General features: G+C 36.9%; 4 protein-coding genes across 5 annotated transcripts; 3 read left to right on the forward strand and 1 right to left on the reverse strand.

The window, feature by feature from the left end:
• Positions 1 to 1574: 1574 nt before the first annotated feature.
• LOC589328 (phospholipid-transporting ATPase ABCA1) lies at positions 1575 to 77091 on the forward strand. Its single transcript, XM_030996815.1, has 53 exons — positions 1575 to 1745; positions 2875 to 3077; positions 12821 to 12914; positions 15386 to 15527; positions 17107 to 17282; positions 20914 to 21038; positions 34162 to 34356; positions 35629 to 35659; positions 37599 to 37723; positions 40541 to 40738; positions 41337 to 41399; positions 41721 to 41985; positions 42859 to 43025; positions 43924 to 44001; positions 44378 to 44650; positions 45440 to 45533; positions 46757 to 46874; positions 47476 to 47652; positions 48172 to 48394; positions 49078 to 49299; positions 50599 to 50806; positions 51198 to 51320; positions 51930 to 52110; positions 52690 to 52821; positions 53303 to 53442; positions 53747 to 53884; positions 54387 to 54601; positions 55219 to 55288; positions 55537 to 55754; positions 56633 to 56831; positions 57662 to 57802; positions 58337 to 58459; positions 59013 to 59132; positions 60680 to 60834; positions 61716 to 61942; positions 62676 to 62933; positions 63413 to 63542; positions 64387 to 64464; positions 64934 to 65103; positions 65463 to 65640; positions 66344 to 66459; positions 67148 to 67298; positions 69267 to 69393; positions 69864 to 69990; positions 70315 to 70435; positions 71120 to 71188; positions 71569 to 71817; positions 72388 to 72522; positions 72978 to 73081; positions 73541 to 73633; positions 74144 to 74387; positions 74714 to 74831; positions 75301 to 77091. The coding sequence occupies exons 2-53, from the start codon at positions 3012 to 3014 to the stop codon at positions 75672 to 75674; spliced, it is 8064 nt and encodes a 2687-aa protein (XP_030852675.1). The 5' UTR covers positions 1575 to 1745; positions 2875 to 3011; the 3' UTR covers positions 75675 to 77091.
• Positions 77092 to 83158: 6067 nt separating this feature from the next.
• Positions 83159 to 110888, forward strand: LOC574836 (structural maintenance of chromosomes protein 2). The gene is made up of 24 exons (XM_030996758.1): positions 83159 to 83421; positions 84175 to 84324; positions 84726 to 84848; positions 85387 to 85425; positions 85830 to 85940; positions 86692 to 86907; positions 87463 to 87675; positions 88380 to 88569; positions 94524 to 94699; positions 95243 to 95361; positions 95948 to 96086; positions 96799 to 96945; positions 97445 to 97567; positions 98379 to 98460; positions 99218 to 99353; positions 99932 to 100056; positions 100407 to 100600; positions 101433 to 101576; positions 102257 to 102451; positions 103138 to 103338; positions 104028 to 104153; positions 105364 to 105515; positions 106212 to 106359; positions 106811 to 110888. Exons 1-24 carry the CDS (start codon positions 83254 to 83256, stop codon positions 107030 to 107032), a joined length of 3639 nt encoding a protein of 1212 aa, XP_030852618.1. The 5' UTR covers positions 83159 to 83253; the 3' UTR covers positions 107033 to 110888.
• LOC105439463 (serine-rich adhesin for platelets-like) lies at positions 88634 to 93415 on the forward strand. 2 transcript variants are annotated; one of them, XM_030996760.1, is made up of 4 exons: positions 88634 to 89621; positions 90403 to 91334; positions 91723 to 91780; positions 91895 to 93415. In XM_030996760.1, the coding sequence occupies exons 1-4, from the start codon at positions 89392 to 89394 to the stop codon at positions 93312 to 93314; spliced, it is 2640 nt and encodes an 879-aa protein (XP_030852620.1). In that variant the 5' UTR covers positions 88634 to 89391; the 3' UTR covers positions 93315 to 93415. The 2 variants fall into 2 exon arrangements, with proteins under 2 accessions (XP_030852620.1, XP_030852619.1); XM_030996759.1 differs by having other exon boundaries at positions 91723 to 93415.
• Positions 110889 to 116383: 5495 nt separating the features above from the next.
• Positions 116384 to 119415, reverse strand: LOC105443279. The gene is made up of 4 exons (XM_011676280.2): positions 119258 to 119415; positions 118232 to 118363; positions 117012 to 117103; positions 116384 to 116664 (listed from the first exon to the last, which is right to left on the reverse strand). Exons 1-4 carry the CDS (start codon positions 119366 to 119368, stop codon positions 116655 to 116657), a joined length of 345 nt encoding a protein of 114 aa, XP_011674582.1. The 5' UTR covers positions 119369 to 119415; the 3' UTR covers positions 116384 to 116654.
• Between the last annotated feature and the right edge of the window lie 11722 nt (positions 119416 to 131137).

The following is a 131137-nucleotide window of genomic DNA, read 5'->3' on the forward strand; positions in this document are numbered from 1 at the left end:
TAATATATATGGTGAAAGAATATGTTGTTAATGTTCTTTAAAGGTACTATGTCCCATTTGCAGGCCAAAAAATGAAAAAGATAATACTAATTTAGAACTTCCCTAAAAAAAGGTGGAGCTTGAAAATGTCTTCAAGTGGGAAAATAACGACTATTAGTTGTCAAATCGACTTAGAAGCTATAGAGCCAATAAGTAATAGTCTTGATTTTCAGACCATTGTACCGAATGGTCATACGTTTTATGCTACGCAAAGATTCAATCAGTTTAATTTTGGCCATCACAAGAATGGGTTATTGATGTAGACAAATGCTCATGTACCCTTTACAGCTCATTTTATGTATGTTGACCAAGAAGAAAAAAAGCCAGTCAGCCACTCAATAGTGTCTGACAGTGAGGCCTAGCAGGTAAACGGGTTTCCTTGCATAATTTGAATATTAGGACACTGCTAACCTTTAAATTTCACAGATAGGACATACATGACATATTCATAATTCCTGTAAAGTTCTACCGAGTTTGAGGTTGGCTGCAAAAGGGACATAGTACCTTTAAAGGTATGGGGTTGTCGCCCCTGGAAATACTTATCGATGGATTTAACATAATTGGTTTGATTATTTTATGATTTTGGGTTTAATAACAAAACTAACTGTCACAAAATGAACTTAGCATCAATACCAAATATACCTACTATATTGTTTCTTTCAAAGGTTTGCGATTAAATAATTTGTGTTACTATCTTGATTGGATTTTACTAATTAATTATTTTGTTTACTTGATTGTGAATCTCCAAGAAAAATGCATACAAATTCTCAACAACGTCAACTTTCTCTGAAGAAACAAAACCTTATATACCATTAGCATAGACATCACAATTTTCACCTGAAAACTACGGTTGTAGTTCTTGTTCAAATACAGTTTTGTTTGCACGGGTCAATAATCGTTGATAATAGTGACTGATGGGGAAGGGGTCATTAATCAATGTCAAATATTGGCGTTGAAAGCTACTTGAAGCTAAAAAGCCTAACTAGCTAGGTGATGTGAAAAATAAAACGAAGGTGGTGGTGACAATACAATGTTTACCTAATTTATTGAAGCTATATCATACTCCGCTCGATATTTAAAAAGGGAAGCTCTTGAAAATGAAGAAGAAGAAGGAGGAGAAGATAGAAGAAGTAGAAGAAGAAGAAGTAGAAGAAGTAGAAGAAGAAGAAGTAGAAGAAGAAGAAGAAGAAGAAGAAGAAGAAGAAGAAGAAGAAGAAGAAGAAGAAGAAGAAGGAAAATAAGAAGATAAAGAAAAAGAACAGGGAGAAGATCGAGAACTGGGGGGGGGGGGGCTACACCCCCGCTACACCTCCCCCCGCTCATTATGTTATGGTTTGTCGGGAAGGGGGAAATAACTTTCATTCACGGATGTATTCTCTGACCATTGAGATATATAGTTTTAAAATATAGAAATATGTGAACCGTGACTCTCAAAATACTACTAGCTCTGCAAAAGTAACATACGGTACTAGTATATCGCCATCTCTTGTCTCCTGAGTTGTAATGTTTACATCAATCAGCCGGTCGCGGTTTTTATCTCTGAGATATTTTGGTAGCTTACGCAACACGACTTGTATGCAGGCATGATCCATTGTTCGTGAAATAGAGGAAAACGAAAAACAACAACTCGGGAGTAAGAGATGATAACACGGAAGTTCTTGTGATGTTTCGCTTGAAAATCATCGTATTCCTTCATGTTTTTTCAGGTAAGATATCAGTTTCCTGGTCCTTTTTTAATGATGTCTATTTATTTGGCGAGAGCGAGTTGCTATCTGTACTTTGCATGTGTGGAGCGATGAGGAGGATTGTGCTCTGTCATGCCACGCAACAGCGAGCAGAGGTTCACGTGTAATTCGAGCGATACCGTGTGCCATTGCCAGGTACCCTTCACCCCGAAACTCTGCGGTGGTCTATGTAGTACTAGTAGAAAGCAAAACGGAGCAGTCAGCTTGTTTCATAAACATATTTTTGCCCTTGCCTCTGTACTTACATGGCGAAGGCTGAACTCAGTTTATTTATAAGGTAGCCTGCATGTTTCAAATTCAAGTGTCGTACTTATTACTCGAACAAAAATTAAAATTAAACTTTTTAAGATTTTGTTATTAAAATATTGAATCATGATCATTTAAATTTTGAATCATTTTGATGAATTAAATTTTTTGCTTCTTTAGAAGAAGACAAATTAGAATTGAGATAATTGAATTCTATCTTGTCTTTCCAATGATGTCCACAATTATTTTTGTTTAAATCAGAGGAGTTGGTTGATACATGCATGGCACTCTTCTTAAATCTAGATCTACTCAAATAAATTGACTTCTCAATAGAATTATTTTGAATCAATTCCTTAAACATGATTTTGAATTACTTTGTAGTGGTATTTAAAAAAACAATGTTTAATGGGAGAATGATCATTGGAAGGGGGTTGGGCTAGCTCCGACCTCGACACAACTCAGCCTTGCTGCGAAAATGATCAGTTTTTACAGGTTTAAGGGTTAGGTTTAGGTTTAGGATTAGGGTTCGAGTTAGGGTTAGGGTTAGGGTAAAATGAAGCAGGGGTTAATTGTTGAATGAGGGGGTTCGAGAGCTGGAGCTCTTCACTTTTTTTCTAATAGAAAAGTATATGAACAATACGGCAGCAATACAGCAGTATTATAGTATGTACAATACGGCAGCATTGCAGTAGAACAATGATTCAAATTCTGCTAAGTAATTAGTTTTAGAGCCCAACAGTAAATTTCATATTAATCGAGGGATCAGGACATTGATTCTTTAAACCAACAATTTTCATATTTTTGAAATTTTTTCCCCTCTCTCTCTCTCTTTCTTTCCTTGCAGTACTCCAATGGGAGATAAGAGATTAGTGTGAAAGGTCGTTTTGAAGGACATATTGTTTCTTGCTAGTTGCCGAGACGTACTGGCGTATAGCGGAGTGATAGTTGAATTGTGGTAACTCAGGAAGGAAAGAGTTGAATATGGGGTTCCTGATGCAGCTGTATCTCTTGGTCTGGAAAAACTTCACGTCCAGAAAAAGACAAAAGGTAAGCCAGGATGTTGAAAAATTTGAGTGACAATGAATGTCTGAAATGTTAATTGTTTCATCCTCATGAATTGAGGTTTTGAGGTCTTTTTGTGGGTGTCATGCATTTTTCTATTTCCTTTATTTACATGTTCAGTAGCTTAATAGTATAGTGATTCAAACATTTCAGGTTTTTAACCAGATATCTAGTAGTCTATTAACAAGTCATAAGTTCTGTATCTGGCAGAAATTGGCTAGGATTAAAACTATATACCGATAGGCCTTTTTTCCCAACAATATCCCATTGATGTTCAGAATTCCTGTGTACAGCAATAGTAGTTTGTAGAATACATAAATCTTGAGATCTGTATATGCACATTGCCTGAAAATTTGATTTGAGAACACTATAAAAGGTCAAACTCTGTCTTTGTCCATCTGGAATTGTGTGTGCAAACCTCAATTACTGTACCTAAGAGTTTAGACCAAAAAAGGTCATCTGATCATTCTGATGACACATGGTGCAATGTGCATACACGTACAGGTCACAATGATTGGAGAAAAAAAAAGTGTACATTAGGTATGTATTCTGTTTGAGACTTAGACGATCATGAATTAGCATTTAAGGAATTGGTTTGTCCCCCCCCCCCCCTACTAAATATTTGATACAAAATAAAGAAATAACTGTCTAGATATCCATCTCTAGGTGAACATGTGCATGTAAATTTGTGTACATGTACATGTATAGTTGTAGACGATGTAGTGTGGATGGTTATAAGCCAGTATACGGTTTGATGAGCAGATAAAGGTCATTGCAGAATAATTTTTGAAATACACAGAGACGAAATACTCGATACATGCTCATGAAAGTTATGTAATCATTATTCATTCATGCACATTCAGTGCACTCCTTACACAGGTGGAAGTATTCTTTGCAAAGGGGAAACAAAGGCTATTTATAATAAAGCACCTCCATCGCTGTAGGAGTGATTATTTCAAAATGTACAAAATGGGACCTCATGTTTTGAAGATCTGTGGATATTCGGGGTCATTGCAGTACCGTAATGTTAAACCTGAATTGGTCTATTCTCAGTGGGATGTTTGTGCCTGCAAATCAGAGATAGACCTCAGGCTCAGACAGATTTATGATTCATTTTATGACCAGCTGAGCAGGCTGGTGGTGTCCATTACTTGACTTGCAAACAAAGAAAAATCACTATTATCGTATAGAAGAGGGTACAGGCAATATATTTTCTTTGTGTTTTCAGTATCAAAATTTAGATATACCCTCAAGTTTTTTTTTTTTTTATCTGTGTACGTAGACACTAGCCTGAGCCATTAAAGTAGGTAACACAATGACCTGCAAAGAAATGATTACATTTAAAAGTTTACATGTAATGTGTTCATGTATTTTCATCTTAGCTAGTAATCTTAGCCTTCATATTGTACACAGTGGAGTACTTCACAAAATTGCAGCCCAGAAGAAATAGTCTTTACAGAAAATATTGGCAAAATTGTGTCATATACATGTACTTGTATACAAAAATATATTGTCATTGTTGGTCTCCACAACACAACTGTACTATTTGGAGGTACACTGTAGTATTGATGGTTTTATGTCCACCCAAATTAGTGACTCATGCATTGTGCAAGTTATTTGGATATATATGAGAGTCTTGTAGAAGTAAATCAGATGGTGTGAGTCGTCTGTGACCAGAAAGACATTGAGAATCCCTTTATTTGGCCTTCCTCTTTATGAATGACCACTGGATGTTTTGATGGTCTTTTTTGATGGTCGGGATGATACACTTTTTACATTGTAACCACAAAGGCACAAACACACTTTATGATAGGTGAGGGTGATATCAATATGGATCTGTAGAGATATGAGTGTGAGGTATTGTGAATGGATATTTGAAAGCGTGTTCACTCGTCACACAACATAACTCTAATTTTTATTTTAGCTACGAGGAAGCAAGGTTGCACTGATAATAAAATACATGAAAGAAAGTATTCCCTTTTCGTTATTTTATTGAGTACTGATGAGGCTGACGTACACTTGCGAAGTGTAGCCAAGCACATGCCGATGACTCAGAATAAAAATGCATAAATGGTAAATGTGAATATTGCACGGAGATTACATAATGATCAAAGATGAGAATGAACATGAATAAATGCGATGAATAAATAGAGCTTACGACAATAGTAGAAATGAAGTCGAAAGTCCAATGAAGATGAAGAGAGTTGAAGAGAACGAAGGAAGGGGCTCTCGCAATTAAATGTGCGGAGGCTTGAAGGCGGAGATGTAGCTTCGTTGTCGTGGCTGAAGAGCCGTGAAGAATCTCGACGCTGATGTCCGTGATGAAGATAGTGAAGAAGCTCTCAGGCGAGAAGAGAAGAGAAGAAAGTGACGCTCGACGATGAAACAGTGAGTCGTTGATGTCGGAGGCCAAGGTAGAAAATGCAGAGCTGCGGTGAGTCGAGCTCATGTGGGTGAAAGGCTACCGTTGAAGAAACTGGCAGGTCCCAGCGGAGAATCAGGTGCCATGTCGGTCCTGATTAAACTGTTCCACTGGAAGACTGCAGCCCGATGAACACGGCAGAGAAAGAGTTGACGTGCCCTAGAAAAGACGAAAGGCACAGAAGAATACAGCCTGGAGAGGAAATTATGGAGACGTCTTGACTCGACCAAGATGAGAGCAGGAGTGGAGTAAAACCTTGTGGCGTTGAAAATACGCGGGGTGAACAGTGCGGAACCACGATGCGCGATTGGAAAGAAATACACACGTGGCCCGAATAATGAATATAAATGAGTAGCGTGATGGAATTAAATAACTGTGAACATGAATGTACGGTACAAGTAGGGCGAATGTAAGAGCCGCTACAGATCTAACACACATTTGTGTCCATGCATATGGAGCTGTCTACCTGTATACATGTACAGGTGTATGTAGGCTCATAAACGTTTACATGATACAGGACTTGTGCATGCATCTCACATATTCTCCCATATATATGTACAGTAGGCCTACTTGGTTTGTACTATTTTTCTACACCAGCATAGACTTGTCCAAATACATGTACATGTACTAGTAGTTGTAATAGTTTTGTTGATTGGTGGTTTTATCTTTGAATAGCCAAGAGATGCTACGTACATAATGTACATAATGTACATGTACATGTATGCACAACCTGAGTACAGTATTACAGGATGCAATTCTTTTTGTTCCACAACTTAACTGAAAAAAGGTCTTTCCTCTTTAAGAGCTAGTACACAAACAGGATACAATTTTTTGTTTGTTCAACCATTTAAACCAAAAAAAAGGTCTTAATTACTCTTTAGCCAAGGATTTCTGGTTTTCACTGAATGTACATGATAAATGTAGGTAATAAAATGGATCCTGTTACAGATTGTAGGAAAAGTACTTTTGTAGGATATCCTAATCTTGCAAATTTTGCAGACAATCATCATTGGCGGGATTGATTTTACAACTCTTGCTCTGGCAACGTGGTCATATGCAGTTTAGTTTAGAATTCCAAACTATTAGATCCAACTGAAGATGTTTATGTATACCTAACCCTTTGTGCACATTTACATGTACATGTATGTACAGTACTGTACCTCTATAAAACCAAATACCAAACCAAACCCAAAGGCAGTCACAATCCTAACCCTAATGAACATGCACTGTACATCTTTGACAAAATATAGCCGGGATTAAAAGACACCAGACCAAATGTCTGAGCACCCAGGGATTCCCTGTTATGTATGATTCATGCATTACAATACTGTACAGTCTGTAGTCTGACTGGTTAAAATCGCCATTGCTCTAGCTGTGACCAGTCTGATGAAATCCTCCATGCACTCAGCAGGGGTCAGCCATCTGGTTTCCAAGCACAAAGAAATTCAACTTTCTCCTGAAGAGAGGAGTTCACTTTTCCTGGTATGGAATATGAAACCATACTGAGAGTTTCCTGTTGTGGTGCAATATATATCATAAAAGTGAAAGTCCTTTTTAGAGCAAAAATCACATATGTACATGTAGAATAACAGCCCAACTTTTCATGTACATGGCTGCTTCAATATTTTTCTTTTTCACTTAATTCAATATGATTTAATTGGTAATTGAATGAGGACTTCCAGATTTCTTTCTCTTCTTTTACATTCAAATTAAAAGATACACTGGTTAGGCCTATATGAAGGGGAAGGGGGTAGAGCTAGATGAATATCGTGAGAAAGCAAACACAGAATTGTTGTTGAGAATTGAGATTGCCAGCTCTGTTTACAACTCTATCCTCAAGAGGAAGTGTGCATTACAATACATTGTTAGTTATGATGTCAAATTGTCAATCATCAATTGATACTTTTTTTTCTGATTTCTAATAAGCAAGCGAAAGTGCCTTTTGTTCAGTCCAGATTTTAGTTACTCAAGGGAGCTGATAGACTCCCTGGTTACTCTCAGGATTTGCAATGATACATAAATTAGAAAACCTATGTGTAAATGTTTTTTGTAGTGCTTCAGGTACTTAAGGATCTAGGCATGTCCAACCAGCACTGCCTCCTTTGTCTACTACTGTCTTATAGTTTACTTCACATGAGTCTTGGCCATATTTGTATAGAAGGGTCTTAAATTATTTACAAAAGACACATGTACAATCTGTGTATACTTAAAGGTAAAGACCAGTATTGGAAACGCCCCAATTTCAAAAAATGAAATGGAAGCTCTCATTACCAATCATGTGAAAGAATATGTTTTGACTAATACATGATGATAAAAATTTGCCGGGAAACCGCCTACTAATTCATATATTTGGTAAATTTGTTTCTCTCATGGTCTGTGAGAGATATAGGGTAGTCCCATATACATCTTTCTGTGTATAGTGCTTGTAACTTTACGAAGAATGGGCCAAATTTCTTATCATTTTGATGATTCCAGAACCTTGCAGATGCTAGATGCTAGATGATCAACCTTTTCTGATCAATTCCACAACGTTTCTTTCACAATGCAAAGCATGACCATAACTGGTCTTTACCTTTAAAAAATACAGAAGTTGCACTGTAGGAGCTGGAGTTTGTGAGTGAGAGGGGTGAGAGGTGAGAAGCAGCACTACAGTTAATTAATGTACATATGATCATACTCAGCAATGTCATGAAAAAAGAACAGGGATAGATGTTCCGTACAATTTTCAAACCCAATTGTCCCCTGAAGTTAAACTTCTGTTTATTTATGATAGAATGAACTTTGAAGTATGCTTGCTACATTTTCAGCGACATGTAGACCTTCAAACATGGGGGAAAAAAAAAACACAAACCAAGTCAAAAGCAATCGTTTTCCATTGTTCAAACATCAAATCAGTATATACAGTAGATACCCAATATATCAGCCTAAGTTTTGCACAGGTTGTACATACACTATACATGTACATTGTACAATGTACTGAATGTACTGAATGTATAGGCCAAAGTACATTACGCCATGGTGATCATTAAACTGGAGCCTGTATCATAAAACTTTTAATCAATAACAAATGCTAAGATACTATGACAAATTTGCTCTCAGCCAATCAAATGCAAGGATTTCAGTAGCTTATTATCAGTAACAATTATTGTAATTTGTTATTGATAACAAGCTTCATGAAACGGGGCCCTGGATTTCTTTCTTCAACCAAAGAAGTTTAACCATGACCCACAGACATGGTACAATACACTGCATTTAGCCTCAACAACTTTACATACCCTGGATATTGTACATGTGTATGTTTTGTAAAAATTGTAAGCTTACAAAGTATCAGCCCCCTCCCCCCCCCCCCCCCCAAAAAAAAAAAAATGTTCCCAATGACCCGATGAGATTTATTCCTATTTCTTGTTCTTTTTCAACCGAAGTGGAAGATCACAATTGAAATAAGGAGGTTATAAAGTACCTACATGTACATGTACCGTACATTGTGTAGATCTTAGATTCCCTATTACATGTAGCATACATGTATATTTGCAAACCCTCTAAAACTTATTTCAAAATTCATCTGTAGAAGGAAGATGAATTTTGAATTTCAAATCAAAAGCCGCTTTTGTTTTCTCTATATGCATGAAAATAAGGGCTCATTTTGTACACAAAAGCGAGGTGAATATAAAGAGATGTCAGTTACAAAATTCAAATTTGAAAAGAGAAAAGAATGTAAGTTTGCTATTAAATAAATGAATGTTTTGCCAACATACTTTAGGCAGGCTCCACACCAACAGGTGCCTGGGTCATATGGGCACCTTGAATGTAGGTCCGTGCCCCTAAAATTTAAAACATTTACAATTTTACAATTTACATACATTTTACATGTATGTAGGCCTCACGTATAAAGACATTACAAATCTCAAATCTGGACCCCCTTCACACAGTTAGTGTGGAGCCCTGCTTTTAGGAAACTTTTTACTTGTAAATTTATTTTTTGAACAACATTTGAGATGTCCAACTGCACTCACGCAAATCTCTGCAATGTCCTTTTAATTTGAGTTCCACATTGAGAAAAAAAGGAGGGAAAATGAAGGTTTGAAGATGGGAAAGAAATAGGACATCAGGTTAACTATTGTTCAAATTTGTTTTCATTTTGATTATCGCAGATCACAATCTGACAAAAGGGTCACATTTTGGGTGTAAAGAAGAGCATGTAGAGTTTGTTGGCCCCATGTCCCATCTACTGTGTTATTATGTTCCTTATCTTGTTTGTGAGAATCCTCACTGACAGTGCAGATTGATAACAGAATCTTAAGATGGAGATCTTTCATGTACATGTAGTAGTGTACTTTAAAAAGATGAATTATCAACTCATTTATAAATTCATTTGTGGAGTATTGAAAATAATATATCTTCTTTGTACAAGTACAGTATGTATTCCTTAAAAAGATATTGTGTGTCATTCCCCACAATGCAAAAGCCCAAAAATCTTAATCAGGGTTCCAAAATTGTAGTCTTGCAGTCCATTGTAAAAGTTCACTTGATATGTACCTGTATCCCGTTGTTATCTGTCATAGAGATAAACTTTGCCATAAAGGCTACCAGGAGTCAAACTTTTAATCGGAAGAGACGTACAGTACATGTAAATATGATCATTCGAGACTCTTATCTCTTCCATCATGAACCTGACATGCTTCCATTAAAAGTTATTAACTTAGCAACCAATTAATTTCTTAGAGACAATTAGATCAAGTAGTTGATGGGAATTAAAGGAGCTCACAAGTAAACCTTTGATTTCTGGTGCAATTTCATTTATAAACCTCTTTGCTGTTTCAGTCAAGCTGAGTTCTGATATACAGTGTAGAATTCTTGTTTTAAAAAATCTAGAATCCTTTTAAAATCTCTTTAATAGCATTTTTTGTATAATCCTTTTCAAATGCAATTGATTATTGGATGGTTACCATTGTAAGAAAATTCTGATATTAAAAATATGTATTTTTTGAAATTGTGGATTCTACGAAGAAAATATATCTTCATTACCCACTTTCTTCATTTAAAAAAATATGTTTTCCATTGCTACAGTATATAATTATGATATTTTTCATGATGCATTTATGTTTCGGCTTAGACTTTATCTTAGACTTTATCTTACATGTACAGTACATGTATTTCAACAAAATGGCCTTGAAAACCATTCCATTCTGTTTTTGATATGATGTGGTCTTTATTCAATGTACATGTATCGAGTATTATTCAACATCACTCCTCTACCCACAGGTTATTGTGGTAATGAACGACCATGAAGTTGTGCCATGTACATGTAGTCACACTGAGACTGTCACCAGATCGAGAAAAAAATGTTGCAATACACAGAATGGCCAAGGTTTGGTTGTTGGTTTGGAATTGGTTTGGGGATGTGACTTGCACATTATTTTGCATATTCACTGACTGAAGGCCGCTACAGTGTATACATGTACATGTAGTATAGTGCACAATGTATTTCTGGTCTTGTGGATACCGGTATCCACTTCATGTTTGATGGGAGGTTGTGTATCTGGACGCTTAAAGGTAAAGACCAGTATTGGAAACGCCCCAATTTCAAAAAATGAAATGGAAGCTCTCATTACCAATCATGTGAAAGAATATGTTTTGACTAATACATGATGATAACAAATTTGCCGGGAAACCGCCTACTAATTCATATATTTGGTAAATTGGTTTCTCTCATGGTCTGTGAGAGATATAGGGTAGTCCCATATACATCTTTCTGTGTATAGTGCTTGTAACTTTACAAAGAATGGGCCAAATTTCTTATCATTTTGATGATTCCAGAACCTTGCAGATGCTAGATGCTAGATGATCAACCTTTTCTGATCGATTCCACAACGTTTCTTTCACAATGCAATCGCATGACCATAACTGGTCTTTACCTTTAACATAAAGTTAACAGAAATAAATTTATTTTGGACAGCATAAAGAACTGTTGTATTTGTCATTTATAATGTTATTGTCCAAAATAAAAATTCATAAAGATTTATGAAATATTGCATGTGAACTTCTTCAAAATTACAGTTTGAAATCAATATAGGACTTTAAGAGTACATGCATAATGTACTGTTGCCTACACAGACCAATATTAAGATTGAAATCCCTGTACAAATCTGATTCTGAAAAACGATTTGATCAAAGCTATTCTATTCACGTCCCTAGGCAATAATCTGTGCATTGTCAAGTACTGAACAGGTATTCTGTGAGAATCATGTTATTCTATATTTTAACACATCCGGGAGGCCGGGGGTGGGGGGGGGGGGGGGGCAGAGGGCTCTTTGTATAGGTGGGAATAAGTACAGTACCTGGCACAAAATATGATTTGAGAATGGACTTTGATTTTGGGAGCGATGTATGGCTCCTATTGTATTGTGAGTTGCATGATTTTCAAGAAGCCGATTTGAGCTTTCATAAATGATCGCTTCTATCTTCATGTACACTGTATGTACATTGGAGATGGAGATGGCAGAATTATTCCTTTAGATATATATTTTTTGCAAGGAAATGCTGAAGTGGAGGTTATGGGTTTTCTTGTTAAATGTTGAAAGAAACTGGAATATAATATGACTAATGTAATATTCATCTTGAATTCTTTCTCAGCTTACTATTGCTTAGAACTGAAAAGTCAAGTATTTTAGTATATTGTATTAATAACCATATTGATCAGCTTTTAAGCTGCAGTGTACATACAATGTATGGACATGTAAATGTATGTGTACTGTGCTAATGACAGCTGAATAGTACTTTACATATCAACTAGCCTTACTTTCATTTGTTGTATAAATATTGTACCGTAGTTGAAGACCAGCTTTTTTTAATTACAAGCACATGCATTGGGTACGTGCATGCCATCAACGATTCAACATTAATATAATGATTTCTTGGATGTCTTTGGAGATACAGATGTGTGCATATTAAGCCCTATATCGCATCAATGTTCATGTACGCTTTAGACTCTTTTGTTTCATTTTTAATGCAAATTGAAAAAACTAAACAGATTATTTTTCCCAAAGATATTTGTACTGGTAGTTTTGCCTGTAATTGTTGTATTCTCATAGCACTGATTTTTTTTTTTCTGTTGCTTTTGTTTTATGTTTTTTTTTGTATACATGTATATCATAGCATTAGAGCTACATTATTGTTTATCATAGGCAAATTGCAAAGTACTAGTACTCATTTGTTTTTGTTGTTGTCGTTGTCTTGAGATGAGAGCAGTCTGCAGTGTACGTACTGTAGTTATAATGTTTTTTGCTTTTTCTTTTGCTCATTTCAGATTCGCATACTGATAGAGCTACTTTGGCCATTGGTAATCTTCATTATTTTGGCGGCAGTCAGAAGGGATGAGCCTCCAGAATTCAAGCATGAATGTAAGTCAGTAGAGATCATGTCAGGAGCTCTGTTCACATTATAGTGATAGCAAGTACTCTATGTTCTGAGCTCTGTTCATATTGTTTGTATACTGTGATGCACATGTACAGTATCATATGAAGAGCTCTGTTCACAAATGTGTTTCTTGGATCAATAGTAAAGCTTGTCATCAAAGTTTAAACAGGAATGTACATGTACATGGAAGTCAATATCTAGAGATCATGTCAGGTTATGTTCACATTGTTTGGTGTGATTGTGTTCATGCCAGAAGCTGCGTTCATACATGTACATGTACATGTTCTGTTTTTTGTGTGATAGTAACAATGTCAGAAGCTCTATCAATTCACATTGTTTGTGTTTGTGTAATCATGTAGCTGCATTCACACTTTCTGCTCTTGTGATAAATTTCAGGAATTGTGATCACATTCTGTATCCATGAAATAATTGTAAACTAGATGTAGATCTATATTATGCAGCTTAAAATGTCCTTGAAAATGTAACTGTTGTTAAAAATCTTTAAAGACAAGTAGACATAGAAATAAAGTAGAGACCTATGGTAAAGCCTATACATTCACATGTATATTTTGTACTAAAACTGTAAATGTACTTGTACATTTAGGGCAATATAGGCCTACCTCGATCGCCAGCCGCTCTACATGTACGGGAGTCTTTATATTGTACAGTACTCCTTATCTATTAGGGAAGCTTTCAATCCATCTATGGTTGAATCACCTTGTCAATGGCACCTTGAAAAACAATCATCATATAATACACCCTGATACAATACAAATACGAGGGAAGAGATACATGTACCGTAGTCACCAGTGTTGCACCATGGTTGCACCAGTGTTGCACCATGGTTGCACCTGCATGTACTATACATGTAGATGTATGTAACTCTAACTCGGACAGAGTATACATGTACAGTTTTAAGACTAAATAATTCATACCCTTGCCAAGTTGTTTAATTTTTTAAGTATGTGAACATGTTATTTCTCCCAATCTAGATGTTTCTTGAGAATGTGACATACAGTATAAAAGCTTACCGTACATCTAAAAGAATTCAACAACGTTACGAAAAAAACAGATAAAACATATCAAATTTACTGTACAACTACAAGGGGGTACAGTATGAATGGTTGGTTAACTGTATATTGCACAGCGCTTTGTGAGCCTTGTTGAATGAGAGAGAGTCTCTAAAATTTGATAAGGAATTCAGAATCTCATACCTGTACACGGTATAAATTAAAATGTTTCTACACAACATTATAACATATTGTTTGTTTGGAGCATAATGGCAAGAACTCATATAACAGATGCCCTGTTGGCTCTGAACCAATGATAAAAGCAAATCCAAACATTTAGGTACAGAACATGTACCAGTAAACAAATCGTCTTTACATGTGTGACGAAGTATGGTGAAATGCTGCGTAATACAGTTGTGTTAAGGTCACAGTCTATGTCGATCACGCATCATTGATTTTCATTGACAGCAAGGCCATAGAAATAAAAACATCCTATAAACAAAAGGTGTATCCTTTTTCACACAATACGAGAATGGGCACAATAGCTTAACGATAATACCTGCATCACTCTATCGAGGTTACAGGATGTATTTACCCTAATTTTTTTACTCTGTGTTGATCTCAATCATTGGGACATTCATGTACCCTGTAAAAATTGTAATGTACATTGTACATGTATATATATTGTCTCTTAAAAACACATTTGTTTGTAAAATTATTACAATGTTATGACAAAGCAGTTATTCTTTCTCTTGTCTTCCCTCATGTCTGCTATTATCCCTTCTTTTCTTTTTTTCTGAGCGCATAGGGACTTGAATTGATTTTTGTGATATGCGCTATATAAGAACGGTTTATTATTGTTATTATTATTATCGTATGTTCATTGTTAATGTGTCATGATTTAGAGAGTACAAACTCTAAGAAAGGAAGCCATATTCTGGTAAAGTACTAAAGTTCCCCCAAAACATATCTTTTGTAGGTTAATGTATCTACACATACATTGTACATTTGTACCTCCTGCATATTCAAGAGTTCAGTACATTTTGCAAAATGAGCTGGGTTATTCAGACAGGTTGACTTGATCATTAGGTTTTATATTACTTTTGACTGTTAATACAGTGTAAGGCCGAAATCTCTGTAAAATTTCAAATTTTATCTTTCATTTTCATTCCATATTTTTTCAGAAATCAGAGACAATGGCCCTTTGACATTTTCAAAATGAAAGTAATTTAAGCATTTATCCTACTGCAAAATTTTCAAAAATGTATTTTTCACATTGAGAACTTAAAGTCTATTCATGAAGAAAGTGTTATGGATATAACATGAGGAACAAAATGGGTATATTTCCTACATCTTATAGCACATAGAATGTCTATTGCACTTTTTGTTCATTCAATTTTAATGAATAACATCTTTAATCTTCTTTTTTTCCCAATCATCTGCAGGTCATTTTTCAGCCAAAGCGATGCCATCGGCTGGAATGGTTCCTTTCCTTCAGTCTCTCATGTGTGATACTCTCAACTCATGCCGCAAAGACGAGCTAGAAAGCGATGTCCCAGGCAAAGTCAACGACTTTTCCCAAGCCAAGTAAAATAATCTCTTCATTATATTTTTTATTTGTAGCCAAAATTAAACATATAATGATAAAATAGTCCCTTTGTACATGTATCTTTCTCAAATTTGATTTTGGGCCATGCTGACAATATCCAGATTCGTTGCTTTGTGAAATTTATTTTAAAAAGTTTTGTACAGTAGTTATTTAGTGTCTGAGTCTGAGTTTCAGTCAATAGCGTCCTACAGAGCACCCAAATAGAAGAGTTTGGCATATTCAAGGTCTAGACAAAAAATTCTACAATGGTGTAAAATGTGACATGACCCCTTTCCTCTCCCCCTCCCCCTCCCCTTTGTGAATTTGGTTGTTCATACATTTACATTGTATTTTTTTACATGAAGGCTAGATATGAGTATGTAATTAATCTAGTTTTGAACAAAGTATTTAAAAGTCCATTTTTATAGTAAATATCTGCTTGGAAATGTGAAAAGATCCATTGGATACTTGAAGTTGTATGAAACTTGGGAGAGCCCCCCCCCCCCACTCTTTATAATGTTTGTTTTTGGTGGTACAAACAGTACCAGGAGAGGATTGGGACTTGAATGTGGTAAAGCAAAGTAAATACTGTAATTGCCTTGGAACAGGTTTCTTCCCTTCTTTCGTTTTCGTCACAAATACAAAAGCTCTTGCCCATTTATTCAAAAGTTGTTTGCCCACGGCGGATCATGTACTGTACACAGTGTGATGTTTGATTGTCTGCGTAACAAAAGAACCAAAATGTCATTTTCACTGGAATGATCTGACTTTTTGATTAGGGTTTTCCCTTTTCCGTGACTTCCCATAACTTCCTCAATTTTGATTACATTTTATAGTAGGATATTAGTTTGATGGTCAATTTTTTATTTTTTATTTTTTTTTTGGGGGGGGGGGGGATGACTCAGTGGTCGTTGTGTGCTAGATTGAATTTAAAGGGATTATCAAATACCAATGTGGGAAATAGTGATGTTTGAACTTTTTTTAGGCTTTTTTTTTCAGAATGTAGAGTGAGATACTAATTCCAGAAATTAATGGCCTAAATATTTGGTATTAGATCATTAGATGAACTATCTAGATATCAGATTAGAATCCCTGGTGCAGAATAATCAAATAAATTATACAATTTATTGGGTTTTCATCTTCATATTATAAGCATGTTGGTTGCTACTTATTTTTCTAAAATATGTAAGTATGTAGTCAATGAGTGAAGAAATTAAGAACACAATAGCTTCATACCATGACAATGATAGATAAATACTCCAATTTCCCATCTTTCATTTCAAATGATCTTTTGGAAACACAAAAACACAGACTGTATTTTGTCTCCAAACTCATTAAACTCACTGATTATGTTTGAGACTCTTCATTGCATCCTAAACTCTCAATGAGGTCGGTAAGCATGCATATATTCCCCAGGAGTTAGTTTAAATATTAGGTATAGAATGTTAGAATGACTATCAAATACATGTACATGTAAGCTTTAAAATTGCTTTCGAATTGCTTTCGAATAACAAAAGACAAGGGATTACATATTATTCCCTACTTACTGTAATTGAACCTTGCCTCTCCCTCTCACAGGTTATCTATTCTTATAGAAGACATCCAGAAGATCTTGGGTAACAAGACATTTGTAGATGATGTGGAGAAGATATTGATCCAGCTAGGTGACCTGGAGCGCCAGGGGGACTGGTTGAATAGGGGCAATGACTGGTGGGACAGGGCACAAGTAGACCCTGGCAGCCCTTCATTACCAGGTAATTATGATAATGATGAAGAGGAGCAGGAGGAGGAAGAGGATGGTGATGAAACTGGAAGAGGAGGATGGTGATGAGGAGGAGGAGGAGGGGAGGGGGGGGGGGTAATAGTAATTATGAGGATCACACTTTCCCAAACCCGAAGTTCACTTGCCAATCACTGATTTCACTACACTGCAACAAAATCTGACTTACCCTTGACTTGACTTGACCCTATATATCATTAACTTGCTCTGATATACCATCAAATGTTTACTTCCCCCACCATCCAGTTTACTTTTCCCACTACAGACTTTACTTGCCCCAACACAAACTGTACCTCCTCTCCTACCAATATCCCCCCCCCCCCCGATCAAAATTATCATAAAGTAAAACATGAAGTGTATGCTTCTATCCAATGTGTATTGTCCAACCTCCCTCTCCCTCTAATCCTGGCAATGAATGGGTCAACTCTGCTACCCATTTCATCTCTTCTAGCTTGAAACCAACCAACTCAAACTTTCCTCACCTCAATCTCTTCTTTAATTAGGTGCAGCAGAGCTCTGACTATGCTTCCGTTTTCGGTACATGGTTTAAGATAAGGAAAATAAAGATTTCTATTTCAAGTACCATAATTAGGAGGAAATACCATAGTGGGTGACAAACTATCTATTCTGAAATCTTCTTAAACACCAGACAGTATCAGATTTATCTTGCTTCAGCGCAAAGTCTAATGAACGAGTGGACTTTTCATGTCCTGTTTGTTAACTCCTTAAGATTTGTCAAGGTGAACATTGTTAGCACTTATCTTCCTCAGTGATTAGTGACTTGATTTTACTTTGCTATTCAAAATTTTGTGGTCCGTAATGAATTAATCTATCCAAATTGTTTGTTACATTAAGATAACCGATAAAGCGAACCGCTGATAATATATTTGTTTCAAAGAGTGAAATGTTTCTCCTATCTTGTTCAATGTTCCAAGATTAGAAATAATGACATGTGCTGAACGATTTTGGTAGAAAATGTATAGGGGCTGAGTAATGAGCATAGAAAGATAAGGAAATCAAGGTAAGTAGGCCCAACACCATGTACTGTACTAAATGCAGGACACCATGTGCAAATGAGAGTTGTGGTTTTTATTGAAGACGATTTCCAGCAAGTATTTGTGAGCTTGTTTTTATTTTACTGGTTCAAACAATCAATCTCCTGCAGGATAAACAACCCAGAATGAATTACAGCCATGTTCTCTCAACATACAATTCCCATATCAGAGCTGGAGATTAGCTTTAACCCATTGACTACTGGATTCCCTCTTTCCCATAGGCTATAGTACAAGAGCTAACAGGTTCCTGTAGGTTATGGGTTAAGGTAGATTTTATGCACAACTCAATCTTTGTCATTGTTAACTCAAAAAGCTTGCTGGTACCTGTAAGGAGAGAACGGTATCAATCAAGATTGTTTGAATCGTATGAGAAAGATGTTTTTCATGAAAAGCATTAATGTTTTATGTATATCTTTTGTGATTGATCCTGTGTCTGATATTTTCTCTGTTGTGTCCATCTTAAAGAAACTCCCTGCATGGACAATACACTCTGAACCTTTAACAGCGGTAAACCAAGATGGCGGGCTAATTGCATTATTGAGTACATGACTTTTAAGTCAATAAAGGCAATGCAAACTAATACATCAGGCGCTGCCTACATTAGGCCCCAGGCATAGAGTGTATTCAAGGCAGATGCATTTCATGGGCAATGTTTCTTTTCTTCTTGTTCATGCTCTTTCATTTCCTAATGATTCAGGTAATTTGCCCAGATTATGATGATTTATTCCTACATTTAATCCCAATCAATCAGCTTTTCAACCCTTACTTTAATTGACACTGAGTAAAAGTTAATGAGTTGATTTAACAACAAATGAACTTCAAATTGTGTGATAACATTGCATTTTAGTTTGACAAATGATGTGAAATGTTTGACAAATACCTGTGGCACATACCGTAATATTCAGAAAAATAAAGTTAACAGGAACCAATTACTAATTAACTCTGGTATATTTGTAGGAGGAAAGAGACAGGAATTGGTGAGGAAGTTTAAGGGAGCTAGTGTATAGTTACACTTTGCACAGTAACTAAGACAAATGAAGTCTTTATCAGATACTACATGTATTTAGTGACAGGTCACATTCTGCTGTGGAATGTAAACATAGGTCTTGGTAGCTCCTATAAATACACAAATGTGCTTGCACATGATATCAGATGGAGCTATATTAACCTGCTTGTGTGAACACATCCACAAGATTTGCAGATTCCCTGTAGCATGCTATGGTATTTGAAATATCAGCTGGCTTGTGTGAACACATCCAGTGGGTAGATCCTGCATGTACTCATACATGTGTACCTCAGTCTCCTAAAGCATGATACGTCTTGCTCATGTGAACACATCCAAGGGATGTACCTCGAATTCCTGAAGTATTACAGTGATATGACGCAACCCAATGCAGCCTAAATTTAGTTTTCAAAATAATGTCAAATTTGCTCTGTGTGAACACATCAAAGAGATGCCTCGATTTCCCTGAACAGGATTAGAGTGGTATGATGCAACCCAATTCAGTCTTCCTATAGGCCTGCCTTCACCAGCTTGAGTTTCCCAAATAGCCCGCTATTTCTGATCCGATTCATGAAATATTGGGCTATTTATGTGGCAGGTGAAGACGCATTTAGAAGGCTATTTGCTTGGGAAATCTTCCCAAGATTTCTAGGGCAAGTTAGCAAACTAGCATGCTATTTGTCCGGTTTGACTCCACCAGACCCAAAAGTGAGCTAGCTAATTTCTCGAGCTCTAGTTTCGAGCTGATGGCGACGCGATTTGTAACTTCAGGCTAATTTCCTGAATCAGATTGGCAAACCCGAGCTAATGGAGACAGGCCTATTGAGAATTGAGGGATGTTATTCTTGTCGCCTTGCAGGAATGACATTACAGAATGACTTGAATGTTAACAGGCAGCCAAGAGATAGACAGACATGTGTACTGCATGCATTATGATAAATATAGTCCTGAGGCATTACCAGATGTTTTGAAATGAAATAGAAGGGCTAGTTGCAGTCGATACTGAAATGCTCATACTAGCTGGAAATTCAGGGTTTAAAGTAATGTAGATGATACTTTATTTAAAAGCTAGAATTACTAAGAATGTTTGGGCAATACCATTGTATTCTTCATCTATATATACATCTTCTTCTTCTTCTTTTTCTTTTTCTTCTTCCTCCTCTTCCTCCTCATCTTTTAATGTTTCATCTGCTCCATCTTCTCGTATTGTCTTTCTTCACTACCTCCTTATAGACTTTTTTTCTTTTTCTTTCCTTGCTCTCTCTCTCTCTCTCTATCTCTCTCTGCTTCTCTTTTCTTCTCCATCTCCTTCTCCAATTTCCCGCAAAAAATCAGTGAAACTTTGGCAGGCATTTAAAAAAAATCCAAAGGTGGATTTTTTTATTCAGATTTTTCGTCGAGTTTGTCGTTAGCCATTTTGCTACTACCGGCGAAACACTGGAATGTGAAAAAAATTGATGATGTTCGCTGTGTAGATGCAGCTCATGTATCCTTAACATATCTTTAACTCCAACTAACAGATGTCATTAATGATTTCTCACTTTCAGATCTGTCATCTTTGAGTGGTTTATTGGACGACCCAGCTGCAGTGCGTAGTTACCTTAAAAGTCAAGTGGGTCTGTCTCCTGATGTTGCAGATGCCATCCTAGCCTCAAGACCAAACCCTGCAGAGGTAAGCTTTAGCCACGTTTAAAGGGGAAAATGATTTTTTTTTTTTTTTTTTTTTTTTTTTTTTAATTTTTACTTGGAAAATTAATTTTAACAGTATATTGTTACAGTTTGAAGACTAATACTTGTTGGAAAAATCAATCCCAAAGTTTTGGGGAGCAAGATTATTTCTGTGGTGAAAATATGAAGTCCTTTGAAATTTTATTGGCAATTATTGATTTTGCAGTTATCAAAGTGCCTTGGTGCAAATAATCTTCTCATCATTCTTATTGGAAATCAACATTAATCTAACATTTGATATGTAACAAAGAACATGAAAATAATCATCCTTTCTGCAAAATGATAATATTTCTCCATGATGTATCTATTTATTCAATATCTTCTAATGTGTATGAGAACTAGAACTAGGTGATTATCACTAGGTAATCGTTCTTTGGTAAAACAGTGTTTTAGCACAAACTGTGTAGGCCTATACAATAGTATTGCAGGCTGTGTTTCTTGTCGCAGCCTTTGAATTCCATGTGGGCTTCCGTTTTGCATGGAGCTAAATGTTGCTGAAATGAGATGACACACTTTATTATCAAAACAAAAAAACACATAAAATTATATACTCAACTTTAACGGTACATGTATTTGACATGCAGCTGCAAGAATTTTCAATCAACAGTTAGAGGTCATGCCCTTTAAAAAGAAAAGATTTGACAGGGGTTTAAGTAGCTTAAAGATTGTCACATTTACCTGTTACACATTTAAATACATGAATGTGTACTGTGAAGTAGAGGTTTTTTTTTTTTTTTTTTTTTAAACAACAATATCCTCCCTGCAGACTTGTAAACATCCGAAAAGTCCTTATAAGTCTATTTTGAGTCTCTCTGTCAGTCTTCATCCCCTCAAGGCAGAACCAAAATAAAGATGTAAATTGGATAAGGAGAAATTATATTAAAATATATTATGATACAGCGCAGCTCAGGTTGTATAGTAAAGAAATATTGTGGATGAATGTGGAGATTCTCAGAAGCATACTTTTAAACAAACTATGTCTTGTCAGTATTCATACTCAAGCAAATCCTTTTCAAGAGTGAAACAAATTTATAGATGACTTACGAGGTTCATCTGATTGGTCATGTACATCTTTGTATTAACCTTGAAAATTATAAAGAGATGGTTTATGAATAAGAACATTATGAAAATGAGAGAACAAGTACAAGTTGATTGTGCATTATAAATAAATTAATAGGAGAGAGAGTCTGAAGGACATTAAGGTCATTAGGATGATATCATCTTTAACTAATGAGTTTATTTGTTGGACAGTTGTGGCTGGTATGGCTCTCATTAGGTGATGTACACTGTAATGATGTCAATTGAGAAGAACATTTTGGATATAGAGCAATTTCAATTTGAGTTTGCTTTTGTTTCACTCATAAGTAATAGAAAAACATTCATATTTAAGCAGATTGATCATGGAGTTTTACATTTAAAAAAACAAAAAAACAACAATAATATCATTTGAATCAGTGAGGGACAAGCTACAGATTTACAAATATTGGATGTTTTACAAATTTGCTTATTCTTGCATTTGATGAAGATATGATGGTGTTTATACTTAATACAGAATATGGCGATATTGGGCCAAAAAAACATGGTTCATTACAAATATAGTAGTTTTCATGAATGCATAATTGCGCAGGTGCGTTTAACAATACAGTTGCTTACTTTGCCTCTCTGCAAGGTTGCTTGTTTGCCACACATGCAATTTTGCACAAAGTGATACTTGATAGGCATCAATTGACGGAAGGATTGCTTTGTGCAACACAGAGGTACCTTGCAAAATGATTGATTTCCGGACTTGATTAGCTCCATGACAACCCTTTCAACACCAGTATAGGTTAATCTTGGACTGGAAACTGCTCAATAATCTTGAAGCCATTTATATATCCGTCCCATGATAAATACAATGTCGCACAGGGGATTATTTGTGTGGCATATATGAAGAGGAAACATCATCATGTGCATTTAACATCAGCATACATGTACATGTACATACTATATCAGCACTATATGCAAGGATGAGCAAGGATGGATGCTATTCTTAAACATCTATTTTACAATTGACCTGTGGCTTAGTTTTTTGGGAAGTAAAGCGTTTAGTCAATTATTACCCATACACATAGAAATGGAAATACATGTACTTGTGAATGCATTAGAAACAACCATTTTGAAGTAGAACCTGTAGGATTTGAAATGGGGTCTGCTATTGATTTTATCTCCAGTAATGAGCAAACCTTTTGTATGTGGTTGTTTAATGTGGTAAAATCAAAGTTTGCCTACCGGTATTGCCTACTTGGTGAAATAATCATGATTAGAAACATGAATTAGAGCATTAAACCAAACAATTACAAAATGTATGTAAACAGTTTGGTCAGTATATCTATTATCTTCATGGCCTAAACTCTTTATATGAGTAGTTATTCCTTTTCATTTTAATCCAACAATCTTTTTTTACCATCCTCAGGAAACAATCAAAACTGAGAGTAATTTAATACAGGATAAAGACACATAAATAGCTATTAAGTATCCACTACAAGTATAAGTTAAATATTAATACTTCCTAACAACCCAACTAACATTAAACAGTTATCATAATTGCATTGCGGTTCTTCATTTCCTGTATGTACTTTAGCAGGGTGTTTATTGAAAGGAGCTATTTTTAGCCATGATGCAATTGAATGAAATTGCCTTTGAATTGCATGTGTACATGTATGTAGAGGGGATCTGGTCTGTGAACGTACAGCTCATAGCATAGAGGGCAGTCTGGACTTTTACATTTAGCTACGTCATGTTGAGTGGTTATTCAATTCAATTCAATTAAATTCAGAACTTTATTTCAGACTCAGCTGCACAAGGCAGAGGTCCATAAAACATATGTTACATATAGATAGGGAAAAGAGCCGAGTATGAACATGATGAGTATAATAACAACAAATCGTACAAATACTAAAGAGTATAACAAACTAAACTATACTACATATACAATGTAACTGTAACATGTAACCTGTAACTGTAAGATTGATAACAGAAGGCCTATAGCAATCTAACTCTAAGCTGTACCTGTAACTGCAAGATTAAAATAAATATATGTATAACATTGTGTTATGATACCACCCTTACTAAAATGGTTTTCATCTGCATTTACAACACCATCTAGGCTTAATAGGGGGGTTGAAAATTAGTAATTTGTTAATTCTGGGGAGGGGAAGTTGGGGAATATGGGAGAGAAAATTCAATAATTTCATTGCTGTATAAGAACATGCAGGATCTACCCACTGGATGTTGCAAATTAAATTGCTAAATTTAGCAGCATGCCTTATTCTTCAAAATGTTTAGAAAATGAAGTATTACAAAAATATTGGCGTTGCAGTCCCGCTTCATGTAATATTTATTGAAGCCCTGGGTTAGGTGCATGAAGATGAACTTAAAAGGTGAAAGAATTTGGCCCATTTCTCTGATTTACAATGGCAGTTCTGGGAGGAACCTCTGACAAGTGCCTTACCCAGCCTTTGTGAAAATTGAATTCCCTTTTTTTTTTGGTGGGGGGGGGGGGGCTGTATCATGTACTTCCCAAAGGCAGTCAACTTTGGTAAAAAACATATACATGTAATAAGCTATTAAACACTTCTTTTCTTCTTTGCATTCTTCTCGGAATACACATGTTATTTTATCTTAAATAACAGGCTGAAAGTCCTTAAATAACAGGCTGAAAGCCAAATCACATGATAATCAATTAGCATGGGACTCCTAGCTGGCAGTGCTACTGTTTAGTTGTTGTAATCATCATTCCTTCCACGGGAAATGACTCGTGATCCTACGAATTGAAAGAGAAACTACATGTATCATTGAACAATTAGCAGAAATAGGGTTTAGCCAAGCACTTTACTTTCTGAAGGTTTCATAAGTGTGGTGTAATTTCATAAACACTTGATTACAATATCAACTAAGAGCGATGGGAATTACTTTATACCCCCAAATATGGAGTGAAAGCCATTCTTGTTCTCTTGTATTTGCACAAATTTGAATAGGGTTTAGCCAAGCTCTTTATTTTCTGAAGGTTTCATAAGTATTTTGTTATTCAATGAACACTTGATTATAATGTCAGCTAAGATCAAACAGAATTAATTTAAACCTTCAAATATGGAGTGAATGCCATATGATGATTCTTGTTCTTGTATTTGCACAACAAGAATTTCACTATACTTGCATGATTTTTTTTCTCCATTTTCTTTACTATTTAAAGAAACAAATATTCAGTATTGACAATCTGGTATTCTGAAGAGATTTCTGAAATATGATACTTGTTAATTAACTGGTATGAATATAAATTGGAATTTGACAAAATGCCTCCTTTCCAATCTGGGATCATACTTTACATACCAGGTACATTATATACAAAAATACATGGTTTATATTTGCTCATGAATTTAGAGTGGTTACATGGAATTCAGAATTATTTGTGGGTTTCACTCATTTGCATATAAAATGTACAGTATACTGGTACATGTATGTCTGCTCAAAGGCTGAGGGTAGTACATCACGTTGTTTACATAAATAAATATATATACATGTATATACATACCGGTATATAGTTAGGTAGTTAATGTCCTTCTTCTTCATAATAGATCTGTTAAAAACTGTGTGATTCCTCCTTGGAACCAAAAGATGTGTTTATATCGAAGCCAAAACCTAAGCATCAAAAGCATCAACAATTTAATGATATATTCTTTATTTCCAATGTATTTTTGTACTAGTGTTAGATATTGGGGTAGTTGACCAGTGATGGTTATCTAACAAAGCTCTCATCCAATGCTCTCATTCATTTCAATAAATGCATTATTTCAGAATTTTGATGTATTTTTCATCTTCATATGTCTCTGCTTAAAACATACTTTTACATGATACCAATTTTTTTTTCTTTCTAGAATATAAAGCGTTAGTCGTCATTAAAACGCCATGATAAAACATCTTGTAAGTTTAATACAATGGACTGCTGCTAAATTCACTTTGAGTATCGGCTCATTTCGTCCTTGGCCTCTTTTTGTATTGAAGGCCTGTACGTAGTATCCTTCCACATCATAAACACGCTATCTACTACACAACACAGTTAAAATGTACATGTACAAATGAACATTTCCAGTAAGAATTTTACATTCATAATGACCATCTACAATGCATTAGGAACTGTATTGACTAATGGACTGTAGATGATCAACATACAACATAGAGCCATCCAGTCTATTTCCTAGCAACAGTGAGCTCTTACAGTGCATTGGTCATTAGTAAAGTGGTGACATTTCCACCTTCTTTTCTTTTGGCCCAGTTAATTTATTCGCTCATTTTGGGGCCTGGATATTATAAAATGAGATCTATAATACAGGTGATGTATGTGCATGTCACAGGATGACAGACTGCTGTGATCAATAAATTATTCAAACAAATGCTGAAATGCACACAAAAGCATATGAGATCGTATGTAAATGAGTTATTTAGAGAAAGGTCATCATAGAGAAACTCGTGTATTGCTACTTGAGACTAGGAATAGTCCTTTCAATCCATAAGAGATGTATGGAAAAAGCACATGTCATAGTTTTGAATGAAAAGGAAAATATTTGAGTTTTACTTTGAAAGGTCAGGAAAGAGCAAAAGGTTTTTGTTTTTAATTTGCATAGTAAAGAGTAATGCATTTTAAGATAAAATAAGACATGTGTTAATCTTTGATGTTTATAAATTTCACATTTTTGAAAATTTCATTGTTTTGAAAGGAAAATTACATTATCACTTGACAATTTGATTTTCTTGGGGGGGGGGGGGTCCCGGTCCCTTTATATCTATGTCTTTGAAGGAAATTCTATTTGAAGATTATCAATATCTTTAAATATTCACATTTTGCAAACTGAATTCTGAACCATTTAGTTGCAGTCAAATCACTATATAATAGAAAGAAAATTAATCAGGGAATTAATGCTGTCCATAACAAAAATCTATTTTGTCAAGATGCATTCAATTTTTTCAAATTGAATTCTGAGCCTTTCATTCTGGGTTAATCTCAATCCCTGCACCATCATGTTTTCTCCTTATCATGACCTATATATTACCAAGTATTGGTGCAATATTTTTATGCAGATGTTTTTCAATATATAGAACCGACGCAAGGGAATAGTGTTTGGGTGACGTCACAGCTCTGACGTTTCTAACCCTGGGATGAATTTTTGACATTGTGCCAACCTGCTAGTAAAGCAGGTCGGCACAGGTGTTTGGTACGTCACACCTTAGACAATGAACTTGAGCTGCGTTCATATTAAAGCATTGCTCTTCCCAGGCTCAGGGTTATGAAACACATTAGCCCATTTTCTACTTAAATCTAAACCCGATGCTGGTTTTAACCTTTTGTCTAAAATCAGGTTTAACAAAGGAAGTCAATGGAAAAGCTAAGTTTTCTGTTCATAAAGACGTTTTTTATAGACCCGGATCAGATTTAACTGAATAAGTAAAACAGAAGGATGGTTCGGTTTTTACAGTTAAGGTTGTGTCCATGAAATTTTCTGCAGGTTGTAAATTTGAACATGGTTGATCGAGATTGCTGATCTCAAACAAAGGCAGAGTTGTGGTTATAAAGATGTTTTTGACAAAACCATAGATTTTTGAATGCAGCCTAGGGGGGCAGCATAGATTTTGATCTCTAGCTGTCTGCATCTGAATGGACAGTTATGTTTATGGATGTATTAGGGAAACGTTGTTTAGAGCAACAACCTTTTTTTAGTCAGAATGTGCAACCATTGTGTGTAGAAATGTTTTGCTAACCTTTTCACTTCTGGATAAAAATATATTTTATTTATAGGGAGAAAAACAAAAATATTAGAAGTGAGATCAAGTGACTTGTATAATAGAAAAAAGGAGAGTAAATGCCATAGACTAATGTACAACTACGACTAAAGATAGAGAGAGAGAGCGTGTGTGATTTTAGATTTGGTGTTATTATGGTATTTGAGAATATTTACTGAAAAGCAATGTTTTCTCCTCTTCTGCATATCTCGTTTTCATACACACGACACCTCCTTCGCAGTATTTCAATGACCAATTGATCATTCATTGGTGCCATTTCTCTCTCTCTCTCTCTCTCTCTCTCTCTCTCTCTGTATTGGGGCTTAAGGGGCTCTAGAAGGGAACTCGATATGCCTGGGATTTCCCTTTGGATTCTGGGAAAGGAAATTAGGTCTCATTTATGGATGTACATCTCCTGAAATATTGCACTGAAATGGAAATGGATGTTGGTTCTCAGAATGCAGGATGAACAAATATATTGCAGAAAATGTTCTATCTTCCCTGGAGAGCCAGAATCATATTGGTTAACATCTTTTTGGCTCTTATGAGATTACATTAAGCTCTGGGGATTTGTGTGCATGCATTAACTATAAAGTGATCATCATTGCAGCCGGTTGGCTATATGTTCTCTATGTTCTACTTCTTTTTTATCATGAGTCTATGTATTTCATGTTTCTCTTGACATTCTATGAGTTTAGAAGAGCTGTTGTACTTTTTTGTTTTTAGCGCTCCTAAATGATCAATATTATTTTCATTCTCTTTTTTTCTTTCTAAAGCAATTCAAAAGAGAAAGGGAGATATTTGATGGCTCAGTGGTAGAGCAGGAGTCAAGGTCTGGGGTAAAAAACAAAAACAAAAAAAGAAAACACATGATGCTCTAGAGCCCTTTGGTAAGGCATTATAATCAGCATTACCTAATACGTTGGGTAGGTCCGCTTGTTATTTGCTTTCTTAACAAGCCTATAAAAAACAAATCAGTATATATATTTTTGTTATCCAAAGGAAATTTCTTTCATTGATTCTAAGGTTATTTTTCTATTTAAATTTGCCATCAAAGAATCTGCTAAACTTTATATTTCATGTTGTTGAAGAAGTTGGTCAACCATGCCTCCTCCCAAAGTATTCTAAAAGCATTCTGTAATTTTAGAAACGCTATTGTCCTTTTCGTCTTTAGTGCTCCTAAATGATCAATATTATTATCATTCTCTTTTTGTTGTTAAAGTAATTCAAAAGAAAAAGGGGAGATATTTGATGGCTCAGTGGTAGAGCATGAGTCAAGGTCTGGGGTAAATACAAACAAAGAAAACTTGAGATGCTCTAGTGCCTTGTGGTCAGAATTACCAAATCAGTTGGGTAAGTCTGCTTGTTATTTGCTTTCTTTACAAGCAGATACAAAAGAAATCAATATATATATAGTTTGTTATCAAAAGGACAAATTTTGATTGAATCTAAGGTCATTTTTCTATTTAAATTTGCCATAAAGAATCTGCTAAACTTTAGATTTCTTTTTGGTCAAAAAGTTGGCCAACCATGCAGCCTCCCAAAGCATTCTAATTGCATTCTATTAAGAGAATACCTGTACACGTATACAAAACTTGAACAGAATTTTTTTACTGGATTCTAAAGCCCCTTTCCTATTTTGGAGCAACTTTAAAATACCCCACCACAAAAATTGACCAGATGATTGTGGTTACCCAATGCTTCATCAATGAAGTTGAATCTGAAGATTTACGTTTCTTAAGTAACACTAAACCTAATCCAACCCCTAACTCTAACCCTAGGTCTTTGACGTTTATGTCCATAAACCCAATTATTAGGGTTTTTAAGGTCAGCCCCTATTTCATTTGCCATTAAACAATATGCTTACGTCAGCTTTCTTGTTGGTTAAAGAAATAACACATTCAAATTCTCAAAAGAGATAGTCTGTTATAATTTACAGTATAAAATTTATTGTGTATCGTAATAAAAAAAAATACACATAAAAACTTGTAATATAAACTTTAATTGCTTTTTATTGGGCTCCAAGATTTTCATCCAAATTAAATTTGAGAATGTGTTCATGTTCGCCAATATTTTACCAATATATTTCAATCTCATTTTTATGTGCGGTGCAAACTGATTTTAATCAAAAACTAGATTATAAAAGTTTGTTCACACTTATGATGATGATGTAGGCTGCATGTTCAAAGTTCACCCTCTATATGCCTGTCCTCATCAGCTGAAGTTTGCCGAATATCCCGCTATTTTCAGACTCGAGACATTATCCTGAAGCTCGAAATTGCGTCTTCACCAGACCAATACGCTCATCACAAACTAGCTCGGACGGGTGCAAATTAGCCCGCTATTTCCCAAATAGCAGGATATTCAGGAAACAAGACCAATATTTCTCTGGATATTATCTTGACCAAATATCCCACCAATTGCAACTGCGTGCTGATGAAGATGCAAATTAGCTGGATAATTTGGGATTGGTATAGTTAGAATAGTGGGTTACTAGGCAATCTCGAGCTGATGAGGACAGGCCTTATGTGAACTTGGCATATTTGTTTTTCTCACATTCGCTTGACTATAAAGTTCATTTATATGAACTTTATATCCCCCATGTAATTTTATGCACCTGTGTACTGAAAAAAATATGTAAGGCTATTTATATAGTGATGTAATTCTTTTTTGATAGTAGGCACTTTCTTGTCAGTCATCGCAGATAATCTTAACAGTATTCATCATCGCTATAAAAAGAAATAATAATAATAGTTGGCAGCATACATGTTCATCATGGCTATACAGTGGAAACTCGTTATAACGAGGTCCTTGGCTTGGGACAGTGGAAATTACCTTGTTATACATGTATCAGGCATCTTGTTATAAGGGTAAAAAAACGAAAAATATAAAGAGCTTGGACCAGCAAAATTACCTTGTTATTTAACAGATACCGTAGATCGTCATATCAGAGCCCTTTAGTATGAGTTTCCACTGTATATGATTCAGAATGACATTTGATAGATGCACAAGTAGCGTTCACCTCCACAATGAATATCATTTTCTTGTTCTTTACGTTTCATTTGAGCGAACTAAGTATAATATATTATTGTTTTATGGTGTATTTTTCTTTAATTGCACCTGAACTGAACTGACAATGAAAACTGCAATTTTCTTAATATTTCTTTTTTCTTTCTTTCTTTATTCCCTTCTTTCTTTCTTTCTTTCTCAGTTTCTGTCTTGCTTTCTCTGTTTTCTTTCTTTCTTTTCTTTCCTTTGTTTTAATTTTTACCATTTCTAGTTTTAAAGTAGTGAGGGCATTTTATGAAGCCTTTAAATGTGATATATATCTAAGCAATATTACTCCACGTAGGAATAAAAGAAAACTAAAAAGGCTCGCACACTTCACTTTTCCCAGAATAAACAATTCACTTGAAGCCACTAGAAACCTAAACGGTTTCAAGTAGTTATCATCATTGAAAACTACATACTGTCTGTTTGGAGCCAGAAGCTAGGTCTTAACCCCTTGTAAAGGTGTCTAGTGTAAAATGATATGATTTAGCCCTTGCAGCTCGAAACAGATGATTTAAAATTATTTCAAATTCTATTCTGTGCTCTCAATACAATATGTCCTGATTCTCCCCCAATGTACATTACATTTTATGTTAAAGATTTGTTTTGTTGGGTATGGTGCAGGGCGCGACAAACCCGCTTGCCCGACGTCCCGGGGCAACCAAATTGAGCCGTCGGGCAAGTAAATCAAATTATCACTTGCCCGATTCGGGCAAGTGATACTTTTACAGTAATTTCCTAGTGTCCAAGAACTCTACCATTCACCCGTCAACTTCTTACCCGTCGTCAAAATCCAGAAGCAAAAAAGCGATCGTTCCGATTTCGAAAAAACTTCACAGACAGCTAGCCAGCTCAGCTAGCTCAGCGCGCATGCAACAGTGACACTTCAAGCCATGAATGCCGCTCCGCCTCCACGCACGGCCGGCCGTGAGCTAGCTAGAGACAGCTAGCGCGATCGTACCAGCTGCGAGCTTATTCGCGCTCTCTCTCTCTAGCTCTGCAGGCCGCACCGACAGGCCTTTGCTATTCTCTGATTGCCGATTGGTTGAATCACGCCAAATATGACGTCATTATTCTAGGGAAATGAACACGTGCGAATCGGAATGGAATAAACAACAGGGATTTTCTAGTAAGTACAAAAAGTCAAATGTTTGATATTTATTCATAATGACTGTTAATGATTGTGAACATATTATTTAAAACTCGCTGCTCATATAAATCAGATGAATGTTTTTGTCTCGTTTTCAATTTATTACTGCGGTCTCAAGATCCGACCGAGCGAGTCATTTTGATAATAGTATCGAGACCCCCAGAATATAAGCCGTTGTTGTTTTGTTTTCATGGTTTTAGCGACGTTGTTTAGTCTAGTTTTCGCATACTTATCCGAGATTTATCGTAAAATATCTTCAATATTATTATTTAGTAAAAATTTACAAATTTTGGCATGAGTACATGTGGCTACCATTAATGACATGTTTGTATCATATTTTTTACAACAGGGTCATTATGCTTTTTTACATGACTGAATATTAAAAACTTAAACCTGCTTGAACCATTCTACCTTGCCGAGATTCATGTGAATCTGATTATTTATGGAGAATCAATAAAATGCGTTTTTTAAACCTTCAACCATCCTTTGTTGACCATTTTCTTTGACATATTAGGTTATTATTCAGTACAGTTACACTGTACATGTATGTGCATTAATTTGCTATCTAAAACACTAACTTATCATTACGAGATAATAAATGCTTTAACCTCGAGTCCTTTTTCGCTTTAAAGTTTTGGGCAAGTGGAAATATTGTTTGGGCAAGTAAATTGAAAACCCACTTGCCCGACAGGGCAAGTGGTGAAAAAAATTCTTGTAGCACCCTGTGGTGATGATCATGCTCGCTCGCCTGTAGCACATTGCTTCAAAACTCTCCTTTGTGTTTTTACAAATAGCCATGCCATTTAGATTATCATGTATAGTTAACAACTAAATTATTCATACCCTTGCCAAGTTTTGTAATTTTTTAAGTATGTTAAAAGTTGATTTGCCACAATTTCTATTTCTTGAGAATGTGACATTATATTAAAGCTTAAAATAAAATAAAAGCATTCAACAATGGCCATTCTTCCTTGAGTTACGACAAAGACACAATACACATCAAATTTACAAGGGATATCTGTATGAATAATTTACAAATTGGTGTATGTTGATGGCAGTCATGCATCATTAAATGAGGCTGGTTACCATGCGGAGAGTTAAGGCTCATACATAAATCATTAGTTTCATGATGTCAATAAACTCATGAAGGGTTCATTGAAGTGTACCTTGTTTAGTGCTGTCTCATTTAGGGTGATGTATTACATTGTAGAAAATTGTACGTGTAATTTACCGAAATGTACAGTATGTAATATTTATTGCTCTATTAATCTGAAGCACTCTAGGGGTTTCAGTAAGTGGTAGATGTGCAGTCGTGTCTGAATGGTAACTGTTACAATGAAAAATGCACATCATGTACAGTAAACATACAGATAATTGCAACCTTGTGAGTTTCTACACTAATTTGTGTACATCTTCACTTTTGAAGTGTATATTGGGAATGAATATTGGATAGAATTATATACACAAAAATTGGTTTAAAACATATCAGGATGAAATACACTGTTTTAGAGGTTATTCTTTAATAGAGGGTTAATTGAAAAATGCTTTATTACATGTACATGTAGTTGTTACCAAGCATACCCACTTTTACATCCTGTTTGTTTGAAATTAAATAAAATCAAATTGAATGACTCATCTAGCTAATAAATGCAAATAGTATTGTTTCCTTGTTTCCATCCTTTTTTTTCTTCTTTTTTTCTTCTTTTTTTTTCTTCTTATTTTTTCTTCATATTTTAATGCAAATTACATGTTTGTAAATAAACCCACATGACTGTTGGACAAGCAGAAGGCATTTTAATAATAATAATAATAGCATTCTGGGTTTATAAACATGTAGCGCTCCACGATGTTTCTGAGGGTTTCACATCTACTGTACGTACCGGTCCATGTATTATGTCCCCTGTCATCGGATTCAGACTTGCGTCCAAACAAAATATGCACATTCTCCACCTCCTGGGGGACATAATTCCAGCCAGTTTTATGGAAACGTGGCCAGAATGACCCATTACATATATGTTTACGACTATGTATTTTTTCTACCATTTGCTCCTAGATCTTTGCCTTGACTGATCCTTCCACCCTGGAGCTTGCTTGTGAGTTAGGGGGGGTGGGGAACCTGTTTGGTATCGAAGATCCAGAACTCCGAGCCAAGACCAACCGAGAACTATGTGCTCTCAACCAAGAGCAGTACACAGAGATTGCCCAAGAGCTCCTCTCACATCTAGACCCTACAGCAGTCGCATCATTGGTAAGTCATTGGCATATCCAGAATTCTCCCCCCCCCCCCAAAAAAAGGGGGGGGGGGTTCTGGGGTAAATGAAAAATATTGTATGGTCAGGGATCGAGGCTACAAATTGTTATTATAAATTATTGGATATTTTTTGGTTCTGCCTCAGCCCCCTTTTTCTGTGTCCACCAGAATATGGCTCAATGGATGACCATCATTTTGTAAATGGGCCATTCTGTTTTATTGAACTGAATGGAGTACACTATCAAATGCTAATTATAATCAAATTCAATTGTCTGAGAAATGACACTGGCCCCATAATTTCAACAATTCCAATTAAATTCTCATTTGTGGTTTGACAATGTGACAAAGGTTGTATTCTTTTTGTGCAATAGCGACCTGATCCTACACGGTTTATAAATTAAGCTTCTGTTATTATTAAATTAACTGTTTGTTTGTTAATTACATGAATCTTTTGTTTATTGCGCTTTGCTTTGTTTAAAGCAAAAGTTATTTACTGATGCACATGCCAAGAAAAGTAATGTCAATACCTCACTTATCGATAGATGTTTGTCTCATTGTCTTTTCTGAATGAAATAGTTTAGAAGACTTTGTAATCTATAGGTTGTAATCATGTTTGACCTGGAAGATTACGATGGACTTCCTTTTGTAGTTTGGTTTGTATATCCTGATGACATACATGGAACACCCCCAGGGAAATTGACTATGTCCGGGGCAGTCTACCAATTGCCCTTCCGCCTAAAAATGTTTGTTCCTAGAATACAGATGTTAAGGCAATCTCCAATTCTGGTAATAAAAGGATAAATGAACTCTCTCGGATTCAAACAAAACTTGTATGAATTGTTCGGTACTACAAATGAATGTTTCGTGTCAATAGTTTGGGCAGAAACTGTGTGTACCGGTAATAGCTGGTTGATGACCAAATAAAGAATAGAAAAATGATCTTCAAGTAATGGTCCCAAACACATGCACAAGTTTTTGTATTTCAAGGAAAGTTTTGCTTTTCAATAAATGTTATTTTCAGAAAGTGTTCATTAGTTTGTTTATAATTTGTTTATTCAAACAACCCATTCACCGCATACATACATGTAACAAAACAAGTCGGAATCAATTTAAGCCAGTTTTTCTAAAAATACTTTTGCAGTACTTACCAGAATTAACCTAACCAGAATTCTAGATTATCTGTAAGTCTATTCATAAAAAAATCCATTCATGCAAAAGTTTGTATGCAGGTATTGATGTAGTTATCTTTCTCTTCTTGCTCACATACAGGCTGGTTCTGCTTCAGATAGCACAACATCAGGTAAGAAACGCTGCATTTATCTCCTTATTTTCCCTTACTTGTTAGAATGTCCTTTGCAAAATTACTAGTACTCTTAAATGCACATGTACACTGTGTAGGGCACGGTTCATGGATTTTATTGTGATAAGCAGAATGAAATTTAAATTCTATTAAATCAAATCAAAAATCTTAAAGGAAACCAAAACCTTCATACTAAGTTACTTTTATTGTAAAGTTTAAAAGATTTGAATAACATCAGTGAAAATTTGAACAAAATCGGGCAAGGAATAAGGAAGTAAGAGCTTTTTTAAATGACTAGTCACTAGAGGGCGGTATTCAATTTGATGACATCATCTGTGAACAACTCTCCATGCCTTTTGTACATAAAATTTCACAATTTTTTTGTTTTCTTCGTATTTATTTGTGTTCTTGATCCGACTTCATAACATGTGAAGTAGAATATCATTTTGCATTCTATATCTTGCTTTCGGGGGAGTACATTATCTCAATCACAAGAAAGAAGGAAAAACATGAAATTTGATGTACAAAAGGCATGGAGAGTTGTCCACAGATAATGTCATCAAATTGAATACCGCCCTCTAGTGACTAGTCATTTCAAAAAGCTCTTACTTCCTTATTCCTTGCCCGATTTTGTTCAAACTTTCACTGATATTTTTAAAATATCTTAAACTTTACAATCAAAGTAACTTAGTATGAAGGTTTTGGTTTCCTTTAATTCATTACTTTTAAAATAAGGGTACCATTCTTAGTGTTAAGTGCTTAAGATATGCCACTTGGGTTTCAAAAGGGGGAGGGCATAGGCATTTTAGTCCCCCCCCCCCCCCCCAATCCACTAGTGACATGTACATGGTCAGTGTGTCCCTGAATTAGCTATTCATTGTGAGAGAGTGCAACATTCGACATCCTTACTCAATGAATTGACTGATTACATTGTACATATACATTTACTGTACAGTCATTTATTAAAGGTTGGTGTAAGGCACTAGCAATTGGTGAAAGGAGCTGTTGTGACCCAAAATGAGCTTTGCAATGGGCCATATTCATAATGTAACCAAATTGAATGCGTACGTCTTTGTGAAGTGCCTACGTCTTTGTGAAGTGCCTCAATACATATTACTCATTCACCTATTAAGAGTAGTTGTATTACAATAGTCAGAGTGCAAACTGCATATTTTATATGTTGTTAAGTAGGGCAGTCCATTATGTTTGACCTACCTAGCAACAAATACTATTTACAAACCGCATTCTCACTATTGAAACACAATTATTTGTAACAGGCGAATGAGTTTGTATCGAGGCACTTCTCAAAGACGTATGCATTAAATTTGGTTACATTACGAACAATGACCTATTCAACAGTTTGGTTGCCATGCCAAACATGCTAGGAGTCAACCCTGAGTGAAGTATTTCTTACAAATATGATTTTTTGTTGTTGAGGGAATTGGAGCACAAGTTGTCTTGCTTGAATGCATGCATCTTGAAGGCACAGAGCAGTCAAATGATGCCCATGGGTATGACTTGCAGTGAGGCTTTTCCATTTGAAGATATCAAACCATTATAGATGTACAATATATGCACTGCACATCTCCACTGTATAATTCATCAATGAATATTTGATTTCTACTAGAGCATGCCTTTTATTAGGTCAGTGAATGCTGCCAATAGACTTTAATTTTTCATACATCTAAACTGTACATGCACTTTTAAAAGGCTCTTGATCCTAAAATGTCACACTTTATATAAGATTTTCTTGTTGAAAATAAACGTCTTGATAAAATTTGGTGAAAGCTTGAAATGCCTAAAACTAATACATAGTTACCAACTGTGATTGTCACTCACTGTAGTACACTTGTACCATAATCTTTGATTCTGAATGAAATGTGTGCATTTTTATTTTCTTTCTTTTTTCTTTTATCTTTTTTTTCTTCCAACTTTGTAGGTTCAGTCACGCTGTCAGACATTTTGACGGACCCTGCAGCTTTTGAGGAACTTTTAAAGACCGACCTTGGGATTGATCCTAATGTGACAGAGGAACTCATGAATACACCTATTAATCCTAGAGAGGTAAGCCTCGTCAGAAATAAAGAGAAAAATAGATGGATGAATGGAGAAAGAGAGGTGCATGTGTGTGTGTGGATAGAGATCTATGAGCATGAGAAAGATAAAGAGGGAGAGGGAGAGAGAGAGAGAGATAGAGGGTGAGAGAGAGAGAGAGAGAGAGGGAGAGATAGAAGTGTGTGTGAGAGAAAGCAACTTAGAAAGAGAGAGGATGAAAAATGTTTTATGTATAAAAGATCTTTATCTACCCCCAACAGAAAAATAGGCTCTCTCCCTCCTGAGAGGAGGGATGAGTTTAAGAAGAAATATTGCAGGAGAGGATGAATGGTACTGAGGACTATTTAATACACAATATTTAGATTCTGGGTTTGAAAGAAATACTACTTTTCTCTGTTACAGTGTATCTGGGGAATGCTTTATGTATAAATGAGCAATATCAAAGGGAAACTTTTCCATAATTTCCAACTTCCTGATTAGCCACTATGGATAATCGCAGTGGTGTCATGCCAATTTTATTTTACATTTTTATGATTCAGTTTAATGTTTCCAAACTGTGTTTGAACTGAGACAACATCAAACATTGTTTGTCATATTCTCACCCTCTCTGTATGAAACATGATAAGCGCAGTAATCCGTTAGACAAAGTCAACAAGTGTTATCCAGGATGATTGTGTAGGCAAATACTGAAATTTGGGCCGGGATGTTGAGCAAAGAATCCTCTTTACGCTGTGTTTTTACTAGGTGGCAACGATTTGATGACACATCACTTTTATGTCTCATTCTTGTTGACTCTGTTTATCTCATTCCATATTGATTGGCCTGTTCCTTTCCTCTGTTATCCATTCCTCTCTCATCAACATGTCTTTATCTCTCTCGTAAGCCCTCCCCTCCCCCGCCCCCCTGATCGATCTCGATCTGCGATCTTTCTCATTCTCAATCTGTCTCTCTTTCTCCCTATTTTTTTATCTTTCTTCCTCTCTCTTATTCTTTCTTCCTCTCTCTTATTCTCTCATATTCTCTCTTCCCTCAATCTGTCTACCTTTCTGCCCTTTCTCTATCTTTCTTCCTCTCTCTTATTCTCTCATATTCTCTCTTCCCTCAATCTGTCTACCTTTCTGCCCTTTCTCTATCTTTCTTCCTCTCTCTTATTCTCTCATATTCTCTCTTCCCTCAATCTGTCTACCTTTCTGCCCTTTCTCTATCTTTCTTCCTCTCTCTTATTCTCTCATATTCTCTCTTCCCTCAATCTGTCTACCTTTCTGCCCTTTCTCTATCTTTCTTCCTCTCTCTTATTCTCTCATATTCTCTCTTCCCTCAATCTGTCTACCTTTCTGCCCTTTCTCTATCTTTCTTCCTCTCTCTTATTCTCTCTTCCCTCAATCTGTCTACCTTTCTGCCCTTTCTCTATCTTTCTTCCTCTCTCTTATTCTCTCATATTCTCTCTTCCCTCAATCTGTCTACCTTTCTGCCCTTTCTCTATCTTTCTTCACCTCTCTTATTCTCTTTTCCTCAATCTATCTCTCTTTCTCCCCTATCTATCTTTTTTCCCCCTCTATTAATCTCTCTTCTCTCAATCTACCTCTCTTTCTCTCCTTTCTCTATCTTTTTTCCTCTCTCACTCTCTCTCTTCTCTCTCTTCTCTCTCTGTCACTTTTTTTCTCATTTAATCTCTGTATATACAGTATGAGAGAACATTTTATCATCAGTACGATAATGAAACTATAATCATGCTGAATACTTGTACATTGTAGCACACCCTTTAAAGTAAACAACCAAAGTCTATAAAATTTTAATGGGTAATACCATGTCTCTAACAGTAGTTACTAGATTGATAAACTTGAGATTACCATCTTTTTAAAAACATGGTGCCATATAGTAGACGACTCCATGTTACAATGTTAAATTTACTATGATTATCAAAAAAACATTTGATTATACATACATGTAGGCTAGAGGAATGGTGAAATACACTGTATGTAGTGATGAATAATACTAGAAGCAATGGCTTGTATTATGTTCATGTAGAGTACATGTATGTACTGTATTAGTGCTAAAGCATATGTTTTTTTTAACATGTACACGTTGTTTGTCTAAGAAATGTTAAGGTAAAGTTCACTATATTTGCATTGGTGTAAATCAGCTTCTAACTTAATGTGTACTTAGCAACCAAGTTTCATTTCAGTCCTGTGCTTATATTTTCGAGTCTGTTTGGCCAAAGATCGGACTTTGAGACCAAATGCAAACAAGAATGTATTCATTAAAATTCTTTTATGTGCATGTTTTCAAAAAAACAAGCACTTACAGCAAACAAGTCAGTTGAGTTGTGAGAAATTAATGGAAGACATAAAAATGTACCCCTCACAGGTGATGATCATGATTCTGTGCACCTCATCTCTTTCTATCTTCTTTTCACTCTTCTTCTTCTTTTCACTCTTCTTCTTTCCTATTTTTTCCTTTTTTTCTTCACTTAGTTACCATTGATGGCAAAGTTACCATCAATGGTAAGTTTTGTGCAACGGGCCCATACCAACCAAATGGTGCTCAAGGAGCCTACATATTACTGCAAATTTACCTGATATACTGAATGTAAAATCATTCAATAATTTGTTTTCCCTCACTAGGTACTCCTTTATTACACTCTGGTTGTTTTGTGAACAGCGTCAAAGACTTCAGAAGAGTTATGTCATGCCAAAGGTAGTAGTGATTTCAACAACATAAAATCACTGACCAGCTTTCTCTGAATTATTGTGTAATAAATGAAATATATAGATGAATACATGAAGTGTGAAACATTAAATTTCTCTATTGATTCTCCTACTCCAGCTTCAACTGTTGTTACAAGGTAGTGGCATGCATGACACTGTGTGCAACGAGACTGCTCTAGGTCAGATCATCCAGCCTCAGAACCCTGGTGATCTTGATGATATCAGCAGGACCCTTTGTAACCTAACGAGTAGCCAACTGGATGAATTCTCAAAGGATCTCTGGCAGTCCTTGGATAAACAGAAGTTCATTGACTGGGTGAGTTCTTTGATAATGTCTATTTCTATCTTCTAAGTTCTTCCATATCTTCTCTATATTTTGTTTAAAGGCATTGTTTAACAATGCTAAATCTGAGATGCATGGCCCTAAATGTTATCAGTGTCTGTGATATGGTGTAATATTGAAGCCCTAAAAAAATTGTGCTTCAAAATGATCATGAAGTGCTTCAAAACTTTTGAGTGACCGGTTTTACCATATACTCATTTTCCCCCAAACGACTGTAGTGTTATAAAAACCGTTAGAAAAAAAATTGATTTGTATTTCCAATCTTAAATATTTTGATAATCAGACAGGCGATCGGCTTGTAAAAGTCATGAGATTCCTGGCAAACCTAAAGGTTTATAATAATGATTGCAGCATGAGCTAAATCCAGGATTTTGTTTCAAAATCTGAGGCAACTTAACCGAGTCACTTAAAAAGAATTACCTTACTTTGTCCTCATGATGGTGATAATGATCATACAAGTGATAATATCAAATGTTTTACATATGGCAACTCAGAATTGATCTCCTAAGGTGCAGGGAATAGAGAATTATTTCTGTTGAAATATTTAACCTGTTTTCTTTATGATTTTCAGGCCAGGAACAATTCAGATGTCCCACCTAATGTCTATGACGATATCAAGCAAATCATGCAAGAGGTAGGATATAATCAAGTTTTCAGTAATTTGCGAGTTTGAAATCATACGATGGCTGCAGCCAAGATGGGAGTTCACTCTTCGACGCCACTCACTATTTTCAATCATGATCTTAATAATGTCTTTCTACTTAAGATTTAAGATTACGGACAATTATCTTGACGAGATCACAGGGGCGTTGGCTACTTTATGGCAGGGTTGTCTCAAGTGGAGGACATCTGACATAACTTGGTCTCTAGCTCTATAGCAATGACCAATGTATCACTTTTCTGACCAAACAACAATAGTATTCAAGTAATCTTAAAATTTTCCAAACCATTTCAGATCCAAGAGCTGGAGAGCTTCAGGAACCTGACCTCCGAGATTGAGGATATCCTGAAGAGCAACGACACCGGTCAGCTGATCTGCGGAGACCTGCCCTTCCTGACCCTCGGCGGGTTGCCCAGCTTAGGAGGAGATGACCAGCAGCCCCCCGCAGCAGGGGAACCAGAAGAACCAGTGGAGCCGATAGAGCCCGTCGAACCAGTGGAACCTGGAGACAACCCAACATTCCCTCCACTGAGTGGTGGAGATGGAGATAATAATAATAGTATGTACATGTCACAAATATTGTCTCCAACTCAGTAAAGTGATGAGATGTCAGTAAAGTGATGATATTTTTTGGTCAGTATAAAGAGCATACTGACATTACTATCAAATCAAATACAGTGGGCACCTTTCAATAAATACATACTTTGGCACAGTATAGTATAATAAATGTCTCCTCACAAATTACTGCATAATATTTCACTTTCCAGAGATAATTGTGCAATTCATGAACGAAAAATAAGAGCATGCAGGTCACATTAAAACATCTATCAGTACTGTCCAAAGCATATTCATACCAAATTATGATATTGAGTTAAAAAATATCCTCTTGTAGAAGAAAAAAGTTGTCAAAATGGTCTAAATATCTTCAGGTAGCCAAACCCCAACATGGAGGCTCATTATCAGTTGTACATGATTGTCAGTCGTACTTGAATGTAAAAATGTACACCCTAGTGTACATGAAAGCAGATTCTCATCATTCATTACAAATGTCAGTCAAACTACCCGACAGAATTACGGGCTGTGCTTTAATGCGGGAATGCACTACTTGTAGATACTTGCGCTCTTTATATAGCCAACAATGCCTAAGCGGTACTTGTTGGTCCCTCATGATCCCCTTTTTCTTATGTTAATTGAGAGCTGAATTAATGAGATAACCACCTGCCAGTGACCACGCAGGGAGGTCTAATCCCTCCTGGCCAAACTAGTGCAAATAGGCTTTAAAGACATATGAAGACAATTTCAGATACATAAAATATCAGTGTTCTTTTTTAAACCATATTCATGTGCATCTCGCAAATATTGTCTCTAACTATACAAGTGTTCTGAAAAATTTTGACTTACAAATTCTGAATTTCTCCCTTTTCATTTCCAGGTACTATTCCAGGCACAGAGCGGTGCCCTTGGCTTGTGGACATTCTGCAGTCGGGATCACAGAGTACCAAACAAACGCAGTACGTCCTATCGCTCTTCTTACCCATCATACAAGGATACATCTTCTATACACCTAACACCACCGCCACCAGACAGATCATGAAAGAGGTATTGCTAGAACAGAATTTATGAATATGTTGGATATTTCTTAAGTGTATACTCCTGAGTATTAAAGCAACCAGTGGACCTGATTTGCTTTTATTTCATCAGACCGATTGAATATATCTTAGTTTGCCCAAGGGGCACAGATTTACTTAACTATTAATATTATTATTATTGTTAAGTATTTTGCGTCACCTGTGGCTAGGGGTGGAAAAATAAAATGAATCACTGTAACCACCGGGTCTGTCCTCTAGGTATAACTAATTGCAGATGTGCAGGTGAACCACTACACCTGGTCCCACACCACCCCCCCCCCCCCTCACACTTTTGTACAAATAGTGCAGTGGATTCTGGACGTGCAAAAGTGGTGACTCTCCTCTACACTGGGCTTCTATTTAACGTCCTATCTGAGGGACAGTGATTTCCACTGTAACCTAGCCTGTGTCTATGAAACAAGAGGGGCTCATTAACATACAACACAGGCTTCAGCTATTCGCCTGGAGTGGCTTCAAAGCCACGATCTTCATGGTTTGTCAGGGAGATGCTTTACAGACTGAGCCAACTCGCCTCCTCATTGCTCTCAACATGGCACATACTGTTATAACTGTTGTTGTTACTTTAAAGCCCTACTGCAATACTTATAGTTACTTGCGCCCTCTATATAGCAAACAATGTAATCGGTGACCGTTGGTCCCCCATGATGCCCCTTTTCTTATGTTAATTGAGAGCTGATTTGATGAGATAACCACCTGCCAGTGACCTTGCAGGGAGGTATAATCCCTCTATGCCAAACTAGTGCAGAGGGGCTTTAAACTTGTGTATTTTATATTGTAAGATGTTCTGTAGATCTAGTTCTAGAAATCCTTTTTTTGTAAACACATCTCCTGTTATGATCTCTCTACAGGCTGATGAGATGTTCAATAGTCTGAGGGACATGAAGGATTTAGCTGAGAAATGGATGCAAGTATCACCTTGCATCAGAGTGAGTATATTTTGTTCTTTAAGTTAAGGAAAACAGTCCACCAATCAGATAAAATGATCTTTTGGTTGTGTAGAATATTTATGTAAACCAAAGCAAGAATCTATCTTAAGCTTTCTATAAACTGATGTAGGTACAGTGTATCATCGAAAAATTGACATCATTTTACCTAATACACAATGAACACAAATAGTTTTTCATAATTTGTATCTTTGGTAATATCTTTTAATTAGTCAGGATGAATTTTTAAGAAAAGTCAGCTGACAAAAAGACAAAAAAGATATTGGACATAAAACTCAACTGCCATCTACAAGTGACATGAACATACAAGATCAAGAAACAAAAATGTTATGTCTTTCTGTTTTTGTCATTTAACCAGGCATTCGTTGAAAATCAGGATCTGCGTACCATGGCGACCTGTTTGAACCGCTCCAGTCAGGGCCTTTCCCCTTTCCCTGACAACCCCTCCGATCTCCTTCCAGTCACCAGTCTTCCAGGGGGTGTAACCTTACCCCCCATTCCGCCCACAATACCCCCTGTGCTCCGGAATAACTCCTACCTACCAGACTTGTTTGGGAACGACACCCAGGATATTCTGAACCTCCTGGATGCCATGGACAGTTTGGCCAATACAACTCTTAGTGTTCTTAATGTGAGTGTTCTAATGCATTGTCTTACAGCTACAGTGAAACCTGTCTATAAAGACCACCCAAGGGAAACAAGAAAAGTGGTCTTTATAAGCAGGTGGTCTTATGTACAGGTTCGTTTAGTACAGTACATGTTTCAATGAGAAACCTTTTTCAAGGGAAACAAAAAAATGTGGTCTCTGTAGACAGGTGGTCTTTGTAGACCAGTGGTCACTGAAGCAGGTTTGACTTTATTTACATTATCTCTTTCTTTAACTCTTTGCCTGCTTTAGCCCATTAATGGAACATGCAGTGGTGTTCCTCTGCCAACTTTTATCGCATGCATAATGTGCATGGAACATATACACTCCAAACAGTATGGCAATCAAGGTTTCCAGCACATATATCGCATTGGAGGATAATTCAACCTGAATAGCAAAGTACTTTTGGTGGAAGCAGACGCATCTATACAGTGTACTCTGTTTATGTTCATTGAAATGTAATGTAGGATAACCCTTCATTCTGTATATAGTGGACTTTGTCATCCCATGTCTAACTATATTCTACGGGTTATAGTCTTCTCTTAATCAGAACACTGTGCGCTTAGAAACATCAGTATTAAGCGCCTAATAAATGTTATGTATTATTATTATTATAAAGAAAAAAAATGGAATAAAAATGATTGATACATTCATTTCTGTGCGTATTTCTGTGATTTGTAGTACATGTAACTAGTATGTTTAAATTCAATAGATGGAAGTATTTAATTTGAATCAACATTGATTAATTTACTCTCTTTTATTATGTTTCCATAGTGCTTTGAGCTAGACCGATTCCGTCCTTACAAGAATGAAATGGATCTCGTTGATGATGCCAAGGTCCATATAGAAAACTACACATTTTGGGCTGGTAAGTCGTGCTTTGTACTCTTTACTTTTAAATGGATTCCACTCAGTGTGGACTGTGGGAGAGTTCTTTCTTGAGGTTCATTGTGAATTCATATATTTTGGAAGTGATGCTTTTAGATTTATATCTTCCTGATTACATGTACCTTAGATTACATACAGTGGTGAGAAAGATTTTTAAATTATTGGGTTTTTGAGAATATTATTTTCAGCCATTTGTATGAATTTAGTCCGTTATATTCCAAAAAAGATAGATCGTAATGTTTTTCTTATTGCAAAGCAGCTATTTATATGTTAGTGAGAGCTTTCCTCTGAAGATAACTCCATTGATTAAGGATGAGATGTTCAAGCTTTTACCACACAAAGGAAAGGAAGTCAGGCTCCTACATTGTACGTTAATAGAGATTAGACTTCCTTTTCTTTACATTAAGAGAAGCATTTTACACCTCACCTAATCCCAAAAGGATACACGTATAGTAGAGAAGCTTTTTACACCTCACCTAATCCCAAACAGCTGGTAGGTTTATTGATTAAACCTCTTGTTTCTTAAAATGGGCACCTTGACCAAAGCAGATCCCTTTGTTCATGATAACAAAAAGAACCCCTTTTTGGATAACCAATGTCCTTGTTATATTACATAACAGTCTTTTGAAGCTTGGAAGTTCACTTACCTGAATTTGTCAATAAAGTTTAAGTTCCATCCAGATACTTCAGCTGTGTATATACATCACTTTGTATTACCTAGTACATGTAGTATGAATTTTAATTCTGAAGGTTCTTTTCTAAATTGAAAAGTGATTCTCACTGAATTACATCATGTTTTTTTTTGTTTTTTTTATGATAACAGTCTTTGACTATAAAAGTATATTGAAATGAAAAGACATCAGATCCTAATGGAAAAAGACAGTTTCCTCACTACCGTCACTTCATGAAAACAAGGACGATGTATGTCTCTAGGGAGAGGGGAGACAATGAATATAAATGTACTTTTATTAAAAGTCTAGCGATTGTAACTGAAATCGTAACCTTGATCGCAAGGTTGATATTGAGTGTAAGTCTACGGCTCATCATGTATTGATTAGACTTAAGATAAATCATGACTCTTTATAATATGAGGCCTTGGTATTACTATAATCTGTACTGAAAGGTTTATGTACACATGTAAGTTTGTGTTTTGGGGGCTAATTTAATTGTATTTGACATTTTGTATGTTCTGTCCGTTTTCAGGTATTGTGTTCACCAACGTGGATCCTGATCCCGAGAGTACCTACATTCCACCTCTGCTAGACTACAAGATACGCATGGACTCGGCTTTTAGTGAGAGCACAACCAAGCTCACGGATCAGTGAGTAGTAATTTAACTGTTCCTCCCTCTTCAAAAGCCCAAGAAGGAAATACAGACAAAGAAAATTTAATTTGATTTAATGCCCTGCTTTTGTAAATATATTGTCCTAGGTGATATTTGCTATTTTGTGATATATATGATCTTTTGGTACTACTACATGTATCTACATGTACATGTCTATGGATTATGAAATTTAGACTGATATACATGTACATGTATATTGAGGGGAAGTCATGATTTTTGCTGCAAGAGCCCAAAAGGAAATATAGACAAATTTAACTTCATTGCTGTATTGTTATAGCACTATGTGTCATTTATTGTCCAACAGACGTGAATCTGAACCCTTTTGGGATACTTAGTGTGGTTTGAATAGTTTCTATGACAAATTCCAAATGAGCTTTAAAAATACCTTATGCAAAATTGTAATGATCAACTTCATAATCCCTAAATGATTATTTGGGGCCTTTGCTTATTTCACTAAATGTGTGTTCTTTATATTTTGTTTAATTAGTATTGTTCCGTGCACTATGGGTTGATGAGTTGGACTGAAACGAAGAGAGCACACACCATATCAAATGATAACTTGCTTATTTCCTTTCAGATATTGGACTCCAGGACCCAGGAAAAATATCAGAGATCGCAAATATTTTGAGAGCGGTTTCATCTTCATCCAAGACATCTTAGAGCAAGCTATCATTAAAGTAATGACCGGCAAAGAGGACTTGGGAGCTGGGATGTACATCAAACAGTTCCCATATCCGTGCTATATTAATGATCTGTAAGTATGTGTATAATTTTCCATGTAGCCAATCATTTATTTTCATTTAGTAATTGGTTTAACTTTAGGGAACACAAAGCATGACAATAACAATAAATGTAACAATAGCAAGAAATTAGAAACTTAGCAGTATTAAAGGAACAACGACCAATGCTTTTAGATTACCCCCAGAAATGTCTTTATGAAGGTTTTCCTTATCAGTAGTTTTTAAAGGAAACAAAAGAAAAGATAAACAGTCAAAAACTTGATGACAGGTACTGTTTAATATTGCAGTTGGAATGGATTTAACTGAGATGAACTCTGCTCGAGCATATCTGAAGCTACCATATTTAACAGATGTGCAACAAATGCCAAGTAAATCACCTTGCTGTATTAATGATATGTCAAAGCAAATAAAACATTAAAAGCATTGACATTAATTATGAAATTAAGGTCATTGTTATACCAAAATCCATTACATCACCTTAGAGCATGGGAAATTAAAGGATTATCATGCTTATCTTCCTTTCCTTACTCCAGTTTTGTCCAATCACTGTCTGGAGTTCTGCCTCTGTTCATGATCATCTCCTGGATCTTCTCGGTGGCGATGATCATCAAGGGCATCGTCTACGAGAAGGAGAGACGTCTGAAGGAGGTCATGAAGGTCATGGGGCTTAGCAACGGGGTTCACTGGCTAGCCTGGCTCATCGATAGCTTCCTGGTCATGTTCACCAGCTGTGTGCTCCTGGTACTGGTTTTAAAGGTGAGAATGGGGATGGATGTAAGGTGATGATGTTGAGAAGGAGGAGGACAACAACGATAGTGATGGTGAAGAAGAAGATGATGATGATGATGATGATGATGATGATGATGATGATGATGATGATGATGATGATGGTAATGGTGTTCATGATGATGATGATGATGATGATGGTAATGGTGTTCATGAGGGTGGTGATGGTGATGATGATGATGATGATGATGATGATGATAATAATGGTGGTGATGAAGATGATGATGATGATGGAGATTGTGATAATGATGATGATGATATTTGTTGTTATGAAATTGTGAAGATCCTGTTTCCTGGTTTGTCTTTTTTAAACAGATATGTTGCTCCTCATAATTATAACAAGGGGTGAGAATTCTGATGGTTTATAGAAGGCAGTAGTTGTGATGGTCGTGGTAACATTAGTGGTGAGGATGTTGGTGATGAAAGTAATGGTATTTATAGTGATTGTTGATTATAATGGTGATGGCAGTGATGATGATTGTAATGGTGATGATGATGTTGGAGGTGGTGACAATAATGGTTGTAACGATTATCATAGTAATGAGTCACTAAAAATGATAGAAATCGTCTTTCTCTTTTACTGAGGGTAAAGAAAATTCATGCACGTCGACACAGGAAAATAAACCTCTTCCTTTTTTCATTTCATGTTACAGCTTGGAAAGATCATCACCTACTCTGACGGAGGGATCCTCCTCCTCTTCCTGGTATCATTCTGCGTCTCTACCATCATGCTGTGTTTCCTCATCAGTGTATTCTTCTCCAAGGCCAACCTCTCGGCTGCCTGTGGAGCGGTCATCTTCTTCCTCACCTACGTCCCCTTCACTCTGGTCATCACCTGGGACTCATACCTGACCAGAGGAGCCAAGTTTGGCGTGGTAAGTTCAGAGCAAAGGAATGTGAACAGGGGGTGTTTCACAAAGATCCTAAGTTGGACTTAAAAATTATGGAAAGCCGCTAGCATCTTTAAAAATATTTTGTAAAAGATATATTAAAATGCATAAAATGCTGTTTCAAATCTTCAAATTTTTATTATCAAGGAGATTTCATGTGCTTAATGTGGAATTTATGAAAAGTCTAAAATACTTGAATTTTTTTTTTAAATATATAAAATTTCAAGGCTACAAATGGCTCTACATAGGGTTTAAAAGTCCAGCTTAGAGTTAAGTTCGACTTAGGTTCTTTGTGAAACACCCCCAAGTTCTGTACACCTTAGATTTTAGACAGCGGGATGTGGTTCTTCTCACGATTACCGACAGCTCAACAATTTGTATACAACAAAATTACAGTGTATGCGCTTGGAGAGCAAAATATTTATTCTGTTTTATTTACACTGTACTAATGTTAAGCGCTTTGAGCATGTTTATGTAAAGGCGCTATATAAATATCAATATGTATGTATGTATACAAAATTGTTGCTATTTATATTGCAGAAAGTGAGATGCCTTTTATCATATCTTTTTAGTTTTACCTGAATGGTTTAAAAAATTTGAAATATTAGTTTCTACTGAATTTTAAAGAAATACACTGAATTTTTCTAACCAAATATTTCAGGATTTTAAAGATGTGGATCAAGCCACTTGTTTTCAATAGCTTTTAACAGTTGTTGTAACTTGTTATTAAAGAGAAAGTTGAGTTCTGGGAAGAGGTGAAAAATAATTTGTGAGCATTACTCATTCTTATTATGCAAGTGTGGAAGAACATCAATCAAGACATGTTCCCTAAAAAGCATGGCTCTTCAAATGGCTTCATATTCTAAATATGCATGTAACATTGTAAAAATCGGGGGGGGGGGGGGGGGGGGGAGCCGGCTTTTTACGCCACGTGTTCGTGTAGTCCCATATACATCTTTCTGTGCAAGTGTTTGTAACTTTACCAAGACTTGGCCAAATTTCTTATCATTTTGATGATTCCAGAACCTTGCAATACACACAAATTCTTATATGCTAGATGATCAACCTTTTCTGGTCGGTTCCACACCGTTTCTTTCACAATGCAATCGCATGACCAGAACTCAACTTCATCTTTAATCACAAGTTTTTATGAAACAGGGCCATGGTGTCCAGTGGATCAACATCAACACCCGTCCTTTGAATGAAGAGCAAGGGTTCACGTGCATACAAAATATCAAATGATTTGATGCTATATTCTCACTCTGCTTTCTTTTTACTCTTCAGTCTTTACTGAACACCATTGCATTTGGGTACGGCTCCGTCTACCTCTCCCTGTACGAGGTCCAGGGAACCGGTGTCCAGTGGAACAACATCAATACCAGTCCTTTGAATGGGGAGAATGGCTTCACTTTCATGCAGGTCCTAGCCATGATGTGGCTAGATGCATTCATCTATGGAATGCTTACCTGGTATATTGAAGCTGTAATGCCAGGTAAAGATAATTCCCGTATGTTTCAAAAAGATCAAATTTTAGAATCCTTTTCTTCCTATTCACATGGCAAGTCATGATCCAAAGTCTATTCAGTTTTCCTTACCCATTCTAAAGTAGGATCAAACCTTGAAGAGTTGTATTCCAGTTTATTTTTTAATTCTTATCTTAATGTCAAATCTAAAAGGTCCAAGAAACTGGGCCCTGTTTTAATAAAACTTGTTAGCAATAACAAATGGTAACACTATGACAAATTTGCTCCCAGTCAATTGAATGCCACGGTTTCAGTAGCTTATATAAGATAGAGCTATAGCAGTTGTAACTTGTCATTGATAACGAGTTTTATTAAACAGGACCCTGCTCTATATATCAATTCTTTGTCTTTGTCTTATAGGCCAGTATGGCATGCCCAGGCCTCTCTACTTCCCCTTCACACGTAGCTACTGGTGTGGACACGGTAAACCAAACAACACTGATGGAGAAAGCATTGATATGAATCATGCCAGATTTAGAGGAGGTAAGTTCATGCAACGATCTTATTTCAATCCTTGATTTTATAGTCATGAATTACTTTGGGCCTCGTTCAACTTACTTTCTGTGGTAATTACTAAGAAGATACATGTACATGTGTTTGGCTTTTCTTTAATGATGATTTTAATGCATTGTAGATACCAAGTTCTATCTTGTCAGAAATAATGCAACATTTCTATAGCTACATTTGATGATGTATATGTACACCATTTGATATCGGCTCAAATGTCCACAAATATGAAGTACCATTAACTGAATGCATTGTTTATTTTGTATTGGCTACATGCAATTATTGATCTTTCACTTAAGGTAAGCTCTCTTGCCACTTCTCAGAAAAAATGCATTTTATTGAATTTATGGAATTGATAGATGGTATATAAATGATATCTCCAGTTTCCTTTCTTTTTCAAATCCATTCACACACAATATGAAGTATACTGCAAATAATACTGTAAGCGCTGTAGAACAGCATGTATGAAAAAGTTATTAATATCATCAAAATATGTTGTACATTTATTAACCATTTGACTTCTAAGAATCATCAATATTAGAAAAGATGGCTCAAATATTTGTATTTTATCTTGTCATCATACAGCACCTAACTCAGATGTTGAGGCTGACCCCGCCCACCTCCCCTTGGGCGTCGCCATCCGTCATCTCCTCAAGATCTACTCCACCGGTAAGAAGCTTGCTGTGGACAACCTCAGTGTGAACTTCTACGAGGGACAGATCACATCGTTCCTGGGCCACAACGGAGCTGGCAAGACCACCACCATGTAAGTCATTCTCTGTGTCAACAATTATTTAGAAAATCAATTCAATTCAATGCAATTAATTTTGCAATATAAAAATCAAAGTATACAAGGTAACAGTAAATTTTAACTATATTGACAAAGGGGCTTTCCATGAATCCATGGATCGCCCATCGGTTGTTTTATTTAATTGAAAGAAATTGTAATATATGCTAAGGAATTCCTTCAAGTTGACATACTTTATTATCAAGTTGAGGTCGAATGAGCATTTAAGTTAACTCGATAACTTAAACAAAATCATGTTTATTACATGTTAACATGTGCAAGTTTGAGGAGACTCAAATTAAATATAAACAATAAAGTTCTAGCCCTCATCTTAAAAAAAGGTTTATGGTAATCGCTAGTCCTCCAGTCAATCACAAAATGTGGTTGATGATGAAATCAATTTAAGATGGCTATCAAGCTTATATGAGAATAAAGCTCAGATATCGAATTATTTGTGTTAATTCATTACATTTCTACATTTCAAGCCAATATATCAATAAATGTATTGCCAGGATTCATATACTAAGGTGATTTTGTCCTTTTCTGTGTTTTGTGTAGGTCTATATTGACTGGTCTGTTCCCACCCACGGAAGGCACGGCATACATCTACGGCAGGGATATCCGTACCAGTATAGATGAGATCAGACACAGCCTAGGAATGTGTCCCCAGCATAACGTCTTGTTTGACAAGTAAGAACACAGTGATTATTGGATTCGCGTGATTGTGGAGCACCAGGAGTGTCGAATCTAACAGACATGAGTGCTTTTGAACCCACTATTCTCATTATTATTATTATTACTATTATTTTCATGATGATGGTGGTGATGATGACAATAATGATAATTTCCTGGCTTCCCTGTCCATGTAATGTATCCTACCTGGCTTTGTTGTCTCTACCTGTGGTGTGTTTTCTATTTCCTGTCTACTTTGTCATGCGCATACATGTATATTACTATGTTGAATTACTATTATTTATATCTTATTTATATATTTGAAATTTGTGATTCTCATTTGTGATTCTTTGTTCATTCATGTTTATTTGACACTTTGCATTTTTATGTAAACAGCCACAGAGTCATTTTTATGCCTGTTGAACTTACATGTTTGTGAATGACCAATAAATTAAACTGTACCTGATCAATTTATTATTTCAATTATATCTTAATCTAGGTTGACCGTGGCGGAGCATCTTTGGTTCTATGCCCGCTTGAAGGGCGGTACTGCTAATGATGTTGCAATAGAGATGGAACAGATGCTACAGGATTTGTATCTGCCACACAAGAGAGATGAATACTCAGCCAACCTTTCAGGTAAAGCTTAGACTATAATCTACATTCATGATATATACAGTCCTGCCTCTGTATTAATGTGTTAATTGGGATGAAAGGGATGAAAAGTTACTAGGAACAGAACACTGACGAACACTAAAGATTTACATGGTATGGATTACAGGTTCATTGCAGGAAAGGAAAGAAATCCTACTCTATAGACTTACATGGTCCTCAGTTATCATTGAACATGGATGATTACAAAACATCATCAACTGCACCAATCCATACAAATATATTTTTGTCAGACTACTTTAAGATGAAATTGTATATTTGTCCATACTAGGTGGCATGAAGAGAAAGCTGTCTATAGCCATAGCCTTCATGGCTGGCTCCAAGACAGTTATCCTGGATGAGCCGACAGCTGGTGTGGATCCGTATGCAAGGAGGGAGATCTGGGACCTCCTCAGTAAATACAAGACAGGTGAGAAGAGGCGATGATCGAGGGAATGCTGATGATGTTGATGGATGATGATGATGATGATGATGATGATGACGATGGCGACGATGACAACGAGGAAGACAACGAGGATGACGACGATGACGATGTTGATGATATTAGAGTTTTTGTGATTGTGATATTAGTTTATCTGTGGTGGTGCTTTGGAGATGACAATGATTAATGGACATGATGATATTGATGTTTGATGAAGATGTTGAATGATGGTATTTAGAATGACGAAAGATATAGGTATGAATCAAGCTGTATCTATATTTGGTCTACATAAAGTAGGAGAGAGAAATTAATTGAAATGGGTGCTTCAATGGTCTGACAATAGAACTTTGGAACAACTTTAATGCAAATATTACATCTCCATTTTTTGAAAGATTTTTTCAACATGGAGATATTGTCTGAATTTAGTACAGTACATGCATACATGTACTCATTTTTTAAAATGATTCATTTAACTGACCCACCCTCTCAGGCCGTACCATTATCATGTCTACCCATCACATGGATGAGGCGGACATCTTGGGAGATCGCATCGCTATCATCGCCAAGGGCAAGCTGAGATGCTGCGGGTCATCCCTGTTTCTCAAGAGCCATTTTGGCTCCGGATATTACCTTGTACTCACAAAGCAGACTGGTGGATTTGGACGCAGTAGGAGCATGGATGAAAAGGATGATGACGTGGCACCGGTAGGTTCTCTTTTCATCTTCTTCTCTCCTCCATTGATCTTCGTCTTGCCTTCATTGATTTTGACCAGATAAAGTTGAGGAATATTAACGTGACCATAAAATTGCTCATATTCATGTTCGAATAATGAATAGACTTTCAAATGAATCTCAAACATACATGTATCAAGCATACTTGAACATTCTTAGTGATATTGTTTATGTGTTTATTGAACTGTGTTTTGTTTATTTGCGTTTCAAATAGCGTCCAGTATCTTAGCCTGTAAAAACAAAAGTGAAGTAATATAACAAAACCTGCAGCTGTAACCTCTCAAATTGTAGATGGGAGAATATTTTATACATTGTCATCATTTCTGTGAAATCGTTGTGAAATAGAATCGTTGGGATGCGATTGTTCTCCAGAATAGTTTCTTTTAAGAAAAACAGGATAAAGTGTTTGGGAGTCAAGCATACATGTATTTGGAAAGGAATAAACTCATTGGTAAAATAGAGTTGTTGGTGTGAGATTGTTCTCCAGAATGGTTACTTTAAAAACACAGGATAAAGTGTTTGTGAGTCAAGCATGTGTGTATTTGGAAATGAATAAACTTATTCTCAATGTTTGACCTTGTGTCCTGTAGCTTGATCTAACTTCTGGTGATGGTGATGTGATTCATGCAGAGAAAGCCAGTGAAGCGGGTGATGTACCAGGTAAGGGCATCTACATGTAAATTTGGAGGGCTCAAAAACATGATTATACATGTAGAAGCAACTACATATAATTGTGAGTCTTTTTTTTTTAAATTTGAAGACAAATGCATGCACATTTATCTTACATGCTATTAAACTTATTATTCAGTTTGTATTGCAACTTCAAAACTTCAGTATTGTCCAAACCTTTAGTTGCAAGAGGTGCGATTTCAACTGAATAGATTTCTTTTGAATTTCCTGTTTATCAGACCTGGGGTACTGCAGTGAAGCAGTCATCACAGCCTTCATTAAGAAGTTTGTTCCCAAGGCAACCGTGGCCGAGAACATCGGCACGGAGATATCCTACCAGCTGCCTCTCACATCGGCTCGCAACCAGCAGCTCTCAAAGATGTTCAGAGAGCTGGAGATGAATATGGATAAACTGTACATCAGCAGCTATGGACTCTCAGATACATCATTGGAAGAGGTCAGTTCACAAGGGGTCAAACAGAGTTGTACCACTCTACAAATTTTGATGAGTATTGAACATTTTGTAGTTCAGTTATATTACCACTTTTTTGTCTTTTTATTAAATTTATAGAACTGATAACATTTGCATGAAAATTAGTTGTTTCTTCACAATCAATGGAAAACTTGTCTGTTTTGTTCAGTTTTTACTTGCCGTGCTTTAGACTTCTTCAGACCTATGTCGTAGCTGGTGCTTGTGCTGTTGCTGATGCAGTACGATATTTTTAAGTAACATCACCAATCAAATTAACGTCTTTGTAGTAATAACTATTTCATGTAAAGAACCTTGCAAGTTTCAATGTCATGCAGTTGTTATTTTTTTCTTGTTCTATTACCTTCCCATGTAATTTCACATGTATATGGCTCAGTCAGTAGAGCGTCCGCCTCAGAACCGGGAGGTCGTGGGTTCGAACCCCGGTTGCGTCATACCAAAAGACGTTAAAAGATGGGAGTTGTTGCTACCTTGTTTGGCGTTCAACAAATAAGGGATAGAGCAACGTCGATCTGGCGCTGCTCAGTGGCTGCCGGGCTCACGATCAATTGTGCAAAAAGAATTTCCGTTTCGGTTTAATAAAATTTGGAGTGGACTATTAGGCTATTATTATTATTATTATTATTATTATATTATTGATTTATGAAACCATTGATGACCTGTAGAGTAATAAGTGAACGTTTGTACAAGTACACACCAACCCATATGCAAGTAATTTATTCCAATCACATTGTACATGTACACCATCTGCATACTCGGAGCCTGTGAAAGAATCTCTTTGATTGTGTACACCAATATTTCTTAAAGATAATCATAATGAGTTCTTCTTGTAATCTTCTAACCAGGTGTTCTTGGCAGTGACGGAAGATAATGAAATGGTAGACATGGAGCCAGGAGATACTGACATATCAACGGACGGAGGGAGGTTGCCACGCCCATTCATGGGGAGGGGCAGTATCAGGAGGAGGCATTACAGGATGCCATCCGCATCCTCCATCAATCTCAGCATCACGGATGAGCACCAAGGGCTGCTCGCAAATGATGGTGAGTTGATGATGATGATGATGTTGATGGTGAGGATGATGGTGGTGGTGAAGATGATGATGATGTTGATGATGGTGGTGGTGATGATGATGATGATGATGATGATGATGATGATGATGATGATTATAATGGTGGTGGTGGTGGTGGTGGTGGTGATGATGATGATGATGATGATGATGATGGTGGTGGTGGTGGTGGTGGTGGTGGTGGTGGTGGTGGTGGTGGTGGTGGTGGTGGTGGTGGTGGTGGTGGTGGTGGTGGTGGTGGTGGTGGTGGTGGTGATGATGATGATGATGATGATGATGATGATGATGATGATGATGATGATGATGATGATGATGATGATGATGATGATGATGATGATGATGATGGTAATGATGATGAGGATGGTGATGGTGGTTGTGGTGGTGATGGTGATGATGATCATGATAACGGTGATGACGTTGAAGATGACAGTGATGTTGATCATACATTAGGTAGCTCAAGAGAAGGCATTATAGAAGTGCCTCTGCATCGTCCATCAAACTCGGCACCAAGGGTGAGAATCATGGACTGTTTGCAAATGATGATAATGGTGATAGTGATGATGATTATTGTGAACAGCTTGTGGATTTTTATGTCGATTATGATGATGACAGTAATAATGAAGTTGGAGATGATGTTGGTGGTTAAGATGATTATGATGATGAAAGATGAATTTAACGATACATGTTGGTAGTATCAAAAGACATTATTATATGATGCCTTCAGCCATAGTCTTATGCCTATACATCAGTCTTATGGACAAATCTGTACCCATCTTCTTCCAACCTTTATGCTCAATCAACCAGTGACTGATGCTGTCCACCAAGAAGCAATGGCCCAGCCTGCCCCGCCCCAAGATGCTTCCGGAGATGGAGACGGGGAAGAGGTTGATGGGGATTCCACTCCCATGGCACAGTTCCAACGTGAACCCATGCAAAATCAGAAAGGTAATCAAACATTGTAGTAATCATCTCGCCGATGTCATCATGCTATTCAAGACATTCATTCAGTGTGCTCAAATTATGGGGATGTTTACATTTTCAGAAAGTAATTAACTTGACAGCTTTTCAAATGTTTGAATGTAAAATTTCTTGTAATCAAACATGGGCCAAATCATTTCGTAAATTATACTTTCCTTATTACACCTGTAATACATGTAACTGTAGAGAGGATCAGAAGGAGAAATTCAGTGCCTAGAAAAAAGAGGCAATTAAATGGTATGCAACGTATATTACAGTGTAGTTGTTCGACATAGTGATGATATTTGCCTTGTCATGAAGCTTCAAGTACATGCATCTGCATATTATGAGTTATAAATAATACCATTTAATGTACATGTGTCATCTTTATAGCAGTAGATACTCAACATGCATTGTAGTATTCCAATTTCTTACTTTTGCAAAAGGCTTTATACCATCTGTCCATTGTCGTGTCCAACTTCCATTTTTCTGTTGCAAACATTTCATCGCCGCCGAGTACAGCTCCAGCAGATGTCAGCAGCTCCGAACCTCAGGGAGCAGTGGCCAGTAGCATACCACCAAGAGTCAAAGGTCACAATAGAAACAAAGGTCACGCCCGCCAAGTCAGCTTCAGTCAATTGGATGGTAGGTCACAATTATGCATCATGCTTTATGTTGTTGGAGTCATTTGTAGATTTTATAGCTACTGTATGTTTCAGGTACATTACAGGTACATATATGAAAGCAGTGCACAGTGCAGAGCAAAATTTCTTGAATTTATTTTATTTTGCTCACTCTTACTTTGCCACTGGCCCATTCTTTCTTTTCATCGTCATGCTATCCATATATTTTCATTCTCGGGAAATCTTTTGAAGTTAACGGTGTGGCTTCCACTTTCATGTTTGTGTTTCTCCTTTTCTACCAATGTGAGTGTGCAATACTGAGTAGACCAACCCTTGCAGATATAAGATTCTGTAAACTTCATTTATAAAATGTCTATGATATAAGATGTTCTTCTGTCTCAAATGTTTGCCTACCAAGTCTATACACTATATACTTGTATAATTCATTTAGTTGTTACCACTGTGCAAAGGTTTGAGGTACAAGGATGTGATCTTTAAGTTTCAGATAATTGATTATAAACTGCTTGTACACGTAGATATTTTGAAAGTTTTCAACTTTATTTTGTCCATCGTAGTACAAGCAAGTGTAAACAGCTCCCAGACCCCAGATGGTGCAAGTAATGGTACACCAAATGTCATAGGTCAAACAAAGGGCAAAGGTCATGCCCGGCAAGTGAGCTTCAGTCAACAAGAGGGTAGGCAGTGATGGAGAAATCCTATCAAATATCTGCACCGTCCATCGTATTAACATTGCCTGCCGACTAACACGAATGCACTTTATATGTATGGACCAAAACATGCAAACGTCAAAGATTTTAATCAACTATATAAAAAAGGCTTATTAGCAAAGCATGCTGTGTGTATGAAACAGAGATGAAATCTGAATGTCTCTGAGGCTGGTCAAGTACCGTAGATATCTGAAACATTAAATAGTGTGCAGATGAGCAACTTTGGCGTGATATTTACAGTCAAACCTTGAATGTACTTGTCACTTGATTTTATTCAATGAGATGGAAGGTACGGTTCTGATTTGTTTAATGTTCTGAATTGATTTTTGTTTGTTGTAATACTACTCAACCATTATTAATTTTTGCTTGCAGATTGTCCAAACTTTGCTGTTTGTATAATAGATACTTGTTCACAACATGTCTCTTTGCATTTCTTCATTTCTGCTTTTCTGTGTGACTTCTGTGTGAATCATGTACATTGTTTCTTTTTGTTATGTTGCAGTTGTTTTTCAAGTACACTGCATCTGTTTGTTTTCATTGTATGCTTAACCTCATAGCATGCCTCTTCACCCTGTGTTTAGCACACCCTTCACACTGCAAATCTGTAATACTCTGCTTGCTTGTATGTCCACATATGTGTCATTTTTGCTTGTTGATGATCAACATCAAAGATAAACTTGAGTTCTGGAAAATAGAGAAAACAAATTCTCACAGAATCCAATGAAACTTACACTAAATACTCAAGATAACAAATAAATGACACGTGCCAAACAATTTTGGTAGAAAATGTATAGTGGCTGAGTAATGAGCATAGAAAGATAAGGAAATCTGGGTAAGTACATGTAGGCCCGACACCATGTGCTTAACACAGGTCACTATGTGCAAATTGGAGTTGTAGTTTTCATCAAAGATGATGCCCATTAAGATTCTGTGATTTTGTTTATATTTCACTGGTTCGAACAAACAATCTTCTGCAGGATAAACACTCCAGAATAAATCATAGCTATTTTCTCTTAAAATATGACTCCCATACCAGAGCTCAAGATTAGTTTTCAGTGTTAACATTTTTGCTGGCTATCATGAATATGCATGTTATAATTCATAATTTACTCTTCACTATTCAAAATGAAATAATTACTCAGACTAAAAAATTATAAATTTACATGCTGTTGGTGGAACACTAGTATATTGATATTATATAATGTATGTTTAAATTAATACAATGCTCATGCATGTGGAATGCAATGTTATTTTTCATTTTGTGTTATATTGCTGATTTTACTTTATGATATGATACTGATTTTTCATCATTCAAGTCATTTAAGACTGGACTTAAAACCAAAGTAAACCTCATGTACTGCACATTCTTATACATTTAGAGTATTCCTTATACAATTACAAAGCTGCATTATCAAAAACTTATTCAATATTGCCCTTCAGAAGTTAGAGCTTGCTACTACTATTTTTCCAACTATTTATTTATAATATTTGTTTTTATAATGTTCTGTTTGCAGCTACCATTCTTGCTCCTCCGGTCCACGCTCAAGAAGTCCTGGATCTGAGCGACAAGAGAGTGACAGGATTCCAGCTGGTCAGACGACAGTTTGCTGCCCTCTTTTTCAAGAGATTCCACCATGCTCGACGCAGCAAGAAGGGCTTCCTTGCTCAGGTATACATCATCTGCTGAGAGCCAGAGGGGCATTAGCTCATATTACCTTACATAAACCCTTCTGGCTCTAAAGAGACAACATGAGATAGATCATGGGCAGCATATCCCACTGCTGCCATCAGTTTATGATCGGGAAGTGAGAGACTCCATCACCCTGTTTCTCAGAGATTTACGATTGATCACAATTACAATCATTATTATGTGCAAGTTTTCTATACATCATCTGCTGAGAGCCAGAAGGGCATTAGCTCATATAGCTTTACATAAGCTACCATCTTTCTGGCATTGAAGAGACAACATTATGATTTAGATCATGGTCAGCATATCCCACCGCTGCCACCAGTTTATGATTTTGAAGTGAGAAACTCCCATTACCCTGTTGCACAGAGATTTACGATTGATAACAATTACAATAACATAACATGCAATTTTTAAATAGACAGGTGATTAATGATCTTTCTTCATAATTGATAGCATCTAATTATGCTTGTAATACGCTATCAAGTTCAGAGTTTTTCACAATAACAATTTAAAAAAAATTAATGGTTACAATTACAGTCAATTGCTTCGGTCTACCCTCATCTTGTTTTATGAGTGTAAGGAAGGCTGTATTTAAGGGAGTTTTAGATATTTTATAGTACAAGTACTACAATTCAAATGGAATAAAAGTGAACGAATTTAGAGGTTAAGGTGGCTTCATATGTTAATGATCTGTCTTGTGTGGTATTTCCTTTCCTATATTCATTAGCACATCATCTAATAGAATATACCCTATACTGTTCAACAAAGCATACATTTTTATTGACAGCTCTCTTGAGATAACTTCCGTTTGCTATGAATCTTTTCTAATCAACGTACACTTCTCCTCTCTATCCATCCAGGTGATGCTACCAGTCATCTTTGTTTGTTTCTCCATGCTGTTTGCGACCCTGATTCCTCCCATCCAGCAACCATCAGCCCTTAGGCTTGTTCCTTGGCTCTACGGCTCCGATAACTATGTCTTCTACAGTCAAGATAACGTCAATAACTCTATCTCGGCAAGAATGGAGGATGCCTTGGTCAATGGACCAGGAATAGGTGTGAGATGTATGCCAAACTCTGATATTGGGTGAGTTATTACTTTTAAGGATTATGTTAATAGAAAGAAAGTTATAAAATGCTAGAACAATGTTAGTTTGGTGTATGCCAAACTCTGATATTGGGTGAGTTATTACTATTAAAGATTATTTTAGCTGATGAATTATGTTCATCTGAGGTCATCTTGCTCAGGTCGCCTTCCTCATGGTTAGAAAGGAAGGTATCAAATTCTTGAACAATATTAAGCTGGTGTATGTCCAACTCTGATATTGGGTGAGTTTTATTTCAATAAAATCTATGAGAAAGAAAGGTATGAGGAACTAGGGAAAGATAGAATTTGTCTGTGTCCAACTCAGATATTGGGTGAACTGTGTTACATGTGATAAATAAATAGAAGTTAAGTTACTTGAATGATGACATATATAGAAGAAGAACAAATTGATGTATGTTCAACTGTGAGATTGCAGCTGGGAACCTTCGAGTCCTGGTTGCCATCATACATGTAGCAGTGCAGATCAACGCATATACATGTAATATTTGGGTTACAGCAAAGTAGTCATAAAAATAGAATTCTTTGATTCCGCAGGATCGCTGCAAATATCTTTTTCGATTTTGATGCAAATACATTTTAATTATTGTATTGAATAAATGCCGAGACAAAGTTGTACTATGTAGAGTTTACTAAGTGCTAGGTATTATTAGTGGTAGTAGTATCATATGAATTTGAATCATCACTTTTTCTTATTGTTTTCCTTTGTCTGCAGTTATCCATGTGAGCCTAACAGAGCAACAGAGTGGGGGAAATCCCCTAAGCCATCCTTCCCAGACTACCTGTATGAGGACTACGAGTCCAGGAATCTCACCTGTACCTGCAATAAAGGCTTCCAGTCATGTGATGTAGGAGCTGAGGGACCACCCCCGCCAACCAGAAGGGAAGCTACCACCGACTACCTGCAGAACATGACCAGTGTGAATGTGAGCCACTATCTGGTCAAGACCATGGAAGATTTCATTCTCAATAGGTAGGTCCAAGTGGTTCAGGATCTTTATACATTTTATTTTATTATTTATTCAGCACTTTCAAGAAATGTAACAATAAAACAATATAATTATGGTGATTACAAAATTTGAATGAAAAAAGCTATACAAATACAAATTTTTGTAGCAATATTCTGAGTGCAAAAGATTGTGGCCAGGGAAGAAGAGAGCAAACTTAATCACTGAAACCGTAATGGTCCCTCCGCCCAACCAACTGATGCACTCAGGCTTAGAAATACAGATATTTCAAGAGCAGGTTTCATGTTCCTGTGAAGTAGTAGATCTCTAAACTCTCCAAATTCTGGATTTTAGTTGTTCTTCTTAAGCAAAATAGTAAGCAGGGGAGAGAACGTCTGCCAATCCAGGGCATATGCTGTGGAATGCTCTCTCGAGAGGGACGAAATAACATATACAACAGCAGACCATACAAAGTAAATTCCATCTCTTGTTCTCATTATTCTAGGTTTGGTGGGATGAGTTTCATAGAGGACAACGAGGATGCGCTCATCTCAATCAATCAGAGCAGGCAACTCATCGGAGAATGGATGAGAGGAAATGTTTCTACCGTTCCAGGAGATGGTGATCCAAATAGGGTGAGTACTCAGCACAGTTTTTATTTTGTTTTAAAGGCATCGTTTAACAATGTTAAATCTGAGATGCATGGCCCTACGTGCTATCAGTATTTGTGATATGGTGTACTATTGAAGCCCTAAAAAAAATTGTGTTTCAAAATGATCATGAAGTTTCTCAAAAAAGTTAAAATCTTTGAGTGACCGGTTGTACCATACACATTTTACCCAATAGACTGCTGTGTTATGAAAACCGTTAGGAAAACGCAAAATTTAATTTTGATTTCCAATCATAAATATCTTGATAATCAGATAGGCAATCAGCTTGTAAATTCATGGGATTTATGCATGCCCTGAAGGTTTATAATTATGATTGGAGCAAGAGCTAAATCAAGGATTATTTTTAAGGATCTGAGACATAGTTACCGGATCCCTTTAAATCAGAAAAAAGGATGTCTGTTTTTGTTGCAATGTACTTTTAGATCGGAAATTTGTTTACTACACATTTCTGAGTTTTATCCAAGGAACTATTTTAATCAAAATGGCGACTCCCATGAGAGGAAGGTTAGTTAGGAAACTTCAAACTTTGGAATGATTGTTTTCCATGCTAAGTAATCAAATGAGAGTAATTACAAGATATTTTACTGGCTCACAGCTTTTAATAAGAATGTTAGCTAACAATTGTTGGGTTTTATTCTCGTTTAAAAAAAAATTTGTAAATATACGTGAGAAAGAGGCTGATAGATTAAAGTGAAGTTTCAGATAGACATCTATTTTCATTCAGAACCAGAATAGTGCTTTATGTATTTATATTATATGAATGAACTTGTGTCATGGTGATTCACATTCTCTTTGTATTTTATTTCAGGAGTTCCTCCCATCCTCAGACACAATCCGTGAGGTGTATGAAGTTCTCACCTCCCTTACTACACCATCTAATGTCAAGGTAAACTAATCAAAACCTATGCAATGATTATTCTGTATCATAATACTTTTGTTGAGGCGTAGACCAATTCCTCAACAGGCTACATGTATGAGAACTTTATGGCCGTTTTCTTGAGAAAAGTGATGTGTACAAGTAAGCATAACTGTTCAATACAAGTTGGAAGTCATTTCTATTGTTTTTGTAATTGTACATCATGTTATCAAAGCTATATTTCATAAGGGATTATATATTTCCTTCTTTGTAGGGTTTTTATTTTGAATAATTAGATAGTTCAACACAAACTGTTTCAGCCACAGCTAAGTGTTTGGATTATAGGTTATATGTAAACCAGAGCTTCTACAGAAAGAACCTGTATTGTTGGATGTTTTATTGAAAATATGCAATCTACAATGGACATGTCCATCTCATTTAGAAGGTCCTTTAATTCTTCAATTTTCAAATACTCCCTCTCTCATCTTCTTATCTTTAGGTTTGGTGGGATAACAACGGATGGCATGCACTGCCCATCTACATGAACGTGATGAACAACCTGCTCCTGAGGGCCCATATAGATTCAGATAACAGCAGTCAGTACCACGGTATCACTGTCACCAACCATCCTATCAACTTCACGAGCTCTCAGATTGATGATGAGATCAGGTAGGTTCACCAATGTGGAATCAAAACTGCTCTAGAGAAAAGTTGAAATGTACATGTGTAATGATAATAATATGTCTCGTTTACCCAGGGTAGCCTCATCAGTATTAATACTGTTCTCCCTGAGGACCCTGCAATTATATTATTACCCAGGGTTTAGCCGAGCTACCATGAAAGGCGCTCAAGCCATAAAGGAATTTCTTCCTACCGAGTACCCATTAAACGCACCTGGGTGGAGTGTGGCAAATTTAGTTTAATATCTTGCCAAAAGACATCTGTGCCAAACAAAACAGAAAATCTGTCATCCATTTAAGATAATATATCTAATTACCAACACTTTTTTCTCTAATCCAAATCTGCAGGTCCAAATCATCAGTCAATTTGGCGGTGGCCATGTTTGTCATGTTTGCGCTAGCCTTTGTTCCTGCCAGCTTTGTAGTATTCCTGATCAGCGAGCGTACCTCCAAAGCCAAACATCTTCAGATGGTCAGCGGCATCAATCCCACAGTCTACTGGATAAGCAACTTCTGCTGGGATATGGTAAGCACTAGTATCATGAAATTTTAGGCTTCCTGGGAGAGATTTCAATTGTTGTAAAGAAATTGTTTGGCTTGCACCCAGTAGATAAAGATCACATGCTCCCTTTTGTAATTGAAAACAAGTCAGAAAAAATCTTGGAACCAGCGGTAACCATTTTGTATCTGTTCGACCCTTTATTCTGCTAATAATTTTTTGTTGTTATGTGGCGCAAATATTTTGAAATGATTTTTGTGAAAATACCAGCAGATTTATTGTCTCTGACAGATTAGGTTATAACTGCTGACAGAACTATAGCATAATTTGAGAAGACTGTACGGGCGTGTAAAACTGCAAAAACTTACAAAGTGCCTTTGCTCTTTTGTAGTTTTCAGTATCCGTTTGTTCTGGATCTGCCTGGCCCTCCCTCCTTATCTATCTATCTACATGTATCTATCTGCATGTATCTATATCCATATTTTATCCTATCTTTTTCTTTCTCTCTCCACGCTAGTACATTGTACTTTTAAATGGCATACTGTATATACCATTCTGGCAGTTTCCATTATTTTTGTTTTCTCTATTTAGATTTCAAGACCTAAACCAGAGAAAGAAGTGTAAATGTCTTTCTTGACCTATCGATTCTACCTTGAAAGGAATTCTCTCTCAGACAAGCACTCATATATATCCTCCATTTCTCCTTCCATCTTTTCTTTCCTGTAATCAGGTTAACTACATGATACCAGCCATCCTGACGGTCACCATCTTCCTCGCTTTCAGGATGACGGCCTTTACCAGTGGTGATAGCTTACCAACCGTCATCCTTCTCTTGGTGCTATACGGGTAAGAAAATCTGCATTTTTCAGTCCGGGATGAAATCATCCTTACCATACATGTGTATGTATCAAGGAAATTTGGATGTCCTTTTAATGATCACTTGTTCTGATGAAGCTCCGTTAGACATCTTCTATTCAGTACCATCATCAATACATATGAAATGAACCTTGTGAACATTAGCTGTAGTTAAAAGTGGTTACAATGACCAGTTTTTATGGGAAAGCAATGTTTTGGGGTTTTGATAATTATTGCCAATTTGAGGATTTGTATTCTTCATTTCCCTCTTGAAATAATTGGCATTAAACAATCTTGCCTCTTAATTCTGTAATGTATGTATACGACCGGGCCATGTACAAAGCTTACCAAACAATCTTACGATTGATTTTTGGGATTGATTGCATTGATCACTATGCACAATCAATCGTATGATCAATTACTAAGCTTTGTGTTATGGTGCCCAGTAAAGATAATCCTGTACGATTCATTTGTAATGTAAACGTAATACATATATTCTTATGACTACATTTGCAAAACAAATTAATGATGGTTAGTACTTTTTAATGTATATCGTCCGAAGGCGAAAGGGAAGTCTTTGTGTTTGTCAAGTGTCCGGACACCCAGCCCCGATCACATATGAAGTCATTAGCATTACGATGATATAATTTCTTCTCTTTCTTTTGTTTGATTACCCCAGCTGGGCCATCACCCCTATGACATATCCAGCAGCGTTTGTATTCCAGGTGCCCAGTACTGCCTACCTCTCCATGGCATGCGGTAACATGCTTGTAGGCATCACCACAGTACTATCCACATACATTCTAGACTTCCTGGGCAGAGATGATGAGGTGAGTGTTCAAGATCTTTTTAGATAATAATAATAATAAAAATAATAATAGCTAGTTCTTATATAGCGCTTTTCAGGACTGCAGGCACTCTCAAAGCTCTTTACAGATATATATCATTACACCGGTCATCGGATTCATCCTCACCCGCACACAATGTATGCTTATTCTCCACTCCCTGTTTAGTTGGTTGTTTAGTTGGTTGATTGTTTATTTATTTGTCTGTCTGTGGTCTGTCTGTCTGTGGAAGGTGACAGATCTATTGACATCATAAAGAAGAAGGCTAAAGATAGAGAGGGATGGAGAAAGAACTCAAGAAGGCTCTGTTGTGTGGACCTGCCTTTTTTTAGAACACCTGACAAAGAGATAGGGGCCTGTCTGTATTTTTGGTTTTATGCTGATGGACATATACATGTACATGTATGATGTGTTGTAGGTGGAGGCTTCTTACATCATCATCTACTTGATATCATGTACTCAATGCCTCCAATCAGATAATCAAGACATACAGGCATTAGTATTGCAATTGCTTGTCACAAAGAAAGTACATGTATGATTTGTCCATCATACATGTGGAATTTCTGTTTTCCTCTACACTTTTTATAAATACTCTTTCTTTTAGCTTTGTTTAGTGCAAGCAGATGAAAAGCAAAATAGGATAGGAAATAAATCAATCTGCGACATTTATCCTTTTTTCAAAATACACATACATGAAGATGAATAAGATGCTAAAAAGTATGTATCGTCCCTTTGTACTCCCTGTCTTGTTGAATAAGCATGGAATTGGTTATTCTTTGTTTTAATATTGTACATACTGTAATTCAAGATGTTTTGTTCTTGTAATGTTTAAATCTTTTGATACAATTAATCTGTAGGATCTGTGCTATTATACATGTCTCCACACTAACTTTTTCAGAACTTTTTAGAGTTGGTATACTTGAGCCATACAAAAAAGTTTAAGATTTTTGGTTTTCAGAGGCGCCCTGGGGGTGTTTCATAAAGCTGTTCATAAAATTATGCATGACTTTACGAACAACTTGAATATGGAGTGCCAGATAGGATAGGATAGGATGAAGTTTTTCCTGATGTTTTAACAAAATGTGACTATATTTCCAATAAGGCTGCGACGGGTAGTCGAATGCTCGAGTACCCGCACGGTTGACAACTACTCGGTTACGATTTCTCGTACCCGAATATTCGGCCGGAAAAAAAAAAAATGTCCAGGCCCACGCTTACCCGTGCCAGGGAGAGCGACCGCCGCTGGCATGGTACCGTCGGTGAAAATGTTTCCCAACTCAAGCACTGTCAAACTCTCACCACTCAGAAACTGGGACCAAATGTCCAGATTTCTGTTTGGACTTGGAGGAAAATGGATTATTCTGCCATCTTTGGTTTTTAAAACAGCATTGTTTACTGTTATTATTCTTATTAAATCAGCGCCTTCAACTGCAACTCAAAGTAAAATTGCATGCGTTTTCGGCGAGGGACCTGGGAAACTGCTGAGTGGTATGGTAGTGGCAAAAAAAATTAAAAAAATCAACAAAAAAAAAAAAAAATCAAAAAATTAAAAAATATTCAAAAAAATTCAAAAAAATTATAAAAAAACATGGCGTCCGAATATTCGAGTATTCGCTTGTGAGCCTGGGAGTGTACTCTGGTACCTCATTACACTGTTGTGCACAGCCTTAATTTCCAATAACCTCAATTAAATTATGGCAAAATATATACTTTGCATTAAAAATGTTTGTTATAAGAATGTTAATCTACATCTGCACAGTTCAACTTTTAGTTGATGCAGTTAAAAAATGATTGAGCATCCCATTTGGCTTTTCATATTTAAGTCGTTCGTAAAGTCATGCATAACTTTACAAACAGCTTTATGAAACATCCCCCAGGTGTCCTAGGCACCTGTTAATGTCAAGCCCTGTGGTGTGCTTAATCTTTCATTCTATTCTTGTTGTTTGATTTCAGTATCTACAAAATGTGAATGAGGTTTTGAAGAAGGTGTTCCTGCTCTTCCCTCCATACTGTCTAGGGCGTGGCCTGATGGACATGGCGTCCAATCAACTCATGGCCGACGTACTCAGTGAATATACAGGTCAGTGTTGTGCACAATTGTTAATTTTATGTACACGTATAAAAAAAGTGCCTGGGGCTCCAATATATAGACACCATGCATTTTTTTTATGAAAAAAATAATACCCCTTAAAGGTCTCCCTTTACACAAAAAGCATTCTATAACACTTTCCGACATTGAAAATATGGTATCGACAAAGTGCTGTAGAGTGGAGAGTAAAGAAATAGGGAAATCAATTTATAAATCACTTTTTACAAACATTACATGGTTTATTACCTTCTGCACTAGAAGTATATTTACAATCTGCATTATAGAGATCAATTGTATTTCCCTGTATTTTACATGCATATTTATGTTTACTTCTGCATATATATGCAAAGAAGTTTCATATAGGGTCACACACCGATAGTACCGGTACTATTGAACTCTTTTAACTTTTGTAATTGAATATTCTTCCTCATTTGTACTTCTTCTTTTTGTTTTGTTTGTAGATTATGTTGCACCTGATCCATTGAAGTGGGCTCAGCTTGGCAAGAACCTCTTTGCTCTCTTTATTGAAGGTTTTGTTTTCTTCATTCTCACTCTCCTCATTGAGTATAGATTCTTCATCACACCCAGGTAAGCAGTGATAGCGGGAGTGGCTCTAGAATAATAATTGGGGGCTTTCAAGGTGTTTTCATTTTTGTTTTGTTTTTATGAGGGGGGCTGGGAGGGCTTTGGATTTCTTGTATTAATTTTCTACATGTGCCTCACAATTATTTGGGGGGGGGGGTAGAGTAATAATATCCAATGATATCTTGTTTAAGATAAAATTCTGATGTATATGGCCTGACTTTGAAAAATACAGATTGTTTTGTGTAGTTATGAATATAGTCTAAATTAATATACTTCTGATGGTATGTATTCATTCATTTTGTATCATTGTTCTTGTTGCCATGTCAGGCAAGTTACTCCTACACCTACCCTCTCTGAGCAAGATGACGATGACGTTCAAAGAGAGCGACAGAGGGTTCTCACAGGACGGGCAATGAATGATGTCATCCGCATTGAAAACCTCAGCAAAGTAAGATTCCACATTTTCTTATGTTAGATCCTAAATCCCCACTGCACTTCTTATAGCTACTTGCGCCCTCTATATAGCAAACAATGCCTTACCGGTGCCTGTTGGTCCCCATGATCCACTTTTTCCTATGTTAATTGAGAGCTAATTTGATGAGATAACCACATGTCAGTGATCTTGCCGGGAGGTCTAATCCCCCTGGCCAAACTAGTACAGACAGTCTTTAAGTTGAATGAGTTATATTAAGTGGAAATAACAACATAAATTTTGTGGTATGTAAGTCAAGTTCGTAGACAGTAATCAATTAAACAGATTATGAAACTTGCACTTGCTGTGTAACATGTTACATGTATGTATGTGTGTGTGTACCTATGTACAGTACGTCCATTACTAAGGGGTCCAAAAGAAAAAGTGGTCACAACCTTGGTGACAATTTTATAAACATCGTAAATATGTTGTAAATTTAGATTTTATATTCATGTTTTCATTTGTTCGTTTTATTTTTTCCTTTATTTGCCCCAACAGGCCAAAAGTTGTTCCAATAAAGTTTAAGATCAAAGTTCTAAGAGAGTTTTACCTAGTATGTTCTTTCACTGTCTCCCTCTCTTAATCTCTTTCACTGTATGTCCCCTTTTGTCTATTCCCCCCCCCCCCCCCCCCTCTCTCTCACATCAATCTGTCATATAGGTTTACAGTACTAGTCGAGGACCAATGACAGCAGTGGACAAAATGTGTGTGGGCATTCCAAAAGGAGAGGTAAGCCTTGCTTCATTTCTTCTATTCTGAATTTCAAAGACTTTAGCTTGAGGTAATTAAATGATTGTAAATTTGGTGATAGGGTCATCTTAATCATTATATTCATTTGATGAAAAGTTAAGTCCAGTATATTTTCTATAGTAAATAGTAATGTACATGTATAGGCATCATTTGATTGATTGTATTAACAAAAAAAATATCAGTATATTCATATTCGTAAATTTCTACTACCAAGACAAAATTATTAAAGGTTCCCTTTCTTTGTAAAGCGCTTAGAGACATTATATTAAGCGCTATATAAAAGCTAAAAATATTGAATATTTTTAAAGATCTATCCTAGTGACTAATTTATCCCTTTTTATGTGCATTTTATTCTGCAGTGCTTTGGTCTATTGGGTGTCAATGGAGCTGGCAAGACAACCACCTTCAAGATGCTAACGGGTGATACCAGCGTAACCAGTGGGACCGCTCACATCACTTCATACAGTATCCTGGATGCTATGCAGGATGTGAACAGGTCTATGGGTTATTGCCCTCAGTTCGATGCTCTGGATGAACTCATGACCGGTCAAGAACATCTGGAGTTCTACGCAAGGGTCAGGGGGGTCATCGAGGAGGAGATCCCGAAGGTAGGTCAAGTTCAAATCCCGGAACGGAGCAGTGATTGATTTGACCTTCAAGAATGGCACTTCTTAAATGTATCTATCTTTTTTAATTTTCTAGTGTCTGTTAATGCACAGAAAATTCTCCCATTAGAAGCAGTTTTAATTATCGGTAGTCAAATATTTGACCCTTTTAAACGGGAATTGAAACTCTCTGTCACCTGCAGAATTGTATTGTATCCATGATGACTGATAAATGTTTATTTGGACTTTGAAACTGCAGCACACATTTTGTAACTATTTATCATCTAGAAATTTTTGTTTCTACTGCTCATGGTTCATTATCCTCTATCTGGAATCAGTTTCCACAAGATATTTGCAATATTTCAGCTGTAGATTTTTTTGAAGATTCTCTAAAAACTCAATTATTCCCATTGCTTTCCAGTAGATTTACTGTTATATCATAAGTTTTTCCATTGTTTTAATGGTCCTACTTTTTTTCTCCATTGTGCCTTAATGAGCACAGTAATATTGATCTGGTTCAATATCCACTAAAGTCTCAAATTCTATTGTAAATCTTTGATCATGAAACACCAGGTAGCTGACTGGGGTATCCGCAAGCTTGGTCTGACGGAGTACAGGGACCGTTCTGCAGGGACGTACAGCGGAGGTAACAAGAGGAAGCTCTCTACTGCCATCGCTCTGATCGGAAACCCACCTGTTATATTCCTGGTAAGTCAGATGATGGTAGTGATTTAGTTTGGATATATGTTGATGCAATCATCAGATATATATTACTGCATTACCCAATGGTTCCATGGAGGGCCATGTGAAATTTTCTTAGGTGACAAGGACTCGAAAATTGCTATTTTAAACAAAATCCACTGATAATTATTTACTGAGAAGTGAAAACATGCATATTTTGTTGTCATATTTTGCAATGTAATATAGCTGGTTTTAGCTTTACACTTGTTAGCCGTTCATGGTGCATTTTTAGAAAACATGTTTATCAGCTACCTTGATAGATCGAGATAACTTTAGACAAAAAAGTGATTTGAACCTAGAATTTCCTTATTGAAAATCAGTGTACCACGGTAACTCTTCTTCTGTATACTACAATTCATCCTCCGCCTCCCCCTTTCAAATTCTGTGTTTATCGATTGTCTTTTCTTTCTCTGATGTCCTAGGATGAGCCGACTACAGGGATGGACCCCAAGTCTAGGAGGTTCCTCTGGAACTGTATCACAAGTATAGTCAAGGAAGGCAGATCAGTGGTCCTCACCTCACACAGGTACTATATTTACTACCTCTGCCTTTCTCATATCACCTGATACTCATACATGTATCACCTGACAGTTTTTACCTCATGTGGAATCTACAAATCATGTGACTTTTTTGTTCTTCCCACAGACAAATTAAAAATTATTGTCCACAAATCACTTACAAAAATACATGCTTATACAGTTCATTCTTAAAGAGGGCAATACATACACTGTAACATAAGACAGCATACCTTTAAATATCTTTCTGTCTTAGTGTTTTGTATGAAATGGTAATTTTCTGCTTTTAGATGATCTCAGCAGATGTGAATAAGAAGACACATACTCATTGCCTGAATCGTTTAAAAAGATACTAATATAGCAAGTCAATAAGGTTTATATTCAAACGAATTGGAAGAAATATATTACCTCTCTTTTATGTGTTTTGTTTGTTTGTTTATTTGTTTATTTTTTTGTTTGTTTGTTTATAGCATGGAGGAGTGTGAAGCTCTATGTACCAGGCTAGCTATCATGGTCAATGGTAAATTCAAATGTCTAGGGAGCACTCAACATCTCAAAAATAAGTAAGTATTTCATCACATTTAAATTTATATATTCATCTTAACGTACAAATTTCAATTGCCAATGTGTATATTTTCGGATATATTTTAAAGGCGAGTCAGTACGTTTACTTGGCAAATTGTTTAATTATGTTATACAAATGTGTGGTTTCTTTTCATTGTTAAAAAGGACGAAAGTTGTATGGGCTATTGCTTGAAGGTTAGATCAAAAAGGTTGAAACTTGCATGTCCAGGGACCCGTTTTACAAAGCCTTTTTTCAATGACAAATGACAAAGGTCAGTGACAAATCTGCTGATAACCAATCAGAAGCAAGGATTTCACTAGCTTGGGGCCCTGATTATGAGACTTAAGTCTCTGTGCTAATGCTCTTCAAAATATTTATTACTTCTGAATTGAAATGCACATTAAAATCATAGCCGAGATTCCATGTATATTTTGGCATCCAAAGTACAAATTAGTCCATTCAACTCAAATTAAAACTAATAATTTCACTTCAATCTCTCCTTACCAAGATTCGGTGATGGTTACACCCTCACCATACGGCTGGGAGGGGAAGTCCCGCAGACTGCTGCCCTCATTGACTTCATGGAGGTGGAGTTCCCGAGCGCCAACCTACGAGAGCAGCACTTCAACATGCTAGAATTCCAGCTCTCATCCTCAGACACCATCCTCTCCAAAGTCTTCCAGTATCTTGAGGATAAGAGGTCAAGGTTCAATATCGAGGATTACTCGGTCAGCCAGACCACGTTAGACCAGGTGAGTAGTCTCCAGGCATAGATCTTTGAAAGGGTGTGCACGATAGTGGAGGGTTTGGAGCTAGGAAGGCTGAAGACTAATTTTTATATTAGCCCTGTGTTGAAATAATAATTATATTTGTAACTGTTTCTTATAAAGCACTTTCCCAGTTTCATCTGACCAAAGCACTTACAGTATTGGTATTACTCCGGTCACTGGATTCAATTACTATTCCATAAGTTACAGTGCACCTTCTCCACTCCCTGTGGAGCATTCCAGCTAGTGGCTATTTTATGTGCAAGTTAATCATATTGACCTTTGCATCCTACCGGGTCTTATCTTTTCAGGTATTCATCAACTTTGCCAGCCAACAGAGGACTGGAGATGAGACTACGGTGGAGTTGACTCTGTTCCCACCTGCAGCTAATAACGTCCAAGCTAACAATAGAGTAGCGCTTTCTACAGGTGAGAACCCAAACATATTAGTGATCTTTTGATTTGAATGGTGCTTGTGTGCAGGATTTCAAATTCAAACCACAGTGCTTGTACAAGCCACATTTAATACCAGATACAGGCTTGAATTTGATTTTTGAAAGATAGGAAGCATAATTATGATGTTATCAACCTCTTGTTAATGTTGTATGGGAATTCTGAGTCGGAGAAGAAAAAGAAACATCAATCAACATATATGTTTACACATGTATAATTCAAGAATTCTGAACGGGAAGTCTTCAAAGTAAATAGAAGACTCTTTAGATTTCAACCGTTCAAACTTCCCTCAGATGAAGCATTCCATGGATTTCTCAACTTTCTATATGAGAGGAATGAATACCTTGCAACATGTACATGCTGATATGTATGTGCCTGGACGTGGTTTGATAATCATTGCCTTTAATAACTTATACATATATGTTTTATTTCTTTGTTCTCACAGATGGAGCTTCAGCCCGTTACATTCCAACACCTCATGAGCTGACCAGTATTAATAGCAACGATGTCCCTCTCCAACCAAAGAACACCAACATGAGACATCAACGACAACGTAGCGGTCAGCTAGACAAGGTCACGGTCAACTCCCTCTTCTCTACCCCGCCCCCTCAAGCTATGGCCGCCTCGTCGCCCGTAGCAACCGCACATCCTCAGAACACCAATAAGATTATGACGCAATATTCAGGCTACAACAACCCGATGTACGACAGCAACGGCCCACCGACAGAACCGGTACTCAGGTTCGCATCGGCCGACTCGGGTGTAACACGTGAGGGCGGGCTTCAGATGGATGAAATCGATCTATCATCTCAGTGTTAAAATATAACGACTTATTTAAAGCATTAGCGCCTTGACTTTCTGAACACCTAATGGTGTGTGACTGAGTACTACTGTAGAATTCTTATTGACTTTCGCAGCCGAGAGTTGGCTCTTTCAGAAAGATTGGGAGTTTTATTCACCTGTATCACAGACATTGTGCCAACTTGACTTTGTTAGATATGCTCTTTGCTTCTAGTATGCGTAGCCCATCATTCTGTTGCATGATTTCTGCCTCCTAGCTCTTTCTGCAGGAAACCATTACTTTCTATTTTTATATGACTAATGCTACTATCATTCGTCTTCACTGCAATATTCTTTTTTAAATGAATATTTAATCGTAACTTGCAGGTGCAATGTGTCTGTATGCACGTTTGTTTGCATTACATTTTGTTTTATCACTACATGTGCAGCAAAGTGTGACGAGCGAAGCACTGAAAGAACTTTGAATAGAGCATGAAAATGTATATTTTACCTTATGAATTTGATATTGTTGTCTTTTGAAACCAGAATACCACCATTTATCATATCATCACTTTAATTTCTTCCACATCAAAATGGTATTTATTATGAGTCAGCTGTATTCATGCGCAATGGAATGTATGTATAAATGGATTTAGATTTTGACAGATGTCATATCATTTTTATCTGATGCGTTTTAATGCTGCTTTCTCAAAAGCCTGAACGTGCTGCATACAGATGTACAATCTTTACAATATCTAATATCTCTTTTAGTAGTTGGGACACTACCTTTCCTGCTACCAAAGCTCTTCATTATCAGGTATCATAAATTATCAGTTTGGACCGAATTACCCAGTATTAAAAAGCCAATGTGATTCTTATTATCCATTCCAATTTGATCATCAACATTTTTTTTCTTCCAATTACTTGCTAAAGCACACTGTATGATCAATCTGTACAATAGCAAAATTAAGGTGTAATTAATTATGATGGATCATGGCGAGTACATTGATCCTGTATGAAATTCTACATTCAAATCTAGCTTGTTGAACACTCAAGACTCATGCCTTCTTGATTCTTCTATCATTCCACAAAATTGGCCGATGTTAGGCTTGAATTTAGTCCTCAGGTACCGGTATTCAAATTTTGACCAAATCTTTTATCTGAATATCTTAATTACTCAGGAAATATTAGATAATGCCCTATTAGGTTTGTATTATTAAAAAGTTAATTCATACTTGTACTCTAGGACTAAGTTTTATTTAGATCCCAGAAACTGTTTCTTTTCTCTTGATTTTAGCTGATGAATAGCAAGTTACCAGCATTTCTAAATTGCTGCAAAATTTATATCCTTTGTGAGTGATTCATCACAGATAGCAATGATCTTTGGCCTGAATTTGGAGTTCCTTTCAGACCCATGTATGATCCCTGAAATTCTTCTTGGACAGAAAATAAAAATACAAAATGGTGAAAAAATTCAATACATTTTTATTTTGCGCTTACAAAATTAAATATTATCTTTAAAGTCTATCTGTACTAGTTTGGCCATGAGAGATTAAACCTCCCTGCATGGTCACTGACAGGTGGTTAACTTATCAAATCAGCTCTCAATTAGCATAAGAAACACGGGATCTTCGGCTACCGCTTAGGCATTCTTTGTTACGTAGAGGGCGCAAGTAGCTACAAGTAGTGCAGTCCCCCTTTAAAAGAGCAATTGTGGTGATGATTTCAAATGATATGAGGGCAAGCACTACACTACTACAGTATATCTAGCTCATATGTACAGTTGAGCAAATAGTTGATAAACTATGTTATATGTTAGTCTATTTAATGAACTATTACATATTGTGAGATCTCATGAATTGACAGCTGCGACAAAGTCTTTCTTTCATCGTGATTGATTGGTAGTGTGTGTATTTGCAGTCTGCTTCAACTTGTGCTGCACTGGAATACCAAAATGCTGTACATAGAAATGAGCAGTGCACTGATATGGTTTTAAGGTTACAATAAATATACATACTTATCTTTGCTAAACATAAATCTCAGTTGTAAGATTATTTTGCTTGTAATATTCTTTCAGCGATATCATGGTTTTAAAATCCACTCGATCTTCTGCAGGCGCTTACTTGTGTGTAGAGTCTTGGCGTTGTAAAGCAGAGACCATTGTATGTGAAGAGCTACTGTCACGGAGTGAACGGTGGTTTTCTATTTCACGATAATGCCATATTTGTATTTACAAGAACATTTTCACAAAAGGACATTTCATTGTCTTGTCTGCCTCTGTGTGATAGCTTTTTAACTCGTTCATGGTTTTATCTACCGCAATGTTTATTGACATCGAGGATGCTTTTATTTTGTATATAAATAATCTGAAATCATGTATAGCATTCTACTGAATGTCATCTCATGGAGAGTGAACTAAGAGGTTTTGCTTCATTATTGAAAGTAATGGCATTGTTATTTTCTTTCAAATGAGGGAAATAATTGTAATCATTACTATTTTTTAATATATAATTTTTTTTGTTCCAACTCTATCAATCATGGCAATATAATGATATGCCTTCGTAATTACATTTACTACTCTGTCTGTTGATGGTATCTCTAATACCCACCTGCCGTTGTCATACATGTACACGTATCCTGTGAAATACTTGAAGTATTATAAGTATGATTAGGACAGGGACATGTATATTTATGTGAAACATGTACGCTCATTGTGTATCAGGACCCTCCATCATAAAGCATGTGCTAAATACCAACTGACCATATTGCAGTATAACCAAATAAGTGTGTTGATACGAGACCCTGAAGCTTTAAATGTCAATTTAAGGTACGAAATATGTGCAAATGTGTTCAGAGAAGTGTAGCAGCGTCTTCAAATAAGGTAGTTTGAGAATGATCTTGTAATCACGGCGTGTACATATTCTGTGAACGATCACAGTGGTATTTAATGAATGCTGATTACTTGAATGTGTAGCAGTACTTTGTAGGTGAATGTTTGTATTGTATTTATTAAGATTTCAAATGTTATCATGTGTGGATAACGTTTAAGATTGTGTACCTTGATTGCAATGGAAATTCATGATAAAGGGACTTGGAGATAGATGTCCGTCTTTTTCAAATATTAGTTTTTCTGTCTTTACAGAATTTTATTTTTCGTAGCTCTATTGAGATTTCTGTTAGTGGAACATGTCTGATGTAGCAAATGTTGGAATTAATCTCTAGCGGCCGCAGCCTGTGCAAAGTCTAATTGGCAACCTTTTATTCATATTTTCTAAATGCTTCACCATTGTCTGTTCCTTGTTGATAGGGCAGGCAATGTGGCCCATTTTTGCAAAATTTGCCAAGGTAATTTTTACCATCAGATTTAAATTTAGCAGACATCTGGCTCGAGTGAACTACAAGTGGATTTTTTTTCTTCTTCATTTTGACAATTAGTATTTTCTTATTTTTGTTATGTTATTGAGAACTCTTTTTTAAATGTTATTTAAATAGTTATTTGTCATAAAGAATATTGCATGACATGGGTCGTCACCACTTCGACGTTTGTGCAATTTTTATGACTAATGAGATTGCTTATACGGTAATGAAACAAGCAAATTAATTTTTCGCAACAGGAAATTCCAAGCTTAATGTATATGTGTGTAATATTAGTTTGAAAAAAGTGATATTTTTGATAAATGATTGAAATTACTAGAAGAGTCTGCTGGACAGAATGAATCAGGAATGGTCGTTAATCGATTATTCAACTTCACCATGAACATTTTTAATGTGTTTTAGTGTTTAAGGGACACAATTATGTCTATACCATAAAGCGTTATAATGAGTAATGTAACAATGAAGCAAATGTGCATGTACATCATATTTAATTTTATGTAGCTTTTAATATATATTATCTGTGAAGAACAGAAAGTACTTCACTAGATTTAATTTTTTTTTTTTTTAAATATGTAAAATAGTTGCTGTAGAAAAACTTTTAAAACTCAAGATTGTAATATTATATATAAGACATAGACATAAATCTTTATAATATGATAGTAAATGCAAGTTATATACATGAAATAGGTAGTGCTTTGTAATGGCTAAATGCCTGACAGTTATTTTCTGTAGATTTTCTTCAGCATGCACATAATGATTACTGTATACTACTCTGCAAGTACATGTACAATCAAACCTGTCTACTAAGGCCACTCAAGTGAAACAAAGAAAGTGGTCACTGTAGACAGGTGGCCTTTCTGAACAGGTTCTACAATACCCATTTCTTTCTCAACTGAGACAAAATGCATAGCCATAACAGAAGGGTGGCCTTTATGGAGAAGTGGTCCCTAAGACAGGTTTGACTGTATCTGTGTAATGTTGTAAGCCATTAGGACATTATTTTCTCAACCATTATGGATTATAACAATGTCATAGGAAGAATATTTGACTTTCGCATGGCCTTTATAGTAGGAATGTTATTCATCTCCATCTATATCTCTTACAATTTACAATCATAATGTGCTGTTTACGAGATACTTGTTTAGCAATTACCAAGATAAAATGCTATCCCACTTATTACTGCTGAATCAAGATGGTGATATGCAAGCATACTGTATTCCTATAAGTGATCAAGTGCATAAAAGCTTACTATTGCCCAAATTCTATATTGATAAATCTAGCCAAACTACATTCTTATAACAAAGCTTTAATCTGTGTTATAGAAACTGAGTGTAATGGATATATTCGATCAGTTTTGGGCACTTTTTACTATTTTCATGTACGAAAAATCTTTTCTTGCAATATAAACAAGTGAAATTTTGCCATGTAGTGTAATAGGAGTGATGCATATATGCTTATCTATCTTCCTTCTATTAGCTTGGAGTGTATTAGGCATTTTAGAGTGATAGGTATCATGTTTTGTGTAGAGAATATAATGTGTGAGTCTGTGTTTAATGCTTGGAACAATTCCTTCAACATTTCAAGCAAAAACCCTCACTGTAAATCTCTGTTGCATGTATTCTCTTATTACCTAAGTGTACTTCTTGTATCTTTCTTCATATACGCCACTGTGGAACCGTGCAGATATTTCTTTTTGTTATCTTTCATTGTGTGTTCATCCGCAGTGAATGGATTACTACATGTAAGCCTAATAAAACAAAAGTTATTGCCTTGTCAAACAAGTGAGTTTCTAATGATATGTTATTTTTCCCGCTGTTATGAGTATAGTTGAGGTTGATCCTCTGCCGTATCCGGACACCTACCCCCCAGATAATCACCTCTAGGACAACTACCCCCTAGGGTAACCACCCATTAGGATGACTACCCCCCCCCCCCCCCTAGGACACCTACCCCCTGAACAACTACCCCCTAGGATAACTTCCCCCTAGGGCAACCACCCATTAGGATGACTACGGTACCCCCTAGGACACCTACCCCCGGACAACTACCCCCTACACTCTTATTTCCACGGCATCAAATTTCACTCTAAATGGCGTCAGCTGGGAGTCAACTCTATTCCTAGTTAAAGTGACACGAAAAAGGAGTCATCTTGACTCTGAATTGAGTCAATTCTCAGCTGATGCCACACAATCAGAGTCAAATTGATTCGGAATCCATGTCACTTTAACTAGGAATAGAGTTGACTCCCAGCTGACGCCATTTAGAGTGAAATTTGACGCCGTGGAAATAAGAGTGTAGGTCAACTACCCCCTAGGACAACTTCCCCCAGACATCTACTCCCTAGGACAACTACCCCCCCCCCCCCCCAGACATCTACCCCCCAGACAAATTCCCCCTAGGATAGTTGTCCTAGAGGAAGGTTGTCGTAGGGGTAGTTGTCCAGGGACCTAGGGGTAGGTGTCCTTGAACCATGCATCCTCTGCACAGACTTAATGTTTAGTAGTAAAAATTACCTTTTACTCATGATTTTTTTTTATATGATTACGATATGACTTTGTGCTTTGATCAAAAGAGTGTGAGGGGGAGAGAAAGACTGAGAGATGGGGAGGGAAGGAGAAAGAGTAAAAGGGGAAGGGAGAAAGTGAAAGGGGAAGAGATAGAGGGAGAAAAGGAGATGATTAGGTAGAGAGAGAATTTGTGATTTGATCAAAAGAGTGTGAGGGGGAGAGAAAGATTGAGAGATGGTGACAGAAGGAGAAAGAGTGAAATGGGAAAAGAAAAAGAGAGGAGATGGGGCCCGGGTAGTGCTGAGAGGATGTAAACTACATCTTTGAAGGCAATGCCTTTCCCATGGAAGAAATTATACATGGATGGAGACTTTATGCAGGGCGTACGCAGGGGGGGGGGGGGGTTTGGGGGTTCAAACCCCCCCCCCCTTTGGTATTTTTATGTGTGTAAACCCCCTAAAAAAAAAAAAAAAACCCCCCCCCCCCCCCCCCCCTTTTGGTTTTTTTTTTTTTTTTTTTTTTTTTTTTTTTAATTAGACTATTAAAAAAAATTTAAAAAATAAAAAAAAATAAAAAATTATACCCACGGTTAACCTAAAAAAGGTGACCTTACCCCCCCCCCCCCCAACGAAGAAAAATGTCAAATTTTGAAATTTCGAGACCAAAAAAAAAAAAAAAGTGTCCGCTTGCCCCCCCCCCCCACTGAGCGACTTTTCGGCTGGCTGAGTCGTTGCGATTTTTTTTGGACTCCAAAAAAAAGAAAAAAAAGTGACCGCTTACCCCCCCCCCCCCCCCCCCCCCCCCCCCCCCCCCCCCCACTGAGCGACTTTTCGGCTGGCTGAGTCGTAGCGATTTTTTTTTTGGACTCCCAAAAAAAAAAAAAGTAATTTCTGTAGCCTCAATCTACGAATTGTAAGCCTACCTACTTTTGAAACAATTTGTCACCTTCCGGCGTTCGATATCCAAAATTGTTGTGAATATATCACCAACTGGATTTATTTATTCTTAACAGTGATGAAACAATAAAGAGCTCTTCTATAAATGAAAAATCTGGTTGGTTGACTTTCCGAAATGCTGTGTTTACTTATTGGCCTTATTACAAAAATGACAAGATATATAGTTTGCACATTTGGACTTTTGAACATAATCAGTGAACATTTTGAATAAGCTCACGACAATTTTAACAAATTGTAGTAAAGCAACATGAATTAGGCCCAATTAAATTGGTTCGCCAACTCTATTATATTGTCTCGTAAATAGCAAAATGATTCTATGCCAAAATGCAAATTGTTTGTTGTTGTTGTTCATAATCACATCTTCCATTAGTAGAAAGAATTTGCCCCAAATTCCCTATGATGCTTTTTTTCATAACGAACAAAGTAAAGCTAGAGTCTATATTTTCGAAATAGACTGATCCTTTTTTCAAAAACAACTTGAAATGCTTCAGTAAATTCTGCCTGGTACATATTTAGCAACTTTTTCATTTGGAAAGTGATATAAAGCGGATCCAGAGAAAGATACTGACTTTTAAAATTCGCACATAGATGGCGTAAATGCTTTTATATCGTCGAATGCGTCTAGAAAATGATAACAACAACATCAACAACAGTATAGTAAAAGCCAGCTGCACGTTCGCGCATGCGCAGACATCAACCGCCAAATAGCCGGGCGCTTTGAACACAGTGCCAATGTAACTATTTTATCATTATTTTGGGACTAAATTTCAGATATACAAAATGTATATCAAGGAAATAATCGTCGATGGCTTTAAGTCGTATGCCCAGAGGACTGAAATTAAGGGATTTGACCCCCTTTTCAACGCAATTACTGGATTGAACGGCTCTGGAAAATCAAACATCCTCGATTCGATCTGTTTTCTGCTGGGCATCTCAAATTTATCACAGGTGGGACTAAGGATCAATGTTTTTGTTTATGAATCTTGAATGACTGCGACTGATCAGTGTAGTGATTGACCTGTTCGTCGATGTTACATTTGAATATTGACCCTATTCATGTAAAATGAAATAAATTTCTTTCTGTATTAGATCTATATATAGATAGCGAACTGTCTTTTTCTTCTTGTTTTATCACTGTTTCGATGAGCAATTTGAATTCATTTAGATCTAGTCTAGATCTAGATCTAGATCTAGATCTAGGTCTAAATTCAATTTTCAAATTCAAATTTCAAATTCAATTTCAAATGTGATGACTGATTGATCATTTGATTTGATGAACTTGAAGTTTGAACTGTTCAATGAATTGAAAATTATTCTCTTTTGATTTGTCTATTATTCATGTAAAAATCTATTATTCATGTAAAAATCCTGAAAGAGAAATTATGAGAGAGTGAGACTGAGAGACCTTTAATTTTAATTCAACTTTGTTTTGTTTTGTTTTGTTGTTTTGTGTGGGTTTTTTTTTTTGGGGGGGGAGGGGTCAAAGAAATATGGATCCAGGAAGATTTGTTACTTCTTCTTCTTCTTCTTCTTCTTCTTCTTCTTCTTCTTCTTCTTCTTCTTGATTTCCTCCAGGTTTAAAAAACTGCGGAGTTGTATCCTTCGCACATTGAGTAAATAGAGAATAGGCAGACAATATTGATTAGAAGTGAATGATACTTGAGCATGTTGTTTTTCATTTCTTTTCTTTTATTAAACCAGGTTCGAGCTGGCAGCCTACAAGAACTGGTATACAAGGGAGGTCAAGCTGGTGTCACAAAAGCAACTGTCACAATCGTCTTTGACAACAAAGACAAGAAGCAGAGTCCAGTGGGATATGACAGCTTTGATGAATTCACAGTCTCAAGACAGGTACAGTTTGTTTATTTCATGTGATAGAATGTTCTACTATTCTGAGGGGAATAAAGATGGTGTTGTTAAATAAAAACTAAAACTAAAACTAGGTCCAGATCTTCTCAGAATCACCTTCCATGTGATACGGAACTCCCGACATCCTGCAACCAGTCACGGCAGGATCTAGTAGTTCACACCCATACTGGCTTGTCCTCGCCAGTGTGAAACTGCAACCATTTCCCCAAGAGAGTGCTGTTAGTAACTTCCAAGAGCTACCGGCACTTAACCACCTTTGCAAGCAACCTGCATGATTATGTTATTTGAAAGTGAAGGCGTACATTGTCGCTTCACTACAACTACTACTACTACTACTACTACGTGCTAGAGATTTAGTGTTTTCTTCTGTTTCTCATTGACAGGTTGTAATTGGTGGCAGGAACAAGTACCTGATCAATGGCAGCAATGCAAACAACAGCAGAGTACAGGATCTCTTCTGCAGTGTTCAACTCAATGTCAACAATCCACACTTTCTCATCATGCAGGTAAACAATTATTTAAAAAAAAAGTTTTTGTTTACTGTTTAGTGCATATCACAGTATGATGTAATGTCCCTTTGTACATGTACTTCCAAAGATTCTAAATACTGTTACTCTAACTTTAGCTCTGGAGGCCATTTTCAACAAACAAACGGTGCATTTCAAGGAATAAATTCTGCCAAATACCCATTTATCCATTTGACACCCGGGTGGAGAGTGGCAAATGTGGATTAATGTCTTTCCAAAACATGTGAATGTCTGACTGGGATTTGAACTCAAGTCAAGTGAATAAACCACTATACCACTACACCTCCACTGATAAAGTCTTGTGAAGATTTGATTGATACCATCTTCAGACTGGCACTGCCTTTCTAATATTACCGTAACCTTATTTCAGCAATGCTGCAACTTAGATGTAATTAAAGCGCTTGAGAAATTCTTCCTGCTCAGAACAAATTTATAAACCTTTATAATCTTCAGTCTCCTTATTGTGTTTTATATATATAAACAGTTGCATTTTTGTTATTGTTTTCTTTTCTTTCAGGGGAGGATTACCAAAGTACTAAACATGAAACCTCCAGAGGTGAGTTCTTCTTGTGCATAAAGTCCCTTCCTTGTGGCATTCATCATAATATTGTACAAATAAATTTACAGTCATGCATTATTGACTATTGATACAGTACATTTATTTTAATATTAATTTAAGTACTGGTACACACAATGTTGTAGATACTGTGTATAATATCATATACTGATACATACTTTAAAGCAAGTTGGAATATTGTACATGTACCATTTAGATTTTTGTTCATATTGCCCCAAAGTAATTTTTTCTGGTTGATTAATTTTTTAATAATTCTGATGTAACAAGGAAATGATTGAATATACCCTTGTTAGAAAAGCCAATGGGGAACAATACACATCCAGTCAACTTGGTATTTCCAATTCATACATGTTTACATCCTTTTTCATTCCGTTTCTCCCAAGATCCTGTCCATGATTGAGGAAGCTGCTGGGACACGCATGTATGAGAACAAGAAGGCTTCTGCTCAGAAGACCATCGAGAAGAAAGATGCTAAGCTCAAAGAGATTGAATCTGTAAGTCAATTAGTACACTTTCTCATCATTTTAACTCGTTTTCAGTCTTGTTTCTTTTACCCAGATCTTTGTTAAATAACAATGTTTGTGATGATTTGAAAGGTAGTATTTGTTTGAGTTTGAAAATATCAAAGAGAAAAGAAATGTATATATGTATATTTGATAGTGACTAGTCCTAGTAATGTCTTGCAAAACGATGTTATTTTGTATGCCCATACCGCCAAATGTTACTTGAGCTTTCATAAGATTTCTCACCTCTCCATAGATCAAGTGGTCATCTTATATCATAAAGCACTTTAAAACAAATCATGGACAACTTTGCCACTGTCTATAATACGGACTAGTGTAATCCATTCTTTCCCCCACACAAAAAATTGGTTCTCCCCCCCCCCCCCCCCCTTTGTGGACTGTCAAATTAAGTCCCTACATATAGTAGATGGCCATCTTTAAGGTCTAAAAAAAAAGGTGTTGTATTGCTCTTTAGGTGCCAATACATGGGTTGGTCGGTCGGAAATATTTTTTAAACTTTTTTTTCTGTCTTTTCTCTTTGGACTGATATTTTTCAGTTTTGAATGCTTTAATACATATTTTTTTATTCATTAACATTTTTTTCCCTGAAAAATGGTAAAAAACACAACACTTTTTTGAAAAGCCGACCATAGATTTCAAGATTTTGGGTCAGTCGCAAAGGGCAATACAACATCTTTTTTTCTTAGGCCTAACCCTATTGTTCACCCCTCTCTTCTGCTAGGTGTTGAACGAAGAGATCACTCCCACGCTGACCCGTCTCAACGAGGAGCGCTCCTCCTACCTGGAGTATCAGAAGGTCCTGAGGGAGCTGGATCATTTGACCAAGCTCCATGTGGCATACCAGTTTGTCTCCGCTGAGAAGCTCTCCAAGGAGTCTGAGCAGGAGCTGGGCAAGATCGCAGAGGCAACCACCGCCATGAGACAGAGGATGAAAGAGGTGAGTGCATGATGCAGATTTGGGTTCATTAATGATACCAATATCATGCATGTGTATTGTAATGTTTGCATGTATGAAGGACCTAGTTACAGATACATTTTTGTAGTTTTCTTATTAGAGCTGACTAATGCAACCTAAGCTACACAGTTTAGTATTTTGGTATTTCACATTTTGAAACTATCTTCCTCTTTCTTTGAGATTTCCTTGAGTTTTTGCTCTAGTTCTTTTTGTCATACAGATGACTATTCCAGGGCCATATAATCGACCTGGAAAAGTCATCAAAATACATTTTTGGGAAAATGATTACTTTTTCAAATAATAGGAAGCTGTCTGTATAGACCAGCCAAGGGAGACAAGAAAAGTGGTCTTTATGTACAGGTTCCTTTAGTACATGTTTCAATGAGAAACCATTTTCAAGTTAAAGCAGGTTTGACTGTACTACTAATGTGTTAAAAGTATGGATGGGAAAACAGAGTTTGCTCTGCAAGTCACCATTCATCAAGATTGCACTTTTGGAATTTATTCTGTCAATATAATAATTTTTTTCTTCTCAAGATTGATGACAAACTTTTGGAGCTGACAAATACAATCCAGGCGTTAGAGAAGGAGAGGGATGAAGAGGCAGGAGGGGTCCTGAAGGAGATAGAGAAGCGTCTCGTGGAGGCACAGAACAGTGACACCAAGATACAGAGCTCACTGCAACACAAGAAAGAGGCCGTCACCAACGAGAAGAAGAACAAGAAAGCCGTTGAAAAGAGCTACACAGAGGTAAAGGATGAAATGCTGTAATTAACTCACAGATAACTGTTGTGTGTCATCATGAGCAAATGAATTCAATGTAGTGTAATGAAAGCTTGGTATTTAGGAAGAGCAATGCTTTCAGACTTTTTACTTGAAGAAAGATGAGAAGGAATTTCTGTATCTTTGTATTTCCCTCTTTTGTTAAAAGAAAAGGATATCCATTACAAGGGAAAGAAAATGCAGACATAGACTGAAATAATAATGCTAAACAAGAAGATTTCGACATGTTAAGATATATTACACACTTGTTTTCATGTGTTTCAATTTAATTTCTGCCAAAGCTCTTTCTCTTTAAACAATTTTTTCCTCTTATGCCTATACATATAAAATATTTCTGCATGCTAATCTGTGTAATTTTTTCCATCTCAAACATGAAAATCTCAAACATGAAAATCTAAAAGTCTTTCAATAATGGCTGCTTATTCTATAAATTAAGCCATTTTTTAACTGTAATAATAATAATAATAATAATAATTGGATTTATATGGCACCTTTTCCAAAGGATACAAGGCGCTGTCTTGTAGACTATCAACAATTTAAGAGGAGTTGTACAGGTATGTTTTCATTTGTTTTTTGAAGAAATCTAGTGAAGTACTGTTTATAACTGATTAATAACCAAATTCTCTCCCTCTAACCCTCTCTCTCTCTCTCTCTCTCTCTCTCTTCCCCAGGATCAAGCTACGTTGAAAGCCAAGGAGAAGGAGATCGAGAAGCTCACTGGAAGTTTCACCAAGCTAGAAGAGAAATGCAAGGAGAATCAGGAGGGTGTGGCTCAAGCACAGAAGCACCTCCAGGCCGTGTCTGCTGGGCTCTCTAGCAACGAAGATGGGGAGGATAAGACCCTTGCTGACCAGCTTATGAGTAAGTTTAAAGCGCATCTGTACAAGTGTACAGGAGGGATTAAACAACCCTGCAAGGTCACTGGACACAGAGCTGCCAAGTCTCCCGGATCCTGCGGGAGACTCCCGGATTTTGACCCAATATCCCGTTTTCCCGACCCCATGCAAAAATCTCCCGGATTTCCAGATTTTAAGTTGTATTATTTTCATAAACGACTGTTTCACAAGACTAGCATGTTGAGTTCGTACGTACGTATACAAACACACGGCAATTCTGTAATATGAATTTTCCTGTTATCCAGTCGTCGAATATAAATTTACCGTGATATCGTACTTTATTTAACAGCGTAATAAATGAGAGTTACGCCGAACGACTGGCGGGCTAATCTAACAAACCATTGGGAACATGTGATAATGTGAGTGGTGTTTGTGTGATAGCAATTCGCCTGCTTGCTCTGCCGGGCGGCTTCCTCGCCGGCCCCCGTAGCGTCCCGGTACGTTGGTGCCGGTTTCCGATCGGTCGCGTCAGAGCAGCCAGAAGTTGCACTGATACAACAAGCAGACTTTGTCTGCTGCGATCGGCCCAAAAAACTGCACATTTCAACATCAGTTTTTGGATTGATTTGGGGACTTTTGCGATGTGATTTTTAAGTGGATTATCATTTGATACCAACATGGCAGTGTTACTGCAGAGTGGATTTTGAAGCCGACTTTTTTTTCTGATCTCCTTTGCCGTTGGGAACGCATCGATATAACTTACATCTTCCGAAGGCGTAAGTCAACTTTGTCCAAAACAAGGCTGTATTTTGCTCTCTGTTTGAGTATTAAAATATCATCCAGGACAATGTCGAAGTCGAAATATTATCAGAAATATAAAGATGACTACCACTTGGAATGGCCTTGTGTTGGGAAATCTACGAAAGGCGAATACTACGCATTTTGTACAGTTTGCGGCGCAGATATCTCCATCAAGAGTGGGGGAAGAAATGATGTATTTCGCCACATCACATCTGACAAACACAAGCAAACCGCGAAAGCAAGGGGCAATACAAAAGGAATACAGAGCTTTTTCAGGTTAGTATGAACAGTTCTTAGATTTGTAAAATCGAGAAATAGTCTACCCCTCTATACCATAGACCTGAGTTCATTTCGTCAGTAGTTGGGGACCTCATTAATCTCCCTAAAACTTAGACTTACTCATAAACACGTGTGCGGGACTTGAAGGGTGGATTTTCTCACGATTTTATGTTTTTATTTGAAATACTAATCTGCACGTTGACTGTTTTATGCCAGTATCATGAACTTTAATAGTTTGTTAGGTTACACACATTGCAAGACAATAGCATCATTTTTATGAATTGCTTCGATCCTTAGTTTTGAAAATTCGAATTTGACCGTTAAATCGTATTTAGCGCCCTCTCTCGGTAACAATGATGTTTTGTTAATTATCTGGCATATGCAAGGTTATTTAAAAGATTTGACCACAGAATGATAAAAAAGAATAAATTCTGAAATTTTCATCCAATTCTGTGCATGGGAAGGTGTTCTTTATCAAGGAAGAAGATTTTGCTTAATTATCGGGGATAACGATAATGAATATTTTGAGCACATTTTAGGTAATAGCTTTACTAATACTCATTTATTTTTCTCACAATATTTTGTGCAACATATGCTTGATACTATTTTTCATTTTATTCAGATTTTAAGACAAATTTCGGGGATAAAAATATTCGCTTTTACCAAAACTGTAGTTAACCTTTAAACTTTTAAAGAGAATATGTAAACTGCAATCTGATTTTTTTTTTCCTTTCAAAGTTTTTCTTAAATTTAATTTTATATCGTTTTTTTTCTTCAGGTCAGCAGCTGGTGATGACAGTGCAACCAAGGCCGAAGCTCTGTTTACAGGCTTTCTGGTAGAGCACAATTTACCAGTTGCTGCTTCAGATCACGCTGGCCCCATTTTCAAGAAAATGTTTCCCGACTCGAACATTGCTACCAAGTACGGTTCTGCAAGAACCAAAACTTCGTCAATGATCCATGCGATGAGCAAGAATACATCTGCCTTGATTGCTGAAGAGGCTCGGAATTCGGTTTTCAGCTTGGCGACTGATGGGTCAAATGACGGCGGCTCTGAACAGCTATATCCCGTGCTACTTAACTATTTTGATGAAACAAAAGAAAAAGTTGTTCAGGCATTGTTAAGCTTGCCTGCACTTACAGATGGTGCTTCAACAGGGGAAAACATATTCCAGCTTCTCAATAGAGAACTGTCAAAGGAAAAGATTCCATGGAGCAACTGCATATCCTTTGTTGCAGACAATGCATCCGTAATGCTAGGTAGACACAAGGGTGTAGCGGCCTTTATACAGAAGGAACATTCTGAATGTTATGTCGTAGGATGCCCATGCCACATGGCGCACAATACAGCTGAGAAAGCCTCTAAAGCGCTTCCAATAGCCATTGATGAACTACTCATTGACATTTACTACTATCTGGATAAGAGTAGTAAGCGCCAGAAAGCTTTAAAATCTCTACAGATTTTGTGTGATACTGGTGTTCGGAAGATTTTGAAGCATGGAGCAACTCGATGGCTTTCTCTCGGGCTATGTATTGACAGACTTTTGTCACAGTGGCAACCACTGCAACTCTTTTTTAAAGAAGAGATGAAGGGTAGCACAATGACCAGAAGACCAGTTTCAACAAAGACAGGACCATTAGCTGAGAAGACTGCCAAGGCATCTAGCACATCAACCAACCTGTTAAGGGGGAGCATCAGTTCTGGGCCAGGTAAAAACTAATTTGTGAGGGCTTCTTCTCATTCTGTACTCTTCTCAAACATGTAGTTTGGAAAATCATAGTAGACATGTCCCCAGAAAACTGATTGAGCTTAAAATACATGTAGCTTCACTTTATATCATAACAAATGCCTTTAACGTTGCATCATGTCTGTGTATAGTCCAATTTACACATTTCTGTGTGCAGTTAATGCACATGATTCTCAGCAGGACTGGGCACATAAATGTATTTTTTAAACATCTAGCATATTTTGGTTATCCCGAACACTTACATCTTACAAATTTTATTGCTTTTATAATATACAGTCACTATTGCTTTCAGACAGTTTCTTTCTAGATCTAATCTCCTTACAAAGACCCCATCTTTATTTTTTTAATAGCTGCACCAAAGAAAGGACCATCTGCTGAGAAGACTTCCAAGTCATCTAGCACACCAAAGAAAGGACCATCTGCTGAGAAGACTTCCAAGTCATCTAGCACACCAAACACTTCGATGTCTGCACCAAAGAAAGGATCTGCTGAGAAGACTTCCAAGTCATCTAGCACAACAAGCACTTCGATGTCTGCACCAAAGAAAGGACCATCTGCTGAGAAGACTGCCAAGTCATCTAGCACACCAAGCACTTCGATGTCTGCACCAAAGAAAGGACCATCTGCTGAGAAGACTTCCAAGTCATCTAGCACACCAAACACTTCGATGTCTGCACCAAAGAAAGGATCTGCTGAGAAGACTTCCAAGTCATCTAGCACAACAAGCACTTCGATGTCTGCACCAAAGAAAGGACCATCTGCTGAGAAGACTGCCAAGACATCCATTACATCAACCAGCTCGTTGACAGCTACATCAAAGCAATACTCATCGGTTTCAAGGACTTTGAAAAGGAAATCAAGCGGGCCTCAGGGTGCATTACCTGCCAAGCGACCTGTTCTGAAAGCTGGAACCTTGACTGCACCAATTCTTCAGGAATCACGTCTGGTCAGAGTCCATCGTTTGCTGATATCACCCCAAACCAAACTGTATTGTTACTTCCTCAAATACAGTAACAAGATCTTTGATGACATCAACCTACTCCTACAGAGAGAAGAACCCTGCATTCACATTCTTAATAAGCAGCTTAATAAAACCTTCCAAGATATGCTTGTTAGATTCGTGCAGCCAACAGTGATTGTTGAATGTTCTGATGTCAAGAAAGTGCAGTATGGTAAGAGAGATTGCCAGAAGTCAGATAAAGATCTAATGATTGGAAAAGATGCCAAGGAATACCTGGAGAGTACAACAAGCCCAGAAGATGATTCTCCCCTTCGTCTTACAGATGCTGATTTGACATACTTCTACTTGTCGGTGAGGAAGTATTATGAATCAGCATGTGACTATGCCTTGAAAACCTGGCCACTAGATGTTAAGTTCCTTAAGGAGGCTGAAGTGATTGATGTCAGTTCCAGAAGAGATGTGTCATTTTCATCTGTGCAATACTTTGTTGAAAAGTACCCTTGCATTTTGAACAGACAATCAGAGAATGGAGACCTGGACAAGCTTGAGCTGGAATTTGCACAATACCAGGTTGAAGACTTTTCAGGGGAACCAGAGATCCTGAACAAAAACTTGAGAATAGACAAGAAATGGTCTGCAATTTCAAAGATGGAGGATGGCAATGGCTCAAAGAAATACACACTTCTGAGCAAAGTGATGAAATCTTTGCTTGTGATACCACATTCCAATGCTTCATGTGAAAGAGTTTTTAGCATTGTTAGGAAGAACAAAACTGATTTCAGGGGATCAATGAATTTGAAAACACTTCAAGCACTCCTAACAGAGAAAATTGCCAACACAGATGTCCCATGCTACCAAAGGGAGTATAGCAAGGACCTCCTTAGCAAACTCAAGCAAGCAACCTACCAGTCACTTCAAGGAAAACCCTCAAGCACACCCCAGTCCTTGCCTTCCACAAGTACATCCCCCATTTCACAATAGAGGTAACAGGAGTTCATAGTCTGAAATATGATGTGAAGTTCATATGTTATCAATTGTATGCAAATAAAATGTGCCATATCAAAGCCTTCCATTTTGAGAAATCATTGAAAAAATGTGTTCTAAAAGGGTTTCAAAGAGGCTTAAAACCAAGAGCTTTTGGGGGCCTGCCCCCTGCCCCCCCCCCCCCCCCACCAGGGGCACTAAAAGGCCATTCTTGGTTCCCGCCAACAATGAAGTCGTTCGATGCTGCTCTCTCAGAAATCTCCCTGATTACCCAAATCAAATGTTGGCAGCTCTGCTGGACAGGTGGTTATCTCATCAATTCAGCTCTCAATTAACATAAGGAAAAGAGGATTGTGGGGGACCAATGGTCACCAATTATGCATTGTTTATTATATAGAGGGCGCAAGTAGCTAAAAGTAGTGCAGTGGGCCTTCAACATTCCTTCACCTGTGTCATTCGAAACAAATTGATTCTGTTTTAAACTTCTTTTAATGCAAGGAAATGACGTGATATAGCAAAATATGTTACATTTCATGTTAATATAGCCAAGATTTCCAGGCTGCCCTGATTTAATTTTGTCCGCTGGAGCCAAACAATGCTATTGGTAGAAAATTTTGATTAGCTTCCATTTTTTAGATGAAACAATGTTGCAATGTCTCTGGGCTATAAAATTCACAGTGAATTGTGAATGCTTTGTAATATTTTGTTTCATTTTTTAGTTTGATCTTCTGGCTATAAAACTTTTTCATTTACATTTGTTTCTTTATAAAAAACAAGTGATCTGAAAATCAGCAGTGGTAATAGAAATATTAGGCAACTGAAAAAAGACCACGCACAAAAACAAAAACTAAACCCAGAGTAACGAAGTGTCACCTGACTGAGAGTAAGGAGAGACAGATAGAAAGAGATATGGAAGGAAGAACAAGTACATGAAATATTTAAATGAAATGTAGTCGGGAGAGAATGTGGAGGATTGTAAAGTATCATAATCAACTATTTTTCAAATTTAGTGTTGATTCTATAAAGATTAAGTTTACAATATAGATATGACTTACTTAGTGATTAATGAGTAATGTGTAATTTGGAGTTTGTTCAATTGACTTAGGCTGTATGTATATACCTTGTATTTTTGTGTAACCATGTGGAAAAAAGAATTTCCAATTATGTGGACAATAAAACAAATCAAAAAAATTATTTGTGTTTCAGCTTGCAAGGCGGAGATGAAGGCTGCTGAGACGAACCTGAAGCAGGCTCAGAGCACACTGAAGAGCGACCAGGCCGAGCTCAAGAAGAAAGAGGCAGAACTCAAGAAGACAGCCAAGGAGTACGAGAAAGACAAGGCAAACATGGAGACAGTGCTCAAGAGCAAGACAAAACTTGAGGTAAATTTAGGGAAGGGGTTAATGATAATGGTAATAATAATGTGAGATTTACAAGGCATCAAACCCACTTGAAATCAAATGCTTACGGTGCACTTGTGAAACAACACCAAAATAGAGATCACTTAAAAGCATTGGCATTATAAATACAGGAACAGAAGTAGGTCAGAACATGCCAAAATGACATAACAAATATTTATATGCCGAATTAGGCAGATGTGTTTAATTACAGTAATTACTAGTGTAATGATGATGGGTTATGGTGATCTGATGCTAATATGATCGAGTTGTAGAAGATGACTAATATAAATTTAAGATAAAAAATGATGCAGTACTAGAGATCAAGGCCAAGCTAGAGTCAACAAAGAAGATTGTAATAGGAAATTTATTGATGAGAATGGAGGTTATGATCATACCGAGAATGGCAGTTGGTGCATGTTGTTTGGACAGTGATGTTTTTTTGGTGTCAAAACAGTGATGTTGATAGGAGGACTATGATAATAATATGTAGAGGGCTAACAATCCCACTTTCCATTTTTCATCCAGGATGAGATGAAGAAGCTTGGCTTTGAAGACGGCAAGGAAGATGACCTTGAGAACCAACACAAGACCCTCTCAGCCAAGGTCGATAATCTTTCAGATAAGGTCAACGCACTCACATCCAGGTATGTCCAATCCCATGACAGTATCACGTGCATACCGAAGTGAACAGAGCGTTAAAGGAAATTATGCTTAGAAGCTATAGACAAACGCAGAAGTCTCGTGAAATGTCATGAAATATAGTGAAAGTGTACATGCTTTCAGTCCATTTCTTTTATTTTGTATAGCTGTTTCATTTATAGGTGGTAATGAGTAGATTTTTTTTTTCATTGAAAGGCTGGTTGCATATAGTAAATAACTAAGTAGTTTATCTTGTGGTGCGTACTAACTATGACTGCGCTGACACAATTCCCGGGAAACATGGAACTCAATTTTGTTTCAGATTGACACCAATGAGTGACTCTTTAACCTTGATTTGTCACTTAAGCTGCAAAACCTCATAGAAAAGAATACTAATTATTGGTGTGTACAAGTTGAATTGTCAAAATCGGAGATAAGAAGGTGTTATGTATTGTACAACAGGAATATTGCTCTGTGTCTAAAATCGTTAAGGCATTTAGCATGAGATGGTTCCTATATACATTGCTGATGTAGTATGACTGATTCCTGAAGTTCTAAAGAACCAAATCCTCCTGTATTTTTCTCTTGTAGATTCCCTAATCTTCAGTTTGAATACAAGGATCCCGAGAAGAACTTTGACCGTTCCAAGGTGCATGGTCTGGTGGCTAGACTACTGAAGGTCAAGGATGTCAAGTATGCAACATCCTTAGAGGTCACCGCAGGACGGAAGGTCAGTCAGATCACAAAAATATTTAATGAATTGCGATGTTCTCAAAAATTCTTTCAGTGTTTTAGATTTATAGTAGTTGTAAACATTCTATGGCATTGACACTCTTTAATCTTTAAAAATCCTGTAGGACTCTCAAAACAAAATGGGAATTCATGATCCGTTCCTTGGTATTGAAGAATGCTGATAGAAGTACTCTTTATGTTTCTCGACCATGCATGTTGCAATAGACCACTTTACTAACATATTCAAATGAATGGATGTTTTGTTCCTGGGGACCTAGTGATGAGTTATTCCATTTACATGTTATTAATAAATGAACTACAATACTTGGAATCCAGTGTGCATGAGGTACTTATTGCTATGTTGGGCAAGCTTTTTAGGTTGTCAAGACAAACCTGTGTTTTAAAAGTATGCTTAAAATTTAAATATGTTAGTAAACCACTATTGAATCCCTGTTTACTACTTAAATGTAGCTGATACCTAAAATTTTAAACAAATTCTTTCTGCTTGGGCAGAGTGGAATCAGTGAGAGCTTGTAGATTCGTGCTTGGGCTCGCCTATTGAGCTCAAGTAAATAAAGTAGTTGGTTTAAAATTTTCAGAAGCCGTGAATTGCCGTGCCAGAGTATGTGTGGAGCACTGGACGGGACTCGTGTAGTGACTCGATAAGAAGAAGAAGTTTATTTATAATCATTTCTCCCCCTGTCTGTTAGCTCTACAATGTGGTTGTAGATACGGAACATACAGGCAAGAAGCTGCTACAGAAGGGAGAGCTGAAACGTCGCTTCACCATCATACCACTCAACAAGATAGCAGCTAGATCCATCTCAGGAGATACAGTCAGAGCAGCACAAAACCTGGTCAGTAAGACTCCCCCAAAAACCTTCTTTTTAATTTGATTTGAGTACAGTGCACATGGGTATGGCTCTATTTTTATCAGAACTTGCTGAAAAGAGCATTCACCGAAAAAAAAAAAACACCATCATGCTTATCAAAAAATGTATTGTAGGTCATGAGTTTTGATGAAAACTAGTTATTATTAAAATCTACAGCAATTACACATTCATGGCAAAATCACTAGAAAGATAGTTTAAATTTATATATCTTAACCTTTTTTAAAAGTGGTAAGTTTGTGTTTTTTATTATTTTTTCATCATTTGAAACTAGGTGTGAAATGTCTAAACATCCATTAATTTGTTGTTGTTACTGCTTTACTGTATCATATGTCTGTAGACAGCATAAGTCATTAATTTTTTTTACAGATTTCATGTTATTATAGAAATAAAGTCTTCCAGGTTTGTCAATCTTACTGCATTTGGTCATTCTTAATATTTTTGATTGATTTTGTTCTGTTGCCAGGTTGGTAAAGAGAATGTTCGCACCGCCCTGACCCTTGTTGGTTATGAGAAGGATGTTCAGTCAGCCATGGAGTTTGTCTTTGGATCTAGTCTCGTCTGTAATGACACCGCACATGCTAAGAAGGTATGGAAAACAAGGAAGGAGAATACATTCTTACATAATTAAACATGTATGGTAAACATTGTACCCTAAACCAATTTTTTTAAAAGAAGTATTAATTTTCTTCAGCAATTCAGGATTAGTTTGTGAGCACTGAGCAGAACGTATCAGTACTTCATTGGTGGGAAATTCTGCATTTTACAATATACAAATACTTTGTTTTCATTGTTAAAAGAAACAAAATTTCGTATACAAGACAGAAATTGTAATTACTCAAATTTCTAAAGTGCCAATTCAGTGACCATCTTATATGTTTAATGAGGATATACATATTTGCATTCAATTTTGTGTGTTCAATTCAATTCAATTCAATTTTATTTCATTCAGTTAAAAAGACAACATTTCATATAACAACAAATACACATTAAGAACATATTTGACAAGGACATAAAATAAACTGAATAGGTTGCAACCTGAAAGGAAAAACATAATCCTTATATAAAGGTTGACCCTTTTTTTATAATAAAAATATGAAATATACCTGTTACTAGACATTATTCAATACACAAATCACAAACATACATATGTCTTCTCCAGCAAAATAGTAGTCATCTGATCACAGAAATAATAAACCCCTAGTGTATTTCATAGATCATATGTTTGATTTGCAGCATGTTTTAGTGTATTTGTTGACGTTATTCATAGATTTTGAAGTCAGCAAAGAGCAGAGAAGTTGTCAAGAAAATTGTTAACAATAAAAGAAGATACATGTCAATGTTACAGATGAGAATGATGTGAGTAGAGCACTAAGCTTTGTAACCCCTTTGTATTGTAGGTGACCTTTGACCCCAAGGTCAGGACAAGGACAGTGACCCTTGCTGGTGACACCTTTGACCCATCAGGAACCTTGACTGGAGGTAGGTTAAAAGCAGCTCAGTAAAAATATCCTTTGAATTAATTTCTGTTTTTGACCATCATGACATATTCTTAATTTGTTTTGCTTTAAATATGTAGATATTGATAAGGTCATTTCTAGAGAAGATAAATGCAACAGATTGAGACACACGCATGCTTTTTACTATCATTTGCGATGAATTCACATTTAATTTTGCAAGAGGGAAAGATACATCAAATATTATTGAGTACATGCATTCAAATATAATTACCACTACTTATATGTACTTTATTTAAATTAATCTGAGATGTTTAGGCTATAAATGAATGGTTCTTTACTGTACTCTGACACAAACTCAGTCTTTGAAATCGCCTTCAATATATGTTGTTGTAGATTTCTAGAGGTAAATTGCAGTAGGTAAAAAAAGTGATTGTTTGCTCAATTACACTGCAGATTTAAGATACATGTACAGTAGGCAAGTTGTCTCAGTCGATAAAAAGTCTGCCTGTCGAACCAAAGATTGTGGGTTTCGAATCCAACCCAGTAGGATAACTAATGTCTGCTTTTGGTGTTGATATTACCCCTCCCTGTTTTGTAGATGCAGGCTATGTTGCAGTGGAAAACCGAGTAAAGTGGTCCACCTGTACACCCCAATCAATTATACCAGGAGGGGAGATCAGAGGGTTGCCGTGATTCATTTTGCTTTTCGTCTCCCAGCCAGGCACAGATTATGCCAAATACTTCACAATAATAAAGTATACGTTTGATTTCCTTTTCAGGTGCTCGTAACAACAGTTCCTCAGTGTTGCGTAAGCTTTCAGAGCTTCAGGAGGCTGAGGAAGCTTTGTTTGTTGAGCAAGAGAAACTCAATGCTGTCAAGAAAGAATTGGCCAAGATCAGAGGATCCGCAGACAAGTAAGATCTTTTCCATACTAACAATTCACTTATGAACAAACTCTCCTTTTACCTATAACCATGTCCAATGTCATTAAAATGTTACAGCTGGCTGATTACTTACTGTTTGCACCCCTAATGTGTTTCAATAGGCATGGTTTGTTTGTTTGTGGTTGTTTTTTCTCCTTTTTTTGGGGGGGGGGGAAGTGATTCTACAGTTGTCTCATTTGAAGTCACTCTAGCTAGTAAAAAATGTTGTATTGTCAGTAAATTAACAGGTCCTAATACTTTGTATTATGGTTATGTACATTGTTTTTCATTCACTGATGTGTTAGAAATTATTCATGGTCTATTAGTAGTAGTAGTAGTAGAAGATATAATTCCATCATTCTAGCTTTCTTTACCACCACCATCATCACCATTGATATTGCCATCATCATAATCATCACTATCAAAATCATCATTATCATGATCTACAACACATTTAACGATCCTCATCATTTATGCTTTTATTTTTATACAAAATGTCCCTTGGTGGATGACTACGGTATCCTGATCAATCGTTTAAAACTGTGTTTCGTGTTTTTCTTGTTCCATAGGATGCGAGCACTGAAGGATCAATATGATCTGAAGGTCCATGAGGCTCAGCTCCTAGAAGAGAGATTGAAGCAAGGAACACATCACAGCAAGCTAGAAGAAATCAATGCTCTCAAAGCCTCAGTCGGTTAGTAGCATGTTTACTTATGATAATAGACTTTGCTATTTGTGGTATGGCCGGTGTTCACAATATGTTGTAATTGCAAGTTCAACTTGACATGCAGTTCATTGTAACAAGAAAATACAAACTAAACATTCTAAGTTAAGGTGTTAGCAAATACTCCAGAATGTACATATTAATGTCTTGCATACTTATTGGTCGTAATAAGATGTAATGATCATATTATATTATAAGATGTTGTCTTATTTCTTTATATGCATAATCAGTTACTTCTTTCCAATACACTTTAACCTAATCTGAGCTTATATTAGTAATTAGAGCATTTGCAAATGGTTATTCTATCTGTGTGATTACAGAGGAGCAGGATAAGATGATCGGTGATGCCAAGACCAAACAGAAGGAGACGACAGAGAGGACCAAGAACCTTGAAGAGAAGATCAAGGATGCTTCGGCCGTGAGGGAGAGAGAACTCAAGACAGCCGAACAGGAGGTGACCAAGTCCAAGAAGAAGGCAGAGGAGACCAATAAACAAATGAAACAAAAACAACAGGTTTGTAGTATATTTTGATGAGGTAGAAATAGACACAGTAGAGAGAGAGGGAGAGAGAGAGAGAGAAGGGGTGTGATGGGCGGGTGAAAGATCCCAAACAGTGGAAAGGGAGGTCACTAAGTCCAAGAGAAAGATGAGGAGACTTATATACAAATGAAACAAAAACGACAGGTTTGTAGTATACCTTAAATGTATGCAGAGTGTTTGCCAAGACAATAATTTTAAAAATAGGAAGAGATATGTGTCTGTGTAGGGAAAAGGGAAGAAATTATATCGTATGATCATGTACATGTATATAGAGCCAGAGAGCAATAGAGACATTAATCAGCGAGTTCAATTCATAGATATAAATGATTTATTCGCTTTCACTAATGATGTTGATGCAGAGGGCAATACCAATTGCTACTTTTTTTTTTCAAGTTAAAATTAAATTTTGATTAAAAAGTACTGAACATTATTTGTTTCCTTATATTTCATTTTGTCACTGATGACAGCAATCTGATACAAGAAATTACTTTTTAAAAGTTCTCCTTTTTCATTTTATATATATTGTAAAGGAATTTTGTTAAATGTATTACCGATGACATTGAATGAATGTTTATTTGCTTTGATTGTATTTTATGAAAATGAAATAAATAAACGATTAATGATTAAAGCACTTCAACAAGTACAGTGTACGTACATCTAAGTTTACCAATTAAGAAGCCTCCAGCCTTCTCAATCCTTGTACATTAAGATTGGGGATGTTGGATTTAATAGATCCTAGATTGAAAATAGAGTGATTTGAATTTGTCCTATTTTTATTCGAAAATTCATCAATGTTCATCTTCAGGAGATGAACAGTCTCAAGTTTGAGGTGGATAACCTGAAGCAAGAACTGACCAAGTATGATGACCAGCTGACCGCCAGTGACCAGGCCATTGAAGCCATCCAGGCCCAGCAAGAAGAGATGGAACAGCAGGCCAAGGAGTCAAAGGTCAGTGATTTATATGAACATTGTGACCTTTGAACTTCGGGGGAGGGGAGTTTGTAGAGGGTTGTTATCTTCTTGATGTTGCTGGGTGTACAGGTGATGGAATGTGATCATTGAAAACTACAGTTCTAGATGCAATGTATTTGTTGTTGTTGTTTTTTATGTTAGTTTTCAACCATCTCGCTCACTAGCTGAAGTCGTATCTGTGTCCCTCACCGGATCTTCTTCATACTTGATATATGTTTCAGTATATTCCGTTTTTCTGGATTTCTAGGACCTGAAAATGTGGAATATTCATTTTTTTCAATTTTTTTGTTTAAGCTTGTTTAATCATGTGCTGCGATTTGAGAGTTCACGTATTGTGTGCGTTGAATGGCTGCATGATTGTATTCGCTTTTTGTACATATTTACCCTGTATTGCCAGTTACAATGCCGCTGCAAGTGCGATTTCTTATTTTTGCAGGCATACCGTGCTAAAAATCCCTAATTCTTATTTTCAAATGTTAGCAGTTATGTGCATCATGATAAGAAAAAAGATTAAAATTCACCAGGTTTGATCCACATAAAAATCAATCTTCAGGTACTACTTTTATATGATAGCAAATACCCAGTACCAAGTACAATATAGAGAAGGAATATTCTATTGCATTTAGTGATGAACATTTCCCTGATGTATTACACAGGTCAAGGTGAAGGAGACCAAGAAGGAGCTGGATGGACAGAAGGAAAAGCTGAAAGAGAAGAACCAAGACATCCAGGCGAAGATCAGCGAGAGGGAGGCACTGAAGAAGGAAGACCAGGACACTCAGCTCCAGATCAAAGAACAGGAGCATGTCGCAAATAAGATCACCAGAGATAGTGCGGATGCTGTACACAGGGTAAGTTAAATACGTTATGGGGAATGGATCATTGGAGGGATAGATATATGTCTCAAGGGTGAGGTTAAAATGGGATAAAAAATTATTTCTTGCAATGTCTTGAGAGCAAACCAATCCAATTTTTAGTTGTTTTTTTTTATAGGTAAACAATGCAAAAGTTTTCTTCAAAGGATAGGCAATAGCTTCTTTGTTTTGAAGGACATTAAGGGTGTATATCCTGGCTATTTAGTTTCAGGGGTGATGGTTAAATAGCTTCCTTGTGCCCAATTCCTGGGGAGGATAAGACCCAAAGAACTACACAGAATTAATCTGAGTTGAAGTCTTTGCTGTATTGATATGTAATTGCACATTTTTGGTTGATTGGGTAGTTATGTAGGTCGCTTGGACTGACGTTGAAGATACCTGTTCATTCCACTTGCATTATACATTACATCATTGGAGCCAACACATCTCTTAAATTCTATCTGCACTAGTTTGGCGGGGAGGGATTAGACCTCCCTGCATGGTCACTGACAGATGGTTATCTCATCAAATCAGCTCTTAATTAACATTACAAAAAGGGGACCGTGGTGGACCAACGGTCACTGCTTAGGCATTGTTTACTTTATAGAGGGCGCAAGTAGCTGTAAGTAGTACAGTGGGGCTTAAAGCAATGCTGACATTTGTTTCACTTGCCTTTCCATCAGGTCGAGAATCTCATGACCAAATATGAATGGATAGCCTCAGAGCGTCAGTTCTTCGGACAGCCCAACACGGCCTATGACTTCAGCAGCTCTGACCCCAGGGAGAATGGACGCAGGCTGCAGAAGCTCCAGGAGACCAAGGAGAAGCTTGGAAAGAGTGTTAACATGAGGGCCATGAACATGCTCAGCAAGGCAGAGGAGAAGGTGAGTTTAATACATTGGTAGAACTGTGATCCTGTCAATAAGCCAGTTCGTAAATACTATCTGCGCGTGGGCAGATAAAGATCATTTGTTCCTAAATTGTAAAACCCATCGAGACGAATACTGGTATCGTGCTCATGAAAGCTTTGTTATCAGTATCGGTATTCATTTATGCACCGACAGTACATTTATCTGATACACAGGGGGAGTGTTCTTCTCAAGAGACAAACAAAAGGTATTCATGAAGCACCTCCATCACTTCGGCAGTGATTATTCTAAAATGCACTGGTGGGACGTATCCATTGTGTAAAAGATCTGTGGATATTTTGGGGTTGTGCATTCCGGAGCTATTTACAAACTTGCTTATTGGAAACTTAGCTTTGGTTGATTGTATTTAGATTTGATGTGGTTTATTTTATATTACACATATTTTCCATAGACCTGACATTGTCAAATTATATTGATAAGTATTTCTGAACTCATCAGTTTAATGTTCTTGTTCAATATGTTTAACTGCATCGTAAACATTTTCATCAACGTATACATTAACGTTATCTTGGTGTGTTTTTTTAAAAAATGCTTTAAAATATCTTTCAATCTATCATATGCTGCAGTGGGCATATTTTAATTCTTTAGCCTTTTTCATGTTTTTTTTTCTTATTCTCCTTCTCCTTTGATTTTCTTCATCCCAGTACAATGAGCTGATGAAGAAGAAGCGAATTGTTGAGAATGACAAACAGAAGATCATGGATACCATCAAAGAGCTCGATGAGAAGAAGAATGAAGCTCTCAAGAAAGCCTGGCAACAAGTCAACAAGGTAACAAGTCACGCAATACAACCTGGTGGCAACATTGTTTTACCCTTACCCATTGCCAGCGGGAACCAGGTGGTTCCTGTGTTAGAGTCTATAGGAATAAGAAAAATGCAGTAGTCAACGTGTTAAAGTCCATCTGCACTAGTTTGGCCAAGAGGGATTAGACTACCCAGGACGGTCACTGACAGGTGGCTATTTCATCAACTCAGCTCTCAAGTAACATAAGAAAAAGAGGATCATGGGGGACCAATGGTCACTGATTAGTCATTGTTTTCTATACAGAGGGAGCAAGTAGCTACAAGTAGTACAGTGGGCCTTTATAAGACTTGCAATTGTATTTATGTACAAAGAACTATTTTTTAAAGACACTGATTCACAATGCACGATCGCCTATACTCCCCAAAGATATAATCTTTGTTACACATCAGGTCTTGAACTCCAATTAAAAATCTTTTGCTAACTTCTTTTACACGAGTCAGGAGGCTACATACTTATGACAGTCAATCCAGGCTAATGGTTAAGGTTAGAATTAATGTACATAGTGATTCTACTTGTCCAAACATATTTAAGGGACAATTTAGATATCATCAGTCCATTTAGCCATTTACAGCTTTGAGTGGTGAGTTTTAAACACCCCTGGTCAATAGTTCAGGGTTAAGTGAGCATGTTTTTGTTGATACTTGTTCTTGCCTTGACCAATCGATGCTATTAATTTGTTTATTCCCTCAACACAGTAAAGCAATTAAACCATTTGTTTAACCGTAATTGCAATACAGGTTTGAATTCCTGTGATGTCGCATCTTAAAGGTATAGACCAGTTCTAGTCATGCCATTGCATTGTGAAAGAAACGTTGTGGAATCAATCAGAAAAGGTTGATCATCTAGCATATAAGTACATGTATTGGTGTGTACTGCAAGGTTCTGGAATCATCAAAATTATAAACAATTTGGCCCAGTCTTGGTAAAGTTACGAGCACTGTACACATAAATATGTATATGGGACTACACAAACATGTGGCATTAAATCGGGTCTCATGTTTAAGCTGTTACTTGTCATATTTACAATATGAAGGCATTTAAAGAGCCATGGTTTTCAGGGAACATTTATTCTCAGATGTTCTTTCAACTTGCATAAAAACAATGATAACGCTCACAAATTATCTTCACCTCTCCCCAGAACTCAACCTTCTCTTTAATTCTTATTCCACAATAGGACTTTGGATCCATCTTCTCCACCCTGTTGCCCGGTACATCGGCCAAGCTGACCCCACCAGAGGGCAAGGGTATCCTGGATGGACTGGAGGTCAAGGTGGCCTTTGGGGATGTCTGGAAGGAGAGTCTGCAGGAGCTCAGCGGAGGTCAAAGGTCAGTTTGACAAGAAAGATGTAACAAAAATGTTTCCTTTGTGACTTGTTTGCAATCTAATGATGCTCACAATTTTGTTTTCTTTACACTTTATAGGCCGGCTGTACTAGTTAAGCCAGAAGGGTTTAGACCACACAGAGAGGTCACTGACAAGTGGCTATCTCATTAACTCAGCTCTCAATTAACGTAAGAAAAAGAGGATCACGGGGGACCAACAGGCACCGATTGGGGAAGTTTTCTATATAGAGGGAGCAAGTAGCTACAAGTAGTACAGTGTGGCTTTAAGTGTTCACTTTTATATTATTATTGTTTTTCACCCCATAGGTCTTTGGTAGCCCTGTCTCTGATCCTGTCACTACTGCTCTTCAAGCCTGCTCCTCTGTATATCCTGGATCTCTCTCACACACAGAAACATTATCTCTAACCTGTAATTCCAGGAATCTGCTCTTTCTAGACCATAAGATTCTATGTATGTTTTATTACTGTATTATTGTTTTTAACCCATAGGTCTTTGGTAGCCCTGTCTCTGATCCTGTCACTACTGCTCTTTAAGCCTGCTCCTCTGTACATCCTGGATCATTGAACATTAGCTTTACCTGTTATTCTAGGAATCTTGTCTTTCTAGACCATAAGATTCTATGTATGTTTTCAAAGTGTTCACCTTTATATTAACATATTATTGTTTTTAACCCATAGGTCTCTGGTAGCCCTGTCTCTGATCCTGTCACTACTGCTCTTCAAGCCCGCTCCTCTGTACATCCTGGATGAGGTTGATGCTGCTTTGGATCTCTCTCACACACAGAACATTGGTCAGATGCTCAGGACTCACTTCAAACACTCACAGGTCAGTAGTCTCAAACTATTCATCTCTGCAGTAACTGTCTTTAAAGGTTCTGCAGTCAAGGTTTTTTCTTGAATTCTTAATTATGCAGGGTGGGCTATTTCCACCTCGACTATCTCAGTTCCAGGTAGTTCGTAGATATTTGTATATATACAAGTTCATATGTATTTGATGAAATTGCTTTTTAAGCCTCTTGTTTTACATGATAACCCACTGTTTGGAGGGAAAAAAATAAAGATGAAATATTTGTATAATCTAAGTATGGCGCTTTTTGTAACAATTTTCTGTAAAAAGTGTTAAATTAGTCACAAATTTGTGTAGATTTATGTCTTTCTATGTGCAATCATCAACAGGGACTGATATTTAGAAATCAGTAAGTACAACAGACAGTATTGAAAACAAATTCCAAAATAATCTATTAAATTCCATTTTGTTTTTCATGGTCTCTCTGCAGTTCATTGTGGTGTCCCTCAAGGATGGAATGTTCAACAATGCCAACGTTCTCTACAAGACCAAGTTTGTTGACGGTGTATCCACGGTAACACGCTATGCCCAGCAGCAGTCGTCGCTCCCGCCATCCGTTCCTGCATCCTTCGCCCGTGGCAAGACCACCACCACGAAGAAGACATCGGCAAAGAGAGCGAGGACAGAGCCCCTGACAGAGAAGACAAACTGATTCTGTATTGTAGTATCCTTCTTGATACAGCAGGGGGTGTTTCACAAAACTTGTCATCAGTGACAAATGACAGTTGATGTTATAAGCTACTGAAATCCTTGCTTCTGATTGGTTATCAGCAGATTTGTCACTGATTTTTGTCATTGAAAAAAAGGATCTTTGTGAAACAGAGTCAGAGAAGTATTACTGAAAAGATGGTAACTTTCACCACCATCAGTTTTCACTCTGCATCGAGGTGGCAGATTGTTTCAAAATTAGAAAATCTGAAATTTAGCTCCATGATGTTGTCAGCTGTCAAAGGCTTCCAATCTAAATACATGTATGTTGTAGTGACATCCACATTTTTGTGACATGTACTGAATAGTTCTATTAATCTAGATTCTTCCCCAGTTGATAATCAGGAAGAAAAAAAACAGGGATTTTTCTGTGATCATAGAAAAATTGTAATGTTTTATTCATAGGTGACTGGTCATGTATACTGTGATATTTTTATGATTATTCAGATTTGTAATGTATTTGTTGTACAGTGTAAAAAAATGTTTTAAAATCTGTGACATCGAAAAGAACTGAAGAAAAAAAAAAATAGGGAATACATACATGTGAAGAAAAAAGATGAAGTTCAGAGGTCATAGCTAATTATTAAGTATGTTCCTTTCACATATACCTAGAATAGACTTGGAAGCAGTTGGAAATATATAATTATCTTTCATAGTCTACTTGCAAGCACAGCTCCTTGTGGTACGAAAATTATCGGTTTGCAAATAAGGAATTTTTATGTATCTTTCAAGGCCATTGCCCTCACAAACTTCTTCAGAGGCACATGATATTTTTCATATCTACTTCCAAAAGCAATTGATTCCAACCAACCTTTGCCCACTTCCAATTATTAAAGATTGTATTTAGCTGAGGCATGGGTTACGAGTTGACTGAATCAATGCTATCTTCATGTACGAGAGACTCAGAGATAAGAATGCAAGATGAGACGTGCAGAGATTAGGGCTTTGGCTTCTTCAGATCAGGAAAGGTTCATCGCTGTCAGAATTTGACAATTGGAGTCTGGATCAAACACTCCATGATAAGAGTACGCAGATAAGTGTGCCTTCATAGATAGTGGTAACCGTTATTGTCAAAACATGATGATAGGATATCGGGAGTGACGCGATAGCTGGCAAGGCAATGTAAATAGTCGATTCCACCGAATCAAGGCTGCAAATATTGCTGATTCAAGCCTTCATTCCATGGTTTTCTTCTGTAATCACTGATAATGCATTTGCTGAATTTTAAGAACCTTCAGCCTGTAATCACTGATTTTGCATGCACAGAATCTGTAGAGTCTATGATAACACATGTTTAATGACAGGTCTGCACAAAATTGCAATTGATCACAATGAAGATTGATCACGTTTCTATGATTGTGATTAATTGTATTCAAGTACAGCATATCTGAAATAAGCATGTTGATTTTTAAGCACTTGTATTTAACAATTGATAAGAGGAATCAAGTAGTTCCCATGACACCAAGCCTCATGAATGAGAATGCAGAAGTTAATGGCCCAAATTCACAAAGGAGGTTTGTCGAAAAACCTCCTTTTGTTTCGACAAACCTCCTTTTGTTATTCACAAACCAGGTTTGTAAAAAACGAGTCAAAACGCGTCATATGATGTACATAAACCTCGGTTTGTCGACAAACCTCCTTTGTGAATTCGGGCCAATGGGTTCAAACTGGATCATTTAAGAGGAGGTTGGGGTCTGGTATAGATGAAAAATATTTGATAATTTCAGTGTAATCGCAATACCATTACTCAACTTTATCTTTAAAAAGACTATTTATCCACACCAAGATTATGTATTTTTGAATCAGCACAATGAACCATCAATCTTATTACTTTTTTGTTATAGTCTTAAAATTGGTCTATATGCTTTATTAATTAGGGCAGAAGTGGTTTTCTCTCCTTTGTTGTAAAGGTGAGAAACTACCCTAATGAGCTGCAACCATGTCAAATCTTATCAGTTCAAAGTCTCCCAAGTTTGTCTTCCATGATCCTTTGTGTCAACTCTGGGATTGATAATAACTACCCCCAAGCAGTGATGATAAGTAGGGTACATAACAAACAGATATGGGTTCTATCTTTAGAGCATCAGTCAGGTGTCTTGGAGATTAATCTTTCATCGACCCCGATCTGTAAACATGCTTGCCAGCTTTTGCCACTTTGCGAAATATATGCCCATGCAGGGAAATAATGTCTGCTATATATATATATATAATCCATCCCACATCAAGTATTTTGCAATGAATTTCTTAATGCAAATTTCTTAATAATTTATTCAGTTATGTTTGAGCAAGAAAACATTGACAAGAAAATAATCTACAAAAATTTTTGACCACTAATAGGTGTGGAGATAATAGTTAAAATTACCAGTTTTTATATTTGTGGGAAATATCTTTTTTTCTTTTTTTGGTCACTTTAGAATGATGTATGAACATGAAAGTATGAATCCTTAGTAAATGCCTATGACCTTACCGACACTTATTCTGTATACATGTACATGCTCCTTTCCTATCAGCGTTTGTAATATTTATGGTGAAAGGTTATTGAGTTATGCAAACATGCTCCATTTTAAACCAAGTTGCCATGGAGTTGTTTATATGACCTTATGACCCATGTCATCCAACATCCTGTGTATGAATACATTTTCCTTGGAAAATGGTAACAATGGCGCATTTCCTACCTTACTGATGTGCATTAGGCAGAGAAACCTGTCATGGATATGTGTTGGTGAGATGAAGATACTTCCTCTTGAAAATCCTTCCATTTCCGTTATTATCTTCTTTGATCCGACTCCCTCTTCGTTGTACATAAGATCATATTATTGACTGTGTAGATAGACTAGTATGGTATTAACTGTGGTCGTAAATTATGCAGTGATGTTTAGATTATCTTTGTAGAAGTATGATGAAGCAAATTCTCATGATTTATAGTGTAATGTTTTCTCTGTAAATAAATGTATAAAGAATGGTGTGTACGTTGTATTTATGGTATGCAGTGGGCTCAAATGTGTACATAAAGTCATGTTTTAATCCAAACATTTAATGGAAAATTCTCAGAACTATGTTTTATCTCTATCTTTAACCATTCATTTAAAAAATTGTAATAAAAGTATTTAAAGATGTAGATGAGGAGAGAAGAAGCAATTAATGAATAATAATAATAATAATAATAATAATAATAATAATAATAATAATACTCAGTTTTCATATAGCGCAAATTAAAATTAAGTCTCTAAGCGCTATGGAAATAGAAGTAAATCAAGAAGTGAGTACAGAAGAAATGAAATAAGAAGAACATAATAGCATGATGAATATCTGATGTACAGGTATAGATCAAATTGTCTGTTTTGAGCTAGAAGAGCAGTAAGTCGTATCATTTTACAGAATTAACGCCCTTCTGGCTCCAAACAGGCCTACATCCTAATGAATAATATACAGATTAATTCTTTTGTTTTCAGCCATGTACATAAAAACAGTGTCTCAAATCTCGTTATTACCATTACCATTATAGCCATGCACAGATATAAATGTAAATTGAATTTTAAAAAAGCATTATTTGACTTGCGATAGTTGGAGAGTTTCATAATGAATGGATAGCAGTCCGTGAGATGATGAATTAAGGAAGGATCCATCAAATTTCATGATTTGGTGTAAGGTATTTTGTGAATGATGCTGAAATTAGCCTGCAGGAATGGAAATTGATGATTGAAATACATGTACATGTAGATGTACACTGTAGATGCTTGTCTGTGTGGACCAAAATGCAGATTATTAAAGTCTAGCACATTTTGTATATTTGTACAAAATACTTGTGTTCTTTGGTCTATTATTTTTATCTGATGTACCGTGGTAGGAAGCTGTGCGGAAGAGATGTGCATAGTTTGACGAGTACTTGAGATTATCATGTGAAGATATCTATCCACATAAGAAATCCTCTTCAACATGGTACATTTCCAACAGTGTCCAACCATTAACTAACATTGTAATGTTAAATTCCTGATACAGTTCAAAACAGAAAATAAAATCAAAAGAATCACATGACACATGTAGGATATTGAAAACTGGAGACACACAAGCAGTCAAGTATATTCTGTCTGTTAAGAGCCAGAAGGGCATCAACTACTATATGTTAAAGGGGAAGTCCTCCCTAATGATTAGCTGGTATTAATTAAAAGCAGAAAAACAAGAAGAAAAAAAAATTAGTAAAAGCTTGAGCAATATCCAATGTAGAAAAGTTATGAATTTCCAATCATATGTCATCAGTGATACACAAATTGGCAACACTAACATATTTTGATCCTCTCCAATTTGCTCTGTATAGAAATTTCATAAACTTTCATCTTTCAGAGTTATTGATGTAAGAAAAGATTTGTTTCATACAGGAGTTGTATAGAAATATATTTGCAATAACTATATTTATGGTGCATGTACGATAAACAAAATTGTTTAGGGAAAATGCAACACACGTTCAAAATGAAAAACCCTACATGTACAGGTATTTCATTTCAGAATTGATTAGGAACCCACCTGCAGAAATTTCTGGACTTTTTTTAGTACGGAGCAAATGGGAGGGAACCTCTCAAGATATGTCATAGAGTTGCCAATTTTAGTTTGAATTGTCACAACGTCAAATATTCATAACTTATTTTAATAGGATTTTGCTCAATCTTTCGCAGACTTGTTCCACTCATTTTTCTGCTTCCATTAAAACCAGCTTAACATCAGGGTAGACTTCCCCTTTAAAGACAGATTTTAGTAACACCCTTCTGGCTTTAGAAGGTTACAGGTACTGAAACTGCACAAAAACAATACCTGGATGGGCCCAGTTTCATTAAACTTGTCATGAATAACAAATACAAAATATCTAAGACAAATTAGTTCTCAACCAATCAAATGCCATGATTTCAGTAGCTTATAACGGCCATTGTAACTTGTTATTGAAAACATGTTTTATGAAACCGGGTCCCGGTACTGATGTAATGAATATACATCAGCAAAAGGATGTACATGTGACTAAAGACAAACTAAATATGGTTATATTGTTATAACAGGATATGGGTAGGAGCCACAAAGAACAAGGATAGAAGGCTTCTATAAACCAACATTTCCTCTCACCCTGGAATCTACCTTTTATAAATAAAACATGATTCAAAAGTTTGTATAAGTGGATTGAGTTCAATGAAGAAAAAGGTTACCAATAAGTTATATACATATAAAAGTAAAGGAATTAATACCCCCCCCCCCCTCCCGACTTCAAAGAGTTAACTTCATGAAATAAGTTCAATGAACTATCATTTCAGATTTAAAATACTTTTTCACAATAGCTTTTGAGGGTTTAAATGAAAAAGAGGTTTTGTTTCTTCCATTTTTCATTATGCAAAGCAATTGTTAGTTTCTGTTAGTCACCTTTTTAATCTTTAATTTCAGAGCTCTAATGCTGCATTCTAAATCTCAAATGCTTCAACTTCTTTGTATTTTTCCCTACTGTATTACTTAGCCTATTAAAGTATATTGTAACTGCTCCATCCATAAGTTTCTTGAAAGGAAACCACGTTTCTTTTCTGCAATTGTTTCTAAAATAGATTTACAAATATTTTGAAGAAGTTTCATGGCTTATAGAAAGTTTGGTGAAGTGGATCAAAGTTCATAGATTGAAAAAGTTTCCAGCAAATTCTTTTTTTTAAATATGAAAGAAAACACATGCGAAACCCCCCCCCCCCCCCTCCCCATTGTCTTGCAATGGAATAGAGATGGATGAATTGTCAATTCAGATTTTGTTAAAGATTTTCATGAATATTTATGATCCTCCTTTGAAAGATGGAAACACACAGAGCATAAGATAGTGTTCCATAAACATCCTTTATGTAGCTGTTAATTTCACATCTTTGTCTTAACAGTCATTCTTATCCATTGTTCAATCCCTGAGAAAGTTGACATAATTAGTCTGGGACATCCCTTACTCGGGACTTAATCCTCTTCACATTCCCTTCAATCATGCAAACTTTTGAGGGTTATTTGTTATGTTTCTGGGTAAATCACTACCACTTGTTTCCACCGCCATGACAGATTGCTTTCATTACATGTTGTTTTTCTTTCCAGATCGCTGAAAGGATTGACCCACATTACGTATTGACCGTTTGGAGCCAGAAGGGCATTAACGCATGTTCTACAACACAGAGTTAACACCCTTCTGGCTCTCAACAGATAATACCAGAGTCCAATCCTTGAACTTGCAAGCTCTGGCACACCTATTGTGCACAAACTTTATGCAAAATACTTTTGTGCCTATGTTTTACCAAAAGGGGGGGGGGGGCGGAGACTTCCAAGTAGTACAGGCTAAATGTTTGCGTGGTTTGGGGCATATTTTAAGGGAGTAAAAGATATATGTCTGTAGACTAAAAAAAAAATTACAAATTGAAAATTCATAATTTTCCAGGAAATTCCCCCCCCCCCCCCCCCCTCTGTTTATCATGAGCCATTATAGTGAGCTCATTGTCTTTTTTTAGCTTTCTTCTTGGTGGACAAAAAATAATAATACTGCTGCAATATTACTCCCCCAATTCAACCTTTACCGGCCTAACCCCAAAGTCATTCAAGTAACCGGACTAGCTGACTTGGTGTTTTTTTAAGGCATATCACATTTAAGTCAAACAAGACATTTATCAAGATGAATCTTTTATGCAACATACTGATGTTGAATGAGTCAATAAGTCAATATTCCAAAACCACAAGACCACTTTAATCATCTTTTAAACATTATCCAAATAATATACAAAGAACAAATATCACTACATTGGATTCAATGCCACATTTATTTGTCTTTCTAACTGGCCTTTACAATGAGGTCATTATACGATAAAACATTGATTATTAAGCAATTAATTGGGCAATATACAACTACACATAAGGCTTCTGTAAGCTTTTCTGTAATCAAAGCTATGAAAGATTGCAAATACTAGAAGATTGAGCAAAGGTAAAATTGACCTTCGTGCGATATAACTAAATGTTTGCTAAATCAACAAGTAAAACAACCCTTTACTTGATGGTTCTTGATACACTGGGCATTCAGCAATTTTGAAGAAAAGAAAGGATTGAAGATTATTTTGCATGAGAGCGAGATGGAAGTCAAAAATCCCTTAAAAATCATACAATATGTATTTCAAAGCATGAAATGTTTTTCAAAATGACATATACACGCTTATTTGATTTTGAAGCAATCAATAACCATTTCAGTGCTGCAGGAAGTTCAAATCAGCCCCCCCCCCCCAACTTTTTAAATAAATAGATATATATACATAAATAAATAAATAAATATTTTTAAAAATCAACAAAAAAAAATCATGCTTTGTATAATATCTTTGGACAAAGAAAAGCATGTGTTCCATCATGTTTTTTTTGTTTTTTTTAAATCCTAAATTATTATGTTCCATCTCATGAACAGTTGCCTCAATTACTGTATCATTGAAATAGAAATAATTTAAAATTATCATAAGACAAAATTTCACTCATAATAATGGTTCATTTTTGTAGTGTTAGTGGCAACGTACATGTAAAGGTTGATAGCATTACATGTGAATCATTCTGTTTCAATTAGTACATAATTATATTTCACTTTCAAATTGCATGTTACTACATGTATGCCATCTCTTGTGGATTTCCCCCCAAAAGGAAATCCCATATTGGATTATTATTCACGGAACAAAGGATGTAACAAAATCATGCCTTTGTGGTATTAACAGCAAGGAAAACAAATAAAACAAAAAGAAATTGTGCAACACTTCAGCAAGTTTTATTCAGCAATGCCATACACATGATTACAAGTACCTTACTGAAATTCAGCAAATTTATTTTCCTTTTCTTTTTTGAGAAAATAAAGAAGCCCTAAAATTTATATACATGTATCTATTTTCTGAAGAATGTAAATTATAATCAACCAAACGTGAAGAATTTCACACACAAATGCTAATTAAGCATCATGGTTGGAATATAGAGGGTAAATCTTAGAGAATAATCCTTCTTTGTTATCTAAAAACCAATAAATTAATTTCCCATTAAAAAAAACCTCACCACATTGTAATATTATTCATATTTCACTTCCCTATATATCAAAGAATGCAGAGATGTGGTCTGTCTGACCTTTTTTCATTGCTCTTTATTTACACAAATGTTTCTAAGGAAACAAAAGTGAAAGCACAAGTGTTTTAAATCTATCATTTCCTTTGGCCTTGCAGTCTTAGTTTTCAGGCATAAACCTTGTCAGTCATGTACATCAATGCAAGGTCTAATGACTGTTATGTTGCCTACATGTTCCCCGGACATGGCTCTTTGTTTCCGATGTTGATTTAGATTCAACACCACTTGTTATTAAACGCTTGTGCTAACCTTGTGTAAATTGCCGGTCCCATAGGACCATTCATAATTATTTCATTTCATTTCATTTCATTATTTTCCATGTTCCATTTTTGTTTTAATGCAAATATAATATAATGGAATACAAAGGAATACATACATAAAGAGACATAAAGAATGTAAGTGACAAAGGGGGAAGTGATGAGTAAACATGTTAAATCAGTACACATAGGGGGAAAGTAATTAATAATAATAATAATAATAAATCATCCCACAAATGGAATCCTGGGCCCCATTTCACAAAACTTGTAATCCGTGACAAATGACAGTTTTTGTTATAAGCTAGTGAAATAAATTCTTGCTTCTGATTGGTTATCAGCAGATTTGTCACTGATTTTTGTAATTTGTCATTGAAAAAAGGCTTTGTGAAAAGGGTCATATCGAAAGGAATCTGATATTTGCAGGTCCCATCTCGACAATTGGCTTTCAAATTGTTGGTTAGTTTGTCCTGCTGTTTGTCAGTCCATAATATTGCACAATCTTCTCTTCCTCCTCCACCCTCCCCCATCCCCTCCCCTTCTCTCTATCTCTCTCTCCCTCTTTCTCTCTCTCTGTCCATCTCTCTCTCTCTCCTTCTCTCTCTCCCTCTTTCTCTCTCTGTGTCCATCTCTCTCTTTCTCTATCTCTCTCTCCCTCTTTCTCTCTCTCTGTCCATCTCTCTCTCTCTCTATCTCTCTCTCCCTCTTTCTCTCTCTCTGTCCATCTCTCTCTCTCTCTATCTCTCTCTCCCTCTTTCTCTCTCTCTGTCCATCTCTCTCTTTCTCTCTCTCTCTCTCTCTCTCTTTCCTCTTTCCTCTATCTCCCTCCCTCTCTCTCTTTCCCTCTCCCTCTCCCTCTCTCTCCTTCTCTCTCTCTCTTTTCTCTCTCTCTCTCTCTTTCTATCTTTCTCTGACCCTCTACTAGTATACTCTCTAAGAATATGCCCTCACCGACTTGTCTGAGAAGTCAGATCACTGAAGACACTGTTCTTTGATCAACCTTGTTCATCCTCCTCACTCATCCATGATCAACCCTGTTCAATTCTCCTTCCCTTGCCGACTGTATGAGATGGAACTCCCATGTGGTCACAGATGGATCCAGACACAATTCTCTCTCTCTTCAAATCTTCCTCGGCCGTCTCAGGAGTCACGTCCTGCCTCTACAACTCCACCATGTGCAGTTAATCAACTGGTTCTGTTAAAAGATATTCAAAAATATGTTGTGAATAGAGGATCGCACTAGCAGTGTGAAAGGTTTGGGGTTATTTCACATAGAAGAGAGGCCTACAGCTTTGAGTCCTATCTGAGGGACTTGTCAAAGAAATATCAATACTTTAATTATGATCCAACCTGGTTGTTCCAATTCAACGACTATTCATTCAAAGGCTTACAATCATCTTTTCATGTTCTCATAAATTCAAGGTTTAACATATTTCAGCAAATAGCAGAGCACTTCAAGGAAGACAAAAAAATTGCTCATAACTGGAAGGCGTAAATACAACTTAGGATACTGATCAAACATTTTCTCATGTATTTACTTACAGGTGGTGTTTGCTGTAGCGGTAATTTATGACCTTCTTCATCCAACAACCTTTGAAAGATGATGCCCTTATGTCCACCTCACCCTCCTCCAACTAAGAAAATAGGGAAAATAGAAGAAAAAAACATATCAACTTTGAAAGAAAGGGAAATATCTTGACACAAAATGACAGATTATGACAGGTAACCTGATAAACAGGTCAATATCTCCTGTCTGATACGACACAAGAATACTTTGTATTCATATGGACAGTATTATTAACCCATTCCATGCCATAGACAGCAAATCCAGCCCAAGATTTGTCAATGACGCACTGTAAATGTATTTAGTCCAAAAAGAGCTAGATTTTCTGTCCTGAAACAGGAACAAGTACATATGTTTGTGGAGATTGTTTCAAAGATGGTGCTTTGAGCCTAACATGTCTATGAAACACATAATGAGAATAATAATTTGACTCTTGGAAGTAAAACAAAAATATTTGTAAGCTGAGTGGCACAATATGGTTAATATCAATTATCCATGTAGTACAGAAAGCCCGTCTTCAAGATAAATCTCAAGAAATGTTGGGCATCCAGGAGAGATGAATCTGACCTCAATGAATTATTCAACTATCCATGTTCTTTAATGTTTAGCTTCACAGAGCTTTTAATACTGAACATAATTCATCTTCATGGTTGCAGAGGAGCAAATAAGATAAGTAGAAGTGTCATAGTCGAGTGGTTTAAGCACTTGACTTGAAATTAAAATTAGGTTGGGTTCGGTCCCTGACATGGTCCTAATGGCACTAATGTTCTTTGGCAAGGCATTAATTTACATTTGCCACTCAATACCCAAGAGAGAAATTGGGACCCAGTAGGATGACAAAAGCATCTGTGCTAGTAATTGCCAATGCCCTCACAGTGACCATATGGTAGGAACATCCCCAAGAGAGTGGAGATAGTGTACATTGTGCGTGAATGAATCCAATGACCAGGGTAATAATATCTGTTAAGTGCTTTATAGAGAAGGTATTCCGTATTAAGCGCTGTATAAATCCAGATTATTATTATTATCATATTAGTGTATTACATGTATAACTTTGAGCTCTCTTTCAAGGTATGATTTCGAAGACCCATTTCCTAAAACACTCTTCCTCACAGTCGCCCAATATTATACGGATATGCTGCCATTTAGAGATGCGACAAATTTTAAGATCTGTCTTACATTCCCCAGATTTTCTTACCTCATCCCAGCTGTAAAGCTCCTCGTAGCACTCTGACGAGATGCATTTCCTAGTACATTTTGTTCGATCTCGGCCAACAAATGAAGTGCACTCACTCTCACACATTCTTGTGTCACGTTTGAATAGGTTTTCCTGAAAGAAATTATCAGAAAACATTACGAATGACATTGACGCACTATTCAGTGATAGAGCCCAATACTTTTTTTCTTTCTATATCATTCTTGAATGCATATTGTAGAGCATAGGTGTCAACTAAATATAAACAAAGATAACGGAAATGCAAAGCCTATCATGTAATTGACATAAAAACTTCCAATGAAAATTGGTTCATTATGATTATAAATATAATTCATGAGCTAACGTGCATGTGTGCGAGTGCCCGATCGATATCATGCAGCTAAGTTCGCGAAGAGTCTAGCTAGCTGTGCCTACCTCACAGACATTTAGACTTTGATTATGTATTGCTTTGCCTCACCATTTATAAAGGCAAAAAAGTCTGAATTAATACTGAGATTCAAACCCACAACCATGACAACTTCATCCAACATTCAATTACGCTGTTCTTAAAGTTGGGTTTGCATGATTATAACCCTAACAAACACTAACTCTAACGGTTACCATGTGTACATGGTTTAGGTAGCCAGACGTAAGCTCATGAATATTAATTAAATAATATTGTAGCCTATAATAGTGTCTACCCTCTGGCGTTGTGGCGTTGTGGCGTGCGCCTGTAATCCAGCTAACAGTGGAAGTTACAAACTAATTCAGCCGAGGACGCAGGTTCGAAACTGAGTCACGTCTTTCGGATGGTGACGTTAAAGGTCGGTCCCCAGACGTAAATAATCATATCTGATTGATACACGTCTGTAAAAACCCAATTACACACACACACACTCTCTCACGACGGTGTCACACTCACTAAGTCTAGCATAATCTACAAAACCACACACAAATTGCAATATCTGGGACGGTGATGTCAACATTTTCTAGAAATAAACCAGTTTCTCATTGATAATTTACACTCACCGATCTTGGCTTCTTTTTATAGTGGTACCGATTGAATTGAAATATCATTTTTGAGCTGCAAATATCTACAAATATCATCAAAAAGAAAAGAAAAACGCCAAAGTTCCTCATCTTAATTGTGAACAGCGATCTCCATTCGCTTTGCGTACGGTAAGCGTGTTTACAATAAATTACAGACAAACACAATACGGGATCGGAGTTTGGGGAGGGGTAACTCCAGGAAGCTCCGGTGTCGGCGTCGGAGCTTCCTATTTAGGGAGGGGGCAGTTATCTAGGGTGAAGGGATGTCTAAATCTCGGGAAAGTCTAGTAAGGAGTAGGCCCTATATATATATTCATGATAATAACAGTGGTATTGGAGAACCTCCGTGTAGCTGAAAAGATAATTAGAGGCTATAGATTCCAAATATCTATTTCCCCGGCTATTTCCTTTTCATCATCATGCATTTCACAAATAGGCGAAAAGAACCCTTCCTACCCCCCCCCCCCCCCAAAAAAAAAGTGTCACATGACATGAATTCAAAGCCAGAGATAGAGTCGGCTTGAAAAAGGCAGAGAGCCAGTTAGTGCCTTTATATCCTCACTATATTTAGAAAAAACAGGCCACTTAAGTTGCCCCCTCCCCGCGAAAAGAGAAATAGAATTGATATTCATGACTGCATTTGACTGGGGCATTTGATAAAAAGGAAACGTGAAATTCATATTAGATTGTATTCCTGATTGGAATACACAGTATGCACAGGCCAAAGTTGCCCCCCCCCCCCAACCCAAAAGCAGATATTGAATTGATAGTTTAATGATTGCATTCAATTTCGATTAAAAAGACTAAAGTGAAATTAATATTCGAGTGTATTTCCGATTCGAGTATACAGAATATACAGGTCAAAGTCCCCCCCCCCCCCCCACAAGAATGGAGATATTGGATTGATATTTATGATTGCATTCGATTTCGATTACAAAGAAAAGTGAAATTCACATTGGATAGTATTTCCAATTGAAGTATACATGTTTTACAGGCCAAAGTTGCCCCCCCCCCCCCCCCCTGAAAGGAGAAATTTAATTGATATTTATGATTGCATTCGACCGGGGCATTTGATTAAAAAGAAAGGTGAAATTCATATTGGAGTTTATTTCCAAAGCGATAAAACTTTCGCACTTTCTACTGAATTCCAGGCGTACAGGAATGTATGTGCATACCCAATATCGGAAAGATGATTTTAGGCCTAACATTATATTATAGGTCTATCCCCTTCGTTTTCTTGAACTTGAATTCGTCAGAGCTGACTTCGAAGCAAATTAACGATGCAATTAAAACAAAATCAACCATGTTGTCTAATTAGCCTCAATTAGAATTTAAATCAGAGGCCTTTTTAAACTTGTTAAGCCAATACTGATGCACATGACACCAATAACACAACCATGATTAAAGTTTAGTTCCTGTTTACGGAATAGAAAATTACCTCGATCTCATTACCAGCCCTTTTTAGGCAGCGACAAGTCTTTAGCTAGCTCCAGAGATGGTAAATGATAAACTTTATCTATATGTATTATCTGTGGAGGAAATCATTTCAAAATGATAAATCACTTCAAAAATACTGTACAAACTGTATTATAAAGTATACTACATGTACTTGTAGCTGCACATTTTTCCTTAATATTAAATAGAGCTCTTTTAAATGTTATTTTATGAACTATTTTCCCCAAAAATATACCTTCTTTGTTGAGTACTAGTTAGGCTTACACATGCTTTTGACTATTTTGAGAAAAATTCTGTCTCAAGTGTGGAAACTTTAGGCTGACATAATACTTTTAAAGCAGATATGAAACAATGCGAAGGTCACGAAAAGAACCGGGCATAGATTCAAGAAGTTCGGAATATCGACCAGGTACCAAGATTAGCGATTGAAGCTGTGCATGCCAGAAAACCGTAGGTGTACGGGCATATTTTTTTGCAGGTATATAGGAGGGGGAGGGCGGGGGCTCTTGTGTCCGCATTTCAACCATCCTCTTTCTAATTTTACGCGACCAATAAGGAAAATATATTGTGATAAGAATTTTGTTTCGTCAACAAATTACATTAGATAAAACAGAGATACAAAATAATATATTCGGGCAGGCCATATTCTATTTCATTTATTCATCTTCTTTTTTTTCTTTTTTTTTTTTTTTTTTTTGGGGGGGGGGGGATGGGTACTGCGCCGATCATGCATGTATTACTGAGTACCGGCAAAATCCTCCAGTTTCCTTCTTATTTAGTAAGACCAAGCGCGGATTCACGGGGGGGGGGCGACGGGCCTGCTCCCCCCTCTGTTAAAAAAAGATTCTCACGAACTGAAGGCGCCCCCCAAAATAAATATATATATATATTGCTCTTACCCCCCCCCCCCCCCCCCCCGCTTATTCACAGGCTGGCTAAGTCGCCGCTAAGTATTTCCTAAAAAATTGGACCAAAAAAAAGGGCTCTTACCCGCCTCCGCTTCACCGGCTGACTGAGTCGCAACTAAATATTTTCTCACGGATTGCCCCCCCCCCCTGGATCCGCCACTGAGTAAGACCATGTACCTAGGTCCAGTGGCGGATCCAGGGGGGGGGGGCCGGGGGCCCGGCTCCCCCCCCCCCCCCCTTGAGAAAAAAATCAGGCAAAATCACGCGATTTTTACCTTTTTGGGGGGTTGGGCCCCCCCCCCCCCTGGCGCTCAAGGGGGGGGGGGGGGTGCAAATTTTAGAATTTTCGAGGACCAAAAAAAAAAATTGTGCTCACTACCCCCCCCCCCCCCCCCCCCCCCCCCCCCCCCCCCCCCCCCCCCCCCCCCCCACTGAGCGACTTTTCGGCCGGCGCGATTTTCAAATTTTCGGGAGCAAAAAAAAAAAAAAAAAAAAGTTGGGCCCCCTCCCCCCAAGAAATCCTGGATCCGCGCCTGCCTAGGTCCATGGTAAGACCCACTCATAATACGTGTAATTAAACAAAAATGGGTCTTTTTTTTTTACATAGGGGTAGCCACATCAAACTGCTCTGAGGACCCTATACCATACCATTGTCCCAGCTATATATTGCCAGGTACCCATTTACACCAAGGCGGGGAGTGGAAACAGAGGATTGATGTCGTCAAAGAGATACTACATCTCTTTTGTTATAGTGCCGGGCTGGGATTCCAATTGAGCATCAATAATGGTGCATGCACTGGCGTACTGGTGGGGGAGCTAGGGGGGCGCCAGCCCCCCCCCCCCCCCAAATAAAATTGAACCATGACTTATTTTCAATTCCATATACAAGTGATGTATAAATGTTCGTGATATCACATGATTTTCAACAAAATGCTCGTTTCTCCATTTGAGTTGCAAACTGACACATTCCCAAATGGCCAGGAATTAAGAGCATATGTTTTTTTTATAGTCACTAAGGGGCCGTGGCCCTAACAGTAACACTAGTAAAAAAATCCTTTCCAGAAGCAACTGTAACACTGCACATGTACCGTTAAAGGTACTATGTCCCTTTTGCAGCCAACCTCAAATGCTGTAGAACTTTGCAGGAATTATGAATATGTCATGTATGTCCTATCTGTGAAATTTAAACGTTAGCAGTGTCCTCATATTCAAATTATGCAAGGAAAACCGTATACTTGCTAGACTTCAATGTCAGACAGTATTGAGTGACTGACTGGCTTTTTTTTCTTATTTGGTAATAACATACATGAAAAGAGTTGTAAAGGGTACATGAGCATTTGTCTACATCAATAACCCACTTCTTATGATGGCCAAGATTAAACTGATTCAATCTTTGCGCAGCATAAAACGTATGACCATTCGGTACAATTGTCTGAAAATCAAGACTATTACTTTTGGGCTCTATAGCCCTAAAGTCGATTTGACAACTAATGGTCGTTATTTTCCCACTTGAAGACATTTTCAAGCCCCACCTTTTTTAGGGAAGTTCTAAATTAGTATTATCTTTCAAATGCAGTTGGAATTTAACTTTTTCATTTTTTTGGCCTGCAAATGGGACATAGTCCCTTTAAGGGGCCCAGTGGGGAAATTGAATTCAGACAAGATTAAGAGTATAGTGAACGGTACAGCGAATCGTCTTCCTTCTTTAATAATTTAATGAAGTGTCAAAGCTTCCGCGCTTTGCGCGGGAGGGTTAGGGTTAGGGTTAGGGGGGAACTGAATTCAGACAAGGATTAAGAGTCGGAACCGGTACAATGAATCGTCTTCTTTCTCTTATAATTTAATGAAATGTCAAAGCTTCCGGTCTTCGCGCGGGAGGGGGAACTGAATTTAGACAAAACACGATACAACGAATCGTCTTCTTTCTCTAATAATTTAATGAAATGTCAAAGCTTCCGCGCTTAGCGCGGGAGGGGGGAAACTGAATTCAGACAAGAACACGATACAACGAATCGTCTTCTTTCTCTGATTTTTTAATGAAAGGTGAAAGCTTCCGCGCTTTGCGCGGGATGGGCGAATATGAATTCAGACAAGGATTAAGAGTAATAGTTTAATAAAACGTCAGAGTTTCCGTGCTTCGCGCGATAAGGGCGAAAATGAATTCAGACTAGGATTAAGAGTCGAGAACGGTACAACGAATCGTCTTCCTTCTTTAATGAAGTGTCAAAGCTTCCGCGCTTCGCGCGGGAGGGGGGGTGGAAACTGAATTCAGACAAGAACACGATACAACAAATCGTCTTCTTTCTCTGATTATTTAATGAAACGTGAAAGCTTCCGCGCTTCGCGCGGGATGGGCGAATATGAATTCAGACAAGGATTAAGAGTAATAGTTTAATAAAACGTCAGAGTTTCCGTGCTTCGCGCGATAAGGGCGAAAATGAATTCAGACTAGGATTAAGAGTCGAGAACGGTACAACGAATCGTCTTCCTTCTTTAATGAAGTGTCAAAGCTTCCGCGCTTCGCGCGGGAGGGGGGTGGAAACTGAATTCAGACAAGAACACGATACAACAAATCGTCTTCTTTCTCTGATTATTTAATGAAACGTGAAAGCTTCCGCGCTTCGCGCGGGATGGGCGAATATGAAATCAGCCAAGGATTAAGAGTAATATTTTAATAAAACGTCAGAGTTTCCGCGCTTCGCGCGACATGGGCGAAAATGAATTCAGACAAGGATTAAGAGTCGGAACCGGTACACTGAATCGTCTTCTTTCTCTAATAATTTAATGAAGTGTCAAAGCTTCCGGGCTTCGCGCGGGAGGGGGAAAACTGAATTTAGACAAAAACACGATACAACGAATCGTCTTCTTTCTCTAATAATTTAATGAAATGTCAATGCTTCCGCGCTTTGCGCGGGAGGGGGGGGGGGGGGACTGAATTCAGACAAGGATTAAGAGTCGGAACCGGTACAATGAATCGTCTTCTTTCTCTTATAATTTAATGAAATGTCAAAGCTTCCGGGCTTCGGGCGGGAGGGGGGGGGGGGAACTGAATTCAGACAAGAACACGATACAACGAATCGTCTTCTTTCTCTAATAATTTAATGAAACGTGAAAGCTCCCGCGCTTCGCGCGAGATGGTCTAAAATGAATTCAGACAATCATTAAGAGTTATTTTGTATTGAAACGTCCAAACTGCCGCGCTTCCCGCTGGAGGAGTTGGGGGGGGGGGGGAACTGGATCCAAACAAGAATTAAGAGTCGAGGACGGTACAACGGATCGTCTTCTTTCTCTAATAATTTAATGAAATGTCAAAGTTTCCGCGCTTTGCGCGGGAGGGGGGAGACTGAAAAATAACTTAGTTACTGGCACCGGGTTTATAGGGTTAAATTTATAAACCTTTGGACATTGGCAAATTTGTCGGTAATTGGTTGCTCGTTTTGTCTGTAATCGGTGGCCTCTATCCCCTCCCCACTCCCCACTGACAAAGATCTAGCGACGCCCCTGATAACGACACAGTTTATACACTCGACCACACTTTGCGAAACGTTCAGCGGGGCCTGCATGTTAGTGTAGGGTGCTGCGGATTTTTTTTTTTTGTCAGCCCCCCCCCCCCCAAACGTTTTTGCTCATTACGCCACTGGGTGCATGTACCACTACACCACGTCACCTCCACGATTATTGGGACCTAAGTAGAGGAGGAACCCTTCGACAATAGTGAAGTCCCAACGTGACATTGAGAATGATGATAGAAACTAGAAATGTGGCTTTTAACATGTTGTTCCATCTTTGGTATACAGTCATAAGCCAATATCTTTCGGGCAGTGGTAGCACTACTATATGCCGACTTTGGAATAATGGATTTATCGAAATACATCAATCATAATACTTTGTGTCGCTCTAATCTTTTCAGTCACGCGCCCGATAAGATTTGTCAAGGCCAGGGAGAAAGTTTACATGAGCTGCTCTAGCTGAGCTGCATCATAACAGTTCAACGACAGTCCCGAAAGTTCGTAGACCTCAAAAACACTAGTTTGGGAAAGTAAACCCACTCGTACAGCTTTTAGAATTTAATTCGACGCAATCTACCGAATATTGCCTACTTCTTTTAAGTTAGATGCAGATATGTTTGAACCCTTTTGTCTTAATGCTGTCATAAATTTGCTCAATGACTAGATCTTTTAAAAATGCAAATACATGGACATCAAGGCTCCGTCAGCAAGTATTACAATCTTGTATAATAAAGTAAATCATGAGATCAGCAAATATAAAAAAATATCTTGGATAGCAGTAAAAAAAAACGATTGTTGAAACATATCATAGGCCCAACGTTCAAAGATCACCAAATAATTTGAAAACTAATGACCCTTTTGCAATCTTGAGCTACGAAATGACTAAATCATGAGACTATATGACCACAAGCACAATACGCAACCCTCGCCTAGCTGGAATTGACAGCTACATGATAACACACATGCGGTCTCTAATGTTATGTGCAGGTTCACCAACGGAGGGAGGAAGTGCCAAAAGCGTAGCAGCCCAAACAGCTGACTGCATTGTATGCTAATGATCCGAAAATAAACACACGAGCCAATGTAGTAGGAGGAGGGGACCCCTGTTGCTACCTGCTTACACAATAAACTCAGTGGTCGTCGTAATCTTCTGGAGCTGGGAGATGGACTGTAAGAATAGTTTGAATAATAAACGGTTGTCTTTAATTAAGGGGTCTATGGTTACGGTACAGAGAACTGCATTGTTGAAGCATGTTGAAGAGAATACCTGCATCGGTCAGCTGTTGTCATTATCCAGGCATTTTCTCGGGTGGTTCTAAGTCATTATCCCAGAGATAAGAAGGGTATTTACTTGTGAATCCTCTTCTTGTTGTATGTTTCCTGATCAGACTTGCTCTTACCATGGACCTACTACAGTCATGCTCTTACCATGCATCATACTCTACTCCTGCGTTAATAGTGAATAAAGATTATACAATAGACCAGGGAAATGAATAGGCCAATATTTTATTATCCTACATTTTTTGCATGATACATTTTTTGATCCCCTTGAAAATAGTTGGTTTTTAAATTTATTATAATCCATTGCCTACAGAAGCTAGGCCATATGGTTTTGGGATAAAGTCAAAATATAATTTGACCATAAGGGTAACCGTCCCTCATTTACTGTCGAACATTATAGCGATGACCACAGTTTCTTTATAGGGCGGCTCCAATCGATGTCCGTCAATAAATAGTATCCAGATGATTATTACAAAAATATGACCTGCATGCGTTCTGTTAATTAATACCAAAGACCCAATAACACGATGGCTGGAAGTGAGTTGTACACGCCCCCCCCACCCCCCCCCCCCCAAAAAAAAAAGCTCTTACTGAAAAAGGGCCCCTATCCCACTCCCAGTGATGGATTCAAGACTCTCTGACCGCGAAGGCGAGAGCCTAACAAAAATCGTATAGCTTGCTGCATCTCACAATAGTAGGTCCATGATCTCACCATGGACCTACATGATCTCAACCCCATCTCCCCAAAATATAAATAAAATAAATAGATATAATAAAAAATATATGAATACATAGATGATTGAGAAACAAACGTACAAAATGTTATCATCTACTTTTTTGTCATGACGAGCAAAAATAGAAAAAGATCATTGTCAGAGATAGAAAAAAAGAGAGAGATAGAGAGAGCCAAATGGATTTGGTGGTAGTGGCACATGACTGCTCCTTGTGCTCCTGTGTTATTCCCACCAGTTCCTAATATGACCTTAATATGGACCTCAATTATTTTCGTATCCGAGTAACTTATATTTTGAGGGGAAATATTTACAGACATACATTGTGTTTTTGTCTGTCTTAAAAAGGGCTATTATTATTTTTCTTTCTATTGTACTCAAATCGTCAGAACAATACGTATAGCGATCTGAACTTTTGACTCTTTCGTAGGAAGATACTACTCAACATTCTAAATGTTTGTCTGATGCACATATATCCGACTATCTTGGGATTAACACACTTCCTAGGCTCCAGGAAAAGTAAATGCGGATTATAAATTATATTTGTATACAGCAGGGACAATTACATCCCCCCCCCCCCTCCGACCCCCCAAAAAGCAGAGGGTATTGTATCCCTGTTCGACATTTATTTGAAGGTTTATAAGAAAGAAAAACATCATAAATGCAAATCTATTAATGGATCCAAGTCAATTCATTTAACATGATCATAAATCTGTTATATTTTTTCTTCAAACCGTAATGTACACCCTCACCCCTCCCCCCCCCCCCCCTCTCTCTCTCTCTCTCTCTATGTTTCAGTATTATTTGTATATATACAAAATGTATTTTGGGGGCGATGCCTTCCTTTCAAGTTGAGCCTACTATATATTAGGATGACGATCCATTGCACCTGGATGGTGGTACATGCTAATAAAGGACAATACCATTATCAATCGATACATTATTTGCGACTTTTTGCGACGCCCCCACCTCCGCCCCTCTCCACCCCGGCATCGACACCCTGCATCATGAGTACACTCCGGGTTAAGGATGAATTTCCTGCTCTGCGGTTGAATGTCCCATTGTCAATGGTGTTTATGAATATAATCAAACAATAAACGGAAGTCTCCCTTAATGATACCAGGCAGTGACAATTAGCCAGAAGATAATCGAGCTTATAATAATTAATCACCAGTTAATCTAGTTTATCCTGATTAATACGATCCATGTAACCGTGAATTTGGGATAGGAACCGAAAGGATATATGATCACACCCTTTCCGTCTATTCAACTGTTTGTTATGGTTACCAGGATAGTCCATGGGTATATCAATATGTTATAAAAAACGAACTACTTTGACCCACTCCCCGTCCCACTCCCCGCCCCCTAAACAAAGAAAGAAAGAAAAAACGAAAACAAAAGGCCGTAGCCAATCCTGCACCAATGAAGAACAGGTAGTGGTGGTTATAACGGGGAGGGGGGGGGGGGCGAGCTCGGGGGCTGCCGGCTCAAGACCCAGAGAGTAGAAAATTCACAAGAAACAATAATCCCTACCCCTGAATAAATCATTCTTCTAACACTGCGCCGCGTAGTGAATCCAGAATTCTTCCAAACGTAGGGCAGCACAAAGGAAGGGTTTAATTATCTATTTAAATATGTCCGACAAGCAAAGACCCCCCCCCCCCTCATAAAAATAGTCATGATATATTTTAATTAAGTGCCATGATTTTGAGGGGCATTTTAACAGATGATTGGGGCACATTTTCTGTTGTACACATACGGAGGGGCTGCATCATAGGAGGATACCTACTCAATACAGTCTACGTCTACATAATGATTTGCGATTTTTATCAGTTTTGTAATTCAACAGTAATTTACATGCGATTTTTGTTTCAATTTTTAGCTTACACAAAATAAAAGCTCTCCTTTTAATTTAGAAGATTCACTGGGGTTTAAAGAATATACCATCGAGCTATGTGGAGGTGCCGTAGTATAGTGGTTCGTTCGCACAATCCAAGGGTTGAGGGTTCAAATCCCAACCCGACACTAATGTCTTTTGGCAAGACATTCATCCGCATTTGCCAGTCCAACCAATTGTAAATGGGAAACTGGCAAATGCTAAGGTAATCATAATTGCAGAGTCCGCAAGAAGAGCAGAATTAAAACCGATGTGGCTACCCTGAGTAAACTAAGACCCGGTTATTATTTATTGATTATGCAACGACATTATGTAGTTAGTCATCGAAAATCTAATAAGCAATAAACAATTTTATATGGGGGTAATTAATCAATAATCACGATGATATTACACCAATCGCAATATCAACAATGGTGCATTGTCCTTTTATTTTCAACTCCACTCTGAAGATGAAGACAAATATTTGAAGTGTCGAGCTGAAATTGGACCTTTTGATTCTTCTTCAACTCATCAACCCTACTTAACTTCTCATTCTAGACATAATATATTATGAAGCCTTATAGATAGGCTATGGTTAATCTTTAAGTCTATGTCAACATTGCAAATATTATGATGTATATTGATAAGGAGGAGTCACGGAGGTTTAAAAATGACGGTTCAATAAAAATAGAGTCAAGCACAATGCACAACTGGAGACTGCACTCTTGCCAGACGAAGATGAAAAATAGTTAAGTCCTAGATTTATTTTTAACATTCTTATCAGTGTATCATATGACTTTAAGATGTTTTTATTTGTTTCATTGTTAGTTTTTCTTGTGTATGTAGAGAAAAGTGTTATAATTAGCATGTTATTTGTCTACATAATAATTATCACTGTGTATGTCAAATAACTGTAATTGTCTGCTGAGTGTCAGAAGGACTTTTACCAACTTAACGCCCCTCTGCCCCTGAGAACACGAATTCACGGAGTCCCTTGGGACAGAAAGACATTGTATTCTAAAGAGAAAATTAAAGTCTGGTTAAACCTCAATCAGATTTTGATAAAAAGCTCTTGAACTCCATACTAACAACTCGGTCTAAACAGGCAACTATATTCATGGTAACAAGATAGAGTTCCCCGATTTAATTATCCTTTAGATCAAATTAGTTTTTAAAAATCCAAACAATTAATCCTTTGGATATTGCACTCTGGTTAAAAAGATTAAAGGCCCACTGCACTACTTGTAGCTACTTGCGCCCTCTATATAACAAACAATGATCAATCGGTGACCATTGGTTCCCCATGATCCTCTTTTTCTTATGTTAACTGAGAGCTGAGTTGATGAGATAACCACCTGTCCAGTGACCTTGCAGGGCTGTCTAATCCCTCCTGTAAACTACGGCAGATAAGCTTTAAACCGAAAGTTCATTTCAGGTGCAATTTTAATGAACGTATTATGTCAATGATGAGGAAATGAGAGGGTACATGAGTTCCAAAAAGTGAAATGTCCAGGAAACATTATTCATATGAGTACGATTAATCAGGATCGTCGCGAAAATTGGGGAGATTTTGTGGGTGTTGTGACATTCCCAAGGCAATTCAAATTACTCTGAAGCAATTTTTCTAATTTATCAAGACTGGGTGGCAAATTCCATAATTATAATTGTTTAGACTTTTCACTTGCTTGCGGAGGGGTGATTGAGAGGGGCAAAGACAATTTTCGCCCCAAATCGTAAAAGATAAACAAACAGACAAATGAATAGATAGATAAATAAATCAATAACTAGATGAATAACTGAATAGATGAATAATTTCAATGTAAACCCCTAAGAAACGTAGTAATAATCGCTATACAAATATGATTATTATTATCATTAGTAATATTACATTTTACCAAATGTTTTTGAGTATAGTATGTTCAGCTTGTTTGTTTGTTTTAGTGACATAAAATTGGGGTACACATGATATTTTGTCAACTTTAATATCTTGTTTATATGACAAGTCATGGAATAGTGAATGTATCGATCTTTTGTGAAAACGATTACGTTGATAAATAGAACCCGGTGGAAGGGTAAATTGAAGGGGGAAAAGAAATATA

This window comes from Strongylocentrotus purpuratus, unplaced genomic scaffold (assembly GCF_000002235.5).
Source record: "Strongylocentrotus purpuratus isolate Spur 01 unplaced genomic scaffold, Spur_5.0 spur5_scaffold_3, whole genome shotgun sequence".
In the NCBI taxonomy this organism is placed as follows: Eukaryota; Metazoa; Echinodermata; class Echinoidea; order Camarodonta; family Strongylocentrotidae; genus Strongylocentrotus; species Strongylocentrotus purpuratus.

Bases quoted from the DNA above. Each gene is read 5' to 3' on its own strand.
- LOC574836 (XM_030996758.1), top strand. From the start codon at position 83,254: ATGTATATCAAGGAAATAATCGTCGATGGCTTTAAGTCGTATGCCCAG. The intron at 84,849-85,386 runs GTAAACAATTAT...CTTTTCTTTCAG, and splicing joins CACACTTTCTCATCATGCAG to GGGAGGATTACCAAAGTACT. The intron at 87,676-88,379 runs GTAAAGGATGAA...TCTCTTCCCCAG, and splicing joins TTGAAAAGAGCTACACAGAG to GATCAAGCTACGTTGAAAGC.
- LOC105439463 (XM_030996759.1), top strand. From the start codon at position 89,392: ATGTCGAAGTCGAAATATTATCAGAAATATAAAGATGACTACCACTTG. The intron at 89,622-90,402 runs GTTAGTATGAAC...TTTTTTCTTCAG, and splicing joins GGAATACAGAGCTTTTTCAG to GTCAGCAGCTGGTGATGACA. The intron at 91,335-91,722 runs GTAAAAACTAAT...TTTTTTTAATAG, and splicing joins GAGCATCAGTTCTGGGCCAG to CTGCACCAAAGAAAGGACCA.
- LOC589328 (XM_030996815.1), top strand. From the start codon at position 3,012: ATGGGGTTCCTGATGCAGCTGTATCTCTTGGTCTGGAAAAACTTCACG. The intron at 3,078-12,820 runs GTAAGCCAGGAT...TGCTCATTTCAG, and splicing joins CGTCCAGAAAAAGACAAAAG to ATTCGCATACTGATAGAGCT. The intron at 65,104-65,462 runs GTAGGTTCACCA...CCAAATCTGCAG, and splicing joins CAGATTGATGATGAGATCAG to GTCCAAATCATCAGTCAATT.
- LOC105443279 (XM_011676280.2), bottom strand. From the start codon at position 119,368: ATGAGGAACTTTGGCGTTTTTCTTTTCTTTTTGATGATATTTGTAGAT. The intron at 118,364-119,257 runs GTGAGTGTAAAT...AATTTCTTTCAG, and splicing joins ATAAAAAGAAGCCAAGATCG to GAAAACCTATTCAAACGTGA. The intron at 117,104-118,231 runs GTAAGAAAATCT...CTATTTTCTTAG, and splicing joins AGCTTTACAGCTGGGATGAG to TTGGAGGAGGGTGAGGTGGA.